At 32.3% G+C, this 136,246-nt stretch overlaps 13 protein-coding genes and 2 long non-coding RNA genes across 20 annotated transcripts; 6 read left to right on the top strand and 9 right to left on the bottom strand.

Annotated features, from left to right (window-relative positions):
- The first annotated feature begins 37,554 nt into the window (after positions 1 to 37,554).
- Positions 37,555 to 38,301, top strand: LOC121121728 (uncharacterized). Its single transcript, XR_005865550.2, has 3 exons — positions 37,555 to 37,739; positions 37,811 to 38,127; positions 38,190 to 38,301. It is a non-coding gene; the product is annotated as an uncharacterized lncRNA (long non-coding RNA).
- A 14,126-nt stretch (positions 38,302 to 52,427) lies between these two features.
- On the bottom strand, positions 52,428 to 54,658 carry LOC121121334 (NADH dehydrogenase [ubiquinone] 1 alpha subcomplex assembly factor 3). Its single transcript, XM_040716220.2, has 2 exons — positions 52,979 to 54,658; positions 52,428 to 52,920 (listed from the first exon to the last, which is right to left on the bottom strand). The coding sequence occupies exons 1-2, from the start codon at positions 53,180 to 53,182 to the stop codon at positions 52,519 to 52,521; spliced, it is 606 nt and encodes a 201-aa protein (XP_040572154.1). The 5' UTR covers positions 53,183 to 54,658; the 3' UTR covers positions 52,428 to 52,518.
- Positions 53,193 to 56,623, bottom strand: HDAC6 (histone deacetylase 6). Its single transcript, XM_040716219.2, has 2 exons — positions 56,299 to 56,623; positions 53,193 to 56,161 (listed from the first exon to the last, which is right to left on the bottom strand). Exons 1-2 carry the CDS (start codon positions 56,450 to 56,452, stop codon positions 53,577 to 53,579), a joined length of 2,739 nt encoding a protein of 912 aa, XP_040572153.1. The 5' UTR covers positions 56,453 to 56,623; the 3' UTR covers positions 53,193 to 53,576.
- Positions 56,624 to 63,708: 7,085 nt separating this feature from the next.
- On the bottom strand, positions 63,709 to 69,046 carry LOC121122000 (peptidylglycine alpha-hydroxylating monooxygenase). The gene is made up of 5 exons (XM_040717009.2): positions 68,723 to 69,046; positions 65,892 to 66,114; positions 65,359 to 65,830; positions 65,240 to 65,299; positions 63,709 to 64,019 (listed from the first exon to the last, which is right to left on the bottom strand). The coding sequence occupies exons 1-5, from the start codon at positions 68,915 to 68,917 to the stop codon at positions 63,917 to 63,919; spliced, it is 1,053 nt and encodes a 350-aa protein (XP_040572943.1). The 5' UTR covers positions 68,918 to 69,046; the 3' UTR covers positions 63,709 to 63,916.
- A 3,712-nt stretch (positions 69,047 to 72,758) lies between these two features.
- LOC121121998 (sodium/hydrogen exchanger 6) lies at positions 72,759 to 77,693 on the bottom strand. Of its 2 annotated transcripts, none has more exons than XM_071889993.1 (6): positions 77,313 to 77,433; positions 76,937 to 77,235; positions 76,502 to 76,872; positions 75,822 to 76,445; positions 74,995 to 75,168; positions 72,759 to 74,932 (listed from the first exon to the last, which is right to left on the bottom strand). In XM_071889993.1, the coding sequence occupies exons 2-6, from the start codon at positions 77,214 to 77,216 to the stop codon at positions 74,639 to 74,641; spliced, it is 1,743 nt and encodes a 580-aa protein (XP_071746094.1). In that variant the 5' UTR covers positions 77,217 to 77,235; positions 77,313 to 77,433; the 3' UTR covers positions 72,759 to 74,638. The 2 variants fall into 2 exon arrangements, 1 of the variants encoding a protein (XP_071746094.1); XR_011781121.1 differs by having other exon boundaries at positions 73,001 to 73,140; positions 74,575 to 74,932; positions 76,937 to 77,693.
- A 97-nt stretch (positions 77,694 to 77,790) lies between these two features.
- LOC121121999 (uncharacterized) lies at positions 77,791 to 83,132 on the bottom strand. The gene is made up of 8 exons (XM_040717008.2): positions 82,992 to 83,132; positions 82,654 to 82,934; positions 80,268 to 80,535; positions 79,509 to 79,694; positions 79,287 to 79,437; positions 78,988 to 79,228; positions 78,209 to 78,286; positions 77,791 to 78,146 (listed from the first exon to the last, which is right to left on the bottom strand). Exons 2-8 carry the CDS (start codon positions 82,707 to 82,709, stop codon positions 77,936 to 77,938), a joined length of 1,191 nt encoding a protein of 396 aa, XP_040572942.1. The 5' UTR covers positions 82,710 to 82,934; positions 82,992 to 83,132; the 3' UTR covers positions 77,791 to 77,935.
- Positions 83,133 to 83,255: 123 nt separating this feature from the next.
- Positions 83,256 to 103,275, bottom strand: LOC121121997 (uncharacterized). Of its 4 annotated transcripts, XM_040717002.2 has the most exons (17): positions 102,710 to 103,204; positions 101,772 to 101,982; positions 98,695 to 101,480; positions 98,464 to 98,589; positions 97,202 to 97,314; positions 96,891 to 97,112; positions 96,455 to 96,833; positions 93,392 to 96,279; positions 92,622 to 93,098; positions 91,721 to 91,828; positions 91,520 to 91,663; positions 91,001 to 91,464; positions 90,718 to 90,934; positions 89,863 to 90,660; positions 89,727 to 89,783; positions 89,413 to 89,560; positions 83,256 to 89,355 (listed from the first exon to the last, which is right to left on the bottom strand). In XM_040717002.2, exons 3-17 carry the CDS (start codon positions 101,407 to 101,409, stop codon positions 84,019 to 84,021), a joined length of 14,193 nt encoding a protein of 4,730 aa, XP_040572936.1. In that variant the 5' UTR covers positions 101,410 to 101,480; positions 101,772 to 101,982; positions 102,710 to 103,204; the 3' UTR covers positions 83,256 to 84,018. The 4 variants fall into 4 exon arrangements, with proteins under 4 accessions (XP_040572936.1, XP_040572937.1, XP_071746092.1 ...); XM_040717003.2 differs by lacking the exon at positions 101,772 to 101,982 and having other exon boundaries at positions 102,710 to 103,275; XM_071889991.1 differs by lacking the exon at positions 102,710 to 103,204 and having other exon boundaries at positions 101,772 to 102,608.
- Positions 103,276 to 106,399: 3,124 nt separating this feature from the next.
- Positions 106,400 to 107,836, bottom strand: LOC121121302 (cytochrome c oxidase subunit 4 isoform 1, mitochondrial). The gene is made up of 3 exons (XM_040716190.2): positions 107,244 to 107,836; positions 106,955 to 107,147; positions 106,400 to 106,709 (listed from the first exon to the last, which is right to left on the bottom strand). The coding sequence occupies exons 1-3, from the start codon at positions 107,487 to 107,489 to the stop codon at positions 106,567 to 106,569; spliced, it is 582 nt and encodes a 193-aa protein (XP_040572124.1). The 5' UTR covers positions 107,490 to 107,836; the 3' UTR covers positions 106,400 to 106,566.
- A 1,121-nt stretch (positions 107,837 to 108,957) lies between these two features.
- Positions 108,958 to 112,468, top strand: LOC121121301 (mitochondrial import inner membrane translocase subunit TIM50-C). Its single transcript, XM_040716189.2, has 6 exons — positions 108,958 to 110,297; positions 110,963 to 111,195; positions 111,270 to 111,512; positions 111,572 to 111,695; positions 111,746 to 111,849; positions 111,925 to 112,468. The coding sequence occupies exons 1-6, from the start codon at positions 110,003 to 110,005 to the stop codon at positions 112,027 to 112,029; spliced, it is 1,104 nt and encodes a 367-aa protein (XP_040572123.1). The 5' UTR covers positions 108,958 to 110,002; the 3' UTR covers positions 112,030 to 112,468.
- A 4,595-nt stretch (positions 112,469 to 117,063) lies between these two features.
- Positions 117,064 to 118,840, top strand: LOC121121799 (peroxiredoxin-2). Its single transcript, XM_040716775.2, has 2 exons — positions 117,064 to 118,099; positions 118,172 to 118,840. Exons 1-2 carry the CDS (start codon positions 118,033 to 118,035, stop codon positions 118,813 to 118,815), a joined length of 711 nt encoding a protein of 236 aa, XP_040572709.1. The 5' UTR covers positions 117,064 to 118,032; the 3' UTR covers positions 118,816 to 118,840.
- Hacd2 (3-hydroxyacyl-CoA dehydratase 2) lies at positions 118,812 to 120,438 on the bottom strand. Its single transcript, XM_071889996.1, is given in 5 exon segments — positions 118,812 to 119,270; positions 119,273 to 119,506; positions 119,508 to 119,582; positions 119,671 to 120,107; positions 120,314 to 120,438. Coding segments are annotated over 4 exon segments (1,131 nt in total). The 5' UTR covers positions 120,067 to 120,107; positions 120,314 to 120,438; the 3' UTR covers positions 118,812 to 118,844.
- Positions 120,412 to 122,390, top strand: LOC121121800 (ferritin heavy chain). The gene is made up of 2 exons (XM_040716776.2): positions 120,412 to 121,747; positions 121,806 to 122,390. Exons 1-2 carry the CDS (start codon positions 121,508 to 121,510, stop codon positions 122,205 to 122,207), a joined length of 642 nt encoding a protein of 213 aa, XP_040572710.1. The 5' UTR covers positions 120,412 to 121,507; the 3' UTR covers positions 122,208 to 122,390.
- Mettl14 (methyltransferase like 14) lies at positions 122,247 to 125,100 on the bottom strand. 2 transcript variants are annotated; one of them, XM_040716770.2, is made up of 4 exons: positions 124,682 to 125,100; positions 123,924 to 124,619; positions 122,830 to 123,361; positions 122,247 to 122,613 (listed from the first exon to the last, which is right to left on the bottom strand). In XM_040716770.2, the coding sequence occupies exons 2-4, from the start codon at positions 124,371 to 124,373 to the stop codon at positions 122,423 to 122,425; spliced, it is 1,173 nt and encodes a 390-aa protein (XP_040572704.1). In that variant the 5' UTR covers positions 124,374 to 124,619; positions 124,682 to 125,100; the 3' UTR covers positions 122,247 to 122,422. The 2 variants fall into 2 exon arrangements, with proteins under 2 accessions (XP_040572704.1, XP_071746095.1); XM_071889994.1 differs by having other exon boundaries at positions 123,924 to 125,100.
- Positions 125,101 to 125,240: 140 nt separating this feature from the next.
- On the top strand, positions 125,241 to 125,743 carry LOC121121801 (zinc finger protein 706). Its single transcript, XM_040716777.2, has 2 exons — positions 125,241 to 125,384; positions 125,461 to 125,743. Exons 1-2 carry the CDS (start codon positions 125,241 to 125,243, stop codon positions 125,548 to 125,550), a joined length of 234 nt encoding a protein of 77 aa, XP_040572711.1. The 3' UTR covers positions 125,551 to 125,743.
- Positions 125,744 to 130,900: 5,157 nt separating this feature from the next.
- LOC139905954 (uncharacterized) lies at positions 130,901 to 133,595 on the top strand. The gene is made up of 4 exons (XR_011781123.1): positions 130,901 to 131,187; positions 131,308 to 131,364; positions 131,428 to 131,901; positions 132,004 to 133,595. It is a non-coding gene; the product is annotated as an uncharacterized lncRNA (long non-coding RNA).
- The last annotated feature ends 2,651 nt before the right edge of the window (positions 133,596 to 136,246 follow it).

The raw sequence follows: 136,246 nt of genomic DNA, 5'->3' as shown, positions 1-136,246 counted from the left end.
CAAGAAATATTATACAAAAATTCTTTATAATCCTCTCTCGTAAGAGTTTGTTGAAGATACTGGTTAGAAAATTGATAATTTATTGTCGTACATTTTCAGTAGAATTGTAATACGTCAATATTTCAATACAGAATGGATTTAAATTGTAAACAAAAGTAATCCAGATGTACATATGAGCAATTATGTTTATTAGAAGTTGATTTGAAATTTGGAACATCTATGAAATACCCATAAATAGAGCTGATTTTACATCCCAAATTAAGGAAATAAACTAAGAATCATGCTTTGTACAAATTGGCAAAATACAAAAGCATTGAATATAACACGTTATATATATTTGTTTTTTCTTGAGCTACTTTGCATTGTAATTCACATGATAAATTTATTTTTTTCCTCAAAGCTATTTATATACTTCTTAGGGTAAATTAAGTCACTTTTAGAAGCTATAAAATATAATAAGCTGTTTCGTGAACCGTTTTCAAAATAATCCAGGGAGACGTCACTTCTTTTTTTTTTAAATAAGCAATTTGCAAAACATTGAGACCATTGAGCTACCTTTATAACAATTTCAATTTTGCTCAAACTTTGCCAATTCTATTTTTATATCAAAAGGAACGAATTTTGACCCGGCGACATGGACATTTCAACAAAATAATAAAGACTCTGTGGGATTACCACTAGATCAATTAAACAATGTACAATGTAACCTCATTATAAATAATTTTATTCCTTCAATTTCTCACACGGGTTCTCTATATCACATAAAACAATTGAATAATTAAAATTGAGAGATGCTCTCTGACATCAAAGTGTCCTAAGATTAGGCAATATCTGACGAGCCGAGCTCTTAACGTCTATCTTAACGAAGTTTTGTGTTTCTGCTACTGTGAATTGAAGGCATGCGTCTAAAAAAAATTTCTTAATGGTCTACCAAATGTGGTAATGTGGTAGAGGAGGCTGCCGATAAGGGACTTGATGTTGGTGTTAACAGGAATTTGTGGACAAGAAGAAAGTTGGAGTATGGGTCGGCTATTGCCAAATAGCACTTGCCTCTGAGTTTAAAAAAATCGTCTGCAAAGTCCTAGAAAACATATACATATAGGGGCAGTGTCCTATTCCAGAAGTTCCTTGGATAAGCGTGATCGATGACTTTGGTATTATTCACAAGCTTCGATGAGGTTGCGTATATCGTCTTTAATTCTAGGCCCTTTCAGTCTCTTCTCTGTCTCCTAATGACTGTAGTGTAATCGTGGGAGAATTTGGCCCCTTTCAGTCGTATGATGATTCTATTGCCGAAGAGGATGAAATCATAGTCAATAGTGAGAGGGGGGAAAATTGTGTATGGGTTACGCACAGGATTGATATTTTGATTATTAATCTATCCCGAAATATTGTCTTTTAAGAGGCGGAAGATGGGGATCGTTCGGAGATGCTTGAAGGGTTTCTTCCAAAATCAGATTGCATACAAGGCCCTTGGGAGTTATGGGGTCAAACTCGATTTGAGATACATCTGAGTTATTAAGAGTGTCTAGGAGATTTGCTTTTATTGTGTGGATTGATCCATATATATCCTGGCTGAAGTCGTTGTTCCCTTGTGCGGGTTTTTTCACAGGTGAGCAGGAGAGTGCTCACCCATGTGATTGTCCTTCTCTCTCTTCCAAACTGTTTTGAAGTTGTAAGGGATCTTCAGCCTCTGAATTCTTGTGGTGACTACGGTGTCATGATTTTTTTGTTGAGGATCGTGACGAGAGGCTGGTGGTCATCTGTTAGCCGACTCTTTGCACCACAGAGGGCAATTGCTACATCTAGTGTTGGGAAGGTATACTCTTCTTCCAGAGCAACCCTTATGTTGTTGTCATGGATCCCGACGTCGACTTTCCTGACGATCTATGCATCACGGCAATGATTGGATAGTTTGGATTTGTCCGCAATGTCATTTATTGTCAAAAATATTTATCAAACAATTCCAAGGTAATTGTTTTCTTTTGATGAAGTTTACCTCTAAACAATTTTGCTACTTTTTCCTCTGTAATCGTGATGAAGATACTCGAGTAGGACGTTAACTTTGAGAGTTGAGGATTCGAAGTTTATCTTATACGAGTACTTTCATATCTGGTGCAGCCGGTGATAAATTTGATGCAGTTGGCTGAGAGGCCAGAAAGGAAGTTTGCGTTGTAGAAGTCTGTGGGTCTGTGGTAGTGCTCTGAGATAGGAGAGCCCTCATTTGTTCCAAGAGGCTGTTTATCTTGGCGTTCATCTGGGCCTCAAGATCAGAAGTGTTCTTCACCATTGCGGCTCGGAATTCGTTACTATCTCCATGGTCTTATGTGTATATTTGGCTTTCAAACGAAGGTTTCAAGAAAAAGTATTCTAACAATCAATTTGACCTCATGCTCAGTAATTACTGATTATCTCTAATGTACCATAACAATTTGTCAACCTGCTCCATCTGGCTCCCTAAGATTTTTTCACTTTCACTTTAATAGAGGCAATAGGCAGAATAAAAGCAAATTGATGTATTTACTTTAACGTGCAGGTGATACAGCAGTCTTACTTGTTCAAATAAAAACTATTATGATAACTAGGTTGAATAACTTAAAATGAATTACTGAAATTATTGCTTTGTGCTGTAAATTATATAATTATACTTTTTTAATAATTATCATTATTTGTATATAAAGATGATATTTCAGAAAAAATAATAAATATTTTAATGTTTATTATTTTTTCTGAAATGACTTGACCATCATTTCATGAAATCCTTAAAAATTTGAGCCATTTTGTTAAGTGCCTAAGTGAAACAGTCATTTCACAACATGCCTAAATATTTTCTCCAATTTCTTCAGATGCCTATTTACACAGTTGTACTGCAACATATATATATATATAGGACATTTAAGACAAGATAAGTTGAGATCTATTTTATTGTTATTTGAGAACTTTGATGAAATATATTCAGTTTATTTTATTAATTCTACGTGGCGTGTTCCTTCATTGGTGACCACTATTGTAACTGCAATATGCCTTCTACCCGCTCAAAGGACCTTTTCCCTGAGTGTGATGGCCTCGCAATTTCCGAGTGCAGTTCTTCCACCAGCGAAGTGCACACCGTAGAATACTCATACATACGACTTGCAAGACTGGACAAGGAGGATTCAGAGACCTGGTTCTTGAGGTCAGAGTTTATTTTGAAATCCCATAAGGTAAAAGAGTATTCTAACAAGCTGAGCATTACTCAAGTCTGGAATGATTCGTGCCTCATCGTCATCGTTCTCATCGGCTGTAAATGTAGAGGAAAAACCAGGCTGTGTGGAGACTACTGCCGTCTCAACATAAAGTCTTAACTCGACAGATACCCGCTCTGTAACATGAGGGATTTCCAACAAAGCTCGCGTGTATTCTCCAAGCTGGACCTATGTAAGGCATACCATCAAATCCCTTTGGAGCCTAAAGACATTCACAAGACTCCATTGTAACTATAGAGGGACTCTTTAAGTATGCTCAGATGCCAATCAGATTGAAAAATGCGGCTTAGTTATTCGAGATCTTTATGGACTCACTCTTCCGTAGCATTCTGGGATTTTTCTCTACCTCGATGACATTCTTGTGGCTTCCAAGTCCCTCGAGGAACATTGGTAGCTACTGTTCAAAGAGTCTCAAAACTGTAGGACGCCGGACTTCGTCTCTCTGGGAGAAGTGTGAATGGGGGAAACCTGCATTGAATTTCCTTGTACATAGAGTGGTAGCAAATGGAATTTCTCCTTTAAATGATCGTCTAGAAGCGATAAGTCTCAAGTCTCCAAAAAGGAACTCCAGGCTTTTCATAGGAAATAGCATGTGAGCTTGAGCATAGAATGCCCCATCACCCACAATCTCAGGAACCATATGAGACCAATGGAGACATTCTTATGGTGTTGCAACGTGACAACAGGACAAGTAAGTTGGTTCATGGACAATGGTTCCTGAGATTGTGAGCGGTGGGGGTAGATAATGATCCACTTCTTGAACCTGTGGTTCTTTTGCACAACCCGTGGGTGGGGTGCATTATAGAATATCTAAATAGGTCCTTGATACTCAGGATAGCGGTGGTCATAGGTTTTGATACACCTACAAAACCTGTTGTCCGAAGTATTTTTCAAATAGATTATCTTGTTACAATTTCTAATCATACTATAGTTTTATTGTCTGAATACAATATAAATTTCATTAAAAATGTACTAGATCAACGATGTCTAGCCCTTTCATATTATGGGCCGAATTAGAACTAGAAATATTTTAATGGGCTGCAGAACCTATTCAGTTAAATTTCTTGAATACTGACTATATAAAGAAAACTATTAAATTCAAAATTATTTCAATTTTAGACTAAATATAAATAAAGGAAAAATTTAATTTTTCATAGCCTAACTGCTTAAAAAAGCTAAAACTGCAAACCCTGTTAGAGTCTCAAAAAATATTCTTCAATGTTTGTACGTATTATGAGCGTTCTACGCGTTTTGATGATATTGCGATAATTTTGTTAAAAATTACTACTTTAAGTGAAAATGACTAGTGGGCCATGCATAAACATTCGGCGGATTGCAATATTGCCATTTTACCATTTGTATCGATTTTGGCCCCCTCTTCTTGACAGAATCTCCAAGGTTCATCGAGATTTGTTGAACCAATTTTTGTACTAAACCTTTATCCAGTTGATTGTCTAGCCAAAGTACATATTACTTTCAACCCATTCTAGATGGATTTGAGAGTTATTGTTGGATTCTTGGCTACCTCTCAGACTGCATATCTCACTTGTGTTGGGTTTAGCATGGACTTCCTCCTATGTCAAGGAAGATTCTTGACATGGACAGTTCTTTCGAATTTGTTGATGATGCTTTGAGCAGAGAAATTTGGGATAGAAAACTCCATGGAAATTTCTTTGTAGCAGCCACCTTTATTATGGCAAATGACTAAAAGCTGGCGGATGTCCTCACTGTACTCATTATTGTGATCATGTTGAGTGTTGAATAAGTCTGAAACAAGAAATTGGCTCATCATACTTTTATATCTCAGAAGAGAGTTCAAGGAAATTTTTGATCTATCGAGTACTTTAGAGAAGTCTGTTAACTTTTCCAGACTTCACCATGATAAAAAAATCATTAAACAATGTTTGGTATTTTTATCTTTTTGGAGGTGTAAGAATACTTTTAAAAAAAGCCAAATAGTTTTTGAGGCAAAAAAAAACTTTATAAGAGAAGTTGATATCTTTAGTCAATAAATAGTAATTATTATCAAAAACATTACTAAAAAGAAAGTTAAAAACAATTGTTAAAGATTTCCGATATAGATATGGGAAAAACTGAAAGGGTACGAATACTTTTGGGCTCAAGTATATAATATATATAGGTAATCAGATATTAAATATTTTGATATTATAACATTTTGAGCTTTTTTAAATTAATAGATTTAGATAGTGAGATTTGATAAATAAGAATCCCTTTATATATGGAATAATTTATGTATTTGTTTATACAAAAATGAAATAAAGACTTATAAAATACATCCCAGTTGATGAGAATGCAGAATTATGGTGGACGGATAATTTAAATAAATTTTCAAATGTTTCCAAGTTAGCTTCACGATACCTCGAAAACTACAGATACGCCTATATCAAGCAAAATAACTTTTTAGACAGCTGATGATAGTGTCACTGCTAATCTGTCTTGTTTATTTCTGGAAAATATAGACATGCTCATCTTGTTACAAAGAAGCTAACATTCATGAATAATAGTATTATATAATCCGTCTATATTCTATATCAACCTTTTCTTTTTGGAGAAGTAAAGTATATTTAGGAATAATTTATTTGTGCAGAAAAGAAATTATTAAACAATCAAACATCCAAAAAACTTGTAAAACCGCATTAACTCTATTTGAAGAAATATTTTACTATCCAAGCCTTGCACCACGAAGGTTGTACCGCGGTTCATAGCGAACCGTCCCAGCACTATATATGTATATATATATATGATAAAAGTAAATCGAAAGTCTTTAATTTTTGTAAATACTCTTGTCTTGTATATTTAAAAGCTATTTAAATGATAAAAAAGTTTCTTTCAGATGCGTTTGATGTCTGCATTTAATGGATTTTCTATTACTTCCAAATTGCAAATAATTATTTGCAATTTCAATAATATACATAAAATGTTTGCAGAAAGGTACATAATATATAATTAGAACACTGAAAAAAAAAAGGTACCCCATAGCGTATTAATGAGATCATAGCACGCGGGCGGGCCACTGAAAAAATATTTTGATATTTTTCCATGATAGTGCATGATAGTGGCTATTTTCTGCTATTTCTCTGGCGTCCAGAGTTTAAACATCACCGTACTAAAATCAGGGATGGTCTTAACTATTGGCTTGTTCTATGCAAAACGGGTTATACGGGGCCCAAATCCCAATTTAAGGAAGGATTTACTTATGAAACAAAGCCATAATTATAAAAGTGATTCCTACACTGGAGTGGCTAAAATTAAAAAGACACTCTCCACTTATTCATCCAGATAAGAGAGATTGTGCAAAGGCTCAAGGGAAATGATCAAGAGTTGAGTTATATTTGGTGATCTCAGCACATCCAAAATTCCTTTACTAGGCTGACGATCTAAAATAGGTCTTTGTTGGGATAAATATGGAAGGTTCTGAACTTTTATTGGGTGAGAAAAAAGGGGAATAGCGAGGAATCCTGGTGTTTTATTCTCAATGACTTTCTAAAAGAGAGACAAGTCTTTATTATCGGTAACCACTATGCTAGTCTTAAAAATGTTCTGAAGAATCTTTCATTATAATCCAAATGAATGCAGTATCTATTTAAAGGATGTTACTAAGAAGTTTGAATTGCCCCTCGGTTGGGAACTACCCATAGGAAGACGCTTTAATTTCCCGGAAGTGAGAAATCGCCTCCGCCGATATTGCCGCGGACGTTTGTTGGTCAACCTCACTAATTGATAAAATGTATTAACAGTTATTTAAATCAAGGTTAAGTCATTTTTAGGGGTGCCAAAAGGTCCCTAGTGCCGTTTAGAATGAAAGTTTTGATTGTTTCTGCGTCAGAAAACAGTTAGTATGTCAAAAAATCCACTTTGGTTCCTTTTGTGATTATTTGAGAAGGAGAAACATCAACAAAGGAGAATATAACAATATCAAAGTGATAATGAGAAAATATTTGACATCTTCTGAGAGATATTTAAAATAGCGCTTACTCTCAGGGATATTGAAGGTTGGAGCCAAGTTCTTAAATGAACAGAGGAGTATTTGCACGTTTTACCTATGAAGCGAGCGAGACTACTGACCATCTCTTTTGGAGCTGTTGGATTTTAAGAGAAACTTATGAGCGGATCTCATATGAGCTCGATAATTTTGGAGCAAGGACTGATAGAGATGAATTTTTAAGACACTCTTCTAGGAAGGAGGAAGGCAAGGTAAACACCATTATTAACAAAAGTCAACAAAGAATATACAAAAAAAGGACTAAGACAGACTTAAACCTTGGAGGCCCCATTATTAATTTATATATCAAAGTTATTAAAAAAAAAATGAATAGTTCTTCCGTTAACAAAAGACTATGCTAATAATGTTATTTCATTTTTAGGGGTTTTTCGGTTGTTTTTATATTTATTTTTAGTTTATATTTTTCTTATGTGTATTAGTGTTTTTTCCTCAAAAGTTTTATATTTCGATGATCCTTTTTTTTTAGGATTAAAAATCTGTTTTATCTGATGAGCAAAGGTTTTAGTTTTGTCGAAAATTTTATATTTGTTTCTGAACAAAGTTACCCAATTGGACAAAAAAAAAGTTGAGCTATATTTAGAATGAGAGGTGCTATTGAAGGAATGCAAAATCCAATAAAGGTCAAGACCCTTGATATATATGTATATTGCTGATAACGCTGTAATAAACAAAATAGCATTACGACACTATTTTTCTATATTTAAAAGAAAATTAAAGTCCAATGGGTAATAATGCCATTCAAATTGAGGTTATCGTACGATTTATATGCATCATTGTTAGAAAAGTATTCTCAATCTCCCAGACTATGCCCTTTTATCGGATATCTGAAAAAGAACAAAAATCAAGAGAACATTTTTGCAGTATAATGGAAACTACTGGTACGTACTAAGGCACAGTATATTTTGTAAGTCCTAAGCAGTTTTAAAAATGATGAGGCTATACACGAGTGATTTGATATAGTTATAATGATACCTTTTTGTATGATCTTCATTATAACATTGTGGATGGTGGTTTGTTTATTATTGTTTTTACATGTTTTGTTTATTTTTTTTCTCTTTTAATAATTTTGTTTGTTTTGTAAAAAAAAATGAAAACCTTTGAATTCTAATAAGACTAAGAAAAACAAATTTAGAGAAGGGATAAGGATTTAAGCATTTATTTAGAATAGACATTTCTTTTTTAAAATCAGGTTTGGGACCTAATGGAAGTGAGGATCCATTGTGGGACAGTATCTTAGTGTCCTCCATTTTCAAAGTATTTTTATTAGAAAATATGAAATTCACTCTTAATTTCATATTTATCACCTTATCTAATCAAGTTGTTCCTTAAATTCAATTACATATGATATATGTAGGTTGATATAGAAAATTAATGGGGATTTCCAAGATGGATATTATTTTTTTTACTTCCCAGTCAAGAATGATAAATTTAATGAATGAAGAAAGAGAAACTATTATTTCTTTACTTTGTGCAAATATATAACATCAAATATAAAACCTTTAAAAGTTTAAAAAATTGCAAAATATATACAGATTATAATTTATTGATAACCTTTAAGAAATAACTTTTCCGATTATTATTTAATGACCGAATATGCACCTTCATACCATTTATAGTTTTGAGAATAGCTCAGTAAATTATTCCGGAAAAAGGTCATGGCAACCTCATTTTACACTTCAAGGGTAAAAACAATGTATGTCCATTAAAACACCAAATTATTTCTTAGTTTTTGATCAATTTTTTTTACCAATTGTCTCTAAGTATACACAAAAATCAACAAAATTGGAGGTAGCACTGGGTAGCCACTAAGCACTCGAAGTCACATAATAATCTTTAACTTTCTTATTTTTTATTAGAACATATTCATGGTTGTAATCAAATTAAATTTCTTGATGTGAATAACACAAATATAAACATACTATGAAAGAATAGCAAACACGACTAGGTTCAAGGAAAAAATAAGAAAGTTAAGGAATTTTATGTTGTGGCCCCAAAGTATATACAGGGTAGGTACATTAAATCCGTAAAATTTAAGAATAATATATATTACAATTTATTTTCTATAATTAATTTAGTATTTCACAAATGTTTTGCTCTTATATGACGGGGTCCATCGTGAAATAAATCACTCAAACCAAGCCCCTCCAGCTTCAACAACAGCCTTCAACCTGGTCTTGAAAATAGCACAAGCCTTCATGATGAACTCCTTGTCCATACTGGCCACTGCCTTGAACATGGAAGACCGCAGTGAGTCTACAGAAGGTTTTTCAAAATGTTGGTTCCAATTTTTAAACATTTACCATGATACCCGATTTGTCAAAATTAATTATAGCTCTCTAGCAGAATTATCTTGGGAGTTATTTAGGTTCTTTGACGAAGACAATAATGGATTAAGGATTTTGTATTATTTTCATATAATTTTCTCAGGTGAATATGTTGATCACATTTCTATATAAATAGATCTCAGGGTTAACAAAATATTGAGGTCTAAAGTTGTTCCAGATATACAATATCCACATTATATACATATGTGTTTAATGGTCACCCAGGACCACCTCCATTTTTGTTGATTTTTTGAATAAATGAACCATCATCAATTGTCACATTTGAGAGAATAAGTAAGAAAATCCAAGATCGTTCGATGCATAAATGACTTGGTAACTTGGATGCATAAATACATCCAAGTTAAAATAAGGCTTTGTTTACTTATATTAGTTTTTCAACTAAACGATGGAGAATGGCTCCTCTTGTGGCAAAATAGTACAACTTCCTGAATGATCATACTATTAATACCTATATTAATTAGGTATTTTACAAAAAAACTTCAAATTCTATTTATTCCTTTTAAACCTTTTTCATCTAATAGATAATGTTAAAAAAAGAAAGACATTTTGATACCAAAATCATGTCTTTAGCTTCAATATTAAGGAAGTCATGACCAATTTATCATCGAAATTTCAAGCCTTTTTTTTCGTAGTGTTTATGTTATAACCTACACCAAAATCTGTGATCTTAAATATGAAGAGAATTGACTGAAATTTTCATGAATTACAGAATACAATATTTTGCAAAAGATAATATTTTTAAATACCTAGAATTGAATTGTATAATATGAATATCTTTCCACGTTCTCCAGACAATTAATGCTAGTTATTGAAGAAAAAAAAAAGAAGAAGTTAGAAATTAAAATAAAGTACTTTCATAAGATAACTTAAAAACCCAAAACAAAAACATATAGACTTCTCCAAACGCCTTTTGCAAGATTTTCCCTCTCCGTTAATCTGAGTTTTGTAACATATCTATATTAATAAAGAACATTTTGTTTGGATGTATCCCGGTACCTCATTGTTGAGTGTTTCTACTTGATCTAAAAAATAACAATGTAGGAACGAGTGTGTGTAGTTTAAGGTCCGTGCGTCATATTAAAAAAAAAAAATAATAATAATGGTCCGATGTAAAAGTATATTAAAAAAGAAAAGAGTAGAAAAGGTTTTATCCATATTAATAAAGCAAAGTTTTTCTATCTCTCGGTTTTCGACGCCTCATAACTCCGAGCAATGATGGGTACTCCTGTTAGTATATTTATTATTTTAGTTGGGGCGGAAGTAAAATAAATTGCAAAAGAATACTCTTTTTTAATTCAATAATAACCCCCCAAAAAAAAAAAAAAAATACTTTTACACTATTTGCAGATAACTTTTTTTTTTTAATTATCCATAGTGATACAAATCGGTTGCATTTTTTAGCTCGTCCATTTTTTGGAGATAACAAACTGAACAGTATCTTTTTTCCCCTCAACTATTATCATTATTATTTAATGCCTCAGGAGTGAACTTCCTTTTCTACTATATACAAGGTATCATGGATATATATATACATGTGCCCATAAAAGCCTGAAGATTTGTTGCAGAGTTATAAGATAGATGAAAATAATACTTACACTTTATACTTTATAGTACATATATGTTCTCTCTTCAAGAATGAAAGACGAATGAAGAAATCTTTAGAAGATAAAGAAACAACTCTTCAGGTAGAAACCACTCAAAGCTAAAGATGCTCCAGAATTAGGATGGGTCCAAGAGTCATCAAACACAAAATATGTTCCAGAGAATATTTTATAAAGAAGCCAATGAATATGGTAATGAAGTTATCAAACCTTTAAGACCTATTTCTCCTATATACATGATTGTCGATATGCCTGTTTCACACTGTTTCTATTTTTTTTTTAAATATATATAATATGGAAATCTATGACAAATTAATAATCTTTTTTATTTTTTAAATAACTCATAGGTGTTTTACTTGTGTTTATCAATCTAGTTGAGACTGTTTGAGAGTTTCTTTCGAGAGTATTAGTAAATGTCTTCTATTTTAGTAGAAACATCAGAAAAGGTCCGTAAACGATGACCCGAGTCTAACCATTCTTCTTCCTGATAGGGTACAGTGCAGGCGTTGCCACTTGATCTACAAATTCTTCATCAAATTCGCATTCACCGGGGATCATGAGTTCCTCTTCGTTATGACTAGAACTGAATGGGTAGTCCATATCTTCATCGAACATTATATTGGTGATTGGTTCTACAGCAGACTCTTCTTCACGGGGAATCCTTCTTCCAGGGATTTGTATGGTGGGTGGATTACAAAATTATTTTCCTGTATAATTATAATCGTTGGTCCTTGAGTAAAATCCCTTCCAAAACATTCAGTGTTAAAAGGTTTTCTTTTTTTAACATACCCAAAATGCTACCAAATAGCATCACTGCTCACTGCCAATCCCCCATTATAATAGAAATAACCTTCTAAAACACTAAAAAGTAAGGAAATCAATCACATCTTACCGAAATAAACAAAGGAAAATAAGTAATTAGAGAGAAATCGTTGGTCTAAAAAAGAAATCCTTTTGAAGCATCGATAATAATAATATATGTTTGTATGTACGTACCAACAATAAATTGTACCTATATTTTTAAATGCTTCAAAGATTATATTTAAATACATAGCTATTAAAAGATTCCTGACGTAGGAATTTCTATATTTAACTATATACTCGTATATAACATATAAAATACATATTTATGTCTTATTTGACATACTCTGTGTGTTTTGGAATCTCAATCCAAAGAAGATTTGAGTCATCAATGAGACATATAAATAGGGATAGAGCTAGGGGGTAAAGGCTTGTTGTGGGCTCCGTACATATCAAAGACGACTAAATATATACAAAAATGAGCTCATTGACAGGACCCGCCTTAATCTTTCATGAGGCCAAATATAAAAAGGATAGTACGAGTCCTAAATCCCAATTTGAAAAGTACAGGCTTGACAAGGTAAATCTGGAATATCTTTTATAACAGATAGAAAGATAATTTTTATTAATTTGAAAGCCACATTAAATGTAAAATAATTTACAGAGATTGAGGCACGGTATGTTGGCTGGCCAATAGGATGGGGGCGCCAAAAATTTGGAATATTTTGCTGCAAGAGCTCTTCATTAATCTTGGTCATATGAGCAGGTGCTGAGTCTTTTCTGAAATCAGTAACCTTATTTATCCATAAAAATACCATGCACGTCCTTGTAGATCCTCTTAATCACCTTCTGGCCTATATGGAAGAAATGGAGGGGGGGCATTTGGCATTTAATTCCTCTCCGTGCTGATGGCCGTCAGGATACCGCCGATTCCCGATACTTAGTAATTATTACTAGTTGGACTTTATGAGGGCCCAGACAGATCCATTGATCGTTTCTACAGTTATGCTTGGCGTCAATAGTGAAGATTTTGGCATTAGAGAAAAACGCGCACGCTCTTCATTTGGTTGATCAAAATCTTTCCTTTGCTCATTATGTTTGCCTTATTCTGCTCTGTTAGCAGATGCTTTGATGCTTTGGCCTGGAAAAAGGAATCCAGGTCAATCCTGAAGGCATTTTAAATTGTTCCTCTGGTCACGTTGTGGTCTTTGGAAAGCTTGGCGATGACTATGCGCGGATGAGTATCAATGGATCGTTTCAAGCCAGCTGTGAATCTTTTAGTACGGATTTTATCAGGTCTTGTTGAATGAACTGCTCTCTAAGTCTTTTTTATCTTCATAAAAGGTCTTAATCAGGTCATAAACTCTAGGTTTTGGATATTTGAGAAAGGAAATAGTCTCTTATGCAGAGTTTTCCGTGCAGCGAGCATTGATGATGGAAATTCTTGGTACTTGGTCCATGCTTGGAAGACGAGCTACTAAAAAAACGTTAATAAAATCGACACTTGACACATGAAACTAGTCGCAAGTTTGAAATGAATAAATTGCAGGGCCCTTAGTTTAAATGGTATTTTATAATATTTATTCCTCATAAAGGAATGTTACATTTTCTGACCGACCCTTCTTATGGCTTTTTAAGTAAATATGTCCTTATTTCATTTGATCACTTTTTCGAAAGGGATATTCCCATCTTTTTAAAATGACCTTTTATTAAAAGACATTTAAAAAAAAATAGAAATAACCATTTTTGGAAGATACTTTCAAATATATATTTTTCTATAAAAGCTTGAGACCTATGGGAAGTGTGTGACCCACTGCCACCGTAGTGATTGCAGTGGTCAAAGGTCATCACTACCCATTACTACAGTGATGGGACTGTACTATCTATGCCTACTTGATCCGATACCACCAATAAACTAGCTTTTCTCAATACATTTTGAACAATTCATACGAAGTGGTGTGTCGATCCTTATTTAAGACTAAAGACTGTAGTACCGTCCAGCTGAGTCCGGTCTAGTTCAGTCCTTCATATCAATCCTAAAAATTAAAAAAAAAAATCTTTGATGACGTCACTCAACTTTATTTCTTATTTTTTAATCAGTTCTAGTACTGAACCTCTTAAGAACTTAAGGGCCATCCGAGTAACCAATAGGATATGCTCTAAAACTGGACCAGACAATAACGAATAAATACAGACCAAAACAACAGTGGCCATACCTAGAGTTGAAATTTTTGTAAGGAAAAAAAGAGTTCAAGGAGAAGGCAAGAGCTTGATTTTGGGGACATCCTAGCATCATTGCTGGGAAGAAGAGAATCTTCCACATTTAAAATGGCATTTATCAAGCAAAATTTTATAATTATCTTTAAATTCATTTATATTTATTTTATCGTATATTTTAAAAACAATTTCCACCAAATATATGTGATAATACTTACTTAAGAGCGAGTCAAGTTATTAAATAATGAAGAAAACGAAGAAAGAGCACACGGAACAACCGTTTCTCCTTTTTTAATATTTACACGTAGTTTTTTCATTACCAACATGTCAACTATTACCCATACATGGGAATTGATTTTTTTGTACAAAGGGTGGCTTATGGTTAAGGGTGATAATTTTGGTAAGAATAGAAAAGCGTGCGAGGAGAAGAGAAGAAATACTTATGGCATCATTGATTAAATAATATACATCTTTTTGTATCAAGAACGTTATCATTCCCGCCTTTATTATTCAATATTAATATAATATTAGATGCTGATAGTCGATAGAGAACTGAATAAAATGTCTAAAAGAATGTCGCCTTCTGTCTGGATCTCTGAAAATGGATGCCCGGGAATTAGGAAAATACTTCCCCTGTCTAGAATTACACGCCACTCATTATCATCATCTCATAACAAGAGTATGGATATTCATCTATAAAATCAAGTTAACGATGAATACATCAACTTTGATCTCACAAAGATGCTTATTGCATGTAATATAACCATATCCATTGCTTATCATCCTACATTCAAAAAATTTATGGAGAAATACACGGGTAAATTCTTCCCTTCCCGAGGAACCATCATTTATTAATGGAGGATGTTGGTAATGATGTCCTTTATAGAAATATCCCCATTGTAAATTGTGAAATTAAGATAATTTTCAGCATGTTTAGAGTCATACACACCAAATTACGCAATGGAACTCTGAATTTTGTACCATCTAACAGTAAGTATTCATTTTTTTTTTAAATCTAATCATAAAGTATGATTCTATTTTAGCTAAAATTATCAAGAATTATGATACACAACTCATTAAATGGCAAAAACAACTGCTTAAATGGTCACAACAACGGGGGTAGTAGCTTTGTATGGTTTGCAACTAGTTTGTCTGGCATTAGTTTCTTCACTGAAAGACTTGGGTATGATCATTAGGTTTTCTATTATTACATAGTCAATAAATATTCCTTTTTTATCACTTAAGGATTAGCTATGGTTAATAAGCTCCAAGAAAAGGTGTTTAGAAACTCATAAAAGGCAAAAACAACTGCTTAAATGGTCACGACAACGGGGGTAGTTGCATTGGGTATAGCATTATAATTAGCAAATGTGTGTATCCTTCATGATAATAGTATGTTGTTATATTAGCATAAATAACGGGGGGAAATCTTTTTTGATGCTTTTAATAAGGAGTAATATCGCCGGACATTACTACATAATTAGCTTTTGCTCTAAATCTTTACGATGGATTTAGTTCTAACATTTTTATATTAGTATATTTATTGTCTAATTTTATGATTTTGATATTCACTTTATTATTAATAATTATTTAGAGCTCATCGATATCTACCTTGTGCACAATTGTATTTCCATATTAGGAAAAAAGAGTGATGATCTTTTTGATTAAACTCCACATCTGTCTTGTGTTTAACAACTTAAAATTATGACATATTTATCTGATTTGGATCAATCAATTATTTCAATATTCTGTATTTATAATTTATTGTTATTACGAGTTATATGCTTACAATTGTTTAATCTTGTATATCTAACATAAATGTATGATGGTTTACTCTTTAGTAGTTAGTTTATATTTAATTTAAGCCTTCTTTTTAAATCTGGAACTTCAAATATATTTCGAAATACTGTACTTTATCGTTTCATTAGTTATTATTCTGAGAACATGGCTCATAATTAATTACAATTTCATGGAGTGTAATTGTAATCAAATCTACTGTAACTGATTAACAACGTCTAAATTAATTTTATGTGGTATATCTTCATTAAACATTTTGCTAATTAATACTTTCGTTATACCCTCGAAAATCATAATAAAGCAGGCAGATGATAATCACATCAGTATTTTAAACAATGATACCATAAGTCTTTCTCCCCCCTTCTCCTTGCACGCGTTTTTCTCTACAGAATTATCAACTTTGCTTATTGTATAACTAAATTAAGACTCTGGTTAACGTCAGCTACCTATCATATGATTTTTGAGGAGAAAATAGGTTAGTTTTATGAAAAAGAGAATCTTCCACATTTAAAATAGTATTAGTACTGGAAAAATATTATAACTATAATTGAATGTACTATATAAAAAGATCAATATTTGATAATGCATATTTAAAAAATGCGAGAACACCATAGATAAGAGGGAATTCTTCTTTCAAAGCTAGATGTTAACAGCACGACGATCTATTAAAAAATGAACAAGAAAAAGCATAGGCACTAACGGTTTTTCCTTTTCACATTTATTAAATGTGTAGTTTTTTGGGGTTTTTTCTTGAAAAAAAGTAGTGAAAAGTCCAAAATTAATTCCTGTTTCCTACGTTACGCTTAAATATTCATTTGTAGTATATTATAAGTCCCTTGTTGGGTTTCATTGTTTGTCGATGCAAATTATTTGCATTGTAGCATAAATTGTGAAAAACTTTACTTCAATATTATGCAATAATTAAATACAAAATATTTTTTTTGGAAAATTCTCGTTAGTAAAAAGCCGCCATAAATCTCGAGAAAACGTGACCCCAAGATACCGGAGCGATACTATAAACTAGTGCTATGGTTCAGTCCTTATTTAGGAAGGAAGACTGCAGTCTCGTCCAGTTCAAACACGCATATTAGGTACTAAAAGCTGATAAAGTTCAGTCCTTCATGACGTCACTCAACTTTATTTTTTATTATTTTTTTAATCAGTTCTATTACTGAGGGTGCGAAGGGCTGATAGTCTTCCCAGACTACCCAAAGACCGATCCCAAAGACTAATAGGACCGGAGATAAGACGGGTCAGACCAAATAATTAAGGACTGACAGAAAACTATAATAAACTCCTCTGAATAGTTGTGCTATCGATATTTTATTCTATTAAAAATAACCTTACCGGTCATGTTCAATATAAATCAAAAATCAAAATGCCCTTGGCATTCCCATTGTTTCTTTCCATTTATAATTTGATTGGTTTCCAAATACATTATATTATACATAATCTATGTTCAAATAAAAATCCTGGGAGTAAAATAACGAACACGCAAAGAGATTTAGATATTACATCAAGGAGATCAGCCCCTTGTAGATTAGCTATCAAAAAATGTGTTCAATAACAATTAGAATTTTTGTTTCCACATAAATCAAGTGTCAGGATGATGAATAAGCATAATTGATTGAAAGATTTTGTTTTTCTATTTTTTTAAATATTCTTTTAAGAGTTCGTGATCCTATTTAAAATGATGCAATGTTGCGTATGATCATTTTGCAATCCTTTTTATTTAATTAACTGTGAAAATCTATTATTATGGAATGATACTACATTAGGAAATACCATTTTAAGTTTTTTTAATTGTATTAATACCATATCAAATAGTAGAATACAAAGATTGGAAAAAGTCTTATATAACAAGTCCCAGTCTTTGCTCACAAGTCCTTGAATATTTTAATTGAATTCATTTCAAGTCCTTAAATATTTAATTAAGTCCAGTTCGAGTCCTCAAATTCCTTTGGAGTAGTTTAAATGCATAATTATAGTAAAACAGGGGCGTTATACTTATATATATATATTATTTTTTTTTTTTTTTTGGGGGTAGAATTTGTTTTTAAATTTTAATTTTTACTACAGAGCATAATTTGATTGAAATTATCCTTTTTATTCAACCGTTTTTCATGATAATTTTTGGTTTTCATATCCATAATTTCTTAAAAAATTCCTTGATTGGGGGAGGGGGCTGAAGGGGAGTTAGGCCCTTCCCCTGCAGATGCCCCTGTATAGGTAAGGCTTATAGTGGGAAGCAGAGATGCCGCTCCTTGGGATATTGACGTTACGTTAGGGACAACCAAATCTTGGGAGTTTATACATGCAAAAACAATTGATTACTTTCGTTCCAATATATGAATCATATCTTCTAACTTTTTTTTGTTTATTTTACAGATTTTATTCACTTAAAGAAGTTACATACAAAATATATATATAAATAAACATTTTAGTTTTAAATTTGTTATTTAAACCAAAGTCAAGTTTATTTTAGAAACAAAATTGACTTAAATAAATTTTCATACAAAAAATATATATAAATAAACATTCTAGGTTAAAATTAATTCTCTAAAACTAAAGTCTAACATCTGTTATTTATCAATCCATTCTCAGCAAAACGTTACCTCTAAAATAATCTACCATAAATTAATAAATAAAACAAAGCCACAAAATAGCTAAAAAGATTCATAAAAAGAATGAGCAGAAACTTCATTTAATTGATAAATAAACGATAATAATTATTCTGATATTTGATATTTGGCATTAAATTTCTTTCCATCCTGGATTTTAGATATGGAACTCTTGATCTGCTTCCTCCCTGTTTTAGGTAAATCCCAGCAATTTAAATATGCGTAACAAATTTTATCTGCAAGTTATTCAGTTTAACTAATGCGTTAAGAGTTTATTACTTGTTTTTTTTAACGCCTTCTCGTTTTTTCTGATTTAAACTGCAGCTAAGTAATATATGAGGAAGAGAGGTAAATACGTTCGAACTGGCAGTCTCTTTATAACCTTAATAATAAAACTTGAACAGGAGAATGTTCACCAACGATACAAAATTAGAATAAACGAATAAAGAAACTGGATCGATACACTTATCCATAGAGATTATGGAAGATGACGAAGAATCAATAATATAACTAATTCAAAATGTATGCTAAATTGTATTGAAATTCCCTAAAATATGTTTATTTTGTTGGGATTTCAGTGTTAATTCATGGGATTCTTAGAGGGATTCTAGAGTGGCATCCCTGTTGTGAAGGATTTTCTTGATTTCAAGTCGAGTAGCAAATCTTTGCTATAAAGTCCAAGTCAAATTACGAGTCTTTGATTGTAAGATCAAGTTGAGTCAAGTCTTCAAAATATGGATTCAAGTAAAAGTCAAGTTGCAAGTCTCGAGTAAAATTCCCCACCTTTGGTGAATATATCGGGGCAATAGTAACCATAGTTTTAAATTGTTCTTCAAGTTGAGTTAAATAAATAATTACCTTTATGAGTGTATTTAGTTATTAATTGTAAAAAATCATGGATAGATTAAATTTTGCTATTATAGGGACCTTAGAGCCATGGAAACACTCGGCCACTCAGCTTGTTAATAAATCAAGAAGATGATTATTTCTTACGAAAATATTCATCGTAACTTTTTTAAACATTTGAAACAGGGAATTTATGAAAGTAGGATTTTTTTAAAAATGGATCAACTTAAACGCGAAAAATCTAAAGCTAATTATCGTAATTCGCAGGACTTTTTGAAGTATAAGAATCTGCTCAATACTACCGATTCCCCCAATAACTATGCATACATGTACTACGGATAAAATTATTTTCTTCATATAAGGTGTGCAACTATAATAGACGTTTATAACAAAATTGAGGTCATGACATGTTTGTGGTCTAAAATAACGTTTATTATTGTTATTGCAAGTCATAAACCCCGAAAATAATCTTTAAATCCGTCAATAGATTCAGGTTTGGCCTTTAGAAGCCAAAAAAAGTCATGTTTAATTCAGAGGCATATTCCACCCTGAAAGAACTATATCCAAAGAAATGCCCACCTTCATCCAATGAAGAGCTGAAAGAGTAAGGAGAGTATAAAATATTAGCAAACCAAAAATAAATTTACTCCTGAGCACAGAGAGGAATTAATTCCTTTATACATAATGAAGAATTGGTATCGAAATCTTTCATAAAGATGGTATCGGACTCGGTATTTTGGTATCGGTAGATCCTTACATAAAATGTCTTAAATTCCATTATTTTCATATCAAAAAATTATTAATTTGACTTTGATAAAATGACATCAAACAAGGCTTTCCGATAAAGAGTAAAAGTTTACAGGCCAAAAAATGTTCTTTTTATTTAAAATCATGGAAATCCCTGTCTAGAGGGGTTTATTATCTTCAACATAATATATTATTAAATAATACATAGAATAATATATATACATTATTTTAATGTTCAAACATTGTAAAAGTATATAGATGTGCCAGTGGGCCAACTAACCCTACATGCATATATTATGGCCCGACCATTTCTACATAAGCAGAGAATATAACCATTTCAGTTTTAATATACAATACATACATATATATTGTTTTTATAGATGTGTTTACTCACATTAAAGTATTTCTTCATGTTGATTGATTTATGTTAATTTAGAAATCAATGTGAACATTGTTTCATAATTTCGCCCTTATATTAAATGGTATCACATCCAAAATTATTAACAGACTCTAAGGAAAGAGGCGATGTATGTCAAACATAGACAAATATCAACTTGAATACTCATAGCTAGTGTTGTGTCAATTCTTATTTAGGACCGCGGTACAGTCCAGTCCCACTTGTCGGTCCTTAAAGAAGGTAAAATTGATCCCTTCTGACGTCATTGAAGGGATTTATCTTTTTTTAATTATTACCTAATATAATACTAGGACGTAGCCGTATTATATATTAATTTTGAATTATTTCACTGATACCCTCCTAAATAACTCCAGGATTTAGTCAAATTTGTCGATAGGCACCAGATTTAAAGTTGTGGACATTATAATTAAAATAATAAGCAAATAATTTTCAAACATAATGGAGTTACATATTAAAACTAACTCGCTAATTATCTTCCTAATTTCCCTTTTTAATTCAAATTTAATATACGTTCTCCCTTTTTCCGTTTGTGCATTAATTCGTTTTTGAATTGTTAATTTTTTTGGTGCACTTTCGAATCAACAACCTAGACCTGAAAAAAAAAATTGAGACAAGGGAATCGATCTTGTTTTATGATAAAAATCAACTTATTAGCAAAAAAAAAAAAAAAAAAAAAAAAAATCGCCCTCCAGAGCTCACAAATTTGGTTTGATCAGAATGAAATATAACCTTATGTACGCAACTCAGAACTCTAAGCAACTTTTATTTTATGTCTAAAGTATGTTTTTGAAATAAATATCTTTGCTATGGGTTTTTATAAGAGGACATACCTATATCAAGTCAATGAATCAAGTATAGTATTATGTTTTAGTAGATAATAAACTAGAATGGGCACTCGGTAGAGTTTTCAAAAAGTTGTATTATTACCTTCACGAATCCTCCACCTAAAATCAAATTGAGTTATGGATCCTAATTTGTTCCAAAGTTATTTTCAATTATGCATTTTTTAAATTACCTTGTGTTACCTTGACCTGGATTTCTCTAAATTGAATGGCTTCTTGCTGTGACCATATATAATCTTCGTATCAAGTTTGATTAATATCAGTTTGGAATAATCCCGTTGACTAACAACCAAATAAACTAACTAAAAAACAAACAAACATAACCTCTGTTTAACTTCGTTGCAGAGATAATTATATAACCAAGTAAAAATATATTATGTTCGTCTTAGATTACATTATAATGAAAACATGAACAACTTTTGCAAGATATGTCCAATGTTCTTAAAATATGTCATATATCTTATTTGCTCTAATAACCTATCGATATTTTTATGACAAATTCAGAACACACAATCCTAAGGACCGACAAAACACTAATATTAGCCAATAACCATGAAATTGTCTAAATACTCTATGTGCATTTTTTTGACTCCCATTATTCTTAGAGATGGTATTTTTGTAGATAAACACTACAATTTTATTCTCTTTGCTCTCTACCAAAGTATCATCACGTCCCTTTATAATCAAAGGTGCGTGAATTAGGAATATAATTTAGATACGTATTTGTTGTATAATTCTTATCTTGTCTTCTCTTTCATTAAAGTATATTTACACCATTGGAATTAAGGATCTGAATATTGGATAAAATGAGGTGAGAGTAACATTTAAAAAAATGTAAATATTGGTTAGAGTAAAATATGATTACATTCATTAATTATTTATACCTAATTTGAAAATAATATCAAAGAGAACTATAGTTTATACTGATCTCTGTTTTCTATTGTAATTTACCTTCAGTGAGGTTTATTTTTACGGAGGTACTTGTCCTTCCATGCTTAAATCTAAATATTAAAATCCCACGTTCTTAGCATTTAGAAGATTAAAAAGTGTGAATTGCACCTACATATTCAAGTTTATATATAAATAATTTATCATTGGCTACACTAGTTCAATTGGCCATTTGTATTGAGACACTAACCATTCGATTTGAAATAATCTGTCTGAGGATTTCGCTCATGTAACCTAAAAAGATATTTAATAGGTCATGAGCCAAACTAAAAAAAAATCCCCAAGGTGGTATGACATTCTGTAGGTTGTTGTTTAAAAATGGCGCTTGTTCAATGGAATTTTGACAGCGCCCTCTATGTGAGAAACAAACCTATATTATTTTTATTAAATAATATTATCATTCAGAAAGTTGTATCATTTTGCCGCAAAACGGCGTAACTCTCTATCGTTTTACTTACAAAACGAATATGCTTGGTTTAGTACTTCTTACCCCATTTATTTCAAATTCGATAAATCTTGATTTTTTGATTGTTTGTGTGATTTAAATTATCAATCTGTTTCAATCATATATATTCATATTTTATTCATTTCTAAATACCGTTTTTTTACAACTCCTTTTACTTTTTAATATGATAGACACGCACAATTGCATTGTTATTTCGTAGTTCAAGTATCTAGATAGTCCTAATATACACTCAAGAAAAATGATAGTAGGTCGAATATACACATACATCTCATTTTTTACTCGCTAGATGGCTCTTAAGCTGAATCAATGGTACTTTTTCCACAACAAATAACAATATTTTTTTTGCGAAAGAACAGATGTTTGACCCAATTATGTCAAACTTTATCAACTCACTGAGTATTCAAATTTTATTTCATGGTCACATAATAAAATGCCCTCATTTCCTGTAGCAAATATCCTTTAAGGTTGAAGCAAACAATTGTTGATGTAAATATAAAGTAGAGTAGGTGAAGCCTTCACATTAAGAAATTAAAATTAATTCTGAACTCTTCCGCTTCATTTAAAAGAAAAAATAAAGAAATATTATATCTGTATATTTGTAAATTTTTTTAAAAGGAGATAATAAGGTTTAGACAAAGTATTCAAGTTGAACTGTCGTTCACTCAACTTTCATATTATTGTCAAAAATCCTTTGTCTTATTCTCTCTTCTTCTTCTTTTTTTCTAAGTCTTATAATCTCCTTTTCATAAAAAGTGTGCAAAGATACATATAACATGAGATAAAATAACTTGTAGATAATTTTCTGTCTCAATATAAGCTCTAATTAACCCACAATATATATGGGCTGCATTAAAGTAGTAATTTATAAAAGTAAATATGACTAATAGTACGGTGGAATACCCAACAAGATATTTTAACGTATATTTATAATTCAGTCATAATTATAGTTCCAAATCCTATTGAGTTTTGCCGCAATCCTAGCGCCGTACATCTGCAAACAAGTCGTGCCGGACGTTAATAGTTCTTATAGAGTTTTTAGTGCCATCACAAATTCCATTATAATTGAACATTTCTAATATTTCTTGATTTGTAAAATTGATATCCTTTTTCACCCATTAGAACCGAGAAAAATTGGATAAATAGTTATTCTTTCCATTATAATAGTTATATTTTATCTACAATATCGAAATAAGATTGTATATGGATTTAATAACATATTTATAATATATTTTAGGGTTAGATAAATAATAAAACTAGGCAATAGGGGACGAACAAACTAATAATATATATTATTCGCAAGGTGGTGTGACTCAATGTCGCTTGGGCTAATATAAGTATTGACTTCTTGAGGGTGCTAGTGTAAAATTGTGTCAAATGTTGTGTGCCCCCACTGTATGCTTGATTTTTATAACGTATAAGATTTATGTATAGCTAATAGTTATATTAATATTATTTATTCATAATTTTTATTTATTTCATATTTGCAAATTTCAATACTGTGATATTTGTAACTTGTGAGTTAGTAATAATTTATAAATATGCCATTGATCTTGGGTGCTTAAGGGGAGGACCATTACGACTCTCTTCAAATGAAAGTACATGTCTGAAATGGGGGATTGCTCTGAGATGAGAAGACGTTAATGGTTCATTCTGGATGCCATAACCATACTCTGTGTTGTGTTAACAACACTTCAAGCCATAAGAAATTTTAATTTATAAACACATAACTTTTTATAGAATTAGCGATGACAACAGGATGATTATGACTTCTGATCAATATTTGAATATGTTAGTGGAAGATGTACAGACTGAAAATATCAACCAAGGTATTTTAAGTCCAACGCAAGATGGAAATGACAAATCAGATCCGTAGACTACAATTGATCAAAATGTTCAAACTATTTCTGGCAAGGAAGACCTCCTTCGACCTATGTTCTCGATCCAAAACTTTGTTAATAATGAAAAATGGTCCTATACATTTCTAATCAAATATTTGGAGAACTTTTGAAATCCTCATCACCCCTTTCCTAATGCACTTCATCTTCCTAAATTATGAAATTGTAAGCATAGTGATGAAATCACTATTTTTTGCTAATTTTCAAAAAACTATAATATTCAACCAAGAGATCAAATAAATTTAAACCAACTAATTTGAAATTAGCCACAACCAATTGATTATAAAATAATTCATTGCATTTCCTTTCCTAACTTAATAAAAACAATTATAAGGTAAACACTAAATAAATAAATTGAAATGGATTTTGATTACAAAAGTAGATTTAAAAAGACCATCTGGATATCATCATGTTTGTATTAAGTATTAACATTAAAGAAGAAGAAAAATATAAGTCAAATTGATAAGTATGAGTTCTGAGTTATTCAAAAATGCTAGAAAATTTACACCAAAAAATTAAAACATAGTTATTTCGTTCCATTGAATAAGGAGATCAGAGATTTATTTCAATAAACATATTATTTAAATTTCTACAAACTGTAGGAAGATAAATTCCTTATAGATGTTAATTATTGTTGTTGTTTTTGTTTAGGATCTGGAAAGTTCCTCACTAAAAATTATCTTGACTTTTCTGAGAAGAAATGTTTGTAACTTTACAAACTAATATTTTTAAACAACGCTCATGATTGAGCTATTTTTTTTAGACAGTAAGCTTAAAGCCCTTCTGTTTGTTGGTCCCATTTGAATATCCAATAGTTCACTATTTTCCTTAACATTAATGTAAAATGGGGTTTCATTGTTAAAAAACTTATATTTTTAGACCCCGAAAATGGAAAACATCAAAATTGTGACGCCACGTGGAAACGCTCTATATCACGGCGTTACCTTACTCACATAATATTTTTTTTTCTGTTACGTCGAATGTTTGAATTTAAATTGGCTCTTTTTTAGCTTTGAATAATTTCAAGCAATTATTGAATAATAATTCCATAGTTAGTAAGAACAATTGGCCAACCATCAACTGATTTTGGATCTTTCTCCAATTTGTTTTAGGAGGAAAAGTTACAAGATAAAGGTATATAACAACGTATTATGATATAATTTTCACGACAATAGGCATTAAAATTAAATACTTGAAATAATAAAACAAATGATTTGCTATAAATAAGGAATGTATATGACTTTACCTAGCATAATAAAGAATGACAAAGGCTATTAATGTAGTTTAAACGATATAAATAATAGATCATACACATTGAAAATGATTTCAAAAACATGAATGATTAATCAAAAAAATTGAACTCGTTGAAATGTAAAAGTCCATAAATAAAAAATTAAACTCATCGAAATGTGAGAGTCAATATATAAAAAAATTACTAAATGCTGAAAATAATAAAATCATATGAAAAAAAATTGCAAAATGAATTACATGTGAATATTTGGTATAGAGGAAATTTTAATTATTGTATAGATTATTTTAGGCCTTTATTTTAAAAAGGACTAAGGGGAATTAGGAGGGATTATGTTTCAGGCGGGAAATGTCTGACTGGGATATATCACAGCACCATTTGGAGTAGCCTTTATTTTATATTCTAGGGTCGACACTCTGTCAGTCGACGTATTGACTGGTCGACGTTTAGTCTATTCGATGTTTTTCGGTCGACGTTTAGCCACGCACCGATATATACATATATGCTATATTTATTTTTTTATCAGGGGACACATATTTTTATAAATTATATAGAAAACTAGAAGACCAACACGTCAGCAGAATGATAGGAGTGAGCAACAGAAAATAAGAAGAAAATTATATGCATAAAAGTAGATATTTTTAATTATTTATAATCATCTGTTGTTATGTATTGCAATTAACCCGTGTCCCTCCCTCTCAATCCCCTTGGCATTTTAAGTCGTTTTATATAATTGTTGAAACAAAAAAATATATCCATTATGTTTCAATAGATGGCTTTAGTAATGTGTGTCTCACGTTGCTTATGTACGATCGGTTTACACTAGTTTGCGTTAGAAGGATAAGATTTCATAATAACAGTTTTATAATTGTTGGTTCAGTATTGTTTGAGCAGTCATCAAAGATGGATACCGTGAAAATAGAAAACACGCCATAGTTAACAGTATTTCTCCGAAAAAGGTGAAAACCAAAGTCAGACTATAAACATTGAAAATGTTAAAATATATATTTCCCTTTTGTCAGTCGAGATTGCGAGTGAATAAAAAAGCTCCATGTGGAATGTAATGATTCTAATACCAATTTAGTATAGTATGGTTTTAAATGCATCAGTACTTTAGTACCACAAATGTACCGGTATTATGAAAAACACTAAGGGTAAGGTTTTAAAAGGTAAAACATAGATTTAACATTGAAATTTCTCTCTAAATTAACTTTATCATTAATATCTTCAATACTATTGATTTTAATTTACTTGCTATACAGATAGGATTTTTCAACTCTGAGGGGGAACCGTTTGTACTTCTTTTAAACATTATATTTATTTATATGGTATGGTTTTTTGTAACATCAAATCTTAGGGAGGAGCAGGTTTCACTCGTCCCAGCTGTTAAGGTGTCCCTGATATATAGGTATTATCGGAAGAAACTATTAATTTACCTAATTATTTGGAGCACCTTTTTTTTTTTTTAGGAAGTAAACAATTTATGATAAATTATAATGAGGCAAAATATTTATTAATAACATTATCGTTTAAGTTCCATTTATAATTTCAGTAATACTAGAAATTGATTCCGAATTTTTAATTAGTTTTTTGTATCAAATCTCGATAACTTTTGACTTATTTTTCATTTTTTAATGTTATAATAGTCTTAGAGTGGTTATATATTTAATTTGTTTTAATTGCTATAGATACACGGATATTTCATTTTATATCAAAATTTTGTTTTTGTTCAATAATAGAGTAAAATATTCTTCCAAAAAAGAGGTTTAACTGTAATTATGTCCATTTTGGTAGTTCTTCTAATTAAATAAGATAATGATATCACAATTATAGTAGTAAATTGACAAAATTGCCAATTTTCAGTTCAAAGCATTTGCTAACGAAGTTTCTCAGAGTTCGAGCTGTATCTGTAACTATTTATACCTGTTGTTTTTTTTTATATTTTTTCTTCTTCTTTTCTTTCATCCAAAGTACAACGGTAATAAAAAAAATCGGTTCGAAGTCATTATAAAAAGATGCAACATTCATGTTTGATATCACTATTATAAATATTTAAAAATTGAATTTAATGCCCTTATTTTACGCTAATGAATACAAAAATGCATTACAAAATTCTATAAGTAGAGGGACTCTCATTTTGAACCTTAAATTATTTGTGAGAAGATATATTTTTGCCATAATATATATAAATATGAGAGCGAAAGTTACTCAGGGAAAATATCCTTGAACCATATTAGGGTGTCTCATATTACACTGGGTCCCATATTACCCCAGTTACTCTTACTTGTGATGAGGGCAATACAATTATTAAATATTCCATGGATGGTCAATAATTAATGATGTAAATTTTAATTATTTTAATGAAAATTATTCCTTTTTTTTCCCTGCGTATTCTACGACACACTATGAATTTCAATTGCTTACAAGGCGTTATAAGAACATAATGATTGGTTTTTATATCAGCAGAAACAACATAATATTTTTTCATTAAACCTTCCATTTAAAGGTTAACCTACAGGGGGGGAGCTCAAAAATTAGAATCCTCTTCGAGACTGTCTATCCTCAGTTCTAAAAGTATGACAATTTCGTACTTGGCGCCATTCAAAAGAGGTGACAAAAAGCTACAATTTGATGTTTGTTTTTGTGCGATCAAAAATGTTTGAGCAACAAGCAAAACGGTAGAGGGTCTGTGATCTTCTTGCACACACAAATAGCTCTCCGACAAGAACAGTGGACGCGGATTTGAACGGGAGAAATGATCGCTTCTTGGCTAAATCGAGAACTCAGGTGAAGGAACCTTCAGCACCAAACATCCAGCTCAGTTCATGGGCATCAGTGTCGCGGTATCCGACGGCAGCAAGATGTCTCCCTACTTCTTCAAGGCCAACGAGAAAGTCAGCACGGACGTCTAATACAAGGTCCTCAGATACCATGTCTCACCATGGCTGAAGAGCACATTCCCCATGGAACATTATGTGTTTAACCCAAGACAGCGCCTCTGCACACACGTCCAAGAAGGTGCAGCATTTCTGCAGGGATAACATGGCTGCCTCCTGGGCAGCAAACTTCTGTAATTCATCCTCAGCCGACAATTCCTCTAATTCATCAAGGGCAGCTGTGCTACTGTTTGTCCCGTATTGAAACCATCATTCCGAATGGAGGGGAACATATTGAATAAAAAGTGTAGAAATTTTTTGAATTACCAACTTTTGATTCAAAAGTTTGCCATAAAAATGGCAGAAAATGAAAAATGGTTGTTGCATATGCTCTTTTTTTTCATTAAGTTATAGGTAGTCGTCCTGTTTTTTAATTACTATTTGGTTTTATAGATATATATATATATATATGACGGAATATCGATCATTCTATGTTGACGTCATTAGGCGGGAATCTTGTTCATTTCTTTATTTATTTAATAATACAGAAGAACCATCCCGAATCCCTCTGGTCTAGACAATTCCCTGGTCCGTCGGTAAGCTTTATCCACGGTAATAATTCATCCTTTTCCTGTAATCACTGACTGGGCAGAGACAGCTGTTAGGATCTCCATTGAGTTGAGTACATACTCTTCCAGCCTTTTGGAATAGGCAAAATTTTATTTTTAACCCTATATATTATCCCTTGGACTTTAGAGATAATATTTTCAATTTTCAGGTTCTGTTTGTATTTCAAAGACGTTGCTACAAGCCAATCTGAAGGGTAGAGTTCTTGGCCTTAGTTTTCACTGATAACACAATCCACCATTTTAACAACGGGAACCACTTTTGAGCAAAAAATAAAACTTTTTTTTTGACTTATTTGTAAATTAAGAAGAGGTGGGAAATTGGTATCTTAACCATTTCTGTTGGGAATCTGTTAAGTAGTTTTTCAATATTATTTTTGGGTTTAATACCTTTACCATTTTTTTCAAGTCTAGTCTCTCCAATCTTCTCTTGGCGAACAGAGACGACACTCCGGTCGTCGTGCTGTTAACTTCTTCCTCTGAAGTAAGCATTCTTCTTATCTTTTGTGTAAATTGATCTAAAAATGTATAATAAAATAAATATATAAAAATTTAAGTATAACTATAATATTTTACATGCTATTTTAAATGTAGAAAGTTCTCCTCCTTATAGCAGGAATTCATTTTCTTCCCCCAAAAATCATATAAGAGGCAGCGGATATTAACCAGGGTCTCAATTCAAGGATTTCACTCCTTGAACCCTTTACCCCCTCCCACTTGGCCTTATTTGTCCTTATTATTGAGAGATAAAGCTAGTAAACGATAGAGGAGCAAAGGCATAAATGAATACTATGGCTGTTATGAGTGGTTGTCGGTCAATGTGGCTTTTGAATTCGAATCAAAAGTTAATTACTAATTAAGAGACGCAAAAATGATGAATAAATATTAACAGGTAAAGGGTAAATCATTCGACTTCGAGCCTGAGATACCACTTTCGTTAGAGAGGCTGAGGCAAAATATATCAAGAGACTTAAATCCCTTGAGTCTTGATTCTTGGGTGATGACTAAGGTCTAGGCAAAGATACATAGTGGGCCTTTCTATACCAAAAACACGGATATCAACTCACTCAAACGACGATTTTATAACAACTGAACGTTCAAAATGACTGAAACTTTCATGAGTAATTGTCAACAGATGCTAGATAGAAGTGACTAGCTTTGATTTACAGGTAATGGCATCTTCATATTAAGGTCAGAAACTTTACAGACCACCCTCGTATGTGAGTTTTACCAAACTTTTTGGTTAGCCCTCAGGATATCCTAAGAGTCTGCATATTAAAGTTCACGTCAAAGAGACGTCAACTTCCACGTCTTCATTCCATGCTCAAATAGATTAAAACAGGAAGAAAAAATGATTTTTGAAAAAAAATATATAAATATATATTCCTCGTAGCATGAATTGGATGAGAGGCTTTACAGATCCCCGATGAACTAATAATAAAATTTAAAAAAATTGAGCAAAAAAATAATAATTAGAATTTATTTCACGCATGATTGTATTATAAAATTTTGGATAGTTTTACATATAAAATATTTTCTTTTTTTCGATTCTAAAGCTGATTTTTGTTCTTTTAACATGGACGATATTATAAATTTATTTATTTGTAACTTTTCATTGAAAATACAATCAAAAGACTTTGAGTCCCACAAAATAAAAGTTTTAGTAAAGGCTCAGTTAACCTATCACTTTTTCTATCCACTATGAAATTTGTTGAGGCAGACCTAATCAACGATTAGCTTTTTTATCCACTTTTAAATTCAACTATCAAAAGGGAACAGAAATATTTTTTTTTAAATATATGCGGGGGTGTACACAGGGGTGAGCTAGAGGGTCTATAGCCCTCCCCCCACAAATATCTAAATTGGCAATAAATCTAATTTTTTATTGAAACAGTTTAATTTCTCAAATTTTTTGTGAACAGCAGTGGGTTTTGAAAAAAAAGTTCAATAAAATTTAATATTAGAAATTTAATTTTTGAAATTTTTTGTAAATACCTGTAAATTTTTGAATTTTTTAAAAAAAAAATCCATTTTTCAGATTTTTTGGTCAAATTTTTTACTTTTTTGTGAATAACTGCGGGCTTTAGATTTTTTTTTTTTTTTTTCAAATATATTATTTGATGTTAATAAATAAGTTAAATAATTGTTGGATTTTTTTTTACAAAAAAAATCCAACAATTTAGTCACCAAAAAAAATGTATATATAATCCTGGGGATGCCCCTGACATGGATCTGGTTTTCAATATTTTTATTGTTGCCAAGTCTTAATTATTATTAAGAGAATAGGTATTAAATGTCATATACCTACATTGAATTGATAAGTATCAATGATAGAGTATGAAACGACACGAATTATAGACAAAGACCCTTGATTAATACAAATTAAAATAAAAAACCAAATCCTATATAAAGCTTTCTTGAGTTCATAATACGTATATTTAAATCGCTTTAAATTATACTACAATCAACTCAAGTAAATTAATTAAAACAGCCAGAAATATTTTCTGTATTTTTTATTTAACGATTGGCTCCTTGCAGAACACGGAACTTTTTTATATCTTTTTCTTTGCAACCTTGACAATATTTATTAAATGATATTAATTCAACCAGTGAAGGCCAGGTTAACTTATCTTTTTAGCTAGTTAAGTTCAATTTAATTTCGAGTTTATTTTTTATGCCTAGTTAAGTTTAAGTTAAATAACTTTAGATTAATTTAATTTAATTTAACTTACCCAAACTTGGTTAAGTTAAAATTAATTTCGATATTAAAAAATAACTATTTAAGTTAGTCCATTGAGAGATTTATCAAGGTTTTATAATAAAAATTATTCTATCTGTCTCTTTGGTAAAATACTCCACTTCCAATTGAACGATCAAGAAAAAAATACAGATTCAAGTTACTACTAAAATGGAAGTCAAAGACAGCTAAAGTGTTAGATTTTTGAGTTTCTATCTAATTTTAAACTATATGTAAAATTATAAAAATGTGGGAGATAATATAAAAACGGCACCTTCTACGAAACTTATAAAATATCCTTTTTATCGATTTGATGTAGAATGACCCAGTTGAAAAGTAAAATAAAACAAATAGTGTCAACACAGTGTTTAACTAAATCATCAAAGAACTAACGGATACTTAAAATTTAACTTTAACTAGTTAACATAATCAAGTTAAGTTGCATTAACTTGCCCAACTCTGATTATACACACCTACAACAAAATAAACGCTCTAAATGAGCAGTTTGTAACTGGCTGACGGTGGTCCTCTGACCAATTGTTGTCCCTATAATATTTTTGTAATGCTTAGAAATTGGACCTTTATTTCCACCAAATATGTTTTGTAATAAACTCTTATTTAAGGATTCCTTTTTGGTAAAATAGTACCAAATTGCAAGAATAAAAAAAAATTCATGATTGACAAAAAATAATCAATTTGGGTGTGTTAATTCTAAGCTTCTGGATGGAAAAAAGTCCGCAAATAAGATGAAATTAGTTCAAATGAGAAACTTTTTCATAAAAAAGTTGCATATCAAAGTTAATCAAGAGAATTAAATGTACAAAAACTTGGTACATTTGAGCTAAAATAAATTACTATGATTGAATTAGCATTAACCTTCAGTGTTCATTAATTTTATCTTGATTTTGTTACAGCTAGCAGTGTAATTATACATCTGTATTTTTTATAAGTTTGTTTACTTAAATTTCATTTTTTTTACGTAGCAATTATGTATGGATTGGTAGTCCCCTTAATTATATATTATGCATATAGGAGTCTGGAAAAATTTAAAGATTGTCGACTGTTGCTCTAGAATCCGTATAGTGTTTCTAATTATTACTTTTGTAGTAATATTTTTCTTTCTTTTTTTAACATTTTAATTTTATCTCCTATTTTTGAAAAAGAAAACAATGCTCATTTTGTAGATCAAAATATAGAAAAATCTTATGTGCGCTAGATTTAGCCATTGGCTTTACTGGTCAAAGGAAATATATTCAATTGATGGTTTCACGTCACTTTTGAATGATATGCTGTTTTTCAGTTTGAATACAGCAATGTTTTGAACAGTTCCTGTAACTGATTTCATTTATGTGCATATATATTGAACTATTCAAGACTGTCACTGCTACAAAGTACATTAATCTTATTACTTAAAGTATTTTGAAAATAAAAAACTGTACTATGTCAAAACCGAAACTGATTGAATCCATACAAAAATATTACAACTATATCTATTGCCTTTTTACCCAACTGAATTTATGGCTTAGGAATATGATTACAGATCAAACTAGGCCCAATTATGCCAAACTCCTAATGAAAATAATTTTGACCATTAAAATAATCAAATTCATTCATATAAATGTGTTTTACTTTAGAACAAATGAAAATTAGTTGTAACGTTATTTATCTTGAAATAGGACACTTTTGTTTCCCATATATTAAAGAAATTAAATAACTTGAACGTGACTGATCGACTAAAATTGATATTTTAACCGATTTGAATGGTATCAATAGATTTGTTACAATTAAATCTTCTTCTTCAAGATAATTATACTTAAAAAAAAAATATTATTCTATACTACGTTTTATACTAATGATTCAGATGTACAGTTAGATTTTCAGACCTTGGAGGTATAATTTTCTATTTATATTCTATAAAGGCAGTTTTTCAATAGATTTAAGAGCTTTTGGGACAACTAACTTCTCAGCTTTAAAAGCATAAATTGGCAATTCTTATGTATTGTCTTTTATTTACTTTTAGATCATGACGTAGGGATTTGTTTTAAATAGATAGTAATGTACCTTGTGTTTTACGAGTTGGTATATTTTAATAGTCATATGTATGTACATCCTTTTAAATGTAATCTCTTATAGAATATATGTTTTAGTGTATGATTGTACCCCCAATCCAAAGGTGTTCTTATTGACTTTACTCCGGTCCGTTGCTTCCGTCTGTTGGTGGTGTTCGTAGAACATTACAACAATACATCTGTATATATAAAAATTAAAGTCGACAACTCCATTTAGACATTTCATGCCTCTTTTGTTATAATAAATTAAACATATTAAAGTTTTTGTGCTAACAAATTTAAAGATATCGCTGGAACTTTGAGCCCTATTCACGACAAGATTGCTGACAAAAGTTGATTCCTAACGAAGGGAAATTTTTTGAATTTAGATTATGAAATTTGTATGTAAAGATTTAATCAAGAACCATACTGTAGAGCATGAGTATTGTGGTACACTTCTTAACTGCGATTTTTTTTCACTGGCTTCCTAGATGATACCAGTGTTTCCTTCATTTTTTTAATTAGAATTTCTCCCATTTGTGTGCATTTGTTTTTCTTTTTGTCAAAATATGTTTAGCAACGAAAAATTCTTGAGGCGAGTCTCCACTTCTATCGAGTGTCTACATGTTTTAGAATGAACATCTTATTTTAAGAATTATGCTAAGTTTATTTATAAATGGTAAATATGGTAAAAGGGAGCTTGGGTTTTATTCGGTGAAAACTAAAAGTTAATGCGTATGTCCATTTATTGCTTATAGAACGTCTGTAAGCAAGTCATACCGTCCAATCAGAGCTCCATAGAATCCTTATTACTTGTAATCGATGTTGGGTTATGAAACAGAAATTGTTCCAAAATTTATCAGCTTTCTTATGTTGTATTATTGGTTCTGATACGTCAAGAAACAACGACAATTGAGAGAAAAAGCCGACGAATTGTAGATATTCTCCTCTAACATCACTCTGTAAAAAAAGACATTGTGAATTGCTCTTTTAAGCTTTTCCATAATGTCAGGAGTCTCATTAAAGCGGTAAGAGCCTCTCCAGACTATATAATTCTTGACCATTGTAGCTTTTGAAATAGATAGAACCACAACCAACAACAAGAAAGGCGATAGCCTTTGATCTCAACGTCAAGGGGGGACAGTGAGGGTCTAAGCCTCTCTCAAGAATCAAGGATTGTTTAAGTAAGTGGACTGTATAACTTACTCTATTATAGAATACAAAATAATGATAACACACGTGTATTGGGTTTGAGCTCTATATTTCGAATGAATAAAATAATAAAGAAAAATATAAAAAACCTCCTAACTTTTGGAGGGAAAAAAGGTCAATATAATCTGGGTTGCTAACAGGTGATTATATGGCCTGATATGTAAAAGACTCAGATTCCAACAGGGGCTATCAGGAATGCAGTCAAAAAGCTGGGCCCTATTCTTAAGTCCATAGGCCATACCAACTCAACCTAGGTACAAGTAAAACCTCATCTATTTCTGACCTCCAAACTTGTGACCCCCTCATCACCGGACTGCTGGCCACTGGACTATTGAATATGGGGCTTCATGAAGGGCAAGGCCTACAAAGTCGCCCACCACAGTTTTTCATTCTTGAAGTCATCCGTTGAGGAGGATTTGGCTGTTAGTCCAATGATTACGTCATCAAGGTATTCAAGGCCTGGAGGCCCAGATTTGAGGTCATTGTGGTAACAGAAGGAGGGCTTTTCAGATATAATTGTTGATATTATAAGGTATAGTTAAAATAAACTATACTCCTGATACAAGGTACGGTATATGTTGCTCTTGATGAAGTTGGATTAAATATTACTGTCAAAAGCGGTACGATTTGCTTACCTCACTGTTCAATTTCTTTATCATTATTTTCTATGCCAAACACAGTTAATTCAACTATAATAAAGGGCAATTAACCTACATCATAGTAAGCAAACGTTTCATGTGAGAATTAACGAAATAATGGAACTTTACTTTTATATAGACCACATTGCTATTGATTTTGCAAACTTTTAATACATGTTATTTTGAACGCCTATGATACTCAAGGACTTTTCAACAATTTTTATAACGTAAAAATTAACACTGCAAAATATGGAGTGGATAATTTTGCTCCTAAAAGATTTATGAAATTAATTTTAGAACTAAATCTCTTACGTGAAAAAAATAAATAGCTTGCTAATTTTAGTTACATACATTTTCTATAAAAATATTTTTTAAAAATCACAAATTAATTAAATAGGCTATTATTAGATCGAGTCTGGAGGCAAAAATCACGTACAACGGTCACAACATATTATGTAGTTCATAATGTGGATAATATTTTGTGTTCCTATAAACTCTCTGATATATACTACCACAACAAAGTTTCACGGAGGCTATGTTTTTCACGCCGTAATCCTTGTTTTTTTCTTAGTCACCGGGGTTACATAAAAAGTTACAGATCGATTTTGATCAAACTTGATAGGCAGATTATATATGGTAACAGTAAGAGGCCATATATTTTGAGAGGTCAAGAACAAAGGTCGAGGTAAAGGAAAATGTTAATTAAAAATGCATAATCGATCATAACTTTTGAACATATTGAGGTACAACCTGAGGGCTAGGGTATATTTCTGGATAATAAAAGGGTTCTTTTGATTTTCAAAGAAACTGTGATGTTGGAATTTGACCTATCTCGGGGTCCATCAGCTCATCTACACAACCCATAGGCCGGGCTGCATTATAGCATATTAGAAGGAGACAGGGATTTTAAATGGGGTCTTTTATGGCAACTTTCTTCATCATACAATAGTTTTATCATTTAAGTATAGTATAAATTGGAACATAATGTTATGCTATGTAATTACTCACAATCATATAGCTTACAGACCCATAAATATATACAATACTATATTGAAAGGTTAGAGCATTTTTCGCTATGCACCCCCCTCTTCAATAATGAAAGCTAAATTTGCTCCTGCAAATAATCAATAATCATGGCCTGGTTAAATTCGTTAATCCTATTATCTTCAATGCAAATAGATACCTTAAAGATTTGTAAAATTTAGTTTACATACATACATATATACATATTTATAAATAGAACTTATAAAATATGAAGAGGGGGGACGCTTTACACTCTCAGGGACGTACAGGGACATAGATATAAATACCTACACCTTCATATACATGTATGTATAAGTAGTAAGCTATATTCATCCTAATAAGGTATGAAATAAATCTTATACAACCCTAGGACAAAACACTTAAAACCTTCAAGAGATTCACACCATTAAAAATATGAAATTTTCAATTGTGACAATATTGATACTATGGATAGTATCTTTGATATCAATTCTCGAAGCCAAAATTGCATCAACCCGCTTTGTAGATCAAACAAAAGGTAAGGAGGGAGAATATTATTTTATTTTGTAATCATTTCTACTTTAAATACTCAAGTAAATATTATTATAGATGATCTCATTTACGATCGACAGATCGTTGGAGAAACCATTTGATGACAATGGTGCTATTGATATCGAAGAAGTAAGGAATGATATTTTCAGTCCAACAGGTCTTGTTAGCCAATTGGGTCAAAACTTTGTTCAATGGTTCTCGTCATCCCTATTTCTGACTTTTCTCATACCCTTCAATTTGGCTGGAAATAAGAGAAAACTATCGAGAACAAAGCGGAGTAGAGGGAATGGTGAGACTCTTCCTTGGTATTTCTCCATGAAACGGATGAGTGCACTAATGAGAGCCATTGCAGATGTTGCAGATAATTATAATAGGTATAAATTATATCTCATCAGAATTTTAATCCCTACTTATTGCATATGTTTTCCTTCGATAGGTACAAAGATGAATTATGAGTGGAAACTATTTATCTCTCTTTAATAATCTATCATTTAAATACTTTTAATTTATGTATCCTGAATATTCAAATATAGACCATTTTCAATAAACAGTTTATTTACTTCAATTATGTGGGTACACATTTTCAATCCATTTGCACAAGTTTTTGTGAGAAGAAAACAGTAGCTTTGAAAACGTAGGATTCAAGGGCACATTGCCCCCTCCCTTTTAGACTACAGGGTAGGCACAATAAATTGAGCCTTTATCATCTTCAATATGATATAAAATAGGGTTTGGAGTTTGTCATACGATTAAAACAGAGACAAAAACAAATAATCTTTTAGTCAATGTGCCCACTCTCCATCTTAATACATTTTTTAATCATTTTCCTAAAACTCTTGAAAGCTGAGGCCATCTCATCTCTTCCCAAATTGGCTGCAACCTATCTAATGCTTGTTGTTAGAGATTCCACAAAATTGTGAGCCTTAGAGCAACTCAAAACGCCCCCACAAATAATAATCACAGGGGGTGTATGTTGTGGCTTTTTGTGAGCCATCCTTGAGGTGGCCAAAAATGGCTACTTTTGACTGCAGCAATGCCAACATCCTCTTGGCTGTGTTATCAGGGACTGAGTCCTGGTGGAATGTATATTGGCTCCCTAAAAAGAACCTGATTCATCTGGGAAATTACAGTGGTTTTTTTATTATTATTATTATTATTTATCCAAATGTTTCAGCCATTTTTATAAAAAATATTCAAATATAACAAAAGAAAAAACACAAATGATTAATAATTCATAGGACATAAGATAGCTTTAAACAATAAAAAAAGGCGTTCACTCCTTCTCGTTGGGATGATTCTGGAATTTCAGTGTTGTTAAGAACATGACAGTAAATATAAGAAGAAGGATCTATGACTCAACTAGGGAAAACAAAAAAACGTCGATAGACTTCCATAAATTGAAAAATTAAAAAAACAATCTAAACTATATAAATTTGTATAACGCTTTAAGCTTTTTGCCTGACTATTACACTTTGTGGAGATAATCCATGTCAAAATGTCCTAACTCATAATTAAAAAAGGGATTTCAGTAAAGAAAAATCTAAGTTTAGCAATTAGAAAGGGGAAAACGGTTAATGCACGTGTTCTATCTTCTTTTTCGTTAATTATTTAAAAAGTCGTCGTGGTGTTAAATTTTCCCTCTCAAGTAGGAATTCTCCCTTATCTTTGGTATAAATTCTTTCAAAAGTCTTACAATTTTCCTAGTAATGTTATCTCCACAACAAAGTTAAACGGAGCTTATATTTTGTCCTCTGTTTGTTTGTTTGTTAGTTACCAGGATTACAGCAAAAGTTAATGATTGATTTTGATAATACTGGGTACAAAGATTATATATGGTTATAGTAAAAAGCCATTCAATTTTTATAGTTCAGGGTCAAAGATCAAGGTCTACATAATACAAAATTTTATTAAAAAATGCATTATCGACCTTAACTTTGAAACATATTGAGGTTCAGAACTCAAATTGGTGTCATTATTTAGATTTAATAAAGAGGTTTTAGGAAAAAAGGCCATAGGTGGAGATTTGCCTAATGTCAATTCTAGTTTATCAATTTTGATGACCGTTAATTTTCATTCATATAGTTATTGTACATCGAAATATAGCTCTGTATCGTAACGATACTTTAAAAACGTGATTTAAAAAAAAGTATCTATAGGCCAAATCTATTGGGATTGAAGGTTTTAACGTTCATTTTCGTGTTTAACGGCTAGAAAAAATAATAAATGTGAGTTATAGGCTCTGGAGCGTTGCAGGACCTGAATTTTTTTGCATAGGTTAAACAATTTCAAAGATTTTTCAACACAATTCAAGTAGTGAGAATGGATACTCGAATATCTAACCCAGGAAATGTAATTGACAGAGCCTCTTATGACCCTGAATGTAAATTTGGATCTTTTGTATTGAAACAAAAGACAGAGAAAAGAAGCAACATCAATTATACATTTATAATTATGTCAAATTATGAAGGATATTTTTATTATTACTTTCTTTAATATCATTCCCAAGATTTTTTTACGAAGACATTCTAGTATATAACAATATTTATATAGATTTAAAATTCGGTAATTTATTATTTTATTCATCATTAGTGGTAGTACCTAGCATTACCCGGATTAATTATAAGTGGGCGAAGATATAGATTGGTTGTAATAATATGGAAGATAACTTCCTAAGAAATCCTCAGTGTTACTCTCTGTTTTTCCTGAACACACTCACATGTAACTAACCAATACTTGTTTCAAATTCATATAACGTGTCTGTCCTAAAGAATGAAGGAAGAAGAATAAGAGTTTGAGGGGAAAAAAACCCTTATGTGATGAGGAATGAGTAATTTAGTCTCTAAAGCACTCACTAACACAAACAAGATGATATATAAAAGGCCTGCGAGAGTTAATTCATATAAGACAAGGAGTACTATATACAACGCACCCTGTATACACGTTCGATGTCATATGCACAACTTTGCAATATTTCATTAATGCGACTATGTTGTTATTTCTTTTTTCAAAATATGTTTATGATATGAATAAAAGAATTTTTTTGGGAAAAAAATTTAATTATTCGATTTGATATTTTCAATTTCTCGAAAAAAATTCAAAAATTCACAGCTTTTCTCAAAAAATCAAAAATTAAATTTCAAATATTAGATTTTCTTGTAAAAATAAGAAAATACTTAATTTGGGTGGAGCTACAGCCCCTCCAGCCTACCCCCTGCGGACACCCCTGCATTGACCTACTTTTGTCATGCCATCAAGTTCTGTAGAGGAAAAAAGAGGTGTTTCTAAAATGAAGCAAGGTAAGATAGACTCACGAAACTGTCTACAAGATAGTTGCTTGAGCCATCTTATAACTGTGAGTTTTGAAACACCTCTTAGTTTTGTCAATATCTTGATAATTATTTATTATTGTTAATTATTTTCATTTACATCTGCCATAATTTGTTCCAATATTTTGTGCAACAGACTGTATAGTGTTGTACTACACTGAGTGCTGGGAGGTAAGTGAAGTATTAATTTACTGTAACCCAAGAACCTTTTGGCAAATCTTTACAATTGACTAAATAAACCAATATGATAAACAAGCAAGCAAATACTTCTGTATTATTGTAATACATACTATTCTTGTAATTCAGATGTTTGGGATTTTGACACAACTAGTACTATCAACCTGTGGAATAAATCTGGAGTGCGAAAACTAACCCAAAATACTTCACAGGTTTCAAATATCCAATAAAGTATTGTACCAGAAGCTGAACTACATGATCCATGCATCATAATTGTTAATACAAGTTCAATTTTTATTTGTACTTTTTATTAAGTATCTGTATACAAAAGTTAAAGCAGAAGGCAATGGAACAATTATTTGCAAACCTTGTCGCCTCTGTATATTTATTTACCTATGACCATAACTAGGAGAGATGAAAAACAAAAGATAGCTAAGAATGAAGTCCTAGGACCGATCCAACACTAATGAAAAGGAAACTCAGTTTTTTTCTTTACACAGAATCCTCATTTTGTTATGATTTAAGCTGAGTAGTTTGTAATGAAAAAAAGAGTATGAGGAGAAGGCCAGAGTGAGACATATGCTACACATTAACTATGACCCTTGTCCACATCAGCTGCCTGTTATATAATTTAGGGGGAGAAAATGAATTACTGCTATAGAGAGGAAATAATATTTAACCTTAGTGTTGGGGAAAATATATAATTATATCTAAATTGATAATTATTTATTTTATTATGCATTTTTAAAAGAATTGACAGCTCCGATAGGCAATAATACATTTTTTTGTATGCATTTGTGTGTATGTGAGTTTGTATGCAATGCATGTCGCGCTTGGAAAAACAATGATAAAAACGCATTTATTTCAAAAAACGAAGACAAATACATACTTTAGAAAAAAAATAAAAGTTGTTCAAAATTTTGTGTTACATGCGTCAGGCTATGTTTAATTCTGATCAGACTAGATTCCTGGGCTCTTGAAGACAAGTTTGATTTTTTTTTCATAAAACAAGATCGATTTCCCATGTCTCAAAGTTTTTTTAAGGTATTGGTTGTGGATTCGAAAATGCACCAAAAAAGTTAAAAAACCAAAAATTGAATTATTGTCATAAGAGTAAATGGGGAGAATGTGTATTAAATAAGAATTGAATTAGGAAGAGGATGAGCGAGTTGATCTTAGTATGTATCTTCAATCTTCATTATGGTTGAAGAAGGAACATGATGATTTAGTAATAGCAATGGGAATTAATAAATCACAGGGTCAAACATTTGAAAATAATGCTTTATATTTACCAAAGTCCATATTTTCACATGGTCAATTATATGTTGCATTTTCGTTGGTGACAAAAAAGACTGGAGGTTTGACTCTATTTACATCAAATTTAGAGAAAAATACAACAAATGTGGTATACAAGGAAGTTTTATTATAGAAATTTACCTATTAATTCATTATAGTTTATAGCACGTCGTTATCTTTATTGTATCACGCATCCTTTCCTTCGAAAAGAAACAGAAAAAAGACCCAAAATCATATGGTAGTTAGCCAACTAAGTCAATCCTACCAACTGCTATACATATCTGTATGTAATTCCATTCTATCACCGTCATATTATTTCTTCACCATTTCTAAAATGAATTATTATTTCACAATATTCAAATCTACATAGTATTTTATTCCATACTGTATTATAATATTGCGTAGTCATATACTATATAAATTTGTATTTTAATATAATAGCCAAAATTTCTTCATATAAATAATAAAATGGCCAATATATATATAAAATAAACGACAAGGGATCAACAAAAAATTGTTTTTCTGTCATTTTGGAAACGGGCATAAGTATAGAATAACATATTACTTAGTATCAAAAAGGACACTGTATGAAATAGCCATGACGTATCAAACGAGAGAAGGGAATCGATAGCTGTCAATAAAATACAAGGGGTTTTTTTATGGAAAATTGTACCATGTATACACTAGGGAGACAATAAAATCTTTTTTTTTTCTTTTTTGAAAAACTAAATGCCTTAGGTTAAAAAATGGTTCCTAATTATACAAAAAAACATTTAAGAAAAGTTTGAACAGTCTTGAAAAATATTGAGAAGTAGCTTAATAGCCCTAAAGTTTAGACAATTTACATTTTTAAGGAAAAAAATGAGTATTTTTTAATTCTGTCCATATACTTCCAACTAAAGATTTTTGTAAAAATAATAAATTGAGGTTTTGAAATTTACAGTAAAATTTATTTTATAATTAACACTGTATACGCTCTTGATTATAGATGCTAGATTAAATCAATATGACTACCTCTGTATTTCTGAGATCAAAAATGTCTTTTTTCAAACGTCAATATATCAAAACATACATTCATACATAGAGATAAACTTGGCTTTAGTAAAATAGATGGATATTTTTCTTCAAAGGAATGCAAGGAATCGAAAAAAAACAGTGAATTCAATCAGGTCCCATCTAAGCTGCCCTAAATATTGTGTAATATTTAAAAAATGTTTCAAAGAAAACATTGATTCTGTTTCAAGGATAAAATTCTTTTCAATGTTACATTTTTTCGCTAAGTATAGTACAAGATAATTATAGGAAATAAATTGTCTCGCTTGAAAATGATGTTTTAAGTGAAGAGAAATATTATTGTATTAGATATAATAATTAGTGATGGGACGATTTCAAATAAAGCCCAATGTCGATTAAGATGCAATTCTACTAAAAATTCCTGATGCCGATTCTTTAATACATCAAATTGAAAATTATAGTAATAATTTAGTCATAGAATATGATTGGTTGTGTTTTTTGTCAAAATCGGTCTGTCCTACCCAGCAGTTGGTACCATACATCTAATTGAAAATTCTAGCAAGCTCAATTACTTGATGGTCTAACCTTGTATTTATATTAAGCTTGTTATAGACTACTTAATATTAATTATAGCAAGAATAGTATTAAAAAAAAAGTTTTTTCGGACGTCATGGAGTTTTTTTGTCACTTTTTGGAAATTTTTCACATGTACATCACCGATTTTGATAATTTTTGGCTTATATGAACATGATTCCATTCAGATCCCATTCTAATTTTTTGCATACTCATAGTCTATGAGGAGCTTAAACTTCTAACAAAAAAATTTGCCAAAATCAAACTTGAAGTATGGCTGGGGCACCAGGGATGTCTGCAGGGGAAGGGCTAGGAGGGAATGTAGCCCCAAAAAAAAAAAAAAAAAATAATAATAATAATGATAATAATAAGTAAAGTATTTCTGCTCTTTAGTAGAACATTTAATATTTGAAATTTTTTTAAAAATTATCATTTAAAAATTAATTAAATTTTTTAATTTTTGTTCCAAAAGGTTTAATATTTGAATTGTTTGTAAACAGGTATGTATTTTTGGAATTTTTTCCCCCACAGATTAATTTATCGAAGATTCTTGAATTTTTTTTAATCCAACAATATTTATAATTTGACTTTTTTATTTTTTCAAAAATTTATTATTTGAAATTTTTTTCCAAAAATTTTTAATCGTTGAATTTTTTTTAATTAAAAGCCATGCCCCCCTTCACCCCCACCCCAAAAAAAAATATATATATATATATAATTCTGCAAACGCTCCTGGGCACCATTTTTTTCGTTATAATGTTTAAATGGTATTTTTTGAAAAATTTTATTTCTTTATTAATAGTTAAATTAAGCCAGCGTGTCCTTGTGAGCATGATAATGTGAACATTTTTGAAATCGGTTGAATTTGAGCGGAGTTATCTTCTACTGGAGTTTGATTATCCTAAAAATGCCAAAATTTGAGGTACTCCGAAACTGGCCCTAGTTCTCACATAAGTATAATATTTAAGACATTATGATCTTTTATTAGGATAAATACCCTCACCAAAAATTATCAAAATCGGTGATGATGATGTCATAAGAGTGTTTATACTTGACATTGAATGTCCCAATGAATACAAGACATAACAATATTTAAATATTTCATTTCGATATCCATGACTGTATTTTTTGTTTTTTGTAAGATACTATTATCAATATCAGCTGCCTATGATATAATTTTTTGAGGAGAATATGAATTACTGCTTTAAAAAGGACTGAGAAGAAACTTTCAATATTTAAAACAGTATTAGTGCAGGGAAAATATTATAATATTATATTTAAATTTATTTATTATGAATATTTTAAATCAATTTACACCAAAGATAGGTAAACATTCTTCTTCTGGAGGGGAGGGAGCTCTTAACACACAACACGACTGATTGAATAAGAACGAAAAAGAAGAAAGAGCACACGCAACAACCTATGCATAGTGTTTTCTTTACACAGATTCCTTCTTTAATAATAAGTTAAACTACAAACATATATAGAGTTGTTTTTGTTTTGTTTTTCTTAACCCTAGAGCATATGCGACGGCACAACCGCCCCAAGGTCATGGAAACTCCAATTTAATGCAGCAACCCGTGGGTATAGCATATACCTCAGAAGTTGAGATATATTTCAAAAATGCAATCATCACATTGTTACGAATAAAATAAAATCCCAAAGGGAATACTTATATTTTTATATAAGGAAAACAAACACCAAAATATAAACTAAAAATAAATTAGACATAAACACACCACAATGAAAATAAGATCCTCTCTTTAAGTAAAAATCAACACACATAATGTCATTTCACGATAGTTCGTGATTACCGTCAAAATTACAAACTTCAATAAAAACATCTACAAAACGACCAGTGGCAATAATTCTATCAATAAAAATAAAATGTACGTCTTGTTCCATTGCAGATCTCGACTAAAACCCCATATATTTCTCCTCACGCTTTCTAGGGCAATACATCTCATTATAAGATGTACAGGAGGTTCTGGTTCTTCTCCATACAACCTGCTTGAGTCATCCTCCACCAAGCCCATCCTCTTTAGATGTTTCTTCAAGGGAATATGACCAGTCACAAAACTTAAAACCTTTTTAATTTATGTTCTTCTCACTTTATATATTTTTCATCCCTAAAAAAAGACGAGGAAAAATGTACTTTGTTTGCCGACAACTTGAATCACCACGCCACTCGTTCAACCAGACATAATTAATTCTTTATTTTATTTCAGTTTTTACTGTGACTAGTCAATGTCGATTTTTCAGCCATTTTACATCCCATTATAGCTAGTGCATCTGCATATTCGTTGCCCTTATTATTTTTATGGCCCTTTACCTATGCCATGTTTACAGAACCTTTCAATCTGCCAATCTCAGCCAATATGTTTTCTTCCTGTCTAGTAAAGGTTCCACTTTTTTTCTTTTCTTTTTTGACAGGCAAGCTATGACAACCATACTATCAGTATGAAAAACCATTGGACAACCTGAATGTTCTTCCATCCCAATATGAGCTCGCAATGCTTGAAGAATTCCTTCCAACTCCTTCTGAAACACTGTGCAATCCATGTGATTGGAACATCATCCATAATTCTTAATCTACTTGTCATCGAATGTCTTTTAATACTAAAGTATAATGGTTCCATATTTTAAAAAATCTCCATTGTTTTTGTTGATGTTGATCGCATCGCACTACACATCAAGGGACAGGCTAGTTTATCGACCCTTCAAAATTTAGTGATGTTTTCCGGTTTATTTATGATATGAGGTGCCCATATTGCTTCCCCATAACATACCACTGATTCCAAACATGCCTCTTGAATATATAGAGTTATTACTTTTTTTGAAAATTACATCCTTTGCTGCAATATATCACTTTCCTAAACCTTTGGCGAAATAACTTTATCGCCGACAGTTTTGGACAGTGTTTACTTTGTTTGTAGGTAATACAGGCCTTTTTCTTAATGGTGCTTCACACATAGTAGTAAAGGGTCAGGTTTGTTGATGACAGCTGTCGAAATTCTCCTAACTCTCACTTTCTTTTTATTGGCAATTGAGTTGCCTTTGATGTCTGGCATGGAGCCTTATCTGGGGTCCATATCCTATTATCAATCCCATAGATGATGCTGTTGGAACAGGAAAAAGATTGAATGGAAAGACGTACCTCAATGGACAAAGTGTGTAGGAAAAATTATTCTCTTGAACTAAATGTGCAGAGATTTGATACTCGGTCGTTCCAAAAGAAGGAAATATACTTAATGAATATGAACTTTAAAGACAATTCCAAAGTCAGATGAAGGAATTGTAGTATTAAAATGTTTATTGTATTTATTCAGTACAACTACATCGGACCAATTAATGAGACATTAAAAAAAAGAAAAAAACGGTGGGTCAAAATAAATTTGTATTGGATGCTATCTATTTTAGATACAGTCCTGTACTTCAAGCCTATATCACTCCTGACAACACTGGAGACAGCCGACTTAACAATGTTTAACTCCTCGTATATGCTTCGTATGTTTTTTGAGGGAGGTTATCCATTTTGACATTGACGTTGTGCACTGTGTTTTTGTGCAGGCTTCCCGAGGCCTTCCAGCAAATGACATACGTTACATAAATTTTCCACTGTCATTCACCAACTTTGGGATATTTTGTCAATATAGTCATGGAATTTTAGAGACCTGGAATAATCGTGAATAATTTTTATTCACACATGAGAAGAATGGTGCTAGGTACTTTCGCCTTAAAGCCATTTTTTCTCAACGATATTGTGTGATAATGTATACATAATTGAGATTAATATGTCGTTATTTTTTATTTTTGGTTAAAATTGATGTTCCCTTAGAATTTTCAAATCAAAATATGTAATGTTTATTACTTTAAAAAAATTGAATGATTGTAATGACAAAAGAGCAATGATTTTCACTTCGTTATGAGCCAGAATTTTGTCAAAAGAAGAGACGGTTAGCTGCAGTAAAGCAAAACACAGAGTTTGGGGATCCAACTTAATGGATAGGCAGGGAATACTAATTTACATTGAATCTCCTCCTACCTATTTTATACATTGACCAACTAAAGGAATAAAAATGCCAACAATATTCCCTGAAGCACTACAGTACTTATCAAAGTTCATAGTTCAGCCTCATTATCCCCTTTTCAAAAAAGGTAAATTTTCAAAAAGTATATATAATTTACTACCTACCACTCATGACTTCATTTAAATATGAGTATAATATTTTGTATTGTATTTCCAGAGCTGAGAAAGAAAACCAGATAATAGATAAACGGATGTCTGACTTTCTTGAGGTGGATATAATGCCGAATTTCCGAACAATAAAAAAAGATCTCGATTTGTTATGCTTTCCTCAGAATATTCAAGATAAGTTCAAAGATGATTGTGCCATATTTTTTGCAATTTAAACTGTCGGCATGATACATAAACTCCTCTACGGTCTTCAAATTTGAAGTGATTTGTCCTTTAATATATTTATCCATGGTAAGCCAGTTTTCCAGAGTGAAATTTGTGATTCAGAAACTATTCAAAGATTTTTTGATGTCAACAATATCCTTGCTTCCGGAAAAATAAATCCTGTATATCTCACCAGTCAAATATATTAATGGCAAAAGAACTATTGAAGTATATCATTGAAGATGAAGGATCGGAGTTTAACGACCACATAAGCTTCATTATTGAACAACTCCAGTTACACTTAAGTCCGCTAAAGGGACAAAGATATTCGTCATGACTTCTGAGAATAGATTGTTGGTGGTAAAACACAAGCCCTACACTCTACAATCAACTCTGTGAGTAAGGAGCGATAATTTTCCCTAAAGATAAGATCGTGTCTTATTACATTATTATACTTCATGATCTAGATTGTACTTGGTCCATATAGTGATATGATCGCCGGATCTTGGAAGATTCGTCTTGAAATTTTCTGCCTAGTACACATTCGCCTTGTACATTTTTGCCGTGTATGTTTCCGCCTGCGACTCTTTTGCCTTAAGACTATTCTCCCTTGGATAATAATAGAGGGAATGCTACTTCTTCTTAGTTGTATCGATTTTTTAGCGGAATTTTTACCCTTTTATTCACAATGGTGGGCGATGTGTAGGTACGCCCCTCTCTTCTTTACAATGTATATTAACGACAATCGGTTTTATAATAATTAATAGTAATAAGATTTATTTGGGCTCAAACATAGGCTCAAAAAGATATAATGATAATATCAAGTTCCCTAGCGACTGCTAAATTCCAAACAATAGTATTACAAAATATTCAGGAATGTTCGATATAATAAGTTAATATTTAAAATGAAGGCAACAATAAATCTTAGAGATCTTCTAGATGTTCCTAGTCAACTTTTCAATTAATTCAGATAGAATTGTAAAAGTCCTTGCACTACTTATTCTCTAAATAAAAGGAGGATTTCATCGAGACAGGGTATAAATCTTTGATTTGATTTGATCTTACCTTACTAAAAGAACTTCATAAATGTATTAAATGATTCTTAAGAAAAATCATTATGAAATACAATTCAAAGGCCTTTGATGGGGATATAAGGGAAACTCTTATAAAATTGACAACTTTTTTTATAGTATATTTCTCCTATAGATTGAGAGTTGAATATAAATAAACTGGAACCAATAAAATATTCCGAATTAAGCCCCAAGTTATATATTTTATGAAATTATTAATATCGTTCGATTTACTTATAATGATTCTATACGGGGTTTTTTTAATAGAGAAGTAAAGGTTAAATTTACAATTTATTGTATGTATTATACAATGGAAAGGGTTTTCTCAATGTTGTTCTGTATATTATACATGTTTCCACATACTCATTTTATGCCATTGGGAGGTCAGTATAATATTTGTGATGGTGTGAGTATCCGAAATATTTAACTGAGTAACAATTTGTATTTCTTCAAAATGGAAATTGATGATTTTATTCTTCTGTATCTCTTGAGGTAAAAAACTATGAAGAAAGATGATATTATACGACACAACTTTACAAATTCTTGCTCTTCAGAGGTATCTCCGGTTCTGATATCCTGCAGAGAAGATTTTCTTGATGTTTTAGTCAAATTAGACATCAGTTACACGATTTGCTTAAGTTCGTGAGAATTTCTAAGTCGCCGATGTTCAATGTCCATGCCTAGGCATGGACTCTCTGAGTCTTTATGAGTTTAAAATACACTATGAAATAACAATTATAGCTCATTAGAAAATCATTTAGAAAATGATATTCCAACTTTAAACCTCAAACTGTGAAGATCTTCTAATCCTATAAAACCCTCGAATTTCGACAATTCTAAAACTCAAGTGGGCTTTTGTATTTACTATTTATCAACCACTAAAAGGATGCTTTATTTCGGAATGGTTAATTCATGAAATGAGCAAATTAAATTTTAGCCCAACTTTTCGGATGCAAAATGCACTCTGGAAAAAAAATCGGTCAAAACCAAAGTATCCAAAATATTTCGTTGGGCTAAAATTTGTTTTTCTTCAAAATGAAAAATAAGGATCTTATTCTTATGTATCACTTAAGAAAATGAACTGAACGAAGCTTTTGAAATTCAACAACAAAAATTTTAAATTTTAACTCCTGAAACACTTTACATATAGAGAATGTCGTTAAAAAAAGTCATTTTCAAATGGCTATGGAAGTCAAAAAACACTCTTGAAGACTGAAACTTTACAAACAATTTTTTTTAATTAAAATACAACAGAAGATCAAATTAACAGGCATCTCTAAAAATTGGACACCCTAGTATACACCTTAAAATAAAAATTTAGAAGAAGTTGACCTTTGTTGTGAATTTTGACCTTTTATATGACCTTGACACAGTACTTTATAAACTTATAATGTTATATGCATATTGCTTTAAGCATAAAAAGGCTTTAATGATCACAACATTCGCGAGTTTCTTGTTATTACTTTGTTAATAGATTTAAAAAATACAGATTTATGGCTAAAAAAGTAAGTTTGGGGGTTGGCCAAATTTTTTTTTTTTTTAACTGTTTAAAAAATTATTTTTGACCCGAAAAGTCGGGATAAAATTGAATTTGATTTTGACACCCTGCCCCCCACCGCTATTGATAACGGGTCTGTAGATGTAGTTACTGATTAGCACTTTTTCCATTTGATTCGCTGTCAGGTATGTTCATTTTTATTTTTCTTATTATATTATTTTTATATAATCTATTTTGTCTGTAGGTTCAAACTCATTATATAGGGAGATTTTGATGATATGGTTTGAAATTTTGGGACATAATACCATCATTTTTATAATAGAAAGCAACTATTTACTGTTTTTTTATACTAATAAACATTACATATTTTGATTTAAAAATTCAATAGGAGCATCTATTTCAACCAAAAATATACAATAACGTATAAATATAATTGATTTATATATTAAGAAGAAATATCCTTGAGGTATAATGACTGTAAAGCGGAATGTCCGAAGGTAAAATAGTTTAAGGCAGAAGTACTGGTCACCTAGAAGAATAATAAGAAAGGTCGAAAAAAAAATATTCGCTGTCATTTTTTTACACCATTCGTCCAAGAAATAAATAAAGAAAAGCAATTTTATCTTCATGCGTGATTATTCCATTGGTGTAGAATTCCATAAATATAGTGACATGGCAATCTCAAAGATATATCTGTGGGAGTATTTCCGGCAAGAATCTGCACATTTACACTTTCTTCTATTACGGTGTTACCTCGCTAACACAATTATACCCGATGTATTTTGTTGTCATATGTCGATTCCCTCCTCTCGCTTGATACGTCATGGCTATTTCATAATGGTGTATTTTTGATAAATAAACGAAGTAATAACTAATAAGTTATTCTATACATATGGTCCGTTTCGAAAAGAACAGGAATACAATTTCTTGTTGATTCTCGTCGTTTATATAATGTATATATTAGCATTTTATTATTTCTATGAGGAAATTTTGGCTATTTCTTCATAAAAGCATTATAATAACAAATCATAACTACTCTTTTAATCAAATATTACAAAGCTATATTATAAATTATAATACAGTATCGAATAAAATACTAAGTAGATTTTAATAGCATCTAATTTATTTTAAAAATATGGAAGAAATAATAGTCTACGAGTATATAAGATATAAATAGTGGTTGATATGATTTACTTATTTGGTTAACTACCATATGATTTCGACACTTTTTCCTATTTCTTTTTAGAGGAAAGATTGCGTGATAAAATAAAGATAACAATGTACTATAGTTAAGACAATTTTAAAAAAAGTCTGAACGTTATTGAGACATACAATACTTAATAGTATATATATTTATCTTCTATGTCACATAAAATAAACTAAATAAAGACAGAATGAATGCATTATAATTAAATTTCTTTTAAACGTTTTACATCTTGGAAAATAGACTTTGAACTTCCTGAACCAGATACTAAATCAAAAATATCTCCTTCACTCTTTAAGGAGATAAAAGCAGCAGTATCCGTTTCATTCGCAGAATCAACAAAAGACGGTGGAATGAAAGCTCCAGCAACAGCTCGTCCTTCAGATGATAGAAAGTTATAAGTTGTAACGGCTTTATTTGTTGGAAGGACTTCGACATTTAATTTCATGGTTTGTTTTAGTTTGAGGATTGTTTTTGGATCTATGGGATCGCCAGGACTTCCATATCCAATGACAATAATCTCAGGCTTAGGTTTTAAAATATTGAACATACAGAGGGACTCTTCGTTTATTTCCTTCGCGCTTCTCACAACCCAACCAAAAATTCCCTTCACAATGTATAATTGATAAAATAATAAAATTATGTTCTGTGTCTGTTTGTGTTACCTTTGGAAGAAGAACAATGGGTCCAAAGGCCTTGATGTTGTTGTTGAGTCGAAATCCAGTGGTATCATAGGAATCTACCATCAGATTAGCGGCATCTTCATTGAGAATCGTTATGGTTGTTTTTCCAGGGGCATCGTAAGCAGAACAAAATGTTCTATTTAAGAGTGTTTGAGTCGTTCTGATGTATAACCTATTTAAAGCCATAGCCAATACCTCTGTAATGAGCAAAATGTATTAGTAATAATTAATTCATCAATCATTAAAGAAGAAAAATTGGGGTGATTTATAAAAATCAATCTGATTATATTGTTAACTTGTCAAAAAAAAAAAAAAATATACATACATACATATCTATATAGCTATTTATAAATAATACTATGTAAAACTTAAAACGTTAGTACTAGGATAATATAAACATAAATAATAAATCCTAAATATTCTAAGTTAGTTAAAAAAATAATACTTTGGATGAATAGTATAAGAAGTATTACTAAAACTTAAATATTAAAATGTCAACAATATTAAAATACTGGCTAAAATACTATGACAACAATCATAGCGATATGCTGCTGATATCGAATATATAGAGTTAAATAGTTCAGTTATTATTCGAAGACGAACATGAGGTGGCAGATTTCATGGTTGATGGAGAGGAAGACATAGTATTGACAAAGGAAGAGGAATAATGGAATCCATACTCGGATGGAACATACTCTATGCCATCCGTCAATATTGAACTTCTTAGTGATAAGCTGCCCATGGATATAGCTAAATTGTCTGGAATAGTAATATCAGGAGTGTTAGGAATTTTTTGGGAAAGGTAGGATAGGCACCCCCAAAAATTTTTGTGTTGTTCAATAACTTTCTGCATTGTTAATGTATCCCTCTCAGAAAGAGACTTGGAAGTATTTGGCATTGGAAGAGGATGGCTCATAAGAGCTTTTGTACACATTACCATTGACAAAGAAATTGATGTTAAATTGTAGCCCCCTTCTAGAGCGAGGATAACTTTTCCATTGGCCAACTTGGATAAATGGTGCGTCATGTGTCCATACATTTGAGGAGAAACCTTACAATGTCCAAGAGGGTCGTTGATAGCTGCATCAAATCCGGCTGAGACCAGAACTAGTTCTGGCTCAAATTCATAGGCTATAGGCATAACAATTTGAAAAAATGCAGCCAGGTACTCAGGGTCACCAACACCAGGTCCATCCCAAGGAATGTTGACGTTAAATCCTTCACCATCTCCTTTTCCTACAAAATTTATGCCTGCGTCATCTTTACAAGGAAAGAAAGAACCTCCGTCAAAGCGATGTATGGAAATATATAGAACAGATGGGTCATCATAAAATGCTTTTTGAATCCCATTTCCATGATGAACATCCCAATCAAAAATAAGTATCCTTTTGAGGCCATATTTCTTTTTTGCATAAGCCGCACCTATTGCAACATTGTTTAAAATACTAAACCCCATGAATTCTTCAGGCTCTGCGTGATGTCCTGGTGGTCTTATCATAGCAATACCGCCTTTGCGTTCGCGTTCATAATCTTGGGACAAAAGAACAGAATCAATTAAGTCTAAAAATGCTCCAGCTGCAAAATGAGCACAATCATGAGAGTGAGAATTAAAAAATATCGATTCAAATTGATCAGCAAACGCCTCTCTATCTTCTTGAGAACTTATTTGGGCTAATTCGTACAAATCTTTAATATGATCATCACCATGAACTAATAGAATTTCTTCATTCGTAATCCTTCTTTCCGTTTGTATCTTGTTCATATTTTTTAAAAGACCAAACTCATCATGCATTTCAAATATATTTTTAATTCGATTTGGACACTCTGGATGGCTTGAATCATCCAGATTGGAATGTTTCATCATTATTTCATCATACACATAGTTCACTTTAATGGTATCCATTTCCCAAAACGGTGAATAGCGCAATCTTTCTTCAGAAATAACATCATTGAAATACTTAAGCTTTTCTGGTCCTAGAGTATAATAATCTTCTCCAATTTCAAAGCCTTCAGGAGTCACTACATCTGACGTTCCTCTCTCATAAAGATAGTCAATGTTAGGAACAAAGCAATGCTCTAATTTGTCTTCTTTCAAATTTGTCTCGTTGTATTTTCCCATCCAGTTTAACTGTTTCCAATACGCTTTGGAATATGTATATACATTAAGAATGGATTCAACACAACTAGGAGATAATTTCCATGATTTGAGTGAGAGTGGTACACAAGGAGCACCTAAAATAGCTCTCACTGTCATGGCAACACCTTCAGCAAGTGATTCAATAAAATATCCTCCTTCCAATATAACTAAAAGTCTTCCCATAGACAAGGCATGGAGAGATTTTATCAAATGACCGTAGAACGCTGGAGAAACAGACATTTCTCCTTCCGGGCATCCAATAGCAGCATCATATCCACCTGAAACAATGACATAGTCCGGTTGAAACTCATATGCTACTGGTAGTAAAATACGATGAAGAATGGATATATATTCAGAGTCTCCCATGCCAATCTCGTTTAGAGGAACATTGAGATTGAAGCCCCTTCCATTCCCTTCGCCAAGCTCAGTAAAGTTTGACTCCCTTAGATGAGGCCAATAATTTCCATATTCATACCGATGAATAGAGAAATACAAAACATTTGGATTGTCAATAAAAGTTCTTTGGGTACCTTGACCATGATGTACATCAATGTCTACTATGAGTATTTTGTTAATTCCTTGCTTTTTGAGTAAGGACTTTGCGACAAGTGCTGCATTATTGAGTATACAAAATCCATTACACTCCTTCTTCATAGAATGATGTCCTGGTGGACGTATAAGAGCAATCCCAGAATTTATTTCATTAGAATAGAGAGCATCAGAGAGAGCAAGTCCACTTCCAGCAGCCGTAAGAGCTACTTTATATGTATCTTTGTTTAAAAATACGGAATAAAAGCTTTTAGAAGCAAAGTTTTTAAATTCTTGAGAACTGTTCAGTTGTGAACTAGACTTAAGCAATTGGATCAGGCTTTCGTCATGAACCTCTAGAATTTCATGCTCCTCCGCAATTCTAGAAGGAATCTGTTTACACCGCTCAAGAAGTCTTGTTTCTTTTAGTCTTTCCATTATCCGTATTAGCCTCTCTGGTTTCTCAATGTGATCCTCATCCCAGGGATTATAATGAAGGTCTACAAATAAAAATAGCGTTTAAAAGAATTTGTATTACATATCTTATATCTACATAAAGTAAAGTCAATTGACCCTCTATCACTATTTATTCATTAACATAATTAATACTACTACTACTACTACTACTTGGAATTACCAAAAATAGAATCGTGGACATAACCAACGGATAATGACTGAGGGAGAGACTTTACGGAGTATGCTCCTTCGTATGGGTCTTCAGGTAGTTGAAATACATCCTTATTGTTCTTCTTCGATCGACCTTTGGCCATGATATCCCTCAAACTAGACATGACTCCAGATACTTTTGTGTTATGGACTGGATGCGATTTTTCCTCGGAGGTTTGGTGATACACAATACGTTACAATAAAACAAAATATTTTGTGTAGGCGCAGCAGATGAAAATATGTGAAATAGAAAAGGAATAGCAACATTTATTCATTTGGTAGCCTTGATTGCAACTATTGCTAACAAAGTCCATGATCTTTCAACCTACAGTGTAGAAAACCAAAAATGACGTCACAAAGGAAGTTTTAATATTAAAAAATAACTTGGTTACAAAATAAACTGAATATTTTTATAAATAGCTTTGAAAAAAGCTACTAATAAAAATGAGTTATTTTGGGTACTGTTCTTATTATTTTCTTTTTTACCTACTAAAACTACATATTTATAAATAACTATTCTTCTTATTTTCCCCAAGGATAAATATATTTATAAGTTATTTAATAATTAATATTATTTTCTTATTGATGCAATTTGTTAAGTGGGGAAATAATGTTGTTTATAAGGGATGACAAATGTATTTTAAATTATTTATTTACCCTTTACATGATAGAATCATTATACGGACTTCGAGTCAAAATTAACTTTTTTTATTAATTGATAAAAGCAGTTAAAATTAGTATAAAATTGTATTTTTTTACATAAAAAGCTCAAAATAAGTCTTAGTTTTTATACATTTCTGAATATACGCGTTAATTTTACAAATCCAAGCTTCAAATACGTATAAAATCATTATTAACCAAAAATAAATAACAAAAAATTCATTTTTAACATATTGATAATATTTTTTTATATTACGATGAATTTTTATTTGTCTCTTTTCAAATACATCCACTTTTTTTTTCTTTTAATACTTAAATTAATATAAAGATCATTAATCTAAAAAACTTTTCGATCCCTTCAGAGGGAAATAAAACTTGCCTTTCTATTTTATACTTTATATTTTTGAAGATGATAATTAAGTTTCTCAATAACATTATCTTCGAATTCCATCTCCATGAAAAAAAAAAAAAAAAGATAACCATGTTTTTTTAATTTTTTAAAAAGCTTCTACTTGATGATCCGAGGGTTGCATTAATCCCTCTTTAGAGACACTTTGGAGACAGGCCGACGGATCCAAGTTACTGTTTTTAATAGATATATGAGGCTATTCCTCTTGAAATTTGAAGGCATTCCAGCTACATACAGAGTGAGGACTCAAAAATTAGAAAATTTTAAAAGCCGTTTCCACTTCTACATATTTTTATTTTGTCCCATTTTTATGGTAAACTTTTGTAGCAAAAGTTGGTAATTCAACAAACACTTTTTATTCAACATGTCCCCCTCCATTCTGAATTATGGCTTCAATACGGGGACAAACAGCTGGCCTTGATTACATCCAAGGACAAGTTGTTCAACTCCTCCGTATCACCCTTCAGGGCATCGACACTTGGGTGATAAGTCTCGTTCGTCTTGCCTCCAAGACGCACCCATCAGCGAAGTCTAGGGGGTTCACGTCGAGCGAGAACAAAGGCAAGAAGTCTACCGGCCAGAAGGAAGCCATTTTCTTTCTACAAAAATGCTGCACCTTCGTGGATGTTTGCCGGGGTGCCGTCTTGGGTAAACACATAGTTGGAATATATATATATAATACCAAGTGCAGTGCATCTACTTCATGTAAGTCCTTTTGAAATGTTAACATTCTTAAAAATATCAAATACGGAACGGACATTTTCCGAATTTCACAAAAAAATCTCCAAAATAAAATCTATAACCATTTAGATTATCGAGCCCTAGGCATTCTCAATTTATTTTATTTTTGGAAGTCTCTCAATAGCATCTGGATTCGTAAACTATAGTACAGGGAGCGTTTCTGTCAAGAATATCTCAATCATATTTTGATACGGGAAAGTAGTGGTTTTTTAGATAACCCATAATTATAATCTCTCAAAAATATTGTCAAGATTTTCAGCTCGAATAAAAAGTTTTTGTGATTGATCTAGAAGCATTTTGGAGAACTATGAACTTTCATTGAAATGGGAGATGCCAATGAGAGAAAGTTTAGATAAAATTAACATAACAACCATCTGCTCCGATATCACAGGGGATGTCATATCGTCTAAGTCCTTAATCAATAAAATTTCCTCTAAACACATATCTTCGATCTTCGCCTCTTATGTGAATTTACAAAGACCAATTGTGCCTTTTAGGTTGATAATTTCATCAATTTCAACAGCCTTCCTAAGGAACTGTTCCAAATCTCCTTCTCTTCTGCCCTTCCAAAATTATTTAAAATACAAAATATATCCCAACGAAGCCCAGGAGATTGTATAAATCCTATAAGAATTAAATTCCTAACTTCTCCTGAAAGAAGAGTTTAAATATCTTTTACGAACAGCCACACTTGACGTCGCTGACAAGTTTTTCAAAAGTTATGATATTTCTACAAAGAAATGCCTGAGACGACAGATCACATCATGTGGGAATGTGTCCAACTACATTTGACCTATATGGGTATTATACAACTCCTTCAAGAGCGACATGGTAAAAAAATTGGAAGGATCGACTTTCTGACAACCAGTAAAAACACTAAAATTGACGCCATGATCACCAATGCACACTATATTTTATATAAGCTAAGGACTATAAAAGACAATGATTTAAATGGAATCATTCCTATTATCACTTTGTACTCAAGTACTTTAAATTGTATTTAATTTGAAATTTTAATTTAAATCGCTTTTAACTTTCTACCTGATATTTTTATTATGATATATTTGGTGTGATTTCGTTGCCTTTGTTTTTAATATTTTTGAATAATTTTTAATAACATAAAGAATGTATCCTAATAAAGGCTGAGAAAAAAAAACATATAGTTGTCCCTGGGAACGTGCTCTTCCGCCATGGCAAAACATGGTACCTGAGTACCTTGTAGTAGACGCCTGTGTTGACTTTATCATTGACCTTGAAGAAGTAAGGAGGCATCTCGTTGACGCCACGACGCCGATGACTATGATCTGAGCTGGATGCTTGGTCCTGAAGGTTTCCTCGATCTGAGCTAATTTCCAATGAGTTGGAGTAGATTGGGGGAGGATCCGCCATTGAACAAAATTATCAATCAAAATCATCTGAAAAAATATATAAATACATTATAATAAATTATTCACCAATTGGTTGATTAATTATTCTCCTGGATGAGTAAAATAGTGTGTATTCCTTGATATCCCCAACTTTATGTAAAGTCTTTAATTGGTAAGGCCCATATCGATTACTATCTGCATCTCTTTCCCACTGTTCTTCTCGATTTCCATTATGCCTTGAAATGAAATGTATTTTAGAATGGGTTGCTCAAAGCCTTAGTTTATGGCAGTTTCGATATCTAAAGTAACACATAACTTGCAGTTGTTTGAATGATTGTATTCAATGTGGTTTCATGAAGTTTAACTTCATTGAAAGACAAAACTGTCAGATAAAAATTTTTTAGCGTCACTAAACGCAAAAAAGTATTTTTCGATAATAGAAGCCCATTCCACATAAGTTTCTAAAACTAAAAGGATTCGCAATCCAAATTCATTGTTGTATAATTTCCTACAAACACGATATTTCGTCTTAATCTGAAAGGTGACAATCGCTGTTAGAATAAATCATTAAAATTAATTTAAAATTAAATAAATATAAACTAAATTTCAAAATGCATCTCATCTCGTTTTCAGTTTGAGTTTTGACAATGATAACGACTTCTTGCATTAAATTGAACGAAAGATGCACTAATTAAACTTGGGTTTTTAATCCCTAATTTAAGTTAAAACTTCCGACGGAGTTCAGCAAAAATAATTTAAACACAATATATACATGTACATCAGTTATAAAAAGAAGTATGGGCAAATTCTGGAAATCAAATCAGAAACACTATTTCTAACGCCTTAATTAATTAGTAAGGAGATATGTTCATTTTCTCATTTTTTTATAGGTGATAATCTAAGAATGATGTACATTTTTATTGATAAGCTCCGAATTCACTGGCTTTGTTGCCATGTAGTCATGGGATCATTCATTTTCTTATTTTATCTTCTTTTTATGGGAAGGAATGAGGGAAAACTTTTCAGAAAATGAACGAAGGAGCGAGAAAATGATAAATGGGACAATCTTGGACTTTAAAAGGTATTATTTTATATAACTACAAGGAAAGGATTACCCAGCGTTCCTATGGCCAAGGAAGGAGCTCGAAATAACATTGAAAATGCTCAATATTATTTCTTCTTAATGTTTAGATCTCTTCGATGTGGGCAAGCATTATAATAATATTGTGCCAGTATAAAGTATGTCCAAAAATTGATGGGATTGTTTTAAAAAAAATCACCTAAAAATTGATTTTTTTGGCGAAAAACTTTATTTACTTCCCAATTTGACGACCTTTAAGCTTAATACATTTTTTTATGCGGTTTGGCATCCCTTTATACAGATTATTCAAAGTATCTGGAGAAATTTTTCCCCAAGCTTTTGACAGTTTTTTTTATATTTATTCTCTGAAGTTACTGGCGCATTGTCATTGAGTTCCCTCTGGACCAAGGCTCACAAATTTTCAATTGGAGACAAATCAGGCCATGTGCTTTTGCCCTAGGAAGAATCCAAGTGTTCTGAACACCACTTTTGTGCCTTTTCGGAGAGGTGAGCAGTGGCACCATCCTGCTGGAAAATGGCTCTTGATGTGCCGGACAACATTTTCCTCTTCAAAGGAGGTCCAGTTTCTTCAATACAAAACAAAGCTGACATCAGAGACTTGCCGAAGATCTCCGTTACATAGTACTCGGCCGTCACAGTTTGGTTTCGTGGAATCAGGTGAAGATCTGACACTGCCTGGGGAGTGATAACGGCCCAAACCTGAATTTTCAGAAGAAATTTCACAGTTGGAGTGGGTTCCATATCTCCCTTATCTCTTGCCCAAACCCGATCCGTTTGGGGATTTGGGGCATGAAATAGCTCAAATGGACTTTCATCACTGAAGAGGATACATTTCCAGTCATCTGCAATCCAGTGTCTCCGCTCACGACATAATTGAAACCGGGCCTTCCTTTGGTTTTCTGAAAGTTTGGGGTGCAGACCAGGTAAGTACGGCAAAAGATTCAAAGAGTGCCTCAGGTAGTCGTGGATCTGTCCATAACTGCCTGAGGCATACTGGATAGCTCTTTGAAGTCAATTTTTCTGCAAGTTTCCTTGTGGATTGCTTCTTTTTGGTCAAAGATTTTGAAATCGCCAGTTTGGGAACTTTGCTATTTTTTTTTCTTCCTTCCTCGACACTTCTGATTTGCAAGGGTTAGACCATCCTTCCTTTTCTTAGACCAATTCTCAATCTGTAACCTTTGAGCAAAGTCTTTCTGGCTTGATCTACCCTCTATCAAGTCAACAGCCTTGGCCGTGGTCTCCAAAGAGTGCTTTCTCACCATTTCGGATACTGAATTTCAACTAACACCCTGATGTGTTTTCTGAGCCCTTTTATACTGATGTATGATGAAATCATCGAAAATTATCGCATCAAATAAATTCAATATTGCCTAATGATTGTATCAGTCAAATTTTATTTTATCCCGACCAAAAATATTTATTTTTACTATAAAACGGATATTTTTAATACCACCATCAATTTTTGGACATACTGTATTGTATAAGATTTAAAAAAAAATGGTGTTATAATTTACAACTAACATACCGATATAAATGCTTGAAAAGTTTGTCTAGATTAGAAAACCATCATTTATTTTTACTTATTTTGAAGAAAAAAAAACCAGTTAATATCATTTATTGGCATTGTAAAGTGAAACACACCACTACCTACATTTTTTCGTACATGCAAAAACAAAAAAGTTATAGAAAATAATGTCGTCGATAAAATAACTTTTGATAACTGGTTCATTTTTACAAATATTACAAGAATTACGTAATAAAATGTTCCGAGAATTGAAAATACTATAAATGTTATATTAGGATTGTTAAGGGCATGTTCAAAATGTATCGTTTTCTGGCATTTCTTCTTAAAAATTGACATTTGATGAAAAACAAATTGAAAACCATCAATTTTTATATGTAATATTTAAATGCAAACAAATCTCCAGGCAGATTTCTACAAACTTTATTTTTTCTACGAATCCAATAGCACATTGGAAATCCATTTTTTTACACCTGAAAAAAAATTGACTCTGATTTCTTTTTTTGTCCATAACTTTTTGATTTGAAATAAATTTAGAAACAGTATTTTCTTCTTATAGTTGATTTTGATACGCTAGTCATTTTTTGATTTATAACTCAATCCCCTATCTAGTCTCTTGTGTTTTGTGTATTGAATAAGCCCCATTTATATGACCTCCCCAAAAAAAAAAAAAAAAATCATGCACGCCCGCCTTAGCCTGTCCGGGTTCAAAAGAGGTACCTATGCAAAGTTTCTTCTTCCTAGGTCCAACGGTGTGGGCACCCATACAGGACACACAAACGCTATTATATATAGATAGATAGATTATGTATTTTTTACATTTTTATTACCTTGATCTTGACCTTGTCCTCTCAAAATTTAATGGCCTCTCACTGTGACCATATATAATCTTCGTATGAAGTTTGGTGAAAATCAATTTGCAACTTTTGTCGTAATCCTGGTGACTAAAAAATAACTAACAAACAAACAAGGGCAAAAACATAACCTCTGCTCAACTTCTTTCGGGGTAAAGCAATAAACCAAGTTGCTCATCGTGGTCCAACGTCATCAATAGCTGAATAATGTCTTGGTCAAAATTTATTTTTTTGTCTCTTAGAGGTACTATTATTTCTTGGATTTTAGAGAATCATTTACTCTTCTTTCGTCAATGAGTCAAGGCGTAAATTTTTACTTTATTATTTGTTGTAGACTTTTGGCGTGAGCCCGAAACAATTGTACTGGAACCTGGTTTACACTTCTTCTAATTTATATTATCTATTTATACAAATTAGATTATTGCACACTAAATAGGAAATAAATAACTTTAATTTCTCTAAACTATTTAACAAAAACATAACTTTTTTTTTTTTAGATAAAAATGAAAGAAGTATGAAGTGTTCTACTTTTGGGCTCAGGCTTTCCAACAGGCCCAAACATCTCTGAATGTATCTTAAGCTCACATCACCAATCAATTCTCGTTACTATTAAGTTCTAATGGAATGTATCTAAAGGAGATACTGAAATATTGACAAAGTGGGGAAAAAAATGAATTCCATCCGGGAAATTAAATAAATAACAAAATAAACTTTTTACATAAAATATACCTTTTAGAAATGTTTTGTAACCTTTATTTTGAAATATTATTCATACAAGGGTCTTGGAAGTAGAAAGACAAGATTACGATAAAACATTCTATAATATAAGTTGGTTAGTTATTCATTTCAACATAGATATCCATGCTAACTTCAATCTCCTGATAAATACAAAATTAAACTCCAGCTATAGGTTATCTTCTTTCATACGATCATATCATAAAATATTGGAATCAGTCGGAATATTTTTCAGATTTGCTCCAAAAAAAACTCCTTCCCAAGAATAAATTGGAGGTCCAAAAGATTTGCAATCTTTAGTCCTACAATTTTAATAATCCTTTATTTTGATTTAAAGTCACTTATATATGGGTTATTCCACTTCAAATCGACAAACGGTTTTCTCTAGACCCTCTCAGAGTTGTATTAAACATTCATAGTGTGTATAAATTAAACCATTCAAATACCTACAAATAGTGCTAATTCTTTTCATTTTTCGTTCTGTTTGATTAAGATCCGTAACTTGATTATTTGAAGAGGGTTTTTTTTTTACCCAAATATAATTGAGTAACATTTTTATGGATACTACAAATATTAATTCCATTTTATTTTTTAAACTTCCCTCTTCCAAGTTGATTAAAAATCATTATCTGCTGTTTTGTTAAAAAAGGAAACCGAAAATTCACTTGGTCACCCTGACCATTTTAAGAATATTTGGGAGGTGAGTGAAGTATAGTTATCAATTATACTAGTGTTTCATTTAATTAGCAGCGAACAGCAATGAGATGAAGGAAATAGACAGAAACCCCACTCTGTTTCTTCAAGAATATAAGATCGAATAATGATAAAAGCCTTTGAAGATTTAAAAAAAAAATATTTTAGAGTAGGAACTACAAAAAGCCATTATGATATTATTTCCATCTATGAAAATAATAATTGTACAAATTACAAATAAAACCATTACAAGCTTTTGGATTTTAATAATCGGTCAAAAAATAACAGAAAATTTCCCACCACTAATTAAATTTGTTAGTTATTGTAAATTGTTTTATTAAAACTAAGAAATAGTCATCAACCTAGTGTATACTAGTGTTGTATCGGTCCTTATTTATTCGGTCCAGTCCCAGGGACGTCCGCAGGATTATATTGAGACTTTTATGTCAAAAATTCACAGTTGTTCATAAAAAAACTTTAAAAAAAATTGGAAAAAAAATTTCAAATATTAAAAAAAATTAAATCTTTGGAATCCTTTGGAAAAAATTTAAAAATCCAAAGCTGTTGACAAAAAATGTAATTTCCGGGACAAAATTTCAGAGCTCGACAGTTGTTCAGAAAAAATTACTTTTCTGGAAAAAATATATGAATCTTGACACATAAATCGGTTTTGACAAAAATGCTAAAAATAACACTTCTTATTTGATGGGTTAATCGCTCGATTGCATAGATTTGTAGTTTTTAAATAGAAAAGAACATTAGTTTACTGGTGATTTGACTTGGAATGCCCCATGTGATGTATGTATACATGTTTCTATGGTATACTTACGAAAGTAATTTTCTGTTTTCAACCCAATACATTAGATAAAAGTTGCACATTTCATTTTCCCTATAGTAAGGTTTCATTTTTAGTCTCTAAATAGATTCATAAATAACTCAGATACATACTTTGTAGCCCCAATCCAAACAGCAGTATCTCTGTCATTTACCATTGTACATCTGGTTGCCAATGTGTCTCCCTTTCTCATTGTTATATTGTTTGTAGGATAAAACATTTGTGGAAGCTGAGGATCTCCTTTCCCAAGAAGTGTCCACGTCTTGCCCTGATTCTCAACTTTATACCCTGATACAACCCTTCCTAAAGCATGTGTATGGACACGGAAAGCAAAGGGATGAATGATTACATCATCATCCTTAAATGTGCAGGCTACATCCATCCATGTCTCAGATCCCGAGGGAATTCTTCCAGATCTTGTTGATGTAAATAGTACTGCAGCCGTTTTGGGCTGAGATTCTTCTGTGTAAACAATTTTCACACCTGATGAGTCACCAGCTTTAGGAATGTATTGAACTGAGGAATAATGCACTTGAAGTACGAGCCATTGAATTTCATTTCCACCTCCGACTTTGAAAGATACTCCTATAGGAATTAGAATTATGAATTAGACTATGGGGTGGAATCATGTGTTATAGATAAATACCTTTTGGCAGAATGAGATGAGTTGCATTTTTTGCCCATGAATAGATTATCTGTGAACCGGATTCGCATGGATAAGTTGGCCATCCATATTGATTCTCAATTTTATTCATAGAACCGCAATTAAATAAGGGTTTATTACTCCCTGGAGTAGCACATCCATAAATAAGCATGTGATGAGCCGTTTTTTCATTTGCATTGGGCTCAAACTGAATTATATCGATTTCCTAGAGTGATCTTAAGAATTATTTCATTTCTTTGCAAAGTGTAAAAAACCTTATGATTGATTTATTTAAAAATGGTAAAAATTGTCTTTTTTTGTTCCGAAAGTGAAAAAAAATGAGAACGTCCACTGATAAGAAATTGAGAAGAATATGAAATCTTTCCAAAAAAATTGATACTTTTTCTCAAAAATGAGTAAATATCAGGAAAAATAACTTGGACAGACATTATAATTTTACTACCGCCGCCTGTGCACCTAGTTTTTTCTCTTTACCTTCATTGTACTGGGAAATTGGGATACTTAGATAATCAAATAAATAAAAAGTATTGTTCAAAAATATTCAGATTTTAGTCAAATGAATTTTTTGACATTCAATCATGTGCTCCATCTATACTTATCGTCCAAAAACTACCCAAAATCATGAAAAATAGTATTTTGGAATATCTTTAAGATGGATATTTAGATTCCTAAAAAATAATCTTCGAGTTTACCACATCTTAAGGGATGGAGAAAAATACAGAAACTTATTAAAATTCAAAAAAATAAATATTTAGATAGGTCAGCCGGTACAGTACAATGATCATACACGTTTAGAAACGTTTGTTACAGCCCCAGATACGATATAACATGCATTACATTTACAAAACTTGTTGCACAAAATAAAATGTGTTTAGAAAACGTTTGTTTAAGTTCAGTTTATGCTCAAATGACTTCTTCTCAGTTATGGAGAATATTTTGATCATATATTACTTTCCTACGAAATCATATAAAATTGGGAGAGTCGTTTCCTGTATCTTGACGGAAATATTTAAATTTATTTTTTCAAAACTTAGAAACTATTGATAAATAGAAATACTTAAGAATCGGAATAGAAGAATCGGGAATTACATCTAATTTTCCCAATGTCAATTACGATTAATTGCCCCATCAGTAATTATAATGTTAGCAATACCGGGTGTAGAAAAAGTAGTCTGCCTCTAAGTAGTCACTAAAATACTCATAACACCATGCAACATAATTTTTACTCGAAAGCTGAAACCCTCTTTTATTATTGTTATTACCGCCGTAGAATACGAATATGACCATTTAAACTTTCAACCTCAAAAGATTTTGCCTTTAAAACCTTTTTTTGAAATTCACGTTTTTAGGGAATAACTACTATTCGTTGCCATATTTCGACATGAAAGAACAATATAAATTGAAAACTAAAGAATATAACATATTGATACAAACATTTCAACATTTGAAAAATGGATAATTTATTACTTTATCTTAATTACAATTAATAAAAATTAATATAACCCCTAAAAAATCGAGTAAAATGAAGAACCTTACATAGAAGCTAATATCTTTTTATTTTCCCTTCAAGTGCTTTATATTCTACTTGAAGCTATAGAATATACCCTATACTTCAAATTTTTAAATTGCTTTTAAAAAATGTCGTTTTCCATTGATTTTTGGTCAATTTAGTTTTTAATACTTATTAAGAAATATAATAAACTGGTTAGGTTGCGTAAAGATATATTATAATAATATTCTGGTGGACAAATTCAATGGTTTATCAGTTTATAACTATCAATTAATCAATTATTTTGAATATAAAACATCTATAAACTTGTTTTAATCCCCTTATATCTAAATTCTTAATTATTTTAGTATACACTTCTTAATAAATATTAAAAACTATATTATCCAGTCTTCCAGGCACGGATTAAACTGCTTATGATGGTGTTTCTTCCCTTCATTGCAACATATACAGGATTTTTGTTCACAATATGTACACCAATCAAAGGCTTAGAATCTAAGCTATTGAAAAATAATCGAAACTTTAAGATTTAATCAACAACCCCTATTTAAAACTGTATTTTTATAAGGTTTCATTACTTTTTCTACTGCCGGTATTGTGTTACTTTTTTGTTGTTTCCATAACTAGCGTGAGCCAACTCGCCCCAGCTACTCTTACTTAAAAAATACTAACTACTCAACCAATTTACTCTATTTAACTATAGTTAACCACAAATAATCATATGCTCATGAAATAAAAAGAGCTTAAGAAGTTAATCGAACACTTGAATTTCAAAAAACGAAAACTAAATTCCTCCGAGGTTGTACATTCAGAAAATGAGTCACAGCTAGTGCTGGATTACTCTTAGGACTGATTTTCTAATCAGTCTTTCCCCTTCCCCTTTCCAGTTTTTATTTTTGATTGTCCCGATCTGTTTTACAATTCAAAGGTCCTAGGGACCGATACATCGAAAAATGAATGATAGCTAGAACCTATACTAATAAGTTATCGACAGGTAACTTCCGGTATATTATCTTTTTGAAAGGAGTAGAACAGCTGGAAGGACTTAGTACTTTTATTAGACCGATCCAACACTATTCGCAGCTCAAGATTAGGTATACTTATTACTCTTAAAGAGCCGTAGCTGATGCAACACTAATATGGAGTTATACAACGAATAACTGCAGCACAGTTCGAAGAAACTTACTAGAAATTAAAGAACACCATCTTTCCCGACTCTTTCTTATTAGATAGGTATACTATGTATACAGAATTTCCCACTAACTCTTTACTTTTCTTTAAATACAAATAATGTCAAAATACTCACCTTCAATGAATTCAATCTTTTAGTCACACAGTATAAGGATTCTTCATGTATTGGTTTTAAATATGGCATTTGAATACTGAAGAACTCTGTTTTTGACGAATTAAGAGTTGAGCACTGAAGTACTAAAAGTGTTAAAAACGAAATTAAACACTTCATTTCTATATATAGTTTCTTTCTGACTGATTTCATTGCCATATTTTCTACGGTACAATTAGTTTGAAAGAGTGAAACCCTCAGTTCAAGAATGTAAACATGTTCAGAGTGAAAAAACCGTTACGTGATTCTTTATCGGTCATGCATGTATGTATGTAGGTATATATTACTTAACTGTTTATCAGAAGTCAATTTTTTAAATAATAAAAGTTTGTAGAAAGATATAGTCACACTATTTTTATTTTTATATATTTATAAGAAGTGCAATAATACTACAGGGTGACTCAGAGAAATTGGGGATTCATAATTAGATACAATTCTCTTGATAACCTAGGCCATAGGGCGCTGGAAGCTTCGGCAGGCTCAGTTAACTTCAAGCAAATCTAGCATGGTCATTCTAATGGTTTTGGACTTTAAATTTATATTCCCTGAATAGATGGATTAGCCCAAGGAAGAAATTACAAGACAGTACACCAGCCTAAAAGCCCAAAAAAGTGCTGGTTGTCTTTGCCACAAAATTTCTTAACTTTTGGAGCCCAGATTTTTGATCTGCAAACAGCCCGGATCTGAACGTATACAATTTCTATCTCTTGAGGAGGGTCGAGTATGAGGCCTGTGCCAAGTATCATTCGTCAGAGGAGAACCCGAAAAAGTCCATTACCCGTACAATAACAAAGCTGGTTCCATGTAAGGTCGCCCGGGCCTGCCAAAGCTTCCGGCATCGTGTGGCTGGGTTATCAAGAAATGCAGATCTCATTGTAAATAATTGAATGTCATTAAACGATTAATCAATAGCATTACAGCATTTCAATGATGTATAAATGATAATATTTTGAAGGCACAAGTATCATGCAAAAATACATTAAAACATGTGACCCCTGCAAATATGTAACTCTCTCAATGTATATGATGTGGCTCTCTAAGACGGACTCCCTAAGAGAGTCCAAATTATGTTAAAAAAGAACCAGATAAATTATGAATAACCCCTAGAACCAGTAGTTTCCTATCAGGGCTGTCAAGACCGACAAGTGGGTGATGATAACTTTAAACTTATTTCATCAAAGTCCAAACCAAGAGTTAGTTGAACACTCTGAATGAAAAAAATCGTGATATTGTTAGCATTAGCAACTTTTATTTGAATCATGTTGTTAAATAAGGACAACCCAAGAAACAGCCGTCCAAAGGACACATCGATATAGCTGTCATTGATCATTCTAGATTGTCTTTAGTCTCTTCAGCAGCTATGAAAATGTCCTTATCTCCAATTTTCTCTTTAATTTTGGAGATTACATTATTGCTGGCAACATTCATTAATGCTGCTTCAACTTCGGACAGTTCTACCGCCATATTTCCCCATAAATTTCGAGAAGTTGGGGTTCGCCAATGTAAAAAAAAAGTATACTACTTTAAACAAGCATCTTTAAGAGGTCGGTTTTAAAGTTAGATTTGCGAGAATCATCGTGTTTCAGATGTTGTTGTTATTCATTTATGTTCTTGATATAGGAAGAGGACATTAAGTGTTGTTTGACTCTATGTGAAAGGACTATAATGGTACTTACAACGACATATTCAACAAAATATTTTACTGCCATACGGCTGGGTAGCTCCAAAGTTTATGGTCTCCATTAATTTCAATCCAGATCTAGAGATTTTTTTAGGCATTTCACTAATAATATTAATTATGTTTTACAAAGGTAGGCGTTAAACTATAGATTTTTTATTAGAGGGAGATGTGATGACAACAATGATTTGGTAAAGAATGAATAAATAAGAAAAGAGCAAACGCAACAACTTTTTTTCCCCTTTTCTATTCTCAAAACAGTAATTTATTGAAACTTGCTGCCTAACTTTAATTGTGATGTACATAGAGTTGACATGTTTGTAATGAAAAAATAGCACGAAGCAGGACAGCAGCTATAGGTACATATGGTACTACTGAATGAAGATCCTTGTTTTTGTTTTACTTTGTTTTTTAATGCTTCTTCAGTAAACATTATAGTATTACATTTCCTCCACCTAACCAAGGAATCTTGTGTGAAGAGCATATAAGTATAGTAAGGGCGTGAATCTACGTGCATTGATTTCAAGAGACAATAATTTCTCCCGAGTGCGTTTTACATTACCAACGTCCATTCGATTAATCTTTTCATGTTGATAAAAAATGCATATTATATGATTTTGAGGAGAGAAAATAAATTACTACTATAAAGAGGAGAGCCTTCTACATTTAAAATAGCCTTGGTACAGGGAAAATGTTGTAATCATATTCAAATATATTTATTTTATTATGTATTTTTAAAACAATTTAGACCAAAGATAGGCAATAACGTATATTTCGGAGGGAGAAGTGAACATCACGGCGACCTATTAAATAATGAAGAAAGAAGAAGAAAGAGCACACGCAACAACTGTTTTTCCTTTTATAATTTTAAAAAGTAGTTTTTTCATTACAAATATGTGAACTCTGGCATGCCGTTACCTCGCTAACAACAAAATACCCGACGTATTTTGTTGTCAGCTGTCGATTGCATCTTCTCCCCTTGATACGTTATGTCTACTTCAAAAATTTATTCTTTTTCATAAATAACCAAAGTAATCTGTTATTCTATACATATGCTTAGTTTCCTTGTTGTATTTAAGACTATTCAAACTACTACTCTTTTAATCAAATATTACAAAGCAATATTATAATGCAGTATCGAATAAAATACTATGTAGATTTTAATTTTGTGTAATTTATTTTAAAAATGGTGGAGAAATAATATGACAGTGATAGTCTGAGAGTACTTAAGATATAAATAGCAGTTGGTATGATTGACTTATTTGGCTAACTACCAGAGAATTTCGGACCTTTTTTCTGTTTCTTTTTGGAGGAAAGGCTGCATGATACAATAAAGATAACAACGTGCTGGATATCCATAAAAGAACAATAACAAAAAACAAACAGAAACAGTGCTGAATATTCGATGCTACAAACACACGCCTGTAGTATTTCATTAATACGACTACCTTGTTATTTCTTAGATCAAAAATATGTATGTGATATAAATAAGAGAGCAATGACAAAAACAAAAGAGAAACAGGGAATATATGGTACACCCTGTGACTGTTTTTACACATAAACTTTGCTCTAATAAGAAGATATATACTTCACTCTTCTTTTCTTTGTTAATATGAGCTCTTTATTAAATTGAATTCTTTTCTGACAATCAAGTATGCAAATATACGAACAGACAGATAAACATTATTTTATTAATATCGTATATATATAGTTTATACTATAATTTTCTTAGTAAATTGGAGCTTAAAATATTACACTTTATAGGAACACTTAAGGGAATGTATGTTTTCAACGTTTCAAGTTGGATGTTGTAATAATAATATATCTCTGAAATACAAGGACATTATGGAATAATATATTCAATTCCACAAAAAAAGATTCAATTTATTTCAGACATGAATTAATTATCGAAATTGACAGACTAAAAATAATAAATCAGGAGAGTTGTGTTTTTAAAAAAAACCTAAGTAAAGGACAAAAGTATCTTCTACGTCTCTATCCCAATGGCCCTGAACAAGGAATTCTTTTTTATGTAGGAATAATTTAGTCTAAAAACGTCTTTTAGAAATCACTTTATATATAAGGACAATAAATAAATGATAGAAAAAGGTTATTAGATTTATGAACTAAAAAAATATCTGGAAAGGGGGTGCAGGGGCGTCCGCATCCTTATATTTTAGAATGGACTTAGTTTTTGGAATTTTAAAAAAAAATTGAAAAATTAAATTTTATAAAAAAAAATCAATTTTTAGGAAACAATATTTCAAAAATTAAATTTTTTGGAAACAAATTACAGAAACTCACAGCTATATACAAATAAAATTTAGGGAATATAATTTTTTATTTAATTTCAAAAATCTACAGCTTTTTACAAAAAGTTAAAAAAAATTCAAAAATTAAATTTCAATAATTAGATTTTTTTTGAAAAAGAAATCTTATGTTAAATTTTCTAGTAAAAAACAAAAAATCCTTAATGTGGGGGGAGGGTACAGCCCAACCCCTGCGGGCGCTCCTTGGGGGGGGATGGCTCTATTATAGGTAAAAAGATTACAAACTGCCGCTATAAACAATCTAGGAGTATTTCACTATAACTTAAGATAAGATGTCTTGTGAGACTAAACGTCCCGAAGTAGATCATGTTTGATCTTTATGCATATGTTGAAAATTTGTATCATGAATGGAGGCTATCATTTCATTGTAATTCCTAATTTATTTATTATGTACTAGCAGTAGTAACCAGCATTTCCTGGAGTTATTAGGCTTCGACAAACGGATAAATTTTATTTTAATCATATATAAGATAACTCCCGAAGACATCCTTGGTGTTACTCTCCAAGTTCATGAGCACACTCACTCAATACTTGGATGTTCTGTCCTCAAGAATGAAAAAATAATGAGAAAAAATAAATCATTTGACGTGATGATCCAGAGAGTACTATCTCGCTGCGCTCGCTCGCTATATATGCTCGTTGTTAAACCTACTTTAAAGTGACATTCATAATTGATTTAATGTGCTTTCTTATTTTTTGATAAGAGCTTTAGCTACACAGACTCATTGTTAAAAATAAGTCCTGCCATATTTCATTTATTTTCACATAACATTCTTATAAAACTCTATACATTATATAGTATAAACCAAGATTAATAGAAATACAACACTATACCATAACACGTGTACGACTGAGTTCCATCATGCTTTTTAATAGTGACGTCAGAGAATATGATTGGTTGCGTGTTATGTCAAAGTCTACCCGTCTTGACCAGCAGTAGAGTTAGTAGTAGGTATATATACATTTTCTACATTAACAACGCTAAGTGGGAATGTACCTCTGTTTCTTTGTCTGAGGAGGACTCATTTTTAAGAACAAGCCTGCTAAAGCTCAGCACCTCATATAACAAAGAAAAGAAAAGTGGAGTACATATACTTACGGTTGTAAATCCAAAGCATTTGTTAGCGTGCGAGTTTTGCGGTTGTAGGAAACCTGAACAACATTTTTTTTCTCTCAATCTGTTATCATTATTAGGGCTGTAAATCACAAGCAAATGTTGTATTAAAAAAAAAGAAATTGAAAAATAATATGGTATTCATATTGTCACCCTGACAATATGAATAATTTTGGAAAGGAGAGCAACTTAGCTGACATGATGTTACATTCAAGTAGCTATGAGATTAAGGAAATAAACACAAATGCTACTCCGTATCAAGCAAGGATATTTTAGATCCTCAATTCTGGGCAACGATACTCTCCGTAATTAATGAGCACACACACACTGGTGCTTACACTTTATATATAGAGGTTCTCTCCTCAAGAATGAAAGATATCTTTAAAAAAAAAAACACTGTTCAGATTGCCAACAACAAAAACAAAAATCGCAGGCTAAGAAATGCTTAGGATTTACTAACCTAATCATTATTCTTTCATTCTCGAGGAGAGAACATCTAAGTAGGGAATACTGAACAAACTATTGAGTAACTACATGTGAGTGTGCTCATAAAAAAACGGAGAGTAACTCTGAGGATTTGTTGGGGAGCTATATTCTATATTAATAAAGCAAATCTATAATGTTAGAGCAAAATGTATCCGTTAATCGATACCTGATAACTCCAAGCAATGCTCTATACTACCTCTAGTATTACGTATTTTATTATGAATTTGAAAAACAAATAAATCCTGATCACCATTTTTACATTGAAAAATGCACTATGGCTCCAATCTAGAGCGATCATCGTCTTGAGTTCTTAATTCTTGAATGATATCATTTGCTGCACCCACCGACTCTATGGCTTGATTCTCTCCACTAAAGAATTTAAAACAACCATTCTCTCCCTCAACGGGACTGAGGGTGAGAAGGGGTTTCATAAACCCATAGTCAAATTGTTTCCATTTCTTAGTGAACCATGAATGGTTTTCCCAATTTTCCAATTCACTTTCCTCACTATTTGAATCTCCATCAAGATTATTGTCTCCTCTATTATTAGAGACACCAACAGGTATCTGATAACAAGGGCATAAAACATTTATTGATTTTTTATGTGATCTGCGCTCATAGTACTCACATGTAGAACAGTCAATACTGAAGTAGTAAATCCTCCACAAAAAATAACCGAGACGATAGTAATCAAACAAGTCGTTGTGAAGAATATTTGTCTTATATCACCGGCTGTATTTCTGACTGACAATGCAAATGCCATGGCTCCTCTAAGTCCAGCAAACCACATGACGTGTTGAAACTGGAAAACAAAAAATGAGCATTAATAAGGAATACAAAAACACTATGCAACAAAACTTATCTTTTTTGAGTCCGGGGTTTAATGGTTATTATATATTAATACATGCTTTTATGTCAAGTAGCACGAATATCAAAAAAATTTCTTTTGTGGTCTTAGATTGAATTTTTTTAAAGAATATTAAAGATTCAGAATTATTTTCAAAATGAGGAAAATAAGTAATGAAAGCACAGCTAATAAAAATGCATTCAACCTTTCCGTATCTTGAACCGAACTTGAGAAAATCATTTCCAAGTGAAGTTCAGGAAAAAATAGCACCTCTATTTTTGGGCTACATACATGCTAAATTTGTTTTATAATAATTGAAGTTAACTTTTTTAAAAAGTCTTTAATATCTATCAAAGTAAAGTCTTTTTTGAATTAGCTCTTTTAAGAATAAATAATTATATAATAAAAAGCAAATTTTAACCATTTTTATTTATTTATTTTTTTCATGTTGAAAAATGAGTCTTAATGCTTAATATGGACTAAAAAAATTGCACATAGACCACAAAAAAAATTGTAATTTTCATTTTGATAATAATTGACACAAAAGAAAATATAAAATAACCATTAAAGCCTGTACATAAAATGGTGATACGTAGTGAATTCGTTACCTTAAAGGGTATTGATTTTTTTGAGTTGATATTTAGCAGAGCACTTAATGGATAAATATTCAGTGCTCTACCTAGTGCGATAGAAATGAAGGCGACAATAATGAATAAAATATCAAAACGATGCCTTGTGAATGTAAAGAGAGAAACCCCTATATAACAAAAGATAAAATTTTCAGTAAGGAAGGTGAGAGTTTCAAAGAGCTGTTTGCTTCGTCTCTTGGATTCTTCAGATAAATTATGAAAGGTATAATGAGCTTGAAAGATCCCACAAAAAAGAACTGATACGATTCCTGAGAGCCCGCTTACTTCAGCCATTAGATAGCTGCCATAAGACATGAGTGAAAACAAGCTGGTCTCTAACAATGGGTATTCCTTCAATCTAGTGAATTTTGTTACAAGAGCAGTAAGTGCTCCTGATAAAGCTCCTAAAATGATGGACCCAACAAAAATACGAAAAAAATCCAACAATGTGGTGAATAGAGCATCTATTTCAAAGAGCTCTCCATTATTCTGTGATATTAAAGAATATTTTTCAATGGCTCCGACTAGAACAATCGCGACAGCATCATTCAGTAAACTTTCACCCAACACCAATCCATGAAGCATTGTGTCCACTTGTAGGTCCTAAAATATTAACAGACATAAAATTGCGTTCAAATTTGAGAAAAGTATATATGTACATTAAATATAGCCAAAACAGTTACAGGATCTGTAGCTGAAACAATTGCTCCAAAATAGAGAGCATCTAGGAATTTCAGGCTCTCTATATTACCAATTACAACGACTAGAGTATATATAAGGGCACCGATCACAAATGTAGAAATAACTGTTCCACAAAGTGCAAAAGTCAGGATGGCGGTCATATTTTCAAAAAAGTGTTTTTTTCTCATGGAGTATCCAGCATGAAATATAATGGGAGGCAATAGGATATAAAAAAATATTTCGGGATTAAAAGTAGCCCTCTGGAGTATTTCATCATCATCTCCTCCCAATATGAGCTCTCTTTCATCATTTGAAATGTATCGATAGTCAAATTTATAGACATAACGATCTGAAATATGAGAAATGGTTCGTATTAAAAAAACAATTACAAGCATGATTTTGATTTTATCTACCAGATGTTCCGTTCAATGCTAAAAATATATTATCTGGAGGATTATCCTTGTAGGAGTTGTATGCAGAGAGGGATGATGGAACCACATTAATGGTGGATGAAACTGTATTAGAACCAAATTGACGCAGAATAAATCCAATTAAAAGACCGTAAATGACGGCTAATCCTGATTCATGAAGGAAACGAATTCGTTTATGCTTAAAAGCCCAGGCTGTTAATATTGTTAGTATAAGGAGAAAACAATAGAGAAGGATGTCTAGACTATCCACCACATGTCCCATGGACTTTACTTGATCAATTCTATAAAGGGATAAATAAGTCTAATTAATTAAGGGATGCGTATGAGAGCAAACAAAGCAATCCTGAACTTTCCTCACATCAATCGGTGAACCTTTTACATTCGTCAAAACAACAAACAGTAATAAGGAGAATAAATTAGTGGTCTTCATCCTTAACTTATGATAGAAAAGTGAATAATAAAGGACTCAAAATTCAAACATTTCTCCAAATCAAACAGCTGTTGGGATTTCTCTTCTTGATTTCTTGGATTTTTAGAAAGCAAGGGCTCCCTCTTCAATAATAACTATTTATTATTATTTCTCTATCTTCCATAAATGTTTGATTATTATCCTATTATAATAAATATTTAGTTGGTACCCGAGACTTAAGAGTGATATTCTTCTATTGATCCACTGTATGTATAATAAATACATTAAGAACAAAGAGGACTATGGTTCATTCTTTAATTCTTTAGTGAGCTTAACTAAGAGCAAACCTTGGATTTATTTTTTAAATAATGTTAAGAAGCATATATTATATCAATGTATGTAAAATAATAATTAAAAAAATGAGTAATTAACGAGTTAATTTGGATTTATTAGATGTCTTTTGTAATACGCGTACTACATAAATAATCAGTTGGACAAGGGAAATAAAGAAATAACCCGTTCAAATGCTAATATTTTCTTGACTTTAGTCATAGGTTTCTTTTTGGTCATGTTTAATTTACACATTTGGGTATGGGTCGACGATCTTCAAAAGTCCCATCCTTTAAACAGAGCAAACTAAAGCTCCCTCCCAAACCGTTTTCTAATCTTTTCCCATTCTCACATCGATAGACAAGAGGTTTCCCCACTGGAACACCCTCTAAACTCTCTTCCGATGCTATCAGTCCGAATGATGTCTCAAGATTTGGTATTTGAGTGCACTTCCTTGAAGATCATAACAGAAGCAAAATAATAATAATAATAAATTCTTCAAACGTTAAAATTACCTATTTCTTTCCTTCGAGGGTAGGGTCATCCTTGGTTCCTGATCACAAAAATGTTGACAGGTTAAATTATTTGCTGGTCTGAAATTAAACACCATATTTAAAAAAAACGAAATTTACATAAGATCATACATAGAGCGTTTTCATATCATCATTTGTTCATGTAAGCCATTTTGGGGTACATACAAGTAAGTTTTATAACAATAAAATCCCTTTTTTCATTAGTATTAAGGAAAATAGTAAACTATTGCTGTGCATTTGACTTTCAAAATGGGAACAAGAAATAAAAGGACTTAAACTTCACTTTCTATCCCTCTATTGCCTTGTGTTAATATATATCAAGCCCTAATATGTATTAAACATATGTTTCTACATCGTTATACAATCTTATTTCCATAGTGTAGATAAAAATTAACTATTACAATGGAAAGAATAAGATATTTTTAATCTAAGGAAGTAGCCTATTTTTGTTGTCCCTTATCAATCAAAAAATATATATTTTGCTTAAGTTTAGCCATTTTATAGGGATTCTCAGCGCACATTTCTTTGATTTAATTCAAATATCACTACTTATAATGGGGGTTAAAGAGTATATAATGCAGGTCTTAAGTTTGTATTTACTCCTTAAACCAATTGATGAAGATTTATTGGAAATTTGTCCATTTTATGTAATAAAAATATCAACTATGAGCCCTCAAGATGGCGTCACCTTCAATTAGGATGCAATTTATGACGTTAGTGAAAGCGCACTAGAATTTATAGATATAAATATTAATTGAAACCTATAAAAATTTTCCAAACTATGCACGAGGTTATCCTTATGCTCACAGCGATCCATGAGAGTTGTTTCAATATTCTCAAAATTACTCTCGTGACTTTGAAGAATATTAAGAGTTTTATTTCGGATTGATAACAATTGAGAGACGGATTGTCGTAGATCTTTTTGAAACTTCCCATATATCTCAGAGTTAGAGACAGCAATTTTAAGATTGTCAATCGTAATTTGCATTTTATCTTTCTCATCTAACAATGAAAAAATAATAAGTTATTTTAAAATGGTGTTTTGACTCAAGGTACTCACTCTCAAGTTGATGTATAAAATCTTGAAGTCCTTCAACTGCTTTATTTTTGCATTGTGCAATATTTAAAACCATGGATTGAACCGTATTCATGAGGATTTTAACTGCTTGATCCTTAGCTCTTGTTAATTCCGCATCATCAGTCCCTACTGCCTAGGAATGTATCAGTTATATCAGTAAGGGATAATCTTCTAGGGTAAACAAGATAGTCAGAAGGTGCCTACCTTTAAAAGACCAATAGTTTCTTGTTGCGATTTTATCAATTTGTCCTGAGAAGTTAGTTTGATTGTAAAATGATCTTCAGACGAGCTTTCCTTGATGTTGTTCTTAAACTGATTCACCACGTGATGCTTCTTAATTAGAAGCTTTTGAAGCTCCGTCATTGTACCCTCTTGATCTTGAATTTCCTCCTAATTATAATGAGAAGGATAAAAATGGACAAGACCTTTTAAAAATGGAATTATTAATCCATTTAATAGATAGATCAGGGATGTCCGCAGGGAGTGAGCTGGAGAGTCCCCCCCTAAAAAAGGAATTTTGCCCTTTTACTAGAAATTATGCAGCAAAGCCAAAAATTAATATTTGAATTTTTTTGTGAGTAGCTGTTGATTTTTGAAAAAAAAAAAATGAAAAAATTTAACATATGTAATTTCATTTTTGAAATTTTATAACAAAAAATTCAATTTTCTGTGCATCGCTATGGATGTTTGAAATTTTTTTCCAAACAATTTAATGTTTCAAAAAAATAATCCAAAAAATTTAATTTTTTGTGAATATCTAAGGATTTTTGAAAAAAAAATAATCCAAAAACAAGATAACCCTGCGGACGCCCCTTTAGGAGAATGTACTACAGTTGATCGAGTATTTGTATATGTGTAATTTTTGTTCCATAAGCCATGTACATAATAATATGTGAATTAAATTGAATTTGCGTAAAATATCTACATGATAAAGGAATTCATATGTTCGAATTACTCACTGACTTTTAATAACTGTATAGTCTCATCCTGTTGACTGAGTTGGGCTTTGATTAATCCACAATCATTGGATCCAAAATTTGTTCTCCTACATATATTAATTCTGTCTTCTAAATGAATGACTTTCTCTGAGAGTTGATTAATCGAGGTCTCCCTTATACGAAGTTGATTTTCACATGAGTTTTGTTCAACTCGTAGTGATTCAACCATTTCGTTCATTCCTCCGGTTATATTCTTTTTAAGGGACTCAATCTCCTTTTCTTGATTGAAGACTCTAAAAAAAGATAATTGGAGCCATTACCTATATGAGCTTTTAAAATGTCTTAAAAACAATATGTGATTCCATTCTAAAAAATAAGTTCTTACTAAGTATTGTACATATTTCTTCAAAATTTCTTGAAATGCGCAACAAAACGTCATCATTAGAATTCAAAATTACATTTAACTTGAATACATTAAGAGTATTTATGATTTCGGAGAGGCAGAATTTGCTTTTTTTATATGTACTACCAAACATTTGAAGTTGACTGTGTTTTGGGGTTTTTTTTAAATCTCTTTAATAGTTAGCCCTATTTTAATTGAAATTTCTCTATTTAGCATAGAAGTTCTATGCTACTTTTGATGTAGAAAATAAAGTAATTCTGTATAAGTGACTCACGATGTTTTTTAAAGCAGAAATAGGCTTTAAAAAATCTCCATAAAATCTGTTTCTATTGATTAAACTCACAGTTTTAGGGTTTTAAGGGTTCTAGATTTTTTAAGAATACAATTCTAACCTTATATCCAAATGAATTACAGGCATTTTTTTATGTTAACCAACTTTTTGTTTCATTAGTCATTTAAGAATTAACGTTAGAAGATATTTATAAGTTTCAAAGTGTATTTATTCAACGCAGATTATATTCTTTAGTTGGTTTACAACTTATATAGTAAGATATACGTATATTTATTCAATATGTTTATAGATGAAGTGATTTATACTAACATCACCAATCAAAAAAGAATTCTAATTTTTGTTGGTGCCCTCTGTCTTAAAATTACTCCAGTAAAGCACCTCATTTGATTTTTCTGAATTTAGACAAAGGTCACATTCTTACTTATTGCAAACTATTTCAACGATTTTGGAAATACAGTTCCATTTTGGAGTAACTTTAAGTCACAAGTTCAAAAATATGTTTTTAAGTTCTGCAATATCAGACTCTCTCCTAAACAAGAAATATGTGCTAAAACAATCTTGTCTGACTTTATTAAAGGCATGGACAGTTAAGACATAAAAATACTGGCGATTACATACTTAAGCTAAGTTCAGGTAGTGGTTGTGGGTTTCTAAAGCCATGGATTAATTAAGGGGGAAACCTCCAAGTCCTACTAAATCGTCTTTCAAAAAGAAATTTCTAGTTGTTTGTAAGTGTTTTTCAGTGGAGAGGTGTGTGTTGTGGGAGCCTGCAAGAATGACAACTTTTGAAAGAGTTAATGAATGCTTTCAAGTTGGAGGTTGCATGAACAGGGCAAAAGATTTGCTCAATTGTATATGTCCTCCTCTTCTATGTGGATATTTTGATACACTCTTTCTTAAACTCACTCCTCCTCTTGAGCTGTATTTGATGTTGGGAGTGGTTAATCAAATTATTGATAGACTGAATCTTGTATTACTGAATTTAAAAATATATTTTTGAATTTGGGATTAATGTTACTCGGAAATTGCAATATATTTTTAAAATTATTGAAATGTTCTGCAATAAGGAAGGTTGTGAGCTTGGTTTAAATTCAGAAAAAGCAAATGAGAAGGGTTTTTTCCTATTAGAAGCAGTGCTCGAGTAATTTCAAGGCAGAAGACAACATCAAAAAATTTGGTCTTGTTTGGCTCGTGTTTTTAAGTATAAATCACTTCATTTGTAAACCAATTAGATCATTTAATCAACGTTGAACCTTTTAGATACCTTCTAAAGTTGATTCTTTAATTATTTATGAAATAAAAAGTAGGTTAAATATAAAAAAATGTAGGTAACTCTTTTTCATATAGGGTTAGGATTGCATTTTTTTTTTACATTCCAGACCCCTGAAACTACCTGAATATAATAACTACAAACATATTTTATTGAGATTTTTTTCCGAACTAATTTATGTTTAAAAAGCACAGTGGACTGTGATTTTAGTCGAATGGGTATTTTAAAAAGGATGGAAATGCATGGTCCTAGAAGCTTAAAAAACATATGATGCATGCATGATATAAATTCTTAATGGAGATGAATATAATTTGAAAATCCTTCAATTATGAAATGTAATATTTGTAAATAATTTTTTGCAAGAAATGACTGCACATTTTCATTCATTTTAATCGGATTAGATACTATTCAACTCCTATAGTCTGTTATATAAGATGATAACCAACCTTTCTTTTAGATCAGAGACTTCCCGTTTACTGTCCTCCATGACTTTTTTTATCATTTCGATGCTGATCTTCAAGGATTTTATTTTGGGCCTTGAGGGAATCCAACCTAATCCTAGTTGAGTTGAGTTTGTCAAAAGTAGACCTAAAGGAATTTTCCTGATTGGCCAATAAATTCAAAGACTCGTCTAATTGTGATTCAGTGAAATTAAGTCTTTGTCTAAGGAATTGAATGAGCTTATCTTGATTCACAATTCTACGAAGGAGATTGTGATGGGAATGCTCTAACAAATTATTGAAGAATTAGATGATAAGAAAGTCGGTATTTTATTTAATTTTACCAATGGTGCTTAGATCATTTGCCATTCCATTACTTGTGAGAAGAAGAGTCTTATCTCCATCGATAAGATAAATATCTTGGTTCTCACAGTGCTTTTCATTTTTTGAGGCGTCTTTAGACTCCATAGAACCAAGAAACGTCGACAACACCACAAAAAGACTCCAGTAACAAGAGAACATATCTGTTGAACACCTAATTTATCGCAATGGCCAACATAAATTAAATTAAGACGTCGTATTTAAATAAAAGAGAAACAGAATAGATATAGTCGTGTATAGATATATTTTTTTTTATTTTTATTCTCATAGTATGTATGTCAGAGACGTTAATTATTTTAACACTATTCAGTTAAAATCACGACATTAAAAAATCTATCAGTGTGTCCAACCTTAAAACAAGGTACAACAAGTTTTGAAAGAAAAAAAAAAATCAGTGAAAATAAAGTTAAAAAGGCAGATATAATAATAAGTACGAATTATTATAAATATGATTTCCTTCATCACAACATAAATATTGGCATTTATTTCTCGTAATTCCCCAGATAAAAATAAGCAATACTACATCTTAAGACAAAAAAATAATCACGAATTTAAAAATATTTAGTTAAAAACTACATTCATCAATTGGGGACTGATTTTTTTTCAATAAAAAAATCTAGCTTAGCAATCTTTTAACAAAAGGTATTTACCACACATGGATGGGATTGAAAATGGTCAAGTCTTTAAATATGTACACTATACCACGACGTAAAACGAAGTACACGCTTTACAAAAACGACAGCAGCAACATGAATTCGGCGTTAATAATCCTCCTTGTTAAAGTGTGAAAGCGTATTATTCAAATTTTCAACGTACAGTATTCTATAGAGTAATTGATAAGAGTCCTTTTTCTCTTAACGATGTACGCTTAACATTCAAAAGAAAAACTTTTCTAAGATCGTACGTGAAATATCACAGAATAGATTTCAAAAAATAAATATAGCATGATTTTTATCAGGATTGTAGGTATGTGCGATATCGAAGCGTTCTTTACTTGTCCGAAGATGATTGCTCTTCTGATTTAGAGTCAACTAATTTATCCAGAACAGATTCTAATTTACTTCCCTTCTTCTTAACACTCGAGTCCTCTCCTGAATCTGATGAATCTTTTTCTTTCAAAAGTCTCTCTCTTTTCTTTTCTCTAAGAAGCACACGCTCTTCACTTGTTAATCCCTTTCTTGTCTCAAATTTTTCAGCTTCCTCGCTAGGTTCTCCTCCTTCTTTATATTCAGAATGTTCATCCTCAGCTCCTTCGGCATCCTCTTGAGAGGGATTTTCTAATAATCCACTTTTCAGACTCTCATTATCAGAATCTGCTGGTATTGATGACTGCTGTGATGATGCAGCTGCAGCTTCCTTTTTCTTTTCAGCTAATGCAGCAGCAACTGTTCCAGGTTTTGGTTTGCATGTTGTACTAGACGAACCAAGTTTAGACGTTTGTGAAGTAGGAACACCATTGGAAATTGATGAAGAGGCACTCGAAGATGGATATCCTAAACCATACATGGATGCTAAGCTAGGATCCATTCCTGCCAAAAAGGCTTTTGGGTCAAATCCCAATACCTTGGGATCCATGTTAGCTATGTGCTTAGGGTCTATAGATTTAGGATCAATGCCCCCCAATAATTTTGGATCTAATGCAGCAAGCAATTTTGAATCCATATTGGACAACATCTTTGGATCAATACCAAAACTAGCTAAAAGTTTCGGATCCATTGACGCCAAAGATTTGGGATCAAGGCCAAGAAGTTTGGGGTCAATTCCCATGAGTTTAGGATCAAATCCAGACATAAGTTTAGGATCGACGCCCAAGAGTTTTGGATCCATTGTTGATAACAACTTAGGGTCCAAACCAGCCAAAAACTTAGGATCCATTGACGAAAGCAACTTAGGATCCATTGATGATAACAACTTGGGATCAAACCCATACGCAGACATTAACTTGGGGTCAAACCCAGTGAACATTCGAGGGTCAAGGCTGGAATATGTAGAAATTGTAGAAGATTTTCCAGACAAGGCCTTACCAGAAGAGGAAGGAGAAGAGGCAGACTTGCTTGTGTTTGGTGAACTACTACTACCTCCATTGAGAAGACTGGCCACAAGTTTAGGATCGAGACCTAATCGTTGTAAGGCCTTTGAGTCAAGACCTTGCAACATCTTTAAATCAAGACCAAGTAGCCTTGGGTCGCCACCAGATGATGAGGTTAATGGATTGGCCATGGAACTACTTGCAGAAGTTTTAGGCATTGACTTAGAACTTTCAGGGAGTCCAAATAATTTAGGATCAAACCCAAGCATTTTGGGGTCTAAACCACCTAGGAATTGCTTTGGATCCATTCCAGCTAAGAATTTGGGATCAATTCCACAGAGAAACTTTGGGTCCATTCCGGCAAACAATTTGGGATCCATTCCTGCTAATAATTTGGGATCCATACCAGTAAGTAATTTGGGATCCATACCAGCTAGTAGTTTAGGATCTATTCCACCAAAAAGCTTAGGATCCATTCCGGTTAATAATTTGGGATCCATTCCCGATAACAATTTGGGATCCAACCCAGTTAACAATTTGGGGTCAATGCCAGCGAATAATTTGGGATCAAAGGCTTGAAGCATTTTCATGTCAATACCTGCAGCTTGTAAAAGCTTAGGATCCATTGATGCTAAAGCTTTAGGATCAAATCCACCCAAACCTAATAGTCTAGGATCCATTCCAAACAATTTAGGATCGAGAGATGATAATGTTTTTGGATCAAGACCAGCAGCTTGAAGCAATCTAGGATCCATTGAACCTAATGAATGGGATAGAAGAGATGATGAGGCTGACGAAACTCCAGGTTTCGGAGATACAGACATAGACGAAGGCACAGACGTTCTAGGTGATCTTCTGTCTGCATCACTTTTAACACTAGCTCTAGACGGAGGTCTTGGTGAGGGAGAGGCTCTCGAGCCTCGAGGAGAAGCAGCAGATGACTTAACAGATTCTTTAGATACAGGTGTAGGAGTTCTATTATTTCTTCCTCCCATATCCATTCCCATAAATGCTGGATTAACCATGCCGTAGCTATATAGAGCAGATAGTTGATTTGGATCCATCATAGCCAATGCAGCCATCAGATTGGGGTTAGGATTTTTGGGATCCAATCCTAAAGCACTTAAAGTAACTGGATCTATCTTTGGATTCTTTGGATCTATTCCTAAGGCCATAAGTACTGAAGGATCCATTTTCTTGAGATCGATTCCTAAATTAGTTGACCCATCAAGATTGGATGATTTTTGAGCATCCGATGCACGAGATGTTTTTGCTGAATCAGTCTTATTAGCTTTAGATTCAATATTACCGGAACTACTGGCCTGCAGGATCTTTGGATCAATTCCCATACTTTGGAGTACTTTTGGATCGAACATTCTAGGATCAATTCCCATAGACTGTAAAATTTTTGGGTCCATTGAACTCAAATTTTGCAAGGATTTTGCATCTAAACCAAGAGATTGTAATACTTTAGGATCCATTCCCATAGATTGCATAGATTTTGAATCTAATCCAAGATGTTTGGCCATTTTAGGATCGATTCCCATTGCTTGAAGAGATTTTGGGTCCATTGCCATAGCTTGTAATGTTTTCTGATCGATTCCCATCATTTGTAACATTTTGGGATCTAATCCCATTGATTGCGCTAGCTTAGAGTCAATACCGAGGTTTTGCAAAAATTTAGGATCCATTCCCATGGACTGTAGGACTTTGGGATCCATTCCCATGGACTGTAAGACTTTAGGATCCATTCCCATGGACTGTAAGACTTTAGGATCCATTCCCATGGACTGTAAGACTTTAGGATCCATTCCCATGGACTGTAAGACTTTAGGATCCATTCCCATAGCCTGAAGCGTTTTAGGATCCATTCCCATAGCCTGAAGTGTTTTTGGATCCATTCCCATAGCCTGAAGTGTTTTAGAATCCATTCCCATAGATTGAAGTATCTTAGGGTCCATTCCCATAGACTGAAGTATCTTAGGATCCATTCCCATTGCTTGAAGTGTTTTAGGGTCCATCCCCATAGATTGAAGTATCTTAGGGTCCATTCCCATAGACTGAAGTATCTTAGGATCCATTCCCATTGCTTGAAGTGTTTTAGGGTCCATCCCCATAGATTGAAGTGTTTTAGAATCCATTCTCATAGACTGAAGTAGCTTAGGATCCATTCCCATTGACTGAAGTAGTTTAGGATCCATTCCCATAGATTGAAGTAATTTAGGATCCATTCCCATAGATTGGAGTAGTTTAGGGTCCATTCCCATAGATTGAAGTGTTTTTGGATCAATACCCATGGATTGGAGTACTTTGGGATCCATTCCCTGGAGTGTTTTTGGATCTAGTCCCATTGATTGAAGGGTTTTATGATCTAGTCCCATTGATTGAAGGGTCCTTTGATCTAGTCCCATGGCTTGAAGTGACTTCTGATCGATACCCATAGCTTGTAAAGATTTTTGATCTAATCCCATTGATTGAAGTGTTTTCTGATCTAGGCCCATTGATTGTAGTGTTTTCTGATCTATACCCATTGATTGGAGTGTTTTCTGATCTATACCCATTGATTGGAGTGTTTTCTGATCTAGACCCATTGATTGGAGTGTTTTCTGATCTAGACCCATGGCTTGAAGGGACTTTTGATCGAGTCCCATTGCTTGTAAAGATTTTTGATCAAGTCCTAGAGATTGCAACATTTTAGAATCTAACCCCATTGATTGTAGAGTTTTTTGATCAAGGCCCATTGATTGATAAGCCTTGGGATCAATTCCCATACTTTGAAAAACCTTAGGATCCATACCCATATTCTGTATAATTTTGGGATCAATGGTCATTGTTTTGGGATCAATTCCAAGTGATTGTAATATTTTAGGATCCATACTAGCAAGAACTTTAGGATCTAGCCCCATTGCCTGAAGCATTTTGGGATCCATGGATAATGATTGCATAACTTTTGGATCAATACCCATATTTTGAAGTAGTTTAGGATCTGCAGACATAGCTTGTTGTAAAGTTTTAGAATCCATTCCCATAGCTTGTAACATCCGGGGGTCCATACCCATTGACTGCATTAACTTAGGATCTATCCCCATTGATAGCTTTGGGTCTAATCCCATAGATTGTAATACCTTGGGATCTAAATTCGACGAAGCTTGAGAAGTTTTAGGATCTAAGCCTAAGTTTTGAAGCGTTTTTTGATCAAGGCCCATAGACTGTAGTACCTTTGAATCTATTCCCATCGACTGCAATACTTTAGGATCAAGACCCATAGATTGAAGAACTTTAGGATCTAAACCCATTGATTGCAGTGACTTAGGATCAAGAGCAGGAGCAGGGGATTGCTGAAACATTTTTGGATCAAGTCCCATTGATTGTAGCATTTTCTGATCTATTCCCATAGCTTGAAGTGTTTTAGAATCAAGCCCCATTGCAGCCATCATCATAGGGTCCATTTTCATAGGGTTTTTTGGATCACCAAATCCTAACATTGCAGCTGTAACAGGGTCCAACTTCTTGGGATCGATACCATACAGAGCAGAAAGTGACAAAGGATTCTTAGGATCAAGAGCAGATAACGAAGACATGGGATTTTTAGGGTCTAAGCCTAAGCCTGACATGCCTGATGTACTAAAGGAAGGCCCAACACCTGAAGCAATTTTTTTAGCACCAGGTTCATTTTCGGTAAGTTTACTTCCTTTACGTTTATCTCCTGGACTTGGGTCTCTACTTTTTACTACTTCAGCCCATTTGGGATCTACTTCAAACATAGGATTATCAATTAGCCATTGAGCAAGAAATTTAAGTTTAGGACCAGCAGTGCCAGATAGTTTTTTACCAGTAATGCGATTAAATACTGTCACATGTTCGTCACCAGAAACGTTGCTCATCCATTCCATTGGATTTGAAGAAAAACTAGATTTAGGGGACTTGCTAAAAGAAGTTGAGGTGGCAGTTGCGGCCGAGGGTGTGATTGGTCTTTCAGGGACAACCCCCATTTGATCTGCCAGCCATTTTTGAACTTTAGCTTCAGCGGGTGAACCTGCTAAAGGTGTAAGAATATCTTGCAACTTGTTCAGATCAGTAACTTTACCAGAAGCAGCAGCAGCTGCTGCTGCTGCAACTGCTTTGAGGGAATCATCATTTGTCTTAACGTCCTTTTTAGAGATATTCTGATTAGAGGAAGGTGGTTCAGATCTACCATTCTTATCCAAGTTTACACCTTTTGCAGCACCCAGACCAAACATGATATCGTCCAAACGTTTTTTCTTTTTAGTTTTATCTTCTTTAGTATCATCACTTAACTAAAAAATAAATAAAAAATTTATCAAACTCAGTAAGATGAAAAACTCAGTAACAACCTTTCTTTTCGCTAGACCAATCTTGTCAAGTGCAGATTCTAATTTAGAGCCTTTATTAGTCGAATTTTTCTTCAAATCCAATATCGGATCACTTCCAGAATCACCATTTACAGAGGAAACTTCGACATTCGATCGGTGACTATTCACCCTAGAAAGGATAAGTTAAAGTTTATGAAAATAGTTTAAAAATCAAAATATATAGCTGTACATGTACAAGGTGATTTTATAGTTAAATATTTAAATTAAATCTTGTACCAATAATTAAACCTTCCCCACAAATTTTAAGAGAACATGCAATTCGACATATATCTTACTTTGTATCTTTATTGGTATCTCCATATAGAGATTGAATGTAGTTGTCCCACTCACTTCTAGCAATAAAATTATAGTTAAAGATATATCCTATTGGATGCAATAGATGATCGAGTAAATAAAAATGCAAATACAAACCTTGTATCAGGAGCCAGAATATCGTCAGCATTAGTCACTCCTACAAGTAAGGATCGTATTTTAGATTTTTCAGCGTCTGTGGATACGGTAGTAGCAATTGTTTCAGTCGATCCAAGAAGTCCACGACGACCTCTGTTGCGTTTATTAAACCTTCCAGTATTATCATCTGTTGATGTTTCAGAGAGACCCGATTCAGAGAGTGGAGTGGCTGTATCCCTAGCAATGGTAGGCGAATCTTCAACAGGGGGTACTCCGAGTGGAGACATATCGCAGTTATCGCCCAAAGCATAACTATTGGGTATATTCCATTTGTTCGTTTCAATACATTGAATCACATGATCTAATCTTAGCTTCAATATTTGATCCTTAGGCCATTTGATAGCAGCAGCATAGCTCTGTGCCATAAGTTCGTTCATCATTTCAATATCATAGAGTAAGCCTCCCTTTGCCATCTGCTCCATTTGACTCAGAGTAGGAGGTGCAATTGTAATTGAAGCTTTCCTTTTTTCATTTACCAAAGATTGTTTTGATGAATCATCCTTATCTTCTTCACCATTACTTTTAAGCTGTAATGTTTGTTTTGATTTATCTGATTCCTCATCATCGTCTTTTACTTCCTCATCTTCGTTATTTGAATTATCAGACTCCTTTGATTGATTTTTCTTCCTTCTTTCATTAAAGAGTTCCATATTTTTTTCGTCAATAAGAGATTGACCTTTAGAATGGCGCTGTACAATATCTTTGAAAGACAATTCTGGATCATTTAATACATAATATTCCATGCGCTGAATTCCGTGCCTAGGTTAATAAAACAACATGAGATCAAAAACATTTACAAGACTGATGAACTTCTACCTTGCAGCTCCAAGTAAAAGATCTTTATCGTGCAAACCAGGAATCCACCATTCAGGTAAATCTTGAACCATATCACAAAGTTCAAGCTTTTCTTCCAAATTTTCATCATTAATTATATCTTCCCTAATTTTACGAAATAATTCCATCCGAACCAACACTTTTTTGGCCCTTTCATCGGATAAAATATCGGGGGATACATTTTGTAGATTGGAATCGGCTAAAATATATCAAGAATGAATAACTTAAATCAAATATACTTTAAAGATGATGATTAAATTTATACCATCCTCCTCATTAGTAGATTTTCCTAGAATTTTTTTGCACATTCCGATAATTGAAATGTAGTATTCATTTAAAATGTCATCGGACTTTCTTTCTAGTTTGGAAATATGTCTAAACCTATCCCAAACCATTCGCTGCTCTTTTGAACATTCAACTCCGAAGACAAGTAAAGTGTTCAAAAAATCACTTTCTTCCTTTTTAGTCCATTTTTTGTGATGCATATCTATTCTATGAATTTCACGTTCACGCATTACTTGTTCAATTCTTTCTCTCTTTTCATTACGTTTGTCCTTTGCTGCTTGTCGAGCTTCTTCTCGTTTAAACTCTCGTTGATATGTAGAAATAAGTCGCCTTAATCGACCATTTAAATCCACTTGGGATGGAAACCTCAAAAAACCCGTATTATTATCATTTTCTTCAGCTTTATTTGAGCAAGGTCGATCAGAAGGAGTCTTTGAACCCAAGCTATGTACATTTATTAGATAAAATAAAGAACATTTCCAAAATTTAAAATCCTCACCTGTCTTCCTCTTCGTCTAATTTAGAATTATCGTCAGGTTCAACACTGTGAGCAGCTTTTAACTCCTCTTGAATATCAGCCGAATCTGGGGGTCCACAACGACTTAAAAAGCTTAGATCAGGATCCAGGCGCATCATATTATATCTAAGAAACGTTGAAAATCATTTCTTTCCATGAAATAACACACTAAATATCACTTACCTTTCATAGCCGTGTCTATATGTACCCACTAAAAGAGACTTATCAGCTTCAACATCCCACCAGAAAATAGGAGGACCATCACAAGGTGGAGGTACTAAAGGAAGATCACTGAAGAAATAGAAAAGAAGAGCGGGTAAATATTACAATAGTTAAAATTCTTTCTTATATTGAAGCCATCTTTTTTTTTTCCATCCACCGTTTTTTTTTTATTGTTATTATTTCATTTATTATTTTCGGTTTTTCCTCTCTCACTCACACTCACAAACACACTCTCTCTCTCTCTCTTTTTTTTTTTTCTCTCTACCCCAATCATTCCTCCTTCCTGTTGTTTCCCCTTACTCTTTTTAATAACAAAAGCATTCTCAAAAAGGAAAGGAAAATGTATTAGCGCCCGTTGATTGGTGAGGAAAAAAAAGAAACCAAAAACTTAATAAATAGTTGGTAAAAAATGGCATACCATAGTGATAAATTTTTCCAGAGGGGGAGCAAAGAAAGCTAACATTGGTGGAACTATTAATGAATAACTATACATGCATATTCCACTTAAATTTTATACACATAAACAATATGAATGGAAACTCCAAAGAACCCAATTTAATAACAGGGTATTCAATAAACAATATTCAATGCTAAGCAAACGTTAGAATTATAAGAAAAAAGAAGGGTCATAAATAAGTGCATAACACTACTTTTTACTTAGTTATTTGATACTAAAATAAAACGGGCGTGCTTAAAGACAGAAGATTAATAATTATAATCAAAATATACACTTAATCATGTATGTATGTATACCTTCAAAATGAAGGAGAAAAGGATAATGTGTCATACACAGATACTATAAGTACGGTTAAAAATAAGTAGGACAAAAATAATAGAAAAGAATCAGTAGATTATTTCTTACCTAACACTACAACCGGGAGTTCCAATTTGTTTAATATGGTCACCCAAGACCTCAACTCTCAAATAATAAAGCATTCTAACACGAAGTAGTACTTTGTTGCTATTGCGATCTAGGTGTTTCCTATAGCTTTTGTCAAGGAAAGTATCGAGATCATATTTCTCATCAGACACCCAGTTAATGCCATCAGTATTGGAGCTTCCTACTGAGTCGTCATCCCCTCGCTCTCGCTTAATTTTTCGATTTTTACGATTTCCTCGAGGAACAGGACCAGAGAGACCACTATGATTCTTGCAAATTTTATCAGCAGAGGAGTCATAAGGAGAAATCAAATCCCAAACGAATCCTTTAATTTTTTCATCACCCTTATAAGTGTTCAAACAGTATAAAAGTATCATTCGACAAGCATCTTTAATGGCAGATGCATTGAAACCCTTTCTCAAGTTGGAATGAATTAGAATTTCATCCCATCGTCCCCACCTGAAAATTGAAAGTAACAAAAAGTTAAAACAGTTCTATATTTTTTTCTTATTGAAATACATTGAAGTTGATCAGCATTGAGTTAAACGCATATAAAACCCCTTTATATTGTGTTTTATCAGTATTAGCATGGTATTCATCATAGAAAATAACCGATTTAATGAAAACTATTACAAAAATAATAAAGAAATACTATTCATATATTAGAAATACAGATTTATCATTTTGCTATAGCGTTTCAATATAATCAGCTAATTTCAAACAAATTAACTAGTTAAGTAAACATTAATTACCCAAAAGCCATGAGAGACTTTTCGATTCGGAATAACTCATTTTTGGACCAGGAGCCATAAACTACATCGCGCTCATCTTCCATATAATCATCATCATAGTCTTTCCCGCGACGTTTCTTTGAAGATCGACATTTTCTCCCTTTTCTTGAATCCGAGTCAGAATCGGAATCTGAGTCCAAGTCTGAGACATCTTGAGGATTAAGTGAATCATGACCACCAAATCTCTGGATTTTTTTCCGTGAACGAGGTTCATTTACCATCAAGGACGTTTTTTCGTCAACTTCTTCAACTTCTGCGCGCTTCGCCCACTTGGCCCAAAAATCAGGATCATCGATGGCAATATCAGCTGTGTCAGCAGATGTAAAAGAAGCTTTTGAAAAACTACCTCCTGCTTTTTCGTTTTCTAAGGTGACTGTGGTTGTTCTTCTTTGTAAAATCTCCTCTATATCCTCTTCACAAAATTTATCACCAGCATTTTCATCATCCATCAATGCACCGTAAGCTCCTTTACGCAATAAATCTTCAATTTCTTTTTTGGAGAGTGTATTTGCTTTTTCTGTAGCTTTTGATCCTTGTGATGTATTCATACTTTGAAGCACAGCTTTGTCAAGACCCAATTTTAAGGATGCTTTGTCAAACATTTCTCTCTCATATGTATTTCTAGTAATCAAGCGATAAATTTTTACCATTTTTGATTGGCCAATACGATGGCATCGTGCTTGAGCCTGCAAGTCGTTTTGGGGATTCCAGTCAGAATCATATATAATACAAGTATCGGCAGCAACCAAATTAATACCAAGACCTCCAGCTTTAGTGCATAATAAAAACACAAATCGATCTGAATCAGGGCGACAGTAGCGATCAATTGCAGCCTGTCTTAGATTTCCACGAATTCTTCCGTCAATTCTTTCAAATTGATACTTTTTTCGAATTAGGTAATCTTCGAGAATGTCAAGCATTTTTACCATTTGACTAAAAATTAATACTCTATGACCACCTTCTTTAAGTTTAGGTAAAAGTTTATCAAGAAGAACCATTTTCCCAGAAGATCTTGTTAATGAATTAAAATAAACCCCTTCAGGATCATTATCGTGCATACTACGATATTCTTCTTGAATTTGTTCTTCGGCTCCATTTAAAAGGTAAGGATGAATGCAACACTTTCGCAATTCCATCATAGTGTTCATTAAATTAGGTACATTAGCGTTAGAGGTTCCTTTGGACAAGAAACTGAAATTTTTTTCAAGTATACCTCGGTAGTACTTCTTTTGCATATTTGTAAGTTCTACTTCTACAATCGTCTCTTCTTTAGGCTTTAAACTTTTTTCAACATCTTCCTTCATACGACGAAGCATAAGAGGTTTTAAAAGTGCCTGTAATTTAGTTACCTGTGCTTCATTTTGCATATCGCCAAATTCTTTAATAAAAGCTTCTTGAGAATTGAATTGGGATGGTTCCAAAAAACTTAAAAGTGAAAACAATTCGTTAATATTATTTTGTAGTGGAGTTCCAGATAGTAAAAGTCTTGTCTCTAAATCTAAAAGACTTAGCCCTTCAAGTAATTTACAATTTTTATTCTTTAATCTATGAGCTTCATCAATTACACATGCTCTCCATTTAATTTCTCTCAATTCAAGTATATCTGTGATAACACATTCATAAGTTGTAATTAAGCAATGGAACTTGTAGACTCCAGGGATTCGTTCACCATTCTCATCTTTATAATACATTTCATACTCTGATAACATATTTCTAGATGTTTGAGAACCATGATACACAATCACATTCATATTTGACCATAATTCAAATTCCCGTTGCCAGTTAGGAATAGTAGAGAGAGGCGCTATAACTAGAAAAGGGCCTCTAATACCATAGTTTAAAATGGCGTCTACAAAAGCCAAGGATTGAATGGTCTTTCCTAAGCCCATTTCGTCAGCAAGAAGGCAATTTCTTCCATTATACCATGAAAACATTAACCAATTTACACCCTCGAGCTGATATGGTCTCAACTGATTTCCGTTTTTGTAAACTGGAGATACTTCCCATTTCTTCCATCCATCTTTACGGGGGCGTTTCTTGTTAACGCTATCTGCGGAGGGGAGATTCTTCCATAAGTCATAATCTTTTATTTTTAAAGGATCCACATCACTTTCTAGTTCCCATGTACAATCCTCGTAGGGCAAGGATCTCCACTTCACTAGATAGTGCTTGGTTGTAACGTTAGTTTGTGGATCAGTATGCTCTGAATAATCTAAGACACGATCCACTTCGACATAATCGGGATTAAATGGTTCATCTTCTGTATATTCTAGTAAGTTTCCACTTTTCTCTCTTTTCATATTAAATCGCCTTATTTTCTGACTTATTCTTTTGTCTCCTCTTTGAAGCTCTTCTTCAGTGAGCCACTGACAATGTAAATAAGAAAAGTTCTTAAACTTAACTAAAAATTCTTCAACATCAATCATTCTCCTAGGTTTTTCATTTTTGGTAATTGAATCTTTACTTTCGACTTTTTCTGTAGATTTTTTTTCGGATTTTTCAGTTTTTTTAACGACCTCTTCGTCACACTTTTCACTTGATTTCTCCACTTTGGGAATATTTTTATCCTTTGAAATTTCTTTGTTTGCTGATTCATCTTTCTTTACAGAGTTTTCTAATTCTTCCATAACTTTTTTGCGCTCTTCGGGAAGAGTGGCTGCAGCAGCTTTAGCAAGAGCTGCTTTTTCCTTAGGACCTCCACGGCGTTTAACAATGACTTCACTAGATTTAATTTCATCTTCGTACACAAGGCGCATATTTTCATCTTCCTCATCACTCTCTAATTCACGAGAACCCGACCTTGAAGCTAATATAATTTGGACTACCATCGTATCTTCTGCCAGAGTATCCTTTAAAAATTAAAAAAGAAAAACATTTCGTATTTATTAAGGTAATTGATTTAAGATATTTCTATTGTGCTAATACATATTCAATACTTCTTCAGAAGTATTGTATAAACCCTAAAGGAACTTGATATTATAATATTTTCCAATTTTTTTATAATAGTAAAAACATTATACTAACAACAAAAGCGTAGTTTGGGCCTGATATCGACGGATCGTTATCTCCGCCTGTTGCGGTATTTTCGCCAATATTAGATCCTGAAGCCGTGTCTCCATGAGTTTCTGTAGATTCTGCTTCATTGTTCGATATTTCTTTAGTTTCACTTCTTTTCATTTGAGTAGCAACATCAGGAGGTAAATGAGATAAAAGATTTTCGTCCTCTGACAGATTAAGATCGACATCATCTACATATTTTTTCCTTTGAGTATTTCTTCCGGATCGACGTTTCTCCTTTGAATCTGTGACTTTTTTTGGGGAAGGAGGAGGAGTGGCATCCAAATCAGCATCACTACCACTGTCTGTTCTTTTTCGTTTCTTTTTTGTAAATTGGAGCAATGTTCTAAAGACAAAATTTGTTAAGTAAATGAGAAATTATAATAATAAACATGAGACTTACTTGTTTGGTTTTGGTTTTTTAGGAGTTGTATTTTTAATTTTAAGCTTTTTCTCTTTTTTATCTGATGAATTTGTAGCTTCAGATACTGGCACTTCAAGACTTTCTGCTTCAGAAATATTTTTTTCAGGTAAAATTTTATTCTCGTTTTCATTATTCAAGTCTTCAAACTTAACTTCCTCAGAAGAACCTTCAGACAATGCTAATTTTTTCTTCTTAGAAGCTCTATAATATATCATTTATAATATTTTGATCAATCCATAAATAAATATAATTGTATTCAATTTCATATTGAAGTTTAAGAAAATTAATACCTAGGTTTTTTCTCTTTAGGCGTTTTGGGTTCTTTAGGCGTTTTATCCTTTTTTGGTTTGGGACCTTTTTTCCCCTTTTTAAGTACAGGATCTTCTGTGTTCCCCAATTCATCCTAAAACATAAATTATTAGCATCAACGATTTAGAGCTAAATAAACATTATATTCTTTTGAAGTGATTTTTTGTTTTTGTCTTCTTCCTTTAATACTAAGGTTAGAAGGGTAAATGTTGAACAATGTAAGCTACCCATTTGACATACTTAATTTATTAGGAAATCAGTTATTTATAAAATTAATAGAGGCCCAATTTATATAAAAAGGAATACATACATATATATATATATGTATGTATAACGATGAAGTGCAATACAAAGAAAATAAGCTTTCCTCCTCTTTCTCTTTCCTTTCTGTCTTTATTTTTTAGTTCATACTCTTAAATGTCAAAATTAAAAGGGAAAATCAATTTCAGCGAAAGTCCCCTTCAACTTGAAACTTTCTTGCAAACCATACAATTTATCCAACAAAATATTTGAATAAATGTATTACAATTGATGAAGTACAATTTCTTGTGTTTCTATATTATATATATAACAAGAAATTTGGAAAACAAAACATGTATAATTCGACAATAATCCATGGAAAGAAACATGAATACTTTAACTTAACATGTAAGGTTTTTGTTATAATTTTCACAAAAAACAAAACAAAAAAAACGGGGAATATTTTAATATACATATGTAAAGATATCAGACAGCCAACATAATAATACTTAAACCATTCATACTGCCTATAATACTTCACGCACGCACAATCCAGTTAAGAAAGAAAGGAAAAAATTACTAATACAGTAAAGAGAGGCGGATGGCAACATCTTTAAAATTTCATATAGCCGGCAGATTTACTTCCTCCTTAGTCTGCCATATTAGAACCATTATATTTTCATTCATTTCTTTTTTTTCTTCTCTAATTCAAAATTGTCGAGGGCGCAATAAATGAGTATTGCGGGGTCTCGTCTTCTCTTCTCTTTTCTCTCTCCCCACCTCCCCCCTTCCCCCAATTCTCTCATAGCAATAATACATTAATACAAAGAATAAAGAAATAAACATAATACATATGTATTTATGATATCTTCATAAAGAAAATGTATAATTGCAGTAAAATAAAGTTAGGCTCGACTTTAACCGAAGTAAGAAATATGAATAAATAATGCAATGAGTAAAATTTAAATATAGCATTCTTTAAGATTAGAAAAAAAAATCTTACCCCATCAACAGGATTCTCGTAGTCTGTTGATCCCCCAGAATGTTGTGGAGCATCCTTAGATCCCCACTGGCTCACACCAGAAGGTATTTGTTGGAGATGATGTAAACGATTTTGCAGATCCTTAATCTGTAATAAAATCATTTATTTTTGTGAAGGATCAAATATATTGTATGAAATCAAATGAATCTTATTTTCTTTTAAAGAGTCAAAGAGAATTTGTTAAATTCATACCTGAATTTGTATTTGAGGACCTTGAGGCTGAGTGTATAAATGGCTAAGTTGTTGATTCAAATGTTGAATTTCCACTTGTTGAGTCTCATTTGAGTATCCATGACTTTTTCCAATGTTATTTTCTGTACCTGCATTGGCGTCTAACTGAGAATTATTCCCAACTAAAGACTGTGCTGGGTGAGGATTTAGTACAATTTCATTTTTGAGTCCAACTTCACCGCAATAGTTTGAACTTGAAGCTGTACTTGAGCTGTATTGAGGTACAGGTAACCCAGGGTGTTGTTGTATTCCTTCAGAATTTTGGTTATCATATGATTTGATTTCACTGGATGGACTTTCATCGGATGGTAAAGAAGATGATTCAGTCGTAGAAACTTTTTCTGACGAGTTTTCTATTCTTGGTTCAGTAGAGGTACTATTAGTAGGGGATGAGATAATTGGAGTTAAATCCTTGGGTTCTGTTGAGTTATATGAACCACTTTCTGGAGCAGGAATGGAATCATTGGTAGTAGTAGAAGATGGGTCTTCTTCCACTTTACTTGCACTACATAAAGGAATTTCACTTTCAGCCTCAGCTACTTGAGTAACACTGCCACTATCATTTTCATTTTGATCATTCAGGTGTAAAAGTGTCTCTTCGTCTTTGTGATCTGATTTGTACTCCCCTTCTTCACATAATTTAGGGGTTACAACAGAAGTGTCTCGATCAGGTTGAGAAATTTGATCATTAATTTCAGGCTTACTAATAAGGGAGGAACTTTTATCGTCCTGATCCAATACCGTTGCGGATCCTATTACAGTACTTTCTGAAGGAACACTAGGAGGAGATTGATGAATAACGTTGGATCTAGTAGGACTTTTAATTTGTCCTATAGAATTTTGCGATGAAGGTACAGACTGTGAATTTATGGAATTAGAAGTATCTTGCTGCTGCGCTTGCGTCATAGGCATTCCAGTTGGATATTGAGATTGCGAAACGCAGGGTTGTGATGATGGTTGTTGTTGCTGCTGTGGTGGTGGTTGTTGTGGTTGCTGCTGTGGCGGTGGTTGTTGTTGCTGTGGTGATGGTTGCGGTGGTTGTTGTTGAGGAGGAGGAGGTTGAGATGCTCCGCCACCCATGTTCTGTGACATTTGCTGATGTGGAGGAATTTGAGAACTAACAGGGTTTGATGACATTCCTTGGTACTGGTTAGGCATTTGCGGTTGCTGCATGTTCTGATAACTTTGAGGAGTGTGTAACATATGAGAACCAGGATGAGGGGACATCCCACGAGGTATGCCAGGATGAGGCATCATTCCTCCAGCCTGTTGCATTCCCATAACCTGACTTGGTTGACCACCCATTCCAGGATGAGATCCGTACATACCAGGATGACGCATACCCATATGTTGTCGATCCATCATCATACCAGGATGCATAGATCTAGGGCCACCCATAGGTCCCATACTCATTCCCATTCCTGGAGGACCTGTGTGAGAAATACTCGGAGGCATTCCACCCATACCCATTGCCTGCTTCTGTGCTTGAGGACCATTTGATGATTTGTTAACAGAGGATGAATTCGTCCTTTGTTGCGAGGGCCATTGCTGAGGTGACAACGGTGAATTTTGACTGTGAACTGAAGGCGAATGAGGCGTTTTGGGAGGCATTGGACTTGAAGTTGCCCCATGAGTTGATGAAGGACTCCGAGATGGTTCTTTAGGACTTGGCATCACCATCTGTTCTAACTGTTGTAAACTTCCTGGTCCTGTAGGTTGAGAACCAAGAGGTCCAGCGCCCCTTGGTGACGTTCCCCTTAAATTATTTGAAGGAGCAGGAGAAGAGGACGAAGACGATGTGGCGGGACTGATTGGATTCGGTGGAGTCGAGTTGACAGCATTGGAAGATTTTGCATTCCCAGTTGGTTGAGGACCTCCATGCGGGAAGGGAGTTCGATACATAGAAGCGTTACTACCAGGCGCTGATGAGGCACGATTATGCATAGGATTAGATGATCCACGACTCTGAAGGCCATAATCCGGTTGCATCGAAGGTGGAAAATTATTTCCAGGAGTAGGAGGTTCACATGGTGGCGCACCACCATATGGGGGATATACAGGGGGCTGTCGGCTTCCTTTAGGAGAGGGATAGCGCCCAGCACCCATTGCTGAAGCCGAAGAGGCAGTAGGATAGTGTTGTTGAGTAGGGTAGCTATTTTGAGGTCCTCCTTGGGGCATGCCATGGGCAACACTATGAGGCCTTGGATAATGAGATTGGCGATCTGGATAAGGCTGACGATATCCAGGTCTGTATGGATGCCCCATAGGTGAAGCCCCATAATTGTTCCATCCCATGGGCGTTTGTGCGTTGGGATTCATGGCTTCAGTATTAAAAGAAGGAAAGGGCCTCATGTACTGCTGGGAAGAGGAAGGTGCTGGACCTGGAGTGGAAGCGGATGTGGAAGAGGCTGAAGGCGTTACTGAAGGAGGAGAAGCGGATGAGGCTCCCGGAGGAGGTGGGGTGTAATAGCCCGGGTGGCGATAGGGGTAGTCATTGTTATACATCTTCTGGGCGTAGGGGTAAGGACCGTCGTTGCTCTCAGTACTGGGATTAGGAGGTCCTGCACCACTCGCTCCTGGAGGCACGCTACTCCCAGGAGGAACAAAATGACTGAAATCGCTTAAGGCTTCTAAATTTGAGAGATCCTCCCCAAATATATCCGTAAAATTTTCCATGGTTCTTAAGTCATCCTCCTAAAAGACATGAAGACCTCCTTCATTCCCATCCTTGGGATCCGGGACACTACCTGAAAAGACAAGCACACACGTCAATCTCCCTATCTAACCACAAATAAGTCAAGGACACTCCTTCCTTCCATCAGAGCACTGGCCTGGAGGGGGCGGCCACGGATGATGAGGGACTCCAGTTCCAAGGGGAAAAGCCATACGCTTATGAAGAGCCCATTCGCAACTGGGATTCTTTGCCTTCCAGCCACAAGCCACAGCTTTTACCCTCAAAACCAAAGACGAAGCCTCCTCCAGTCCATCAGTACCATCACTACCATCAGTACCATCATCCACATGCCTTCTCAACTCACCTCAATTCAACCAATCCGTCCCGTCAAACTCCTCAACATTCCAATCTTCTCACACAAACTCAACATTCTGCACTGCCCTAGACTAATTACTCACTCCAAAACTCAGCTTCCAATATATATCGCGATAACTCAATTTACTAACAAGGCTTTAAGACTCAAATACAGGATTCGAGACACGGAGTCCAGGCAAAGAGAAACACAGATCCACTCACTAGAAATTCACAAGAAGGAGAAAAGCCCTCATAAATAAAGAAGAGAATCACAGACTAAAAAGAGAAAGAGAGAAAAACAAGAGGGCAGCAGCCGAGGGCTGCTTCTAAGCCAAAACAGCCTCACCTACTACAAATTGCGGCCTTTCTCCTTGTCCGCCTACCTGCCCCCTACACTGACTTCAGATTCTAGATCTTTTCTATCCATACTTTTCTTCTTTTTCTTCTTGCCGCCGCGCACGCTTCTCATGGGTTTCAGAGACTCACATGCCAATAGGAATTCAAGAAACAAGAAAAAGAAAAAGACACAGAGAGGAAGGAAGGAAGGAACGAAAGTGAGAGAGAGAGAGAGAGAGAGGAGAGGGAGAGGGAAGAAGGGAAGTAAGGAAGGAAGAATAGAAGAGAGGGAGAAAAAAAGAAATGAGAGAAAGAAAGAGAGAGAGAGAGAGAAGAAATGCCTTTTCTGTTTCTAGCCTCCTCCATCCCTGTGTCAGCTGAGTCAACATAAATCCAACTCTAAATTCTATCCCTACCCCCTGAATCCCTCTATTATAAATTTAATTCATTTTCTTTCTTTCTAGCTCTTTTTCCCTTCTTCTATTCTTTCATTCTCTCTCCCCTTTTGCTCATCTCCCTCCTCCATCACAGAATACTCAAGATTAAATGTATGAAATTGAGAGAAACATTGGCTGCTCAGGAATCCTATTGATTCCAGAGATTTGTTCTCACCTAGTATACTTTTGGGAAGAGACTTTTTCTTTTTTCATGACGAAATGTGTGTATTGTCGTCCATGGATCGAGTGGTTTCCTATCACTTGAAATTCACTAGTCTACGATAATCGTCTCCTGAACACTGATAAATAATAATAATAAGAACCGGAGAAACACATACAACACTAAGTGACACGGCTCTGTTCCTTCTTTCTCTTTTTTCTTTTTTTCTTCTCTGTTGATATTCTAATGAGAAAAAAGTAGTAAGACCGAATCTCGGCTTCTCTTATTCTTTTTTCTTCCCTTCTCTCCTCACTTTTTCTCTCTCTTTCTCTCTCTTTCACTCTCTTTCACTCAGCAGCTCAGAGTTTTTCATTCTTACTTCTCCTTTTCTTCTTCAGTCTTCTTGCGATCGTTTCACTTCAGAAGGGAACAAAAAAGAACCAAGAGAGTTCATGTAAAAAGAGCCCTCATTCGTTTAGAAAGGAGAACCCTGCAGCCGGTTACGCCAATATTCTTCACTTCAACCATCGACCCATGCCGCGTCTCCTCCTCACTCTAGCCCTCCCCCCGGCCCTCCTTCTGTTCTTCCTCTCTTTCTTACATTTCATTCTCTCATTTCTCACCCTCCTTTTTTATTCAGTCTTTCCCGGTTATGAACTTATGTCAGCGTCCTCTGTCAGGAGGTTGTTGTAACTTCTAACTCTCTCTGTGGAATGCGGGAAACCTTCGTTACTTGTTATTTACTTATATTAAATGGACAATCCCTCTTTTATCCTTTGTATCTCCTATAATTTGGCGAAGTGATGTGACGTCCTCTCCAGGGTTCCTTTAGGATTTTAGATCAAACTAACTAGGATTGACTCAATACCAACCAAAATAGTTAATTAATAATAATTTATACTCAAAAAATATAAATTACAAATGTTAGCACGCAGTATGGAAAACGTCCTCTTGCTCCTTTTTAGGTTTATCATTGCCTTTTCAGATGTTAAAATATTACAAAATACATCAAAATAGTATATCCAACTACGTTAGTTTTCGATGTATTGTTGAACGAGTTTACTGCCATGACAAATAGGATATATATGAAGATGATATATAACTTATTCGATTCTAATAGGAACGATGTATACATACAGTGTGCTATTGTTTTATACATATATATTTGGAAAAATTAACAGAGTCAAATTTTTTGTTCATGTTCGAGAGTTCAAGGGGTAATATAGTGAATAAACTGATTAAATATGAACTTTTCGAGAGGTAGTGCACTATGTTTCTCAATAAAACTATTTTTCATTACTTCTTAGTGAGTTTTATTAAGGCTAGCCATAAACGTTGGAAGTCTTTCGTCTAGTATTGAATCTTTAAACATTTATGTAAGCTGAATCTAAAGACATGAACTCCATGAATCGATTCTACTCCTCCGGTGTAAAAATGTCATACAATTCTGTAGCTTAAAATTGCCGTAACATGCTACATTTTTCCAAAATATATGTGTGTAGAAAAAAAGCAATGCGGATATATCTTTTTCATTATTTAACAATGAATCACAGGAATTTCATCCAGATATCTTATTACATCATCTGACGGTACTATAGTCGGTTTTTCAAAAAAAAAACAAGAAATAAATGTATATATCGGACAATGAATAGTGCAAAGGCTCCGTGTCCCCTTGTATAACGATAATAAATTGTGTACAAATTTCAATGACGTTACTACACCTTAATGATTCAATCAACATAATTATTTTCTAAGGCAATGAAGGTGTCATCAATTGAATCCATTTTTGTTAACAAATACTTTAACAATCTATATAAGTTCAAACATATCTTAGTTTATATTTAAGTTGTTTTTTTAGAATTATGATACCTTCTGCCTTTCATAACCAAGTGTACTAAATTGGGTGATGTTTAACTCTTTGCTGTAGAAGCATCAATTACATGAATCATATCTCACTGTTTATTGTATTAAAAAAATGCGAATGCCAAATATTAATTATTATTTGTTCAGTCAGATTTTCGGCAATTTGGTCACGTTTCTACCCATTCTCTAAAGAGAAACGCAACAAATTGAGAACACTAATATTTGATCAAATAGCGATTAAATTAATAATAATGTATTTTTTTAAATAATATATTATGATGTGACGCCACAAGATATGATATTTTCAATAGATTTTCGGTCCAAAATGTTAGGTATCTTTAACTCCTTGAAAAACATGAGAATTCACACAGGATTTAAGTAGTCAATCATTTGCCTAGGATATTGTCCAACAGTAAATGTTCCAATAGAACATTGAGGGGGGATAAATAAGATTTATGTAATGTGACAGAGCTGTAACTTAATTTAAAAATAAAAGAATAATCAAATTTATCCGTACATACTTTACAAATTTGAGATTACAGCCTCCGTGCACTGTTTTTGAAAGTGGAGGGAAAAATAACTAATTTTACTACTATATGTTAAGTGACCATTTGCCGGGACATGTCCTCTTTTTACATCCTGTTCAGGTTTCCGTGGACTTTTTTTATAAATTCATGAAATGTCTGTGTTTTTGTATGGGTTAAATCGATTTTCACGATGTAAAAGAAAACGGTTGGCATGAATGTCTACCTTATTTAATATAAATAAAAGAATATAAGATAATAATAAAATTTACCTCTTCCCCTAAAACCGACGCTAATTGGACCCTAGCTATATGATAATTGTAAATTCTCAAAAATTGGAGTCATGTCATATAACCGACTTAGTTATTAAATATGTGGTACATTTGGATATATTTCAGTCTATTAAGTAATAGAAAATTAAATATAGTAAATTTTAGCCTATTTAATTACTTAAGAATAGTAATTACCAACTAATAATCTCATATATAGTTACTTTTAATCGGTTTCGTTTTAAATATAGTCATTAATTAAATCTACATATTTTTCTTATCTCTTTATTTCAAATTGTATATTCTATCATTGAGTAAAGATTATAAACATATTAAGATTGTGCAACATGCATCGACTGGTTACCCTTGAAGAAAAATTCATTACTAAGTAACGTCATATCTTTACATTTGAAAACTTCATAGCTAGTTAATGAGTCTTTGAGCAATTGTCGTACTCCCACTGCAAATAATGACGGATGTATTCTATCAAATCATCATTAAAATACTAATGTGAATGTTTAAAATTATGGTCAGACAAGGCAGAAGGGTAAATTTAGAAATCTTACAATTAAAGAACGAAACATGAGTAAAATTTGTCATTCCTGAAAAAAATATCATTATGGGCATTAATCAATTTAACTACCGGCACTATTAAGATTATTTAAGGATGAATTAATTTATTGTAGAGACGGCTAGTCAAAACGTGTATTGCCAGATACTAAAATGGCAAGCACAAGACCTGAGGCGGAAAAACAACTTAAATTAATGAATTACAAATGTATAGCTACGCTTTTAATAAAATATCACATTAATACAGTAGACTCAGTTAATGTCTACTATTTAAGTGCTAGAAAAACTGTCATAATTGCATAAAAAGCCATATATAAATATATGTACATCATACGTTTATATTTCTTTCTTTAATCACACAAGTTGTATGAGCTTGATATAAGATTTTATGATTCACAATTAATCGATATTATAAGCTCTGTAGCCTAGCATGAATAATAAAATACTGATTGAATAAAGTAAAATATGCATTATCAACATTTAGATTTTTATAGATACTTTTATTTCACTTGTTTATAAAACCACACTTGCTCAATGGTTTTAAATAATAATATAAGGATGGTAAAATTTAATCACATATAATCTAAATGTTCACTATATTAACAGTAGCAACATCTATTTAAAAAGAAGGTTTTTTTATTTGAGTTTATTTCTTCTTCCACTCGTTCTTCTCATAATCATAATCAGACGTGAAACCAGTCACTGGATTTACACGATTAGCGATCATTTTTTCCATTTGGGACTTCATGTGCTCAGGGTCTGTGATGGTATGTGGTAATTCGTCAAAAACTAAAGAAAAATAATTAATTAATTATTATCATGAAGAATATAAATGATATAACGAATGAAAAAAAAAAAAAAAATGGTGACATACACATTCAGCCATTTAAAAAAACGATACTTTGAATGGCATATCTTTTAGAAAATATACATATAAGGAAATAAAATAGCAAATTTGAAAGCTTGAGATGTAGAAAGAATAAATTGACGGTGTGATATAGGAAATGCAGATTGAGTTATTGTAATATCCTTACAGAACATACTGGCTCCAATGTACATCCATATAGAGATAGAAATGAAAATAAAAACCAAGCCCGTAACTTCCTTCCACTCTCCATCAGGAGCTTGCAACTCTGCGAGGGTTTGACAGAAGGAGGCTCTGTATAATTCTTTCTTTTCCTTTATGGAAAGTTGGTTCCAGTCGCCCTTTTCCTTTTTACGCAAAGCCTAGGAATTACATGGATTACTTGGAGATATCAAGGATTGCAGAGGGAAGAGGATTCCGTATCTAATCCAGAGTCCCGGCTACAAGTATCAACTTACCAGGATTTCAGGAGTATCTTCCTTAAATCGAATGGCGGGATAAGGTGCGATGATATAGTCCATGTACATTTGCTCACCCGCCATGCCGTAACCAACAATCTCACGATTCCCAATGTCACATTGAATGGGAAGATGAGCCGTGTTATCACGAGTTATCATGCTCGCAGCGCCTCCAGCACTCATGTACCGTCTCTGGATGACATTCAACCAGGCTTTCTGTGCACCAAGAGATCGTCGTAGGGCCATATTAGTACTCACGAGGACAACTCAAGAATGAAGTTGGAGTTTTGACGTAGCAGCTGCTTCTCAATTCTTCACTGGATGGACTCAAGATGGCTGCCACCTTCACCTTCAGACTTCATACACTTCTGTAACAAACAAACAACCACCATAACATTCAAATCCATTTCTTCGGCCCAATCTTACTACATAGTTTTAGTAGATTTAATTTAGTAACATTGCTTCGGGCTACAAAAGCGTTTTCAATGACGTCACTAATTGCATCATAATTGAAGGAGACGCCATTTTGGGGGCTCAAACTTGATACTTTTACCATATAAATGGACAAATTTCCTATAAATCTAGGTGGACATCCTATCAAATGTCCTTCATAATAAAATAGGATTGAAAAACTGCTTTGAATACTACTTGATGCCAATGAAAAATAATCATAATATTTAATATTTTAATTCAATCGAAGTAAAATCAAATATTCACTAAAAATCAATAAAAATGACTAGATTTGTACATTTTTTTGGGATCGATTAAGGACTAGAGAAGTAGGATGATTAAGAGAAAATATATTATTCTTTCCATAGTAATATTTAATGTCTATCTACACTATTGAAATAAGATTGTATAACGAATAAAGATGTTATATCATATTTTAATAAATAAGATAAAATACAAGGTTGTGCCCGGTTCATGTGCATCGGTCCCGGTTCTTATATTTCATCGGTTTCGATCTCAGTTCTTTTTTATCCATACTCAATTTGGTAACAGGCACTTAAACAAGAGGTGCCGCTAGAAAATTCTGTCCCAGGGAATGATATTTGATACAAACAGGGTTGTAGCTACCTTATACACAGAGTGCATACTGCCCCAACCCAAACCAAAATTGCTATATAATGGTTTTCAAAGTGAGGGCCGTGTGGGGAGTCTAGGGGGGTTGCAGGAAGATTGAGAATTGCTTTCAGTCTACATATTTATATTACACATGTTAGTTATTTGGAAATCAGATGCAACTGGTATCACCGTGGGGACGTAAAAAAATAATTGGAAAACTTTGAAATTGCATATAAGAAACTCATAAAAATGACTTGTTGATTGAGCGAATTTATTTTTTATAATATATGTATATTGTATTTTCTTTATATATTCTATACAGGAACAAAAGTACAAGAACTGAAACCAATAACCAATATATTGCGGTCTCGGTTCGACATTGTCGGTTCCGGTTCAGAACCGGAACTGCTAGACCGATAAGGACACTATCTTGACAAAATATAATAAAACTAGGTAGTAGATGGATAAAAAATTATAGATGCTTAAGGCTCGTCCCATTAAAAGATCCAGACCTTTACTTAAATATTTTCCTTAATATTAATAAAATAATTGGTTATTATTGTTACACATCTTTGTAACTTGTTATCAACCCCCAAAATGGCAGACATAAACAATGGTGACGTCATATGAAAACACTGTATTGAATTATGATTGATGAGCTGGATAGAGCAATGACAATGAATTCTACTAATTTTTGGTGTGGACAAAGGGTAAATCACTTAATCTTTATGTAGGAGAAATGCATTTTTTATGATGAAAAATCAGAAGGCAAGACCTCATTCAATTTGCACAATATTACTTCCTTTTTATTTTATCAGCATCAGAGAATCTATGTACTCTATCTGCAACAATTAATATCCCTTCAACGAATACAACATTTTTTAACTCAAATAAAAAGTGTTTAAAAAAAATTGTGTACATACAGGGGTTCAACCTGGTTGTGTTACAAATATTACTTTTCATTTTTTTTTTTACAAGTCGATTAGAAAACATTTTATTCGGTAAATTTAGGAATCATCTTTTTGGCAAAGGATGTACAATATGTATAGGTTAAATCGTAAAAATATAATTATATGATTTACGTAGGTAAGATTTCGTAGATTTGTAGAAAAATGTTAAAGGTAATATTTGTAGCAATACTAGGTTGAAACACTCTCTACGCATGTTTTTTTTTTTGTTTTTTTAATAAAAAACTTTATTATTTCAGTTCAAAAATGTTGTTTTTAAGAGATATTAATTGTAGCACGTGACTTCAAATAGATTCTCTGATGTTGATGAAATAATAAGTCTGTAATATTGTACAAAGTAAAATATGTTTTGCCATTTGATTTTTTAGCATAAAAATACACTTCCCTTTACACGAGGTTAAGTGATTGATACTTAGTTCACTCCAGGTATTAGTAGGATTCATTGGCTCGAGGGAGAGAGAGGAAAGACGCGTCATAAGGGTGTAAAGTGACATCAGAGCTCAAGAGATACATTAGCTACTACTGTATAATGTATTGCTGTAAAGTGAATGAGAAGAACAGAATCTAATGTCGGCATGTACGCGTAAGGCTCAACTCATGGAAGCATGCTGATCTGATCTATTCTCAATACTCATCACTGATAAGTTATAGCCTGTACTTGTAAACTCTTAGTCTTGCCTCATCAGACAATCCTCCTCAGCCAGGCATCTCCTGACTGGTATCAGAATGTTGTCCAAGATGCTTCTTCGACGAGGAATGTTCCTCTTGCCCTCCTTCCGTATTCCTCCCGCACTGGGTCTTGTGCCTTATTCATCCCAGCCCAAGTTTTCCTTAGCAGATGAAATCATGAAAGACAAGGCTCGCCAAGAAGAGAGCTCTTCTAGTTCTTCCCAAAAGGATCAACATGGAGGAGAAGAACCTCCAAAAGGCCCTAAGCCATTGAGCAAATGGGAAAAGATTGGATATACATTTTTCGGTGTCACTTTTGTGGGAGGACTCTTTGTAAATGCCATTATTTTTTGTAAGGATACAGTATACTGTAGAGCCATTCAAGTTGTATTCATTTTCAGCTCACAAGGGATCATTCATCATTCCATTCAAATCACTTTAAATCTTCACTGATATTCCACTTTCATTTTCAAAATAATTACATTAGATCCATCTGGTACACTATAAATACTAATCGGCTAATCAATATATATTGTGTACAGGTTGTAACCAAAGAATAAGATGAATAATTTTAAATGAAGGATTTACAGTACTTGGTATGAGTATTATGACCAATTATTTTAATACAAGTATTCTGTGGCACATTATAAAGTTCAAATAGCCATAGTTATACTACTCATAAATATATAATAACCATGTACTATTAATAGATCAAAACGATATAAAAGTATAAGTGTACAGTTGGTAACTAGAATGACCTATGTTTTAATTCTATATTGCATTTTAATACGAAAAAATTACAACTTTTACATGTGCTTAAACACGTTGTAACTCGTACACAACATATATACATGTAATCGTTTAATTTAGAAGTGATTTAATTTCAATATTCTTTTTTTTTTATTCACAGAGCATTCGATTCATAAAAAATGATCCTAATTCATTATTTTAATTTGTTTAGTTTGATATTTCATTACATTATTTTAGCATTGATATGCCCAATTTTTTCATTTGTAGCGCTACCAGATAGAGATGAGGAGGGTCAAAACATTCCAGATGATTATTCGGATTTACCCTTTCCATCTCAGTATTACAAGCGACTATCTAACAAAATATTTAAAACTAAAAAGGATTTAGAGGAACCATTCAGCGATAAACTTCTTCCTGAGCCTTTACAAAAACCTTACTATCAACCCAAATATACTATATTTCTTGAACTAACTGGACTACTTGTACACGCCACATGGACGGTAATAATATTTTTACACTTTGTATACATTTTTATTTTTTTTTATCGGCATCTAAATTTCGTATAATTATACAGCACAAGCATGGTTGGCGTTTCTTGAAAAGACCTGGAGTTGACATTTTTTTGTCTCAAGTTGGATATCCACAATTTGAACTTGTAGTATATACAACTGAAAACGCAATGACTTTTTTCCCCATCATTGATGGACTTGATCCTGAGCATCAACACATAATGCATAGATTGTTTAGAGATGCAACTCGTTATCATAATGGGCATCATATAAAGGACTTGAATTCCGTCAATAGAGATCCTAAAAGAGTACAGAACAGTAATTGTTTATGTTTTCACTGTTATTTTTTGCTTTCCATTTTATTCAGGTAATTGTTGTTGACTGGAATAATGATTCTGTACAACTTCAGCCTGAAAACGCACTATTGCTTAAAAAGTGGGAGGGGGACACAGCTGATAGAAGTTTGATAGTATTAGCGCAACTACTTCAAAGTAAGACTTCAACGTAAATATTCATTATACAATTTATTTTGTCAAATTAGCTATTAGGAACTCCGATGTTGACGATGTAAGGGAGGTTTTAACATACTACAAACAATTTGATGATCCTGTTGAAGCATTTCGAGAAAATCAACGGAGACTTCAAGTAAGATTGAGATAGATATTTAGATAAAATACTTTTGTTTATCTTTGTTTCATATTAATGATTTAATATTTCCAGGGAGAGCTTCAAGTTCAAGAAGATAAACGAAACAAGGAACTAGAACAAAAGAAATCTTCCATTCTTCCTTCATTTGGCTCTTCATTCAGGCCATGGAATAAATGAAGTTAAAAAAAATTCACACAAAACTCCTCGTTTTTGTTGAAACCAACAGCTATTTGTGGAGACAATACAAAGTGAAGAGAGCTTAAATTTATTTTCAAACTCTTAAGAACTAGATGCCTTGATGGGTGGATTGAAAGCGAAGTATTTTAACTCATATTTACTGCATGGTTATTAGACCATCAAGGTCGGCTTCTTCAATTTTTCAGTTTAAAAATGTATTTCGGAAATAAAGGCTGCAAAGACATATATTTTTAATTCATCAGTGAGCTGTAATTACCGTGGTTTGCCATTTTTTAAATGTGTTTTTTCTATTTAAACTTTTTCATTGTCAATTAAATTGATATATATATATATATATACTCTTTCATGAAAGGTCTATATAAATTATTTATCCCATAATCTATCCATTTAATAAACTAGTTGATTGTAACTGACTAAATATCCCTCGATAATTAAGCATAAGTAATTTGCTTGATTACAATTACTTCATTTACAATGTATGTATAAAGCATATGTAGACGAAAATAGCTTTAATTTAATTATACTAAAACTGCAGAATTGTTACCATATTTTAAATTATGGTGCCTAACAGTTGTCTATTTTTAAATCGTGTACTCCAAATTTGTGATTACGGGGTGGGGTGCTAGATGTTGTCAAAGTGTAAATAATTTCAAATTATTCGTTCGAATAATTATTGAAAAAAGATCGATTTATTTGACTTAAATGTAAGAAAATAGACAATTATTAAAGAACTAATTTAGGCTCTCCCTCTAAGTAGCTACACATTGGCTACATTTTTCTGCCTGGTCTCTGGAGCGTCGTTCAATACATTTTTATTTCCTACTTTGACATTTTTTAAAGAACATATTTAAAAGAAACATTTTGCTATTACCTGAAATTTGCAATCTCTTACTTCAAAAATAAGGTTACTAGGCCTTAATAAGTATTTTTTGGGGAGAGTTGCAAGCCAAAGTAGATCAAGATAAAGGGTTCTTTCATAAAATAACAATTATTTAGTCCTATCACTATATTTTTTCACACATAAACTATAATGTAAAAACATTTTTTATAGAAATCCCAAGTAATAAAGTTATATAACAACTTAATTTTAAGATGCCCTGGACTTAAAAACATGACGATCAAAATTGGTGGATTAAACTAGCATAACCAGTTGTAAGAGATGAGAATAAGGGGTATAACTCCCAATTTGTCCAAATATTAATAGTAATAACTAATTTGCAGTACAAAATTGAGAATAGGATCTTTCAGGAAATTTTGTGAATGATTTTTGTTTTAAATTTGAATTACTTTTTTTATATAGAAGACACATTTTTAATAATAATAATTGGGCTATATTAATTTTATTTCAACCCTTTTTTATAGTTTTTTTATTCCAATTGAAAAATACAATTTTCTTTTCCTTGTAGTCACAAGTCTATAAAACAAAGTGATTGCCCGAATATTGCTAGTTAGGTTTGCCAAAACTGTGAGGGCAAATTAAATTAATATTATAATTATTATGTATAACTTTATTGTCCTCCATCCTGGAAAGACTCTTAAAAAGGCCTATGCTGAAGTCCTAATGTTAAAGGGGGATAAAAGTGTATTTGTTATATTATTATATATATTTAGCAATTAGCTACACCGGTAAATATGACCGGTTCTCACCTAAGGACTTTAGCGTTGAATAATAATGTTCATAGATTTTAGTTTTACTTGAATAAAGTCAGTATGTTTTATCAGTCTAAGTGAGTAACACCTCTTATTCAGACAGCCAAACTGGTGACCCGCACGTGATGGCTAGAAGCGGTCGAGTTATAGAAGTCCCTCAAGTGGTAGGCAAAAGTTAAAATTATCCCCTTTGGCTGGACAAATCCAAGTCCTGGTTTCGCTTACCTGAGGATCAATTTGGATTGTGTAACGTCTCAGAAGAGACTGAAAAATATTACTATTTACTGTCGGCTGTTCTTGGTGTCTTTGAAAATGAAAAATTAATATTTGAAATTTTTTTCCAAGGAATTGGATTTTTTTGAAGAAAATTTCCAAAAACTATAGACGATAGTTTCCACAGAATTGGAACTCTCCTTCTCCCACTCTACCACAATTATGTATATGATATCGATTATTTTAAAGGTCAGGTACTAAATATGACAGATGATTAATTATTATCAACTCAACCCCTTACTCTGAAAATGATTCTTATGACTGATGTATAATTATTTCATTTTGTTTTTATGAATAATCATTAGAATGCATCTGTTACAGTGACATCATATATTGCTACTTAAAGAATAGGTACTTTATTGCAAATAATTATACCTACTATTCATGTATATTCATGTTGTTTACAAGTTGCAATTTTGTTCAAGTTGCCATCAAAAAATGAAATGAATAGTTTTAAATGAAAGAATTACAGTACTTAGGATGAGGATAGGCTATAAATGAATATTCGACGGATGATCAATATATTAATGATGTAATTACTGACTATTTTAATACAATTTACCAAGGTATAAGTATTCAGTGGCACATAGTAAAGTTCAAATGCCCACAGTTATATTACTCATAAATATAAAATAACCATGTAGTTTTAATAGATCAAAATGAAATGGTAATTTAATCTATAGTTGATAATTAGTATGACCAATCGCGAAATTAAATAATGCATTTTAAGACGCAGAATGTGAAACTTGTACAATTTTCTTATACAAATTGCAACTTGTAAACACCATATATACAGTGTTGCACCCGGTTCATGATTAGTGGTCAGTCTCGGTTCAGCAATCTGTTCAAACTAGAAGTGTTTAGTCCTGTCCAACATCTTTTCATTTGTTCCTTATTCTTCAATAAATCGAAGATGTCGAATAATATCTTTAGTCGTGTGTTACTTAGCTATTAATCTTGATAACAAATTATTATCAAAAAAATATGTATATAAAGGCATATTGGAAAATTTATACAAATATTTGAGTGTGCCGTTTAGTGATACACATCCTAATTTATTTATAGCCTTAGACACCTGGTACCCGCTAGCTTCTTCTTATTCGCCAGCACGAATTGTTCTAAAATATTGTATCCCTTTGATTTTTTAAGTCGTTAATATAATTTTTTGAGCGAATAGCACTCAAGCCTTTTGGAAATCTTAAAGTAGCCCTCTGCTTTAAAAAGGTTGGTGACCCCTAGCCTAAAATATCTACTTTTTATTACCCAACATTTTACATAGAAAACTATCCCTCCTTTTATATAGTATTAAACAAGCCATTACTATAAATTGACAAAACTGCAAGTTTTTAATGATATGGCCCAGCCAAACCCAAACTTAAGCATATCTACCTCCTTTAAAACTACTACTAAATCAAAAATACCAAAGCAATACTAAAATATATTACAGGTAAGCATGGATTGAAATCAATTGAACCTATTATTCTTTTATAAAGTATAATTTATTCATATAAACTGAAAGTTGCATCTTAAAATATCTCTCAATTTATTTAATTGAGACCGATAGGCAACATTACCCAGTCTCGGTTCGAGTTCAAGAACCGAAATAGCTCAATAGATTTAGGTATAACCTTGTTTATATATAAATTGGATTGAGCGGTGATATTTTGGACTTATTTGGGAATACGAGACAAATACAATTGTCGAATCAATACATTGATTTTTTTTAAATACTGGATTGGCCCTGTTCTACCGGAAATATATTATAATTTATAAATAATAGAGGGCAATTATTTTCATTAATTTTTTACAAATTGAAAATGCAAGCAACTTATTATCGGGAAATGTTTCTAATTTTGTTTATGGATTTTGAGTGTTTATTCATTTATATTTTAACATGAGTAGACAAAAAATTAAAAATACAACATTATTTGTGCTAATTTTCAAATCAACAATATTCATTTTTGTCAAAAAAAAAAAAAAAAAAAAATCATAAAAAAATAAAGTTTAGGTATTTGTCAAATTTGTCTGTCTAAAAAGGTTGTTTGTCAGGCTTTTCTAAAAAAATCATTTAAGGAAAAATATTTCAAAATTATTGAAAAGCCTGAATATTGAAGCATTTTTGAAAAGTATTAAATGTCAACAATAAAGTGGCCTACGTATGGCGTTTGAGTAGTTTTGTGTAATATATGTCCCTGAGAAAGCGTGAAACTTTTTTTAGTTTGTAATCTGAACAGGATGTTTGATTTTCTAAAGCTGTTATCATTATTTTTTAATTCTTGAAGATAGAAGTAAAACATCTAAGTATAAAGCAGAGTTGGGCAAGCTAATGCAACTTAACTTAACTTATATAAGTTAATTAGCTTTTAACTTAACTTGTTAATTATTTAAACAACCTTATTTTAACTTCAACTTAACTAGTTAATTTTTAATTTATCAAAATTAATTTTTAACTTAACTTGTTAATTTTTAAACTGCATTATCTTTAAATTTATTTTGTTATTCTAAGTTGAAATACTAAAAAACTGTCTTTAAGTAAACGTTAGTTTCCGGATAATTTAGTTAAACACTATATCGACACTATCTGTTTTATTAAACTTTTCAACTGGGTCATTCCACATCAAATCGATAAAAAGGATATTTTCTCAGTGTCGTAAAAATGTCGTTTTTATATTATCTCCGATATTTGATCAAAACTTACATATAGTTTAAAATTAGATAGAAACTCAAAAATTTAAGCTATCTTTGACTTCCATTTTAGTAATAACTTGAATCTGTATTTTTTTCTTGATCGTTCAATTGGAAGTGGAGAAAATTTTCAGCCAGAGAGATAGACAGACTATAAAGCCTTGGTAAATCTCTCAGTGGACTAACTTAAATAGTTATTTTTTGATATAAAAATTAATTTTAACTTAACATAGGTTGGGTGAGTTAATTTAACTTAAGTACTCTAAAGTTAATTAACTTAAGCTTAACTAGTTAAAAAAAATAAACTTAAAATAACTTAACTAGTTAATTTTCGTAGAAATAATAATTAACTTTAACTTAACCAGTTAAAAAGATTAGCTAACTTGGGTATCACTTGTATAAAGTAATACAAAGTGCATGTGCTCATGAAAGACGAAGAGTAACAAGGAAGGTTTTCTGAGGGGTTATAAGTGAAAGTTTTTGATGGAATCGGAGTAGAATTGAGGATCGACACCGGAATCATTCCATTCTATATGTCCTTGCTAGATAAGGAGTCGGATTTGTGTTTATTTCCTTCCTCTTACGGTTCCTTGCAGCTGATCTAGTTATAGAACATCATAACAGCTAAACTGCTCTCCTCCCAAATATTCTTCAAACTCTGACTAAAGTACCAGGCTCACTTTTGGTTTCTTTTACTTTTACATACGGGCAAGTAATAATTTATGCAACTCTGTTCTTGAGGTAGGCAACGTCATTGTCCAAAATCAAAGTAACTAGTACATTTAGTTATTTTAGATCTTGAAGAAAGTAAAAAAATTTCAGTTTGGATAAAAGTTTAATGAAAAAGGTTAAATTTGAAGAGGGTTACAGATCATTTTATATACACATTCCAGAAAATAAAAAATTAAAGGTACACATATGCCCATAAAACTTTTGAGTTTAGGATCGTGAAGTCATTCTAAATTTACATGGAATTTTAGGTATCAATAATATACCTATTAATTATAACTTAACTGAATATCTTGTTAGACAATACGCGGAATACGGAATAATAATTAATAAGTAATAAACTAATAAATAATATAGTTTAAAGTAAAAATAAACAGGAATAAAAAGAGGGAAAGTGGCTCATCATTTCACTTCAATTGATTGCTGCTCGTGGTGCAGTTGCCGGCCGGTTTTGAGGAAAATGATCATTCGTGAAAACATTTACAGCCCTAAGAGTATTAAGAATTTCTCTTCGTGTTATTTTATAATCAAGTATATCTATCTGGTAGTCGATTGTTTACTGTAGAGTCGCGTTGGTTAAGCACTTAGCAGAGCTACCTTTGCAAGGAGTTTTTCATTAGCCACGTCACTTTAGGTTAATCCATAATGAGGTTTTTAATATTGACGATCTTTATATATACCGCAAATGGACAGTCCTGCTTCAATGCTCCGGGTAATGCAATAAATGACTATGATCAGACATAAATATGTATTTTTTTAACATTTTGAATTTCCCTTCTGGAAGGTGGTGCAATGCATACCGATGATAAGGCTGGAGGCCATAATCTTCAATGGACAAAAGCCATGATCTCCAAACCGGCTCCTTTTTGGAAAGGCACAGCAGTTGTTAAGGGGGAAATGAAAGAAGTACAATTGAGTGACTACAAGGGCAAATATCTCGTCTTTTTCTTTTATCCTTTAGATTTCACTTTTGTTTGCCCAACTGAGATTTTAGCCTTCAACGATAGGGTTGAGGAGTTTAGAAAAATCAATACTGAGGTTGTGGCCTGCTCTGTGGATTCTCACTTTACACATTTGGCTTGGACCAACTTGCCTCGTAAGGAAGGGGGTTTGGGAAAATTGAACATTCCTCTTCTCTCTGACTTAACTCACAGTATCTCTAAGGACTACGGTGTCTATCTGGAAGAAAATGGTCATACACTTCGAGGCCTCTTTATCATTGATGGTAAAGGAATTTTGAGGCAAATCACAATGAATGATCTCCCTGTAGGACGTTCTGTCGATGAGACTCTACGTTTAGTTCAAGCATTCCAATACACTGACAGTCATGGAGAAGTCTGTCCTTGTGGATGGAAACCTGGTAGTGATACTATCATTCCTGATCCAAAGGAAAAAATGAAATATTTTAAAAATCATGGTGATAATTGAAAATAAAATATTTTTTTATTTGTTACATATTATGTAAAAAAACCTTTTTTATTCTTTTTATATTGTTTCACATTTAGCTTTTTACATCTTTGTTGGTACATGGCTTGCATGGAGGCATAAAGAGTAGGGAAAAATACAAAAAGTAGATAAATCCTCAAAACAGAAGGGAAATGAAATGCAAAGTTGTAAGAATTAGGCAATGATACAGTGAACTTCTTTGTTTCTTCAAAGTATGGTATATTCCTTAGAACGATTACACCTTCACAAATGAAAGTGGCAGGGTATAGGGGTATCCATAATGTATAGCGGATCCATGCAATAAAGCCTTGCTGAATATCGTACGTTCGTAGAAGGTAATAGGGATACTTTGTTAATTCGATGAGGCAGTATATAGTAAAAGTATAGAAAATGACGGGTTTCTCCTGAATCCTGGGTTCTCCGTCTATGAGAAAAAAAAAAGTATAAAATTTCGGCTTCCAATTGTCAAAAAAGCGTTCAAAGATGATGTTTTCGTATATCCAAAAATTGGATGCAGAACTTCTAAAAACATGAGTAGTGAGATCATTTTAAGGACACTTCCGACTGATTTGAAGGCATGAGGTATAAAATCATTGCCTAATCGAGCATATCGAATGTTCAGAACAGAAAATATATAGAGGTATGTACAAAACATGAAGAGATTGTAGAAAAAAAAGATAAATTTTCCTATTGGACTCTGAGACGTAATTCAATTCATGCTTCTGAAGATCCTTATATACGTCAGGGTACTGAAAGGTATTTGAAAAATAGATAGTAATATGTATATTTTAAAGAAGATGTGATTACTTTACTCCGAAGAAAGTCTTCAGACGACACTTGATCACTTAATCGTTTTTTGATTTCATCTTTTGGGTTCTCGTCATCTGTTGAAGACAAATCTTCACTTTTCCACTTTTCAAAGTCAACTTTTAACCAGGGGAGCTTCTTTGGCTCATGAAGGAGTCGCGGCCACCAGTCAGTTTCTTTTTTGGGTAGACTTATCATAATTTCTCTTTCTCGAATGACAAAAGAGGAGGTAGATGCATCAATAGGCAAGAAAAACTCGATGACAAAGTCATATCTTTGTATTCCTTGAGTCCCCGTACTTCCTATTGCACAAAATTCAATTTCTTCATCTTCGATACATATGTCCGGCTCTCTCTGAATATCTATGATTGCCACTTTGAGAAACACATCTTTCGCTGTTTGAGCCCAGTAGACATTGGGATGCATGTTTCCAAGGAATTACAAGCACAATGAAAAATTCAATCCAGCTACAAAAAATAAGAATTGTTCTTTGTAGATGACTGAGGAAAGCAAATTGAAATAAATAATATAAAGGCAAAGGGACAATCGAAGGAAAGCAATCATAGAGTTACTATATAAATTATAATTCTATAAATAATAAGTGTAGCACAGATGAAAAGGTTCCTATGATTATATTAATATTCTTAAAAATGAAATTAATAAATAAACCAACCTAGAACAATAATGATTTAATTTATGAATTAGGTATGATAATTGATTTATGAAAGAGCGTTCCTTTTCGCAGTGCTGTATTGAACATTTTACATTTCTACCTTTTCTACAAATTCTACTTTTATCGAAATGATGACGTACTACGTATTTACTTGACTATGGCCAAGGGTAAGGTAGCTAGCTAGACTCCGGCCATTGTCATTAATAGAGGATCCAGATAATAATTAATGATAGAAAATGTGGTTATTACACCTTTCTCATAGACTTCACACATGTTTATTATGTGACATTTGCAAAGGATAATTTGAATGTATACAATTATTATACGATAAATAATGTGCCCTACTCCTTCATTTTAATTAAAAGCTTCAGTTGCGAAACAGTCAGCGCCACTGTTGGGATTGCATTCTATTCAACACTTATGTAGATGTTGCAGATCATGAACTTCATATTTTAAATAAACTATACTTCAGCTAAACATTGTAGGTTCTCAGCTAATATTCTAAAAAGTAAAACATTTATTTATCAGTAGTGTACGTTATTTTATCATTTCATTAAAAGCAAAGGTTAAATATGTATCAGAGGCCATTTCAAAATGGATTCTCATTTTATTAATCAAACGTATAATTAAATATATTTAGTCAAATAAATATATTTTTCAAAAGGATAGATATAATCATTAGCTTTGATTTGATATGTGGAAAATATGTTGATATCCTCACTGTATCCCAATGGAGTAATCTGTTCATTCTCATCTGTCGGCTATTACCGTAAAGTAACTATGGATTACAACAGTGTTTGTAGAGACATAAACTATAAAATCAATAAGAAATAATAATGTTAGTACTTTCCATAGATCACAAAATTATCTATGGAGCACAAGTTTACTATTTAATATTATTTTTTCTCGATTGTCAATAACACAATTTAATGAGTAGATTAATAAATATTTCAATGATAATCTGTTTAAAATACTTGATAGAAAAGTCAATGGAATAATTCTAAATATTATATTTTTAATGGAGTCCAATATTCATCCCAACACATATTTTTTTATGGAATTTTTGTTAACTTCATTTCATTAGACACACAGATAAAGCAACATTATCTATCAAGACAGCAAACAAAATTTCAAGTGTTATCTCAAAAAAGTCCCTCATACTTCAATAGTTCTTTATAGGACTTTGTAGTAGCCATGATAACAGTCATGAAAGTTCTTGCCTTTATTTTCGCTATATTAATAACAGGAGCCCATGGATCTTGTAACATAGGTTCACAGACGGACCCAAAAGGAAAAGCAACTCCTGAAGACCCAACAAATTATCATGAATTTTGTATTTCTTCATTAAGGAACCAAGTCAAAATGGAATTTGAAGCAGCTCTTCAATATCTAGTTATGGGAGCCTACTTTGATCAAGACACTATCAATCTCAAGGTAGTATTAAAAAAATTGCCATTAATTTAGAAGAAATGTATATTTTTTCAATTTTTAGGGATTTGGTAAGTTCTTTTGGGAAAGTGCTGACGAAGAAAGACAGCATGGATTACAATTTATCAAATACTTGCGACACAGAGGAGACAAGGGTCTCGATTTCTTTCAAGGAGATATTGAGCCTATTCTAAGAAAGTATTCATGGAGTGATGGACTTGATGCTCTTCGTGACGCTCTTATGATGGAAAAAAAAGTTTCGGGTTCCATAAAGAAGATCATAGATATTTGCAGTGTTGAAGGAAAGCAAGATTATCTCTCTGGAGATTGGCTCACTGGTACATGGTTGGAAGAGCAAATGGATGGACAAAGAAAGTTAGCAGGACTAATCAACACGTTAAGCAACTTTAGAATTGACCATGAGGCTCTTGGTGACTGGATGTTCTCTGAATCATTATTAGAGTAAAAATAAATCCCTAAATATGAAAATGAAAAGACTTGAATGTAAAACTACAATAAATAATAAAATTTAAGGAAAAAATAACCATTAATTATACATAACCATGTAAATTAAATTCGAGTATATAAATCATACATTAAAAAAGTATCAACCGTCCATTTACAAGAATAATAAAATTAATGATATATAGCACTGACATATTCAATTTAAGTAAAATTCCATCATCTGTTTCGATTTCCTCGGTCACCTCTGCCTCTACCCCGGCCTCTTCCACGGCCTCTACTACCAGCTTTAGGAGTAGGAGATTTTGGTCTAAGGGATTCGATTTTTTCTGTACATCCCGATGTAGTTCCCTTTTCAAAGTATGAATTATAGATTACAGGATCAAAGTTAGACATGGTTAGTTCAGGACCTATAATTTAAAAAAAAAATATATAAATAGATACTAATTGGCCTTTTGATTCAACCGCAAATAATCATAATCTTACAATAACTACAAAATATTAAAGACTAACTTAAAAATGAAATACATCATAAAGTAATTTAATATAAATAGCAAGTAATATATATCAGATCTTAATTGTTAAAAAGTAATATTTGCATGAAAGAATAATATAATTAAGCCCACCTAAAGTCAGCCAGCCTGGTCTAATAGTCGTGTCACGTCCAAAAATTTGGAGTCTTCTAGTCCCTAGACAAAAATGTTCAATAATATGAAACATTTCAACAGGCTTATCCAAAGACCCTGGCTCAGCTTCTTCATCAATAATTAAATCAATATCAACATTAGCATGGATAAAATCTCCATCCAGAGATCGTCTAACAGTTCCTTTAATACCCATTAAACAATGCTCTTTAGTCCTTTGAAATACTGCATTAGGTTCTAAAACTTTAGAGTTTTGAGGATTTCGGTGATTCGTCTGTATCCAACATATATCTTCACAACGTCGAAATCCCCAATTTTGGAGACAAAGCCTCCCCAAATCAAGTCCATCACTTGAGCCACACCAAAGGAATATAAAAGACCGCGAGGCAGCGATTTCTCCAATATCCAGAGCCATAATACGGTCCCAGTCCCAAAAATCTACATTTGTCACACCACACGAGCGTGAATATTCTTCAAGCGGAGGCTCAATAAGTATAACATCAAATTTAGCTCCCTTAAATAGTGAAAATAATGATAACCTTTATGCGCACATAGCTTAGTAAATAAGAAAACATATTGCAAAAGTCAAGAACAACAAAAAAACATTATCCAAAAGATGTTTGAATCAAAATTTGATTCTTAAAGTATTTAATAATGATGAGGCTTTATTCTTCTTCTTTTGTAATTTTTATTAGTATTGCATTTTAAGTGGATTAGATTCCATTTTTGACGATTCAGGTGAAAAAAAAAAAAAAAAAAAAAAAAAAAAAAAAGACAGATTTCATTTTTTTAGAGAGCAAATCCAATGACAAACTGTTAAGTTATTAATTTTATATGAGAAAGAGAAAACTTCAACATTTTTTTTCTTCTTCTTATGATTTACTGAATCGAAATTTAAAAAAAAAGCCTTACTAAGAATTTTACATAGAATATTCAACTATTTTCAAGTGAATAACTACCGAATCTCGTCAAATGATAATAAAAGAAATGAATTGGAGAAAAGAGGGAATTCTAAAGGAATTCCCTGATACATGAAGGACTTTATAAAAAGCAAAAGAGTGAAGAAAATGGAATACTTTTAATGGTGTTTTCAAATCTTGAGAGAGATCATATTTAAGGTACATGGGAGGATGTGCCGTGGAAGCGACGAGCTCATTTTTTAATCGAATGAGTTCTCTAAGCTTAGGATATTCTTCAAATCGATCTGCAAGTCCCACATCCCGAATGAAGTTCTGTGGCCTCTGACCCGTATCCACAAAGTTTTGACTGTAGTCGTTGTGTGGATTTAAACTCTGAGTTCCTTTGAGGAATGCAGCTGCATGATACTCTCCAGAGATGCAGGACTTCTTATTGCTGCGTTCATCTTCTTCGCTCGAGTCCCCAGAGGAGGACTCCGCCTCGCAGGACGAAACTCCAGCTCTTTGACGTCCGTTCAAAGCTTCAGACAAGTCCTTGACTCCTAACGTCGTGCGCAGAAGCTCTTTCCGCTTACGGCTTTTTTCTCGGACGGAAGAAACGAGGGACATGATGAAGCACCGGATCCGCTATTAAATATACCCATCAATCAATCAATTTACCCAAATAGATGGAATTTAATAACATTCATAGTTTATATTATGATTCCTTTGGAATACATACAACAGCCCATCTTACGTCACTCTCACTTTATAGCCCATCCACCTTCAACCTTTTTTTATTAACCAATCAGACTCCTTCATTTCTGACTAGTATATAATTCTTCTTACTAATAATCCAAAAATTATGGGCGTAAACTAAAAAAAAATACTCTACACAGGATTTATTGTGGATGAAAATAGTTTTGATTAAGTTATACGAATGCCATCAATTCTTGGCTTTCATGGATCTATGATGAGAACTCATATGAGGTCCGGGCCAAGATGAGACAAATAAGAAAAAAGAGTATGTATGGATGTGCTGATTCCTGAGCTAGCTGAATGTGGATCACGGGGTTACCTTACTATTACAATTATTTGCACAGTCAACTGTCCATATTTCTTCTTCTTTTCTCTTTATCCGTGTGCTGAACGTTGATTGGTTGAACAGGAATGCCCCCTTATAAGCTGAGACCAATTCTCAACAATTATTGAATAATAGTTCCATAGTTAGGAAGAATTGGCCCAAAAATATCTTACTACCAACTGATTTTGGCCCTTTAACTTTTTTATTTTTCTATGAAGGTTGCGTGATAATAAATGTGAGGACGTATGATATCATGGAAAAGAAAAAGGAGAAAATGAGAAGAGAACTAAAAGGCGGATATCAAATCTAGAGTAAATACTAATTATTAAAGTAAAATAAGTAGTTATTTCAACTTCGGCTTGATACTTCTACAAGAGAGACGTGTGCTGTGATTGATTGCCTTTCTGGACAAAATGGCTCGAGGTCATCAAAAGATTCAATCTCAACAAAAGGCTCAGGAAAAAATAGCCAAAATGAAGAAGCAGGCGGGACATTCATCCTCAGACCAGAAAAAAGCGGCTCTTGTGGCCCTCAAATCCCAGTGCTCCGTTTGTAAGGTCCGTTATCGACTCTGTCATCATTTTCAACTCATCTTTGACAGTATGCTCATATGTTTTTTTCGTTTTGTTCCAGTCTCAAATGCCTGATCCCAAGACGTACAGACAACACTTTGAGAATAAACATTCGAAATTGCCTCTACCGGAGGAGCTCAAGGATGCCTAACTTCTGAAACCTTCTCTCTACTTCAACATGCACATAAACCTATATATTTAATCCTACAAATATATACGCTCTGTTCATTTTTTTACGTGTACCTTTCCCCATCATTTTCTTTCATTTTTATACGTTGAATAATATGCGAAAACGACTTGTTTTGGATATGAGAAATGTAATAATAACTCATTATTGTCGCAAATCATTCTCCTTTCATTTTTAGTTTGCTTTTAATGAAACTGGATCATTTGATAGGACTATTCATAGATATTATCAATAGTATTATTTCCAGTAATAGCCATGAGTGAAACTATAGTCTAATTATACATCTCTCTCTCTCTCTCTCATTTTTAATAATAATTTTTGTGTGGATTCAAACAGTCAAGAAATATAATGTTTGATGTATACTATATAAAAATTACTTTCATTCTTTTCTGGATTTACCTCTTCAAAGGCTAAAAGTTTTTCCTTCTAACGAAGGCCAAATTTTAAAGAGTCGACCATTAATTTTATTAAAAACGCACGGTGCGTGTTACTCTAAAAGGCATGACAGTATTTAATTTGTATAGTTATGATTAACATTACGAAGTAGTTTTTTTTTTTTTTTCTTAAACTAAAGCTAACTGGATCTTTTGGAGTAAATGAATTAAAACTTTATTTCCATAAATGCATTTGTTTCATAGTATCATCATGTCTTTTGAAGAATGAAGAATTTTGATGTTTCGAGAAAGTCCCTTTCCCTTGCTCCATATTACTTGAGTTTGAGTAGCATGAACTCTTAATTCTATCGTCCACGGTGAATTTCGTTCCTGCAAGTGAGGATGCTGCAGCAATCCCTGCTTTAATCTTTTGAACCATTCTGTATCAATCACTTAACCGGCTTGAAGAGAAAAATGATAGATTATTTAGATCTCTGATATAAAAGTACTTATCCTATATATATATTTATATATAATATAATGACAAGTAAGATGCATCTTGAATCTACATTAACTGAACATTTTTAAATTACAGTCAAACCTGTATTCAACAGTTCGACGAGGCAAACTTAAAAAGTGACCGCTTAGTGCAAATTACTTCTTAATTTGGTTTCCTATTCTGTAATCGATTAAAACAAGTGGTTGTTATACTAGGGTTGACTGTATATGTAAAAGAGAATAAAAAAAACCATTCTACAATGGAATATAAATAAAATAGCTTGTTATCCATTGTTTTTTTAATTATAATATAACAAGATTATTTTTTTAACATGATTTTTTAAAACTTACTTTAATTATGTTAACTTTTTGAACCTCTTAACCATAATCAGATGGCCGCTCTGTCTTAAATTTCGTAGGTGGTATGTTACAGTTCATGGATGAAAACCGAATGACACTTTGATAAGTTTTATATAATTCAATAATTTTATCTGACAGACCAGACAAGATTATTGAATATAGTACACAATAAACAAGTTATCTATGTGTTGTTTGCTATGAGAATATATATTTTTTAAATCGTAGGCTTTATGTAGTACGCTCTTCACAATATTTATTTTAGTATACACATAATATTAATTTTATATTCATTGATATAAGTACAAAATTTGTGTGAGTGTGCGTATAGAAACATCTAAAGCGTGTCGAAAAAGTACGTTGTTTTTGTGTTCATATCTTAATAATGAGCATTGTATCCAAATTTGAAGGGATTACATAGTAAAATATCTAACGACGTAATATTGTTTTATAATATAATCCATTCATGTCTAAATGTATGGCAAATTCATCTTTGATCCATAATTTATTAGTCCATTCGAAGGGGTCAGGGTCATTACTAGGATTTTTTTTGGGGGAGGGAATGTCTTGTACGTTTTGACAAGATGTTTTCGTTATGATTTTTCAGAAAAACAAAATTTAACAAATAATTTTAAAAAAAAGCAAAATTTGCTTTATTACCTTTTTTTTATGAAAAGCAAGGTTTATCAAATATTTTAATGAGGGGGGATTTAAAATTGCAAATACAAGCTATAAATAATAAAGTACGTACATTATGTGTACCAAATGTTAATAGTGAAGAGGGGGGGGTATGTCAAAACGTGCACTTCATTTAGCTGAATAGGACATAAATTTCCAATAAGCAGAACACGTATTCATTGATGAAAATAATATGATAATGGAAGAATGCTTTTTGTAGTCACTACCTGAATATATGTTTTTTTAATTTTCCAAAACTCTTATCATTATTCTTGAAGAGAGTGAATCCTCGAAGTAATATCCTTGCCAGTTGTCGCAGCCCTGACCCTTCTAGAATTTGAAGTCCCGTCCTTGGATATAGCTGATTTTGGGACTTCATATGGGAGATATGAAGTCCCAAAATATAATTATACGAAATATGATAATTTTGCTTATCATATTTGATAAATGAGTTTAGGAATTCTCTTTTTAAGCAATTTGATAATTTTTTTGGATGCATTTGAAAATACGTAAGTATATAATCAGTAGATTACACAGGGGAACTCTCTTTTTGTACAAATGAATTCAAGCAAAAAAAAAAAAAAATATCTTTGCGTGCAGAATCCAAAACAAATCTCATTTTTCTCTATCATCTGAATTCTGAAATATCTGGGATTATAGTAATTTGGGACTATTATCATTCAGAGTCTTTTTTTCACAATCCCCAAATTAAAAGTAGGATAAATAAAACTTAAGTAAAAGTGTTTTTATTGATTAAAAAGTGTTTTTATTGATACTGTATTTTGTTATGAACTCGATATATTTCATTTTTAGGTTGAAAAATCTTGAAAAAACGACTTATAACTTATTCATAATACATATTGATGTGAAATATCATAGCTTATATTATAGAAAAAATATTTAATGTATAATTTAAAAAAATATATTTAAAAATTATGCATTTCCAAGGATTTTTGCTCCTTTTTCTATTTTTAAGTGATCCCATTTTTTATGGTCGTCTACTAGAAAATAGTCAATATTATTATTCTATTTTTTTCCAGATTTCAATGCCTAATTTCATTACCTCATGCCCCGTAAAAGGAAGATCGAGGCAATCGAAGTAAGATACTTCTAATTTCATAATCCATCACAAGAGATGTTCGAATTCGGATTCTGAATTCCACGAGGGATAGCGGAGGAGAATTCCTCCGAGTAAAACAATCAGACCTCATAATGGAGTAGAGTGGACTCCTTCCTTGGGAATTAGGTACCAGGATCGAAACAATAAAGTGATCCATTCACAGTTAAAAGATAATTTTAATATTTCAAAATGGGATCACTTGAAGATACAAAATGGAACAAAAATCCTTGGAGATGAATATTTTTAAATTTGATTTTATTAATCCTTTTTAATTTGGGCATTGTTTTGAGAGTAAAATATCCTTCTGAACGATTATAGTCCCGAACTACTATAATACCAGATAATTCAGAATTAAGATGACTGAGAGAAAAACTGAGATCAGTTTTGGATTCTGCACTCATAGATAAATTCTATTATTGCCTTCAGTTTATTCGTACAAAAATTCAATCCAACGGTATGATAAAAAAACCATTAACGTGGTCCCCATGACAATTTGACACGTCCTTACCTTAAATGTATCACGTAACATTTCCTCGGGAAAAGAAGCAGAAAAAGGCCAAAATCGTCTGGTAGTTAGCCAAATAAGTCAATCATACCAACTCCTATTTATCTGTTAAGTAATCCCAGACTATTATTGTCATATTATTTGTCCACAATTTTTAAAATGAATTACTTAGGTACATAAATTTGATTATATTAAAATCCCAAGTAGTATTTTATTCGATAGAGTATTATAATATTAATTAGTATTGTTTTATTACAAGCGTAGCTATACATTTGTATTTCTATATGATTGCCAAAAATGTCTTTATAGAAATAATAAGATGCCCAAATATATAAATATATATACGATGAGAGATCAACAAGAAATTGTATTCATTTTCTCTTGGAAACAAAGCATAATTATAGAACGACTTATTACTTCGTTTATTTATGAAAAATAATATTTGAAGAAATAGCTAAGACGCATCAAGTGAGACGAAGGAATCGACACTAAAAGCAAAATACATAGGTTATTTTTGTGTTAGTGCGGTAACACCGTGTTCTATTGATTGTGTTTATTACATTTTTCATGATTTAAGCCTCTATTGAGATCTTGAGCATGAGTGGCGTAACTAGTCTTTTGAAATGAAGTCATCAACCTGTGATTTCTTACCTCCACAAATTAGTCCTTAAAACACTATTCCTTCTTAATTTTCTCACTATTTCCATCGTTTCTTCTTTTTTTGATCTAAAGCTGGGAACACACGGCGAACTAAGAAAAGTCGATCGATTAGCATCACTAATCATTGGAAGGGATGCGATTTTTTATAATGAAAAAACTAATTTTAGAAATTAAAAGAGGTAGAACGGCGGGTGTTGTGTTTTTTCATTATTTAATAGGTCGTATTAAATTCTTCCTCTGAAGTAAGCATGCCCCCAAAATAAATTAAAAATTATATAACAGATAGTTGATATTAACAATGGTCTTAATTAGTGTTAGAGGACCGCGGCTTAGTCCGATCCCATCCAGTGTAGTCCCATTTGCCGGTCCTTACAGAAGGTAAAATCTATCCCTCGTTAGGTCAATGAGGGCGTTTTTCCTTCTTTAAATTATTCTGTTATATGATATAATAAATTATATCTTCATGAAAAATTTGAGTAAAATCCATTCATTGGTTTGGCTGTGATTCCCGCCTCCCTCTTCTCACGGCTGCTTGCAGCTGATCTAATAAACCGGCATGACAGTTAAGTTGGTCTCCTTCCGAACATTCTTCAAATTTTCAGGGTGACCACGTTAATTTTTTTGTTTCTCTTAATTTTACGTACTTGGAGGACATATATTATGCATTAATTTGACATGAGTTTTTTAGATTTATTAAAACAATTTTTGATCTTCTATTTATTTATAAAAGACTAATTTTCGTTTGGCTATTTATTAATCTTTTTTGATTGCAGAATTTTATCTGCCCCTGTAATATTAGTCGGAGAAGGAGGAGAGCATGGTCCCCTTGGTACTCCCTGCCAGAACTTTACTGAGTCTGAGGTAAATGCATGATCATTATTCATGGTTGTAGGTAGTGTATTGCCAGTCCTTATTTATTCGGTCAAGTTCAGTCCAGTCTTAGGACCAGTCCTCGGGACCGGTCTTGAAGACTCGGTTCTAGTTCTGTGTCGTTCGCAACTATTCGTTCGTTTGAACGACTCTTTTTAGTAAAATAAAGGACTCAAGGGAAATAATGGACAATTAGTAGAAGAAGAACATGTTTTTATCTTCTCTTTGATGATTGGCTTAAAATTGTCGGCTGTCATCAGACAATTTTAAAGGGTTTTAATTCAATTTATGTACTACTTTGTGAGCATAGTTTAATTATTTTTGTTTTAATTTGGCCATACTTATTAATTAGAATATATTGCTCATAATGGTATCGTGTAGTGTAGTGTAAAAATATATCAATTTTGACTGAACAGTTTCCTGCCTTATCGCCCAAGAAAATGTTAAATTTTTCTAAAAACAATCATCGTAGGAAGTTGTGGATCAATGCCATCAAACGTGCGAATTTGATTCCCCCCAAAGACTCAAGAATTTGCCAAGTAATATAATCAACATTTTTTACTATCTGAGGGATGGGAAAATTAATTTAATGGGTTGTTTTATAAAGATGTCACTGGGCTCCACATTATAATTATTCATACTTAAATTATTCGCTTTAGGGTCATTTTGAAGAATCAATGTTTCTGCGGAAGTCTTCAGAAGGACGGCGGTGTTTGGTACATAATGCAATTCCTACTTTATTTGAACATATTAAGATAAAAATCGTTTAACCGAAACAGAGACGCAGAAGGACTTCAAAGGAAGCAAAGAATTCTAATGTTAGAACATTCGTATGCTAAAACACATGGGACATCAAATAAGGAAGATTATTCTGATCACGAAGTTCAAAACCCATTCTCATCAGATATTTTTATAAAAGAAGCTCCTGAGATTGAAGTTTTCACATACGTACCATGCTCTAATTGTATCAATTTAGTAGCGCCAAATAAATCTTTATCTGCAAAAATACAGCATTTTCAAGCGAAACTTGACATGAACAAGGGTTCAATAATGTCAATGTCAAAAGGTGGTATCTGTAAATGATACAGTAGTCTATTAGTTTTATCATATTTATTGTTTTAGGCTCATTTTTGTCGCAAAACCTATATTGAAGTATTCTTGAATGAAGATCAATTAAGATGTTTGTCTAAGAAAGGAAATAACTCTAGAATCAATTGGTCTAGTCCAACAGTTAAAAAAACCCTAAAATTAAGGTAAACAAATAAATAGAATAAATGAATTAACGATTCTTTTATGCCTTATTTTGAAGCTATGTCCTTTCTTATGAATTTGTAATGGTTTAATACACTTTTCAGATTTGCTTGTGGTTCGTCAGGGTAGAGTTATTCAACAATCCAGGAGTCTGATGGGTCAATCTTATTAATGGAAGAATTTACTGATCTGATTCGTTCCTGGTTCGAACTCATGACTTTTAGTCATCAAAATTGTAGGAAAAAAAGGTTATTGGAAGCTATGGCAAACTGGTATCAATTTGTCGACAACTTCCATCCTTCAGTTGCACAAGGAACTCCTTCATGAAGGATTTCCATTAATTTTAACTGGAAGATTTACTCAAGATGCAGTGGAAAATTTATTCAGCCTTATTAGGTACAAGAGCCCAACTCCAACATAGTTACAGGCTCAAATCAGTATCTAAGAAATACTGCTTTATGTCAGTTAATGAAGGAAAATGGATCTTCCAACTAACTCTTCTGCTAGAAGAAGATACTGTGTTGTCTGAACAGCAAACTGATGTTTTATATTATATTGCATGTTATATTTTAAACCATATTAAGACTTATCAGTCTGTTTGTTCGGATTGTCTTAGTTTTGTTATTTTGGACACTAATGATAGTAGCCCGTATTCAAAACTCCTTGATCTAAAAGATTATACCGGCTAATCTTTATACCGCTGTATAAAGCCGAAATCTTCGAACTTTATTAAAAAATTAATGATTTAAATTTGCATGAGTCATTTCAAATCACTTTATGAAAAAAAACTAAAATATCTTAGAAGTATGTTCGAAATTACCCATTGGCCATTATGAATAAATGTTTGTTTGTGCCTGAAAGAAAACAGAGGAACCAGATAGTTGAAGTTGTATTTGTGGGCACGCTTGCGCAAAACACGATTCCCACAACCCGAGTGATTTGTTCGTTTATACCATAAGTTTCCCATATATAGAATAATATATCACTCCACCTCAATCAAATATTTCTATCTACATTGACTTTTTTGTTAAGTTATTATGAAATATGAATATATTCAAGTATCGTACAGTAGTTCATTATCTTGCTACTTTGAGTGAACTCTAATTCGCGCGCACGAACGACTGCAAAGTCACCAACTCACCAACTGAACTGTTTTAACAAAAAACTGATTCACCAAAAGAACGAATCATCAAAAGAACTGAATCTTTAAAAGAACGAATCATCAAAAGAACTGAATCTTTAAAAGAACGAATCATGAAAATAAATGAATCTTTAAAAGAACAAATCATTAATAGAAAGGAATCTTTAAAAGAACTGATTCATTGAAAGGTATCATTGTAATATCCTATAATACACCTTGGCCCACGGGTTCTGCATTGAAGTGCAAAGCCTCAAGGTAGATTAAACTCAACCGCCGTCGCGTTTCTAAAATAGAAAATTATTTTTATTGGACGGGGGAATGGTCTTAGAACTGATTCGGTGAACGAATCATTTTAGTGAACTGATTCAAGTGATTCAGTTCACTAAAACGGCACTGCAGACTCCAATCCTAAAGAAGGACTGACACAACAATAATTGTAGAGTAACATTTTACATTTTTAATCCCTGAGCTAACTAAAAATACATGTACAAATTTGTTTTATCCTAATATAAAATATATAATCTCAAATATACATTAGAGTTGTAAAGATATAAATATTTTTGTACCGATTCAGGTACCAAAATTGATATTGGTATTTAGATACTTTTCTAGTAATAAAAATAAAATGTCATTCAGGTCAACTGATAAGCACTTACAGGGGCGTCCACAGGATCTTTTTGTTTCGGCTGTGTACTGGGGGAGAAATTTGATGGTTTTATTTCATAAGGGGCAATCTACAAAGTATGTACGCATGTAGAAAGGGGGTGGAGTTGAAATTGTATAAGTTATAAGTAAGGATAAAAATCCATTGTAGAATGGGCAAGTTAAAAAAAAGAAACCGAAAATCAAGATGTTCATCCTGACAATTTGAAGAATGTTATGGAGGAGAGAAAGAATAATGCTCAGACGTTTCATTAGATCAGCTACAATCAACTGTGTCTAGGGAGAAAGGCGAAAAGGATTTAAATCTATTCGATCACTTGTTTGAATATATTTATACCAGCAAAGATTAGGGAGAATGATATCGACGTTATTTTTGTTTTCTACACTATGCTTACAATTTGTTAATTTAAAAGGATGAAGTGCATCAGAAAAGTAATGACAAGTATTGTAACAGTTCTTCAAATACTGTTGAGTAAACTCTTAGAGCAACTGTTCAAAATTTTGCAATGATTTGACACATTGAGATTAAACATAATGGATTATTTTCATTTTATTACATAACATAAATGGTACCTATTTTGTTTAAAATCTGAATAATTTATATTTTCTTTCAATATAGGTTTTAAGTACAAACTGAGTTAGATACCATCTTTTGTTATCCAATTGATTTTGTCCATAGTTTGGCAATTATTAACTACTGGTAGTATGTTTTAAAAGCTTTATCTTGTTTTTTGAACTGTGTTTATATAGCCATTGCAAAGCTTTACTCTCCTCTCCGCGGTATCATTTATAACAAATAGGTTTTTCAAGATCCTTTTTATATTAATATAGCTACCATTTGAGTTCCATTTAGATACAGGTGTCTATCAAAAATTCGAACTGATATTTAATATTCGAAATAGCTTCCAATCATCTTACCCAATGCATTTTGACAAGTCAGTTATCTAAATCTAGTTCTATGTCTATTTAAGCCTCTCAAAATACCTTTCCAATCACTCAATACATTAAAAGTACTATTTGAAATTCTCTGTCTGAGTAGATAGATTGTTTTGTGTCAGAAGGCAGGAAAACAAAGTCATTTTACTCCTTCATTTCCCAAAACAAGTATGTGTAATTTTTCTAACAATCAAATAAGTTTTTCAAGAGTTTCCATGAGTTTTCCATCCCAGTGTACATCCAAAAGGAATAGAGGTTTCCAGGAACTTTTAATTTGTTTTGCCAATACTACTAACTGTTTTAATACGACATTTTAGACTTGAACATAATTTTAATTAATTTTCTTTACGTCCCCGTTTCTTGCTTCATTAATTCTGCCTTTACTTCCGTCAGGGCTTTCACTAAAAAAATCATTTCTGACGGCAAACTCAACTACGTGTGATTTTCAAGAACATAATGTGCCAGAAATCTGTATCTCCATATTTTTAAGGTTTACTAAATAACATAACAAAACGTTTTTATAGCTTGGTAATTTTGATACATTAAGATAAAAATGTTCTTCGCTTAGACACTCAAATAAAATTTATTGTGGGTGAACACTTTATATTTTCATTCCGTACTTACTCATTGGTAGATCACCGATGGTAATAATCATTTGTTATTAAAAAAATATGACATGATATATGACATAAAGAAAACTTGGAACAAGGCAAGGTTAATAGAAATACAAGGTTATACCATAACGTGTGTACGACTGAGGTTCGATTTCCACCACCCTTTTAATATTGACGTCAAGGTAGATGAGTGGTTGCATGTTTTGTCAAAATCTGTTTTTCTTGCCCGGCATTCGTTACAATACAAAATATTTAAAATTATATCAATAGTGACGCCATAGACTATGAATGGTTGCGTGTTTTGTAAAAATTGTCTGTCTTGCCCAGCAGTTGGTATAATACATCAGGTTGAAAATTCTTGCAAGCCCGATCTTATTAAGATTTGAAGGAAGAAATTTCAATTTTTTTGTCGGATTTGACCTAAGTATGTCGAACATCAAGACTATGCGAATGACCAGCAATATCGAAAGAGGTTGGGACAGAGCGATTGCCCTGTTATCTATACATTTGAAAACTTTATACTATTTTGAATCAGGGATTTTTTTTGGAAAAAAATCTACAAATTTGGAAAAACTTTCAAAAATAATAGCTATTCAAAATCAAAAATCCACAGCTACACACAAAAATTCATTTTTTGAGAAAAAAAATTCTAAAATCCTAGCCTATTCACAAAAAATTAAATTTTTTTGAGAAAAATCAAAAATTAAACTTCGAATATTAAATTTTTTCAAAAAAAAAAAAAAAAAATTCAAAAATCAATAGGTATTCTCACAAAATTAATTTTTAAAGAAATAAATTTCAAATATTAAATTTTTTCGAAATTTTTTCCAATAATCCAAATTTCAAATTTTTTTATCATGACCAAAGCAAATCTTTTTTTTCCAAAAATCTAACAAAAAGCAAAAGTTTCTTCAGGAGGGCGGGGATTACAGTCCTTCAATCCATCTTCCTACGATTTGTTAAGATATATTTTTTTTGATAATATCAACTAAA

The sequence above is a fragment of the Lepeophtheirus salmonis genome, chromosome 7, assembly GCF_016086655.4.
Source record: "Lepeophtheirus salmonis chromosome 7, UVic_Lsal_1.4, whole genome shotgun sequence".
Taxonomy (NCBI): domain Eukaryota; kingdom Metazoa; phylum Arthropoda; class Copepoda; order Siphonostomatoida; family Caligidae; genus Lepeophtheirus; species Lepeophtheirus salmonis.
Note: the sequence above shows the minus strand (reverse complement) of the source record. Positions and strands in the feature narration are given on the sequence as shown.

What these genes read in the sequence shown, in the direction of transcription:
- LOC121121302 (XM_040716190.2), bottom strand. Translation starts at nt 107,489, where the DNA reads ATGGCCCTACGACGATCTCTTGGTGCACAGAAAGCCTGGTTGAATGTC. An exon ending in AAGATACTCCTGAAATCCTG is followed by an intron (nt 107,148 to 107,243) that starts GTAAGTTGATAC and finishes TGTAATTCCTAG; the next exon opens with GCTTTGCGTAAAAAGGAAAA. An exon ending in CATTGGAGCCAGTATGTTCT is followed by an intron (nt 106,710 to 106,954) that starts GTAAGGATATTA and finishes ATTTTTCTTTAG; the next exon opens with TTTTTGACGAATTACCACAT.
- Mettl14 (XM_071889994.1), bottom strand. Translation starts at nt 124,373, where the DNA reads ATGTCCCTCGTTTCTTCCGTCCGAGAAAAAAGCCGTAAGCGGAAAGAG. An exon ending in ATTTGAAAACACCATTAAAA is followed by an intron (nt 123,362 to 123,923) that starts GTATTCCATTTT and finishes TCACTATTTAAG; the next exon opens with GGAGCTAAATTTGATGTTAT. An exon ending in ACCAGGCTGGCTGACTTTAG is followed by an intron (nt 122,614 to 122,829) that starts GTGGGCTTAATT and finishes TTTAAATTATAG; the next exon opens with GTCCTGAACTAACCATGTCT.
- LOC121121998 (XM_071889993.1), bottom strand. Translation starts at nt 77,216, where the DNA reads ATGGGACATGTGGTGGATAGTCTAGACATCCTTCTCTATTGTTTTCTC. An exon ending in AAAAATCAATACCCTTTAAG is followed by an intron (nt 75,169 to 75,821) that starts GTAACGAATTCA and finishes TTTGTTTTCCAG; the next exon opens with TTTCAACACGTCATGTGGTT. An exon ending in CAGTATTGACTGTTCTACAT is followed by an intron (nt 74,933 to 74,994) that starts GTGAGTACTATG and finishes CCTTGTTATCAG; the next exon opens with ATACCTGTTGGTGTCTCTAA.
- LOC121121799 (XM_040716775.2), top strand. Translation starts at nt 118,033, where the DNA reads ATGAGGTTTTTAATATTGACGATCTTTATATATACCGCAAATGGACAG. An exon ending in GTCCTGCTTCAATGCTCCGG is followed by an intron (nt 118,100 to 118,171) that starts GTAATGCAATAA and finishes CCCTTCTGGAAG; the next exon opens with GTGGTGCAATGCATACCGAT.
- HDAC6 (XM_040716219.2), bottom strand. Translation starts at nt 56,452, where the DNA reads ATGTCTAGTTTGAGGGATATCATGGCCAAAGGTCGATCGAAGAAGAAC. An exon ending in TGTCCACGATTCTATTTTTG is followed by an intron (nt 56,162 to 56,298) that starts GTAATTCCAAGT and finishes TTTTATTTGTAG; the next exon opens with ACCTTCATTATAATCCCTGG.
- LOC121121801 (XM_040716777.2), top strand. Translation starts at nt 125,241, where the DNA reads ATGGCTCGAGGTCATCAAAAGATTCAATCTCAACAAAAGGCTCAGGAA. An exon ending in CCCAGTGCTCCGTTTGTAAG is followed by an intron (nt 125,385 to 125,460) that starts GTCCGTTATCGA and finishes GTTTTGTTCCAG; the next exon opens with TCTCAAATGCCTGATCCCAA.
- LOC121122000 (XM_040717009.2), bottom strand. Translation starts at nt 68,917, where the DNA reads ATGGCAATGAAATCAGTCAGAAAGAAACTATATATAGAAATGAAGTGT. An exon ending in TCATCTCATTCTGCCAAAAG is followed by an intron (nt 65,831 to 65,891) that starts GTATTTATCTAT and finishes TAATTCCTATAG; the next exon opens with GAGTATCTTTCAAAGTCGGA. An exon ending in GAAAACAGAAAATTACTTTC is followed by an intron (nt 64,020 to 65,239) that starts GTAAGTATACCA and finishes TTAAAATTGTAG; the next exon opens with GACTAAAGATTGCAAATCTT.
- LOC121121334 (XM_040716220.2), bottom strand. Translation starts at nt 53,182, where the DNA reads ATGGCTTTAAATAGGTTATACATCAGAACGACTCAAACACTCTTAAAT. An exon ending in CCATTGTTCTTCTTCCAAAG is followed by an intron (nt 52,921 to 52,978) that starts GTAACACAAACA and finishes TACATTGTGAAG; the next exon opens with GGAATTTTTGGTTGGGTTGT.
- LOC121121997 (XM_040717003.2), bottom strand. Translation starts at nt 101,409, where the DNA reads ATGGAAAATTTTACGGATATATTTGGGGAGGATCTCTCAAATTTAGAA. An exon ending in CCTAAAGAGAAAAAACCTAG is followed by an intron (nt 97,113 to 97,201) that starts GTATTAATTTTC and finishes GATATATTATAG; the next exon opens with AGCTTCTAAGAAGAAAAAAT. An exon ending in TATAGACACGGCTATGAAAG is followed by an intron (nt 91,664 to 91,720) that starts GTAAGTGATATT and finishes AACGTTTCTTAG; the next exon opens with ATATAATATGATGCGCCTGG.
- LOC121121800 (XM_040716776.2), top strand. Translation starts at nt 121,508, where the DNA reads ATGATAACAGTCATGAAAGTTCTTGCCTTTATTTTCGCTATATTAATA. An exon ending in AAGACACTATCAATCTCAAG is followed by an intron (nt 121,748 to 121,805) that starts GTAGTATTAAAA and finishes TTCAATTTTTAG; the next exon opens with GGATTTGGTAAGTTCTTTTG.
- LOC121121301 (XM_040716189.2), top strand. Translation starts at nt 110,003, where the DNA reads ATGTTGTCCAAGATGCTTCTTCGACGAGGAATGTTCCTCTTGCCCTCC. An exon ending in TTGTACACGCCACATGGACG is followed by an intron (nt 111,196 to 111,269) that starts GTAATAATATTT and finishes ATAATTATACAG; the next exon opens with CACAAGCATGGTTGGCGTTT. An exon ending in AAAATCAACGGAGACTTCAA is followed by an intron (nt 111,850 to 111,924) that starts GTAAGATTGAGA and finishes TAATATTTCCAG; the next exon opens with GGAGAGCTTCAAGTTCAAGA.
- LOC121121999 (XM_040717008.2), bottom strand. Translation starts at nt 82,709, where the DNA reads ATGATAAAAAAAGTCATGGAGGACAGTAAACGGGAAGTCTCTGATCTA. An exon ending in AGACTATACAGTTATTAAAA is followed by an intron (nt 79,695 to 80,267) that starts GTCAGTGAGTAA and finishes CATTATAATTAG; the next exon opens with GAGGAAATTCAAGATCAAGA. An exon ending in AGTTTGGAAAATTTTTATAG is followed by an intron (nt 78,287 to 78,987) that starts GTTTCAATTAAT and finishes GTTTAATTTCAG; the next exon opens with ACCAGCAAATAATTTAACCT.